The sequence below is a fragment of the Nyctibius grandis genome, chromosome 15 (assembly GCF_013368605.1).
Source record: "Nyctibius grandis isolate bNycGra1 chromosome 15, bNycGra1.pri, whole genome shotgun sequence".
Taxonomy (NCBI): domain Eukaryota; kingdom Metazoa; phylum Chordata; class Aves; order Nyctibiiformes; family Nyctibiidae; genus Nyctibius; species Nyctibius grandis.
The window spans coordinates 10,884,064-11,023,752 of record NC_090672.1 but is presented as its reverse complement, the minus strand read 5'-3'; the positions used below and the strand labels follow the sequence as shown (position 1 = coordinate 11,023,752).

General features: G+C 52.3%; 5 protein-coding genes across 8 annotated transcripts; 3 read left to right on the top strand and 2 right to left on the bottom strand.

Annotated features, from left to right (window-relative positions):
* The first annotated feature begins 25,575 nt into the window (after positions 1-25,575).
* On the top strand, positions 25,576-42,320 carry FAM20A (FAM20A golgi associated secretory pathway pseudokinase). The gene is made up of 11 exons (XM_068413244.1): positions 25,576-25,883; positions 31,820-32,004; positions 32,472-32,522; positions 32,974-33,052; positions 33,155-33,247; positions 35,459-35,574; positions 35,997-36,177; positions 36,511-36,620; positions 36,979-37,060; positions 37,145-37,204; positions 40,188-42,320. The coding sequence occupies exons 1-11, from the start codon at positions 25,576-25,578 to the stop codon at positions 40,450-40,452; spliced, it is 1,530 nt and encodes a 509-aa protein (XP_068269345.1). The 3' UTR covers positions 40,453-42,320.
* A 1,052-nt stretch (positions 42,321-43,372) lies between these two features.
* PRKAR1A (protein kinase cAMP-dependent type I regulatory subunit alpha) lies at positions 43,373-59,347 on the bottom strand. The gene is made up of 12 exons (XM_068413176.1): positions 59,260-59,347; positions 58,091-58,151; positions 56,978-57,156; positions 52,317-52,490; positions 51,597-51,688; positions 51,312-51,373; positions 50,747-50,793; positions 49,972-50,130; positions 49,242-49,302; positions 48,838-48,959; positions 48,138-48,219; positions 43,373-45,858 (listed from the first exon to the last, which is right to left on the bottom strand). The coding sequence occupies exons 3-12, from the start codon at positions 57,152-57,154 to the stop codon at positions 45,686-45,688; spliced, it is 1,149 nt and encodes a 382-aa protein (XP_068269277.1). The 5' UTR covers positions 57,155-57,156; positions 58,091-58,151; positions 59,260-59,347; the 3' UTR covers positions 43,373-45,685.
* Positions 59,348-70,865: 11,518 nt separating this feature from the next.
* On the top strand, positions 70,866-91,942 carry WIPI1 (WD repeat domain, phosphoinositide interacting 1). The gene is made up of 13 exons (XM_068413377.1): positions 70,866-70,973; positions 72,380-72,462; positions 74,067-74,236; positions 77,706-77,802; positions 81,402-81,499; positions 82,472-82,564; positions 82,862-82,932; positions 83,861-83,968; positions 84,352-84,516; positions 84,702-84,809; positions 86,016-86,137; positions 86,881-86,981; positions 91,400-91,942. Exons 1-13 carry the CDS (start codon positions 70,903-70,905, stop codon positions 91,445-91,447), a joined length of 1,335 nt encoding a protein of 444 aa, XP_068269478.1. The 5' UTR covers positions 70,866-70,902; the 3' UTR covers positions 91,448-91,942.
* On the bottom strand, positions 91,691-118,711 carry ARSG (arylsulfatase G). Of its 3 annotated transcripts, XM_068413374.1 has the most exons (12): positions 118,254-118,711; positions 111,232-111,968; positions 110,726-110,913; positions 110,270-110,317; positions 110,079-110,190; positions 109,509-109,646; positions 106,755-106,948; positions 106,075-106,155; positions 102,902-103,010; positions 97,859-97,979; positions 93,396-93,486; positions 91,691-93,081 (listed from the first exon to the last, which is right to left on the bottom strand). In XM_068413374.1, the coding sequence occupies exons 2-12, from the start codon at positions 111,426-111,428 to the stop codon at positions 92,759-92,761; spliced, it is 1,602 nt and encodes a 533-aa protein (XP_068269475.1). In that variant the 5' UTR covers positions 111,429-111,968; positions 118,254-118,711; the 3' UTR covers positions 91,691-92,758. The 3 variants fall into 3 exon arrangements, with proteins under 3 accessions (XP_068269475.1, XP_068269473.1, XP_068269474.1); XM_068413372.1 differs by having other exon boundaries at positions 110,079-110,317; positions 110,640-110,913; XM_068413373.1 differs by lacking the exon at positions 118,254-118,711 and adding an exon at positions 113,390-113,464 and having other exon boundaries at positions 110,079-110,317; positions 110,640-110,913.
* Positions 117,225-126,290, top strand: SLC16A6 (solute carrier family 16 member 6). Of its 2 annotated transcripts, XM_068413376.1 has the most exons (6): positions 117,225-117,441; positions 119,418-119,659; positions 120,258-120,401; positions 121,137-121,265; positions 122,252-123,073; positions 123,690-126,290. In XM_068413376.1, the coding sequence occupies exons 2-6, from the start codon at positions 119,425-119,427 to the stop codon at positions 123,929-123,931; spliced, it is 1,572 nt and encodes a 523-aa protein (XP_068269477.1). In that variant the 5' UTR covers positions 117,225-117,441; positions 119,418-119,424; the 3' UTR covers positions 123,932-126,290. The 2 variants fall into 2 exon arrangements, with proteins under 2 accessions (XP_068269477.1, XP_068269476.1); XM_068413375.1 differs by lacking the exon at positions 121,137-121,265 and having other exon boundaries at positions 117,358-117,441.
* Positions 126,291-139,689: the final 13,399 nt, after the last annotated feature.

Sequence of the window (139,689 nt, the reverse complement as noted above, 5' to 3'; positions counted from 1 at the left end):
GCCTCGAGCCTCAGCTCGAGCTGACCAAGCTGAGGTGGAGGTGATGCTCCCCTCCTGCGTGCAGCCTGGGCAAGAGCTTGCCTTGGGCTACAGCATGTTAATCTAAACCCAAATGCATTTCCAGCTCAACCCCAACGCAGGCCACATCCAGCTGGCTGGGCCAAAGGGATCCATCGGTCCTCTGAGTCCCATCTGACCACGGGAGACAGGCAGCATGAAATCCCCAGGCTCTGCTAAGAAATACATTTGCTGATATTCACCCTGACGTTCCAGTAACAACATCATCTGAAACATCCAGCGCTTGGGAAACGTTTGGTTTACAAAGCAGGGTAGGAGCTTCTACAAAAACAATCCCCACTTTGAAAAAGAAAATATTCCCTTGTCAACAAACAAAAAAATTGTGTGTGTATCCAAAGGGAAGAGCCCTGGGAAATGCCCTTTCCCATGCGCGATGGCAGGGACAGTGGAGATGAACAGCTCGATGGCAGAGGGTGAGAGCCGTGGGGTGGGGTGGGAGTACCAGGGCTGCGGTGGCCTCAGCTGCGTGAGCCCAGTTCCTCGCTGCTGTTCTCATTTATAAATAGAAAGGCAGTTAGTTATTATTAGAGCTTGTTGAGTGGGTCTGGAGGAACGACAGAAAACCCTTCCAACTGAGCTGCTTTCCGGTTCAGGCAAAGCTCCTGGGGTCACCTCTGGAGGAGGATGTCACCAGGACCACCCTGAGCCTTGGAGACAGATCTGGGCTGGTCTGAGCACGAAGAGCTTCACCTTTGTGCGAGGTCATGGTGCTCCCGGCACGGCTGGGGTTGGTGCGGCGGCACCCTAAGTGTGGTCTGTCCTCACCCCACTCTGTGCACCCCTGTTTCCCATTCCTGTGATAACAAGGCAGGGCATCAGCAGAGAAACTTGCCTTGGGCCTTTTATCTCCAGCACCTTGGAGGACACAGCCAGCTCCTGCACTGTCACACCATCCCACCATCCCCATGCACAGAAGGAAGCTGGTCCCCGCACCAGGTAGGTGGCACAAGGAGACCTTTTCATCGCATCTTCAGGCTGCCCCCAGACCTCTGTGGGCTCATGGATGGGCACAGACAGAGGAAGATGCACACCTGGAAAACCCAGAAGGTGGGTCAGTTCTCTGAGCTCCAGCAGGACAAACACCATCAGGTATGTCAGGGTGGCTTTTGTGTGTGACCCCCGTGTTGTCCTCATGCCCGGCCCCTGCCACCCTCCTCCAAACCTCTCCTAGAGAGCAGCGCACAGGCTGTGCCTGGGGGCTCTCAGCCATGAGATGATTTTTGGCCATTTCTCCTTAAGTCACGAAGGACAAGATCTTTCAATTGCATTTAGCTCCTGAGAGATGCATCTAGGCACATCATGGGCTATCTTATGTCTAAGCTGCTCTATACCCCGTAATTGTAGAGGTCGTGCTTTTAAATCTTATTTTTCTTGCCTGTCTCTCTGTCGAAAACCACATTTTTCTTTTATCTATACATTATGTCTTGTAAAATCTGTCCCTAAATCTACAAAACTGCACTCAGTAATGCACAGAGATCCAGGACTGAAAGCATTTCGTTAGTGACTGTCCTCTACAGAGCCAGCAGGGTCAGAGGGAAAGAAAAACAACACACACACACATGATCAATATTTTTTTAAACAGGATTTGAAAGCAAAGCATGAGAAGCATCTATCTGGCTTTAATTTCAAACGAAAAATATAGCTATTAATATAGGGCAATGCTGCTCTATTGTGAGAACAAAGTGTAGATAAAACCTGCAAGCTCAATGAGGCTCAGGAAAAATAAAATTTGAAAGCAAATCTTTGAAAATCTCTAGGTAATCTCTGTTCCGTTTATCGTGCTTTGGCAATCAGAAAGTAAAAACAGGCTTAGCTAAATGAAGAAAATCAAACAGGCATTTTTTTTTTCCCCTGCTGCTCTAAAATCACAGAAGAATATAGTCATGGAAAAAAAAGGAAAAAAAGGAGGAACTCCTGCCCTCCCGCTGGCACACAGGGAATCTGATTGCAAACATTTCCTCCTGCATGTCTGAGCAGATTCTGCGAGACTGGAATTTTTTAATCACAATATTTAAGCCCTCCTTGGTGACACAGAACTAATGCAGCGGTCCTCTCTTGGTCTTGCCAGAGATGTGAAGGTAGCAACGGTTGATAATTGAGCCACAAGTTGAGAATGTGAAAAAGCCAAAAAAAAAAAAATTACTTCCCTTGACTTCTTGGCCCAGCTGGGTCAGCGGTGCGGCACTGGCCACGCTGGGAAGATGCTGAGGACACCCCTGGGCAACACGGCTGAGGAGCCTTTGCTTCTGTTTTTTGGGGTGTGAAGTGCTTTGATGATCGCAGACCCCTGAACCTCCCATCATCACGTCACACATCCCTGGAGCTGCTCCCTGACAGCCTGGCCAAGCGCTGCTCCCGCTGGCCAAGCATTTTTGGTGTAGACACGGGCGAAGCCCAAGGCATCGCATCCAGCTGCTGCCAGGACTCTCATGGTGGGACTTTTTCCAGTGACTTCAGCGGGGACCACTGGGGACCAGGGTCCTGACCCAGACGTCCAGAGCACGTCACTGAAGCTGTGAAGACACAAAACTCACCCAGTCTCACAACCCAGGCCCATGCCCCATCCATTTCAGGATACATCCCAGGAGGATAAAGTCCAGGAGTCCAAGTTTTCCTGGCTTGTTTGCAGCCTTGTTCTCCCTGAAATAACTACAGGAGCTCCCAGGCCTTGTAGTCAGCAGCTTTTCCCAGCATAACACTGGGGAGCGTAGCTGAGCCATTGTGTTTTATTTCACGTATTTATTTATTCTTCCTCATTTTGAATGTGCAATATCACAGCCACTGAGTTATGGATACTGCCACTAACAATAGCTGGAAAAAGTTTAAGCCATTTACGGTCACTGAAATGCTAGCTGAATAGAAAAGCTTTTGAACATTTTGCAAGACCAGGTTTAAAAACAGGATATGCAAACCCTTTATTTTGGGACGTGTTTATCCCGGTGATCAGATGTTCCACCCTGTCACGGCAATAAAAGCCCTACAAAAAATTTTAAAAAACCAAAGCACAAACTTTAAGTTGAGCCCAGGAAAAAAATAAAGGGAATTGCTGTGCTAAAAGGGGAAAAAAATGTGCTGCAGATTTCAGTGGCACCCACTTTCCCCAGGAGCACCCTTGGGTGGGGGGTTCCCCAAGCCAAGCAGACGCTGGGATGCAGCAACATTCGCATCTCCTCCTCCCCTCTTCTGTCACCGGGATGAATTAAATCCACTTCAGGAGCTGCTTTTCAGTGCAACCAAAAAATAAAAACCCACCCCAACCTTGTGTCACGCACGGAGAATTTGGCGCTGTCATTTCAGCTGAGGAAGGCATCTCCCGGGGAGGAAGAAGAACCGCTGCGATTCGGGCTGGAGACACAGAAGAGCCGATGCATTCCTCACCGGGCAGGTGCTAAACACAGACGTGCTCGACTTAATACCTCACGCCACTCGCAACGCCTGCAAGACACAGCGAAGAGGAGGGTTTATCCCTTGGTGTTAAAAATAGCAGCGTGGTGGGTTTAGCAGGGGAGCAAAACCGAGCACGGCGAACAAAGCGTGTCAGCGGGATGGGGTCAGGCTGCTCCGGCGCAGGACCGTGGCACTGGCCACCCGGCTAGTAGCAGGGGGTGGCTGTCCCTGCAAGGCAGTGAAGGAGCTCAGGCTGGGGGAGAAAAATGTACTGGGAAAAACACAGAGGAAGAGAAATAATGGGTTTGGGGTGGGTTTTTAAATGCATTCCAAGACGGCCGCACCTGGAGGTGGTTGCTGGCAGTCTCCTGATGTGGTGGCAGCCCGGTTTTTGTAGGGATTTTGCTTCCTTGCGAGCACAGAGGCAACGTGGGAAGATCAGCAAAGGGGGGAACTGGCTCGTCCTTCAGCCTTGCAGCAAACAAAGTAAATCACCAGCTCTGTCACTGGCAACAGACTCGGGATCTAACGATTGCTGCTGGTTGAAGTGATGCTGACAACCTGAGGAACTTTGCTTTATAATATACAGGTTTTGAAGGTGAAAAAAATCTGGGGTACAGCACTTTTGCCCCAGGCACCCCTTTGCCATCAGATTTCCCTACTAGACCCCTGAGGTCTGCAAAGCAGACTCACAATAACGTCCTCTCCACCTGCCTCTGAGGGCCCACTATTTTGCTGAGCAGCCTTTTAATCCCCATGGGATGCAGAGGGTCACGCAGACACCAAGAAGCCCTTGGGTTGGGGACTGCTGATACATCTTGCTTGGCTTCTCCTTCCACTCTGAGGTGGGATATTGAAGCAGAGCACGATGCCGTGGCTTACCCGTGGTCAGGCAGGAGGTCCTTGTGAAGCTGGACACGATTCACCAGGCGAGCTCCCCAACTGCCGGGCCAGTCCTTTCCTCCGCAGTCCCCTGGTGCTTTCCTGGGAGACTCCTCATTATTTGTGGTTCATCACACTCATGAATGCTCCTGCTACATTCACTTGACAGCCCAAGCAGGCAGAACCTGCAGCAACGTAATCTCTGAAAGCACTACCTCATTAAAACATAAAAAATAAAACCCAGCTATAAAACTGCCAGTTGTCCACAGAATCAAATAAAATTAGTTCAGCTCAGCCTCCCCCATCTTTCCTTATTGCTCAGGTAATAAAACCACTCATGATACAAATATCTGATTTCAGGTGTACAGGAAAGCAAGGCATTGAGCTAACAGGTTACTCGGGGCAGCAGGAGAGCTCTGCCCAGCGCAGGGGTGCTCTGGGGCACTGGCTTTCTCATATCAGTATCTGCTATTTATTTATACCCAGAGTGCTAAGCACTTCATCAAACAAATAAATCAACAGCTCTCTACCATGGGTTAGGCACCAGACATAGACCATGACCTTGCTAGGAGCTGTGGTGGCTCCATGCAACACCCAAAAGTCTTTTTCTTCCCATCCAGCAGACACTGGCCCAGAGTCAAGGGAGGTTTCTCCTCCACCAGTGCACATCCATCCACACCTTCCTTCTTCCCTGGATGCACACTCAAGAGCCGCAGTCCACCTTGCAGGACTGTTGAGGGTCCAGGGCAGCTGCCAAGGGTTAATGTGCAAAATATCCTGCATGAACCAGGCTGTTTAATGAGAATATCTCCCACAGGTAATGACCAGTGATGAGAAGATGCTCTGCTACGGTGATGCTCGCAACCCAACAGCCCAACGAGGAGGGAGCTGGTAGGTGAAGTGAGACAATCCCCTGTCCTCAGCTGGATCGCAGTTTCAGCCAAGCTCATCTGCATTAATCTTACGCTCATTAAAATCAGTTGTTCTGTTTCTAATTCAACCAGTGCTGCCAAGCTCAAGAATTAAAAATTCATCAGCCAATGTCCCTGAAAGAAAAAAAAAATGTAAGTTCATCTTAAGCAGCATAGATTTTTAAAACAATCATAAAAAATGTCTAGCTGCTCCCTTGTGCTTGAAGCTTTCAGCTCACATTTTCACGAGAAATAGGAAAAATGAACAAAAGCTGAGGTTTTTACACAATTGTGTGGCTCCAGAGGCTGGTGCTTCCTGGAGGCAGCCTCACAAATTGCATCACTTACTTACGATGAAAACCAAGAGACTGAGCAACACAGGAGGGACGAGCTCATTTGGTTCCTCTTATCCTGCCTCAAAGCAAGTGTCATTGCTGAAGTGACAAAAAGTCCACCCTGCAGACCCCAGGTCACGCTGTGCACTGGGTTTTACTGCAGTGAGGTCAGGAGCCTAGAAATGACATCAGCAATATTTTTCCACCTTTGGTCTGGACAAGCACACAGAGCTCTTGGCAGCCCCCAGCCCCTCTGGAGCCATGAGAGCAGCATCAGACCTGTAACAGAGATACAGGACCTGGTGTAGATCCAGCGAGCAATGGGCAGGGCTGTAGGAAAAGCCAAAGCACTGCATTACAACACGTCATGCTTTGGTTGGCCTCCAGCACCCACTGCAGCTCTCACGCCACCTCTGTGCCCCTCGGTCCCCCTTGTCCAGCTTCCCAGCATCCATCTGGTTATTTCTGCCCTTGAAGTCCACACGAACAAGGACTTTCCTCCCCAGTGAGCAGCCAGACGCTCTCATGGATGCAGAGCAGCACCCAGGAGGGACACACAAGTTAACAGCAAAAGTAAATAATTACTTTTTAATTCTGTACACGTGAGTGACAAACTAGACATGATTTTTAATGTGCTCCTAATTAAGGCCACCAATGACAATAGCTGGAGACAACGACAATAAACACCATTTATTTGAAGCAGATGAGAACTCGGAAAGGGCTCGCCAATATTTTTTTCAATAGCCAAAACTAAACAACATTTCAGAGAGTGCCAGAGACCTCCCAGCCCATGACAACACCCAAAACACTTTGCTGGCCCAGGCTGGAGCGATTACGCCGTGCTGTCTGGGTCTCTCTCCATAAACGCTGCCCTTTTCCCTTGAAAAAAAGGCACCATGTTTACAAAGTAAAGCTCAAGTAGGAAAACATCAAGCCAGGCCAGTGCAAAACCAACCCTGGGAAAAGGTTAGGATTAACTCCTAACGAGCAGAGTTCGTTTCCTGAAGAAGAAGGAGGATAAATAAAGATGGGCTGTCAGTGAGCACTAGTGAGTGTTGCTGCAGTTATTTATAGAAGGCATTAATTTCCTTCATGATCTGGATAAATATCCATTAACTTTCAAGGTGATGAATCAAGTATTAATTAACCTGCTGGGGGAAAAAGAATAATATGGATATTAATGTTTTAAAAGGAAGCTTCCAGATGAGAAGAAAAGGGAGAGAGCTAATCTGAAATTTTCCAGTAGGGTCTTCTTGTATTGGAAAGGAGCAAGGAGCAAAGAGCAGACTCACTGGATACACTCACTGGGAACTCTCCTTTTTCCCTCTGAGCTCCCTCTAGGTGTTCACACTACAGACTGGACCCTTCCTTTTGGCACAAGAAGTAGAAATCCAGAGCAACCATCAGGAAAGCAGCAGAACAGCCAGAACACACTCTGGCTATTACACACTCACGTGGATGGGAGGAGACCTTGGCCCTCTAAGCCCCCAACTTCCCTCTGTCCCTCTCAGGGACCAGCTGAGCTGAATCTCCATTTTTTGAACTTTCCGCAAAGCAGGAGCATCCCATGGGGTTCAGCTCGGCGTAAGCATGAGTAACATGGAAAAAAGATAAACACTTCCTGAAGAAGACAACTGTTTTCTAAGCAAAAATGCCAAAATGAGATGTGACATCAAAACTGGAGAGCAAAAAGACACAAATTTCCTGGTGGCACCAATACAAGACCTGCAAGACCACCATACCCTCATGCTCCCAGCACGCTGGTCTGGGATGGCTTGGCTGCATACCTTCTCCTCTCTGCAGAGCAAGGCAGCTTCCACGTGACATAAATCAGAAGTTTGGAGAGATTATTTTGCAAACCAAGACACATCTCTCCTGTAGCCGAAGAGGCACAATGTTTAATGAAGCACAAAAGATCCTGTGTTAGATGTGGTCTTCAGGATCGACTTCCTTTGCTATGCCTGTGCTCCACCCCCACATCCCCAAACCTTTTACAACTTCAAGCTCTCTTTTTTTTTTTTTTTTAATTTAAGAGGAAAAAAAGCATATACAGTCAGCCTGTTCCTGCCCATTTTTAGCTTTTTTTCCCCTCTGCATATTCCCCAGTTCTCTACCCACACGTACCCACACTACAGACAAACTATCCTAAAAAAAATTGAAAGAGGTCTAAAAAAACAACAGTAATCCAGGGCGTCATCAGCTTCCAGGAATGCAAACTGGCTTAAGAAACCACAACTTCTTTTTGTTGTTGTTATTTTTTGTACGGTGGGGGTTTTTTTTAGTCTTTTACAATCTTCTGTTTTAAAAAATGACATGAACTCACTCCTTCTTCACCCTCCTCAGTCCTCTCTCTCCCTGGCTATATTCAGAAAACATTTCTCGCCAGCCTCGTTTAGCTCACATTTCAGGGCAGAGCAAATATGTGTGCAGGGGGGGCAGGGATGATGAGTCAATTAGTCTCCTAATAAAAATCTGATTTTAAAAACTCCCTTTCTGACTGTGAGCATGATGCAAGCCGCAGCAGTCACAAACCCAGCGCTGCCAGCTCGGTCCAGCCTGCCCAGTGCCTCCCTTGCAGACAGAGAATGGTTTCCTACAGTGAAACTCCTCTCATCCTGCATTAAATGTCGTGTATGATGAGGCATCTGCCACCTAATGTGAAAGACACCATCACAGCCTAATCAATCATGTTGCCAGAAGGACTTTTGTGCTATCATCAATGCTCTTCTAACTGTATGGCCTTGCCCCTCCGTATGCTCCCGTTCATCACCGTGCCTTGCAGACCTCACATATTCACAGAATCAATGAGGTTGGAAGAGACCTCTGGGATCATCGAGTCCAACCATTGCCCTGACACCACCATGGCAACTAGACCAGGGCACTAAGTGCCATGTCCAGTCTTCTCATAAACCCCTCCAGAGATGGTGACTCCACCACCTCCCTGGGCAGCCCCTTCCAATGCCTAATGACCCTTGCTGAGAAGAAATGCTTCCTAATGTCCAATCTGAACCTCCCCTGGAGAAGCTTGAGGCTATGTCCTCTTGTCCTAGCGCTAGTTGCCTGGGAGAAGAGGCCGACTCCCACTCCCCTACAACCTCCCTTCAGGTAGTTGTAGACTGCAGCTGATTAGCTCACCCCAGAACAGGCAGCAGAGCTAAGCTCTTTGAACTCACTGGTCTTGCGGTCACCTCTTCTGTTGTTCCCACCACTCCAGCCACAACTTTCTGAATCTGCAAAGCAAAACCCTAGAGATGCACCATTTGTCACGCAGATGCCATTTATTATGCAGACAGCACCCACCACTGCCTTTTTGCAGGCATGCACTAAATTGGAGGGGGTGCACGCGAGAGATGGTGCCTATTCATTCTCCTTGCAGATGGTCAAGCCACAAAGCACCCAAGCGAAGCCACAAGCTTCCTTCCAACCTCCTTGCCTTGGCCGAGGCCCAAACCACCTGCCGGTGGAGTCATGTTGGACTTGCACACTCTCTCATAGTGCAAAACCTCCTCTCATAGTGCAACCGTCCTGGCAACACGTCTAAACGTGTCCGTTTCCCATGCATGTTGTGCAGTTTGAGAAATCTGAGTATTTCAGGTTAGATTTTGATTTCATGGGACTGGTCAGGTTTAGATGAGAAAATGGAACAAAACGTCCTGAGCTTTGGCACATTAGAGCAGGAGTAATTTCAAGCAGAACATAACACTGCAAAATTCAAACTAGTAAAAACCAATTCCATATTAAGAATAGTTGAATTTTAAAAACGTCACTGTAAAACCAGCCATTTCATAACCAATAACCCTGCAGGATGCAACCGAGCTGGACGGATATCACAGAAGAGTGCAAAGACATTTCTGGGACTGCATGAACCCTCGGTGAAGCCTGCTACGAGGCACATCAGCCAGCCACGCTCACCAGCAACTACTGATGCCAGTGGCCAGCTGGACTGGGATAAGGACTGGTCTGGCTGTGCTGATCACAGTCTGGAGTAACCGAAATCACAGTGGAGTGGAAGGCCATAGGACCACGGCGTGCTTGTTTCCATCAACAACTTTACAGCCCTCCCACAACAGAGCTGGTGGTTTCCTTTGTAGGACAGACTATTCTGTTGCACCAAGAGGGCCCCTGTCTAATTTTGCTCTGGCTAAATATGACCAGTTTTGTGGCTGGGTAAAGAAACTTAACTCATTATTCAATCAAACTTGCTTGAATTTTTATTTTCCTTTCTCCTCAGTGAGCACCAGGGACATGAGGAGGAGTCCAGGCAGGCGAAGGCTCTGAGCAGGCAGCAAGTCATGACCAACGGGCTGCTCCTCCAGCCAGGGGAGCTCCAAACCCCAGAGGGACGAGGTCCACGGGGTCAGTGCCAACGCCAGCAAAACGGAGCAGGAGGAGCATCAGCTGCATAAGGATTTACCAGCCAGCCCAGACTAATGCATGTGTTTTCCACTGGACAAGTCTGTCCTCCTCTCGCCAGCACAGTCCAGCCCATGGGAGTGCTGGCCCAGATCACACAACCTGGGTTTCTAGCTGCTTGCTGGAGATAGCACAGCACAGAGTAACCAAGTACAGGGGACTGACACTGCCCTTGGATCTGTCCTTTTCAGCCACGAAAACAAGTTAATGTTGGTGTAATTAGAGAGTGACCGTTATTTGCCATTGAGCTTCATAAAAATGTGAGGAAAGATGTATGCATTTTAATTAAGTTCTGAGAGAAAAAAACAACGTGTACCTGGCTAGTCTGCAGAGAGATGAACTCATTACTTCATCCACGTCTCAGCCTGCTGCCTGTTTTCCTCTGCAACAGAATGATCAGCCCAGGCTGCAGACAGGGACTTTAAAAAGCAAATAATCCTTCTGACAGAGCCAGGCCAGAGCTTTATGATTCCTACGTCTCTGAACTGGGAGTGTGCAGTGAGACCCATGGGCAAGCACCCAAAACCTTAGAGACCTGAGGGGGAGCGCTCCCCACATCAGGGTGTCAGGAGGGGACCCCGACAGAGCTCCTGCAGCTGCCAGACTTTTCCATAGGTTGCCCAGGTCTGATTTTCTGCTAGGAAACAGCCTGGGCCTGAGCTGCCCTTTTCATCTCGGGAATGCACAGCTGCGAAAGCGAGGGCTCGGTTCAGAACGCGGCTCCAGGAGCGTGGATTTGTGCCCAAACCATTAAGGCCGTGCTGTGAACGGGGCCACTTTCGTATCACACCGCATCCAACGAGCAAGGGACGGGCAGGTGGGGGGTGCAGGCACCCAGCTGCCTTTGGGTGCGTGGAAAAAAGGAACGGCAAAACCCACCCGGGGTTTGAACAGCAAAGTAAAACAACTTAAACCCTTAACTAGATCTAGAAAGTTTCTAGGGCGTAGAGAAAGAAACAGCAATCATCATCATCATCCTCTCTCTCGAGAGTCAGCTGAGCAATCTTCTGCATCGGAAAACGCTTTCTGCTCTTCCCAAGCACTCAGACAGGTCCCTTGTGAAAGTCACTATTCCTCTAACGGAGGCAAATTTGGTGCCTGTGGGCTTTATAAAGGCTAAATAATCTGTTTGCTATTATTGCTCCTTGGATGATTAGACCAGAGCAGGTAGATCTCATGCTTTGAGGCACCAGTCAACAGTTCCAGGCATCAGGGAGGAAATCCTGTGACCCCTCGATGGCCCAGCACAGCCACATGCACCGAGGTCCCTCCCCAGCCAAACTCTTACACATGTTTAATCCCCGTGGAAGTCAGTGAACCATATCTATGCCCTTAAAGTTAAGCACCTATTTAAGTGTTTTGTCAAACAGAGTTTTGAGGATGGAGCCACAAAGGCAGCCGAGGCAGTGCCTTCAGCTTCCTTCACCGCACAGGGTGGGCTGATGGCACATGTGGGCTGCCTGGTCCAGGGGCAGAGTGCTCAGCACAACCACGGGGCTGGACCTTCACAACATCGTTGTGGTTAAGCAAGCACATCGCTGAGCTGGGGTCTCACATGCTTCTCTCAGCAGTTTTAGATGCCAGCCCTGCCCAAGGTGGGACAGCGGCCAGCAGCGGTACAGTCTGGGCCACAAACCTTACATTTCAGAAAGGCCTGACAAAATTGGGCAACATCTAGTCTCTACCAGTGACATGGTCTCTGCAGGCAGGGAATTGAACCAGTCCCTAGGAGTTGCAAGACCCAAGACTGGCAGCTGTGAGAGATGCTGGCGTGTCAAAGCTGCGGAGGTTCAGCTCCGCCTAGCACGGACACAGGCTCCCTGCCCTTCCCATCCTGCTGGGAAGAGCTTGGCTCCAGACCCAGCGGGCTGACCACAAACCCTGTCTGCATGAATGTATTTGTTAAAACACTCATTCACACTGTAGCCACGGCGCTGGCTGGAAGAACATATATCAGGATTTTTGTCAAAAGAAACCCATTCCAGCTGTCTGGGAGGACAGCAGGATCTGCCATCGCACTGCTTTGAAGGGTTTACCGTTCCCTGCAGCACTTTATATCTGCGGTTGTTTCCATAACCCAGTCCAAGAGAGCCTGTGAACAGGAAGGAATTAGGCACTCATGCAAAGACCATTAAAGTCAAGGGGAATCTTTCCATTGACTTGAGAGCGTTTGGCTCCTGGCCCTGGATATCAGGGTCTGTTGTGAGGGGTTTAGAGGAGGAAATGGGAGCAGGACTTTGCAGGTTTTCTCAGCATTTGACACAGAGTTTAGCACAGAAGCTCTCTGTGCCCATTTCCTTGCATGTAAATTAAGAAGTGACTGCTCATCCGAGATGCAAGGCCCTAACTGACCATCTTTCTGTTCAGCCTAGGCACCTCCTCTGTCCTTGCTGGGGTAGACAGACCTAACACCATAACAAGCCGGACTAGCCCTTTCCTATGGCCACAATATTTCTTTATAGGTCCTGACATATCGGTCCCTGATGCATAAGCCAGGTATAACACGTCAGTCCAAGAGACAAAAATACTGCAAACTAGAAGCTTCAGCAGGTCTGAAAAGCTTGTTAATCCAAAATTCAAATTCACATCAGTGGTTAACCTCCTACTGGGATCTAGGCAGCATTTTAACCTCTGCCTGTTCAGTTAAAGCCGACAGTTTTGCACAGGAACATCCTGTCATTTGATGGAGTGCAGCAGCATGCACCAAAAGACAAAAGATCAGAGTTGCCTCCGTCTTCACACAAAGAAGCAGAGATCTGCGTTGCTTGGGACCTCACCTCTGGAAATGGATGCTCTGCAAGGAGTGTCTTCCCAGGGACCCAAAACCGCCAGCACACGAACCACAAAGCACTCTGGGAACTTCAGGCTCTTAAAAGACAACAACATCCTGATTTCCTGCTGATAGGAGCTGCAATGGCTCTCTGGGCTTGCAGCAAGACAGCCTACGAGGGGAGTTGGGGCAAGTGCTGTGCCAGGTGGGGGTGTCTGAGTCAGGGGCGGGAGGCATTGGCTCTTGGAAGATGCTGGTTCATTTTCTGCCTCACCCCCACACCCCCAGCTTTGTTCATCACTATCACCTCGTTACCTCCACTGGCAGTAAAAGCAGGGGGGGATATTTCTCCACTCCACATACCATGGGAAAGGTCATACCAAAACTCCAGCGAGAGCAAAATGAAGAGGCTTTGACTTGGCACTGGAGCAAAGGCAGCGAGCCGGCCAGCCCGGCTGCTCAGGGCAGATGCTGATGGACACACGCTGCCGTGGGCTTCGCAGGAGGCAGCATCCAGCCGTTAGAGACGACCTTCCCACTCCTCGTGGGCAGCGTGTGCCTGGGAGAGAAGCAAGGCTGTAAAGAATGAGTTATTCAAACCACGGGCTTAGGGAAAGCCTCTGCCTCCTGGCAGACGCTCATTACTTGGGCTGGGTTTAGAAAAACAGAGGTGACCAAGCCCTGCTTCAGCTTCCAGTGGGAAATACAGAGAGACAAGAGTATGCTTAGCTGTGAGAAACGCACCCTAATGCCGGGGTGACCCAAACCAACTCTGCACAGCTGAGCTCTGCCAACAGACCCACGGAGCCAGATAGGACAGAAACATCTAAAGAACAGATCACTTTTGGTGGCTGTGAACTCACGTAGGCAGTGCCACGTTCAACGGGATGGGCTTCGAGCAGCGAGGGTCACTTATCTAAGATGACTCAACAGGTTTGAGATGTCTCGATGAGATGTCATCTATCTAAGGTGACTCGAGAGTGATGTGCTGGTCCGAAGATCACCTCTGCGGAGTGTGGTCTGCAGGTTCCCTGTGCAGGAGCATCCATCCCACAGCCCGGCGTCTCCGCTAGCCTGGAGGGAGATGCGGTTGCCCCACCACAGGATGCCAGATGTGGCTTTTTGTTTCCAGCGGGATGTGGTTTTAGGAAATGAGCTTTGCTACCACCTGCCGCAAGTTCACCGGTTTAGTGGGACAAACTGCCAAACTCGACAGGAACTGGGGTCTCGTTAGCGTGGCTGAGGCTTTGGCAGAGGGAAGGTTTCTCAGCTTCCATTTATAGGACGCGCTGAGAGACACCGTGGCAGGAGTTCAAGGCAGGGCGGTGTGAACCGTGGCTTTATGAAGTCTAGACAGCGCTGGAGCCCTGCAAGCCTGAAGAATGCCTTTTCCCTGCCCTCGCGTACTGTCCAAAACCCAGCAGCATTCCTCAACGCGGAGCGATGCGGGGAAATATTTAATTCCCTTTTTCAAACAGACTCTTTTGCACCATCGTCTCCCTCGAAAACCTCCCCCTCCAAAGCTCTGCCTGGAAGATGGGAGGTCACCAGCACTGCTGCACGAACTCTCATTTGACCAAACGCTGCCAGGTTCCTCAGAGGAAGGAAGCAGGGAACAAAAATTTTTAAAACTGCCTAAACCCCAAGTTTTTATTCCTACCTGGAATGAAAACAGCACTTTTGGAGCAATTCTTGAAATATCTGCGTTTAGCTAGTTTTATTCCTCCCTTTTCCTCACTCTGAGCTGACCAGGGAAACAGAATCATAGAATCAATGAGGTTGGAAGAGCCCTCTGGGATCATCGAGTCCAACCATTGCCCTGACACCACCCTGTCAACTAGACCAGGGCACTAAGTGCCGTGTCCAGTCTTTTCTTAATCACATCCAGAGATGGTGACCCCACCACCTCCCTGGGCAGCCCGTTCCAGTGTCTAACGACCCTTTCTGAGAAGAAATGCTTTCTAATGTCTAACCTGAACCTCCCCACCTGCCTGAGACTTCGCTGCCTCCGCAGACCTCCAAGCAGTGGTCCCTCCTACGTTAAAAGACACACAGCTGGAAAGTGTCCAAGCAGCTGTGCTCATCGACATCTGCAGCCAGCCTCAAGGAGAGCAGGAGACCTTTTCAACCTAAATCAAAAATCAAAACAGAAGTAGTTTTAGATTATCAGAAGATTTGTGTTGGGCCTTAACTGCTAAATGCACTTTTCATGAGCTGAGGGACAACTTGTGCTTCGACAGCATTTCAGCAACTCCTGAAAATACAACCTGGGGGCAAGGCTGGGGAAATGGGGCGGCACTTTCCTACCCATCGCCAGAAACAGGGATGACATCTGGGCAATGCCTCCCCACCGTTAACTGATCAAACTGCAGCAGGGCCTGGTGGCAAGGACCCAGTCATTCAGCAGCAAATCAAAGGAAAAAAAAAAATAGGATCAAATGATGATGCTTTAGACTTTGCCAGGCTGCCTCTGACTGCACACCGAGCACATACACTCTTTCCTGAAGTGGATTGATAAACGCTCTGAATCAGTATTAACACATGCCAGATGCTGGGGAATCATCTCCCACTTATGGCAATTATGAGGATGTCCCAGAATCCAATAAAGCAACTGAGAAGATGAGCATCTGGTGGTGGTTGTCAGGCCCCGACACAGCGAGATAAATCTGTGTAATAAAGAGGTGTGATTTTTTTTTCACTTGAGTCATATGCCACTTAGCACTGGATGCGTGTGATTCCTCCTCCTCCTTTCCGGGGTTTTCCTCAGGAGGAGATGAGCAGAGCATCCTCCCTCCAGCAGGTCCCTTCCAGACCTCCAGACTCAGCAATCCTTGGAGAATCTGCTCCTTTCCATTCCATTTTCCTTTGGGCTTTTCCTAAAGCAGAGGTTTTTCTCCACGTAATTTCCTACAAACATCCAAAAAGAAACGTGAGCAGCATCTGTTGTAACCAGCAGCACCCATTTAAAAAGCATTGAGCAGACCCAAAGTTAAGTAACATACTTACAGTGTCACCTATGTTAACATTGACACAATTTTAAAAGTCCATTTTTGTGTAAATTTGTGCTCATCGTTTTGGTAAGATTAAAATGCTTAGCATCAGTTCCAGGACTGTGGATTCAAAACTTAAAAAAAAAAAGCACATTTGGAGTCAAACTCACCTTATTCCTTTAAAGAAGCTGCTGCTTTTCTTCTTAAACCTTTGTTTATCTTTGATCCTTTCTGTGTTTGAGATCTGCCTGTCTCTCTGTGTACCCAGTACCTGGGCTAATGAGTTCCCTTTCTATCACTTGGGATCTTTGACAGCACAGCATTACAACTACATTAACTGCATGAAATACACTTTTAATGTCCCCATTAGCAGACATCAAAAATGGGCTTTAAAGTATGAATTTAATGACTTCGGATAAAATTTAGTTCATACACAATATTTGACTTTAAAAGCTTTGTGTAAAGATTTAACCAATTAATGCACCAAGTCCCATTGCAGGGAACACGGTTGAGATATTTTGGCCCCCATTTTTCAGAAAGTGGATCTGTGATGGAGCTTTCCTGAGTGTGGGATGCAAAGTGCTGTCAGCAACCAGCTGCAAGGCTGTGCAGGAAAGGTGCTGTGCTTTTGGTGACCGAAAATGTCCGACCACAGAAGCCCAGGGCTCAGTGTGGCCAAGCCACCCTGCTCCTCCCCGGAGTCCTCAGCTTAACTAAACCCGACCATTTCACCTGGTTTAGGGACCTCTACACTATTTAATAAAATCCAGTGTTAACATCGCCCAAGACCACAGCGTGAGGCTGCGGCGGGGTGTTTTGCTCCGCTGAGGTCCATGTACAGGAAGGAAAGGGAAGAGCGTGTGTTTGCCCAGCTGGCTGCCTTCAGAAAACACATCCATCTCGGCGCCTCTGGCTACGTGTCTGTAAAGTGCTGAACAACAGGAAATCGTTTGACTTGTATCAGACCAAATCCAGAGAGTATCAACCCTGCAATTAGCTATAATTAGAAATCCACTCCAGCAGTGCTCCCCCGGGCAGAATCCATACTCACCCACACACGCTCAGGTGCTAAAAGGATGCTGGTAGAGACATGCATGATGCCCACCTCTGCCCATGGTCCCCATGTGCTCACTGCAAGTCCCTGTCCCCCACGAGGTGCAAAAGCCAACCTCACACCAGGGCTTACCCGTGACCTCCTAAATGCTGAGCGAGGAAATGGTTTGTGCAGGGATGAACCAACTGTACCTGACCCCTAAAGCAATACTAGAGGGGAGACACAGAATCACAGAATCAATGAGGTTGGAAGAGCCCTCTGGGAACATCGAGTCCAATCATTGCACTGACACCACCATGTCAACTAGACCTCATGGTCTAGTTGATCTTTGACGGAGTCAAAGATCATCATTCTGCCTCAAGAATCCATGTTTAAAATGCTAAAGGCATTTTATACAGAGACATTTGAACCTACAAGAAGTCTCAGTGCCTCAAATGCATCTTAAGTTTGATCTGAACACATGATTGTGCTGAAGGCAGGCACAGGCTCCTCCCGGGCAAACACACGCAGGCTCAGCGGCTCTTCGGCAGGGCACTAATTTTCTGTTAGTGCAAGAGAGTCACTGATTCTCCTTATTATACATCCTACTGGTTAAGTAAAAAAAAAAAAGAAAAAAAAGAAAAATCAACATTACTGTTGACTTCCAACACAGTGAGAAAACAGGAAGCGAAGCTGACAAGCAGTTAAGGCCCAAATAGTTCAAGCTGTTTTGATGGCAAGAAAGCTGGAGGAGCCGGCAGGCAATCAATCTGGGTGTCGATCGCCCAGATCCAGCAAACACATCTCTTCTGGCATTGTTAAGAGAGGAGCAGTTCTCCTCTTGAGGTCCTTCCCAGCTCCTCCATTTGTTCTGATTGTCTTATTAATTGATGCTGCATTTATTGCAGAATAAGCTATTTAATAAATTCTCGTAGCGTAGCTCCCTACACAAGCGCTCTGTTCCAAAATCGTTACTTTTATTACTGAATACTACATCCACAAAGAGAGCTCCCCCAGAAGAGTTATTGCTGAACAGCTCATTCCCGTCGGCTGTCCGGCAGCCAGCCGCCGAGCCAAGGTTAGGATGACCCCAGCAAGCAGCAGGGATTAATATCGTCACGAGGGGGAAAAACAAATACAAACACAAAAAAAAAAAGAAAAGAAAAGAAAAAAAAGCTCAGGAAAAGCTCAGGAGCAGGGATATGGTGCCATAAAGGCGCCTGAGAAGAGGAAGGATCTTCCCCACCGGCTTATACATACACCTACATCATCCCTACCTAGTGGGAAGCAAGAGGTTGCTGCTGCAGTTTGCTTTTGACCATCCCAATTTACTGCTGCTTTTTAATTATCCGTTTTAATTGCAGACTGAAGCTGAAAGGGTTTTCCTCGCTCCCCTCAGTAAAACAAAATACTGAAAACCAGTTTGTGATCAAGAAGTTCACTCCCTTTCCTTTTCTTTTCCTTGCAGTTTTGAAACATGAGGGCATCTCCAAAACACCAAGGTATACAGAGATGCTGGAAGGACACACTGATGATTATGCCAAATTAATAATAGTAATAATCATCATAGGCTTTCCCTTTGAAACTTGTTACTAAGCCCCAACCCAAATGAGCGCAAGGCTGACTGCAGGCTGCAGTTTGGGGGACCCAGATCTGCCTCTGCATGCAACCACAGAAGAGGTCTGAAGCATTCTGAAGGTTCAGGTCTCCATGACCTCCTGCCCTTAGTCCCACCCTGCTGTGACACAACCATTGCCTTGGCAGAGATGTTCCCACCAATGAACCAGCCACAAGCAAAGAGCCCACACAACCCTGAGGCTGTGGCTGGTTTTTACCCTTTTTTCTTCTGAAGCTTCCAGGGAAGTTGGGGAGCCACCATCTCCTCCATCATTTTCCTCCATCTCCCCCTGCAGTGTCCTTTTCACCTGAAAACACACAAAGCCAAAGTCTCTCCTTCATCCCATGGCTGATTCTTGGCACTTCCAATGCCATACAAGGTCCTTCTCAAATCCATGATCTCGCCTATAACAGTATGTCCCCAGGATAAACTAAAAGCGCCCATCCTTACCTGGTTTAACAGTTTCATTTTATCTTCCCACTAAAAAACAGCCATAATTTCACAGCCTGTCTGCCTGCGGTTTTCACTGGGACGAGATGCACAATCGTAACAGCAAACAGCAGCCAAGACTGTACAGCTTCCCCTAAATAATTTAAAGACTGTGCTTGCAGACAAGGAGGAGTCAGCCAGCCTCCTCCATAGAGGGGCATAACATACAAACTACATTTAACTCATGAGATAACTTATTACCTACTGATAAATTAATGCCCTTTTTTTTTTGAGAATACATACTCTGGAGGATAAAGGTGTCCCAGTCGCTAGCACAGCCTACTATGCCCAAAAAAACAGAGACTGGCTATTTTCTTTTGTGGTCTGGATGAACTGGGACTGGGCTGGGAGTCAGAGGTTTGGGATCCATCTGTGATTTTCCCATCAATGGAAAAAAGCACAAAGCCCTTCATTTTCTCTGTTTTGTTAACAATCCTTGTCCCATCCACTGACACGCTTTTAAGTCATTATATAGGGAGTCCCACAGCAACCCTCCGTGGTTTTACTAAGAAACTGGTGGGCAGACGAGCTATTGCAAGATTTGGGGAATGGTACAGTGGCTTTGGAGGGAGTTTCAAACCCTCTGCCCTGGGTTTGGGTGCCTGGCCCAGCCAATGGCAAAGGGAGCATCTGTGCCTCTTCCCAGCCCTTCTGGTTGGTGTCCACTGCACTGGCTGCTAACAATAGAGCAAAATAATAAGAGTTCCTCTCTTTGAAAGCTATTAAAATAAAAAACCCTCTGCAAACAGTCTGCATTTTATCTTCTTAATGGCTCTAAAGCCTCCACTTGGATACAAAAATAATTGCACCCAGCAAGGGTTGAAGAAATATTCTTTTCAAATCATGGACTAGATGTTCCACCGAGACCACTACACAGTTAACTACCAATAAAAGTAATTCAACAAACTAAATACTGATTAGAGAACACACGCACACAGCCCAGCATCATTTGCAGACAAGAAATGTGATTTGCTGTTATTTAACCTTTAACGGCACAGACGCGCTGTTCCCTTCCCCCTTGGCCAAGGCGACGCCAGCCAGCGAGTCCGGCTGTTGGAGAGGATTGTTTTGGTTTTACTGCCTTGGAAATCAGATCTCATAAACTCAACGCAAGCTGAGCCACTGGCCGGACGGCCAAAAACCCCAGTGTTGCTTAAGAGGTCAGTGCTGTTTTCCAGTCCATCCCAGCACGTCCAAGACAAACAGCCCCGTGTCACCCGGTCTGCAGGGGACGAACAGGCAGCAGCAAGAACTGGTAGCCCTGTTCTCCCGACCTGCACGCAGATCACCACCACCTTTCTCCACGAGCTCTGCTTATTACAGACCTTTTTTAGGCTCCAAAGGTTGGTGTCTATCAGCTGGACTCCGGACGAGAGCAGGCACCTGTGCAGCACAGGGAGTACAGCCAGAGGCTTCTTGGACCCCGTGCACTGGGCAAGGGTTTCATGACTTGGTCACCATCTGTATTGTCCCTCCTGGGACAGGATGGTCCGACGTTGGGGCCAATCGTGGGAACCTGCCACAGCCACCAAAGCCTTTGCTCTAAACACACACCAGCATCAGAGACACTTAAAGGGAGAGAGGTGGGGGGGGGGAAAGCAAAACTGCGCTTGAGGAGACAACCCAGAAACATCCTCGGTGCGTGTAACAGCTGCTCTCTTGGACCCTGAAGGTGGTTTCATCTTGTTTGTGCTTAGCAGTGCAAAAGCTAATTGCCAAGTAGGATAGGACCCGCCCAGCCTCCCGAGCCCAGAGCAGCTGAGAGCTTGCTGAGGCCAAGGGGATGAGCCTTGAAGAGCAGCCAGGAGAGGTAGACAGGAGGAGGAAAATGAAACCACGAGCTGATGGGAGCTGCTGCCAGGGCCTGGCAGGTTGGACGGGGAAGCATCGGGGGTGTTCTGCCTGGGGCACCTCTCACCTTCTGCCTTACCTGTCCTGCAGCAAAGGTGGCTTCAGACCTCATTCCCACTTTGCATGTTTCTCAATTCTTCCTTTTATACCCTTTAATTGCATTTTTGTACCAAAAAATCCTCTGGAGCAAACAGGCTTCCTCTCTCAAAAGATTCATCTCCAACACAAGTGGAGAGGCACTAATTACCCTATCAGGGTCTCCAGGGCTTTTCTCTGTATTGTTAGCTAACAAAAGTGTGTTCTTAATTTAAGCACTTAGCCCAAATATTTCATTTTTAATTACAAGCTGAGGCAGAGCACGAGACAGAGCAGAGCAACAGCGAGCACTTCCCCCACCAAACCTGCACGGCAGAAACCAGGGAAGGATTTCACACAACACTGGTGGTGAAGAGCCCCCAGCCCTGGGGGGGGGGGGGGGGGGGGGGGGGGGTTCAGGCAGAGCAGACCCCACCGAACACCCTGTGTGAGGTATCACCTTCCCTCTTCCGTGAAGGACAGACCCCATCCCCTGCAAGGGCACATGGCTACACCCAGACTAAAGGACCACAACCACCTCTACCCTCACCAGCTGCTCACAGGCAGCACTTTTATAGGCAGCACCGCTCCCTGATTGGCCCTTCCTGACCACACCTCCTGGGCAGGGCTCCCAGAGCATGGCTCCTCCCCTGGCCATGGCTCCTCCCCCAGCCATGGCTCCTCCCCCCAGCTGTGGCTCCTCCCCTGGTCGTGGCTCCTCCCACCCTCAGGACTTCAGGTCCAGCAGCCGGGCTGGAAGCTGGCACTCAGCCCTGAGAGCAAAGGGGAAAGGGAGGATGAAACCCCACCAGGGTCTTGGGCATCTCCCTGAGTCCTGAGCGCAGCGGCCGGCACATCTGGGCTCTGTGTGGGGCCCTCCATTGCCAAAAATCCAGGTTGGACGCAACACTGAGCATCTGATGTAGGGCAGGAGCCCGAGCCAGCAGCTCTGTCTCCCGAATCGGGTGGAAAGGGTGTGTGAGAGGAGGGTGGTGGAGGTGGCTGGCTCCGGAGGGGCTCCCGTCGGGCTCCGGCCAGGAGTCACAGCTGAAGCCCCGCAGAGGACGGGAGGGAGCAGCCGGACACGCGGGGACAGCCCGGCGAGCCCCAGCCATGGCGCCACGGGGGCAGCCAGAGCCGTCTGTGCATCACGGGGTCAGGGAAACAGCGAAGACCTCAGACATGACCCCTCGTTCCAGAAGAGCTGTGAATCAGCCTGGTTTTTCCCTGGGTCTAAGCTGCAGCTTTGCCTCTGTTTCCAGCCCTGTGCTAACGCATCCCCAGGCTCCCTCACTCCTTGTGGGTCTTCCTCTCTCCTCACCAGGGATACAAACTGGAATCACCTTTTCCCAGCAGCTCCATGTGCAGAGCAAAGCCCTTTCCCATCTCCCCGTCGCCCATCGCACCCCTGTCCCCCCAAACCACGGCTGCTGCCAGCACTGAGGAGCTCTGATGCGTAAAGAGGGAGAAGCTGGACCTGGTGCTCTGAGCCCCGGCTGGACCAGCTGGACCAGGAACAGGACCGGAGCCGCGGGATGTGCTTCTGGCACGGCCGTGCCACGATGTGCTCGGACACATCTTGGCAGTGAAGCAGCAAACGCAGAACTTGGCTCCTCCCATTCATATTTTTATTTTCTTTATAACGTTGTGTCGCTGCCTTGGTGTTTAATCCTTGTAATTAACGAGAGAGGGAGAAAGGGATAGTTCTCATCTCTCTCTCCCTTTTACAAACATGATAATCCGCAGGGTGGGACTGGATTGGTTCTGTAGTATTTCGAGTGAAAAAGACAAAAAGCAGCAGACAGAGGCATTTACCTTCTGGCAAGTAAGAGGTGTCTCCAAGGAAGATGATTTTTAAATGAATAATGTGTGAAAGAATGCAAATTGCATACTTACATCTCCAAATATTTTGTGTGTGTCTGGAAAAACAAGAGGAATATCTTTTGCTTATTAAAAAATGACTTTGAAAATGACCTGGCTGTTTCCCATCTGAAATACAAAGGATGTCTTTTTTAACATGGGATGTCATCATACATTTATTTAAAGCTTTAATGATATGTTTTGGGACATCATCTACGCCTGAATATTTCTCCGTTGCAGTTGTCTGGAAGAGGGAGCCTTTTTTTTTTCTCCTTCTTCTTAAGATAGTAAATGAGGCCAATTATCTCATGGTAATTCCAAACGATAATTTGATTCCACTTTAGCTGTCAGTATCTTATCAAAGCAGCTTTTTTGCAGGTTAATTTTAGGAACATGTTTCAGGCTGTTCGGCTGAGCCGTGCTGAGGCTCAGGGTGGGAAGCTGCGCCAGCAAAGCCCAGGTAGCGCTGGCGTTACGGGAGCATCGCTGAGATGTTTTAAATAATCATTTAAATAATCATTTAAATAATAAAAATCTCTAATCACGGTGATTTTGCACCCCAGCGTGTTAGGAGCTGCCAGTCACTAATGCTTCGGGAAGGACCGTAGCGCTTCAATTTATTACAGATGACTTGGATTGATTTATTATTTTTTGTTTCTTTTTAATTAGCCTCATGAAAAGTGAAACGACCTTCCCGTGGAGCATGCAAACAACAACAAAGGCGCAGGCCCAGCTGATGCATTTGTTCAGAATTAGCGTTGCAAACCAGGAAAGATTTAATAATGGTTTCTGGGAGAGATAACCAACAGGGAAACAGCTCAGGGAGGATTAAGAGAGAAGCAAGTATTAGCTGTTTTTTTGATGGAGGGTTTGTCAAAAGTTGCTCTTTAAGTTTAAATGAGTCGCTGAGTGCCATTGGGAGGGCTGACAGCCCCGGAGCGGTGCTTGCTCCTGGTGATTCATTCGGGTTTGTTGAATTCCAGTTTGTTAACTTCAGCTGGTTTATAAAAAAAAAAAGAAGAGTCCTATTGTTAGTCCCAGTTAGTCCCACTGCTTATTATCGGGCTTATGATGACGCTGGTTTGGGGAAGCCGCCAAGCCGCCTGGCCCGTGGAAGGGCTGAAGACCGTGGTGTCACCGCGCAGAGCGTGCAGCTCTAAGCCAGGTGGCCAGAGAGCTGGTGATCATTTTCCCCCTCTTTACAGCCCATTTTACATCCTGAAAGCTTCTTCTCTCCTCTGGTATCAGGAGGATCAGCTCTATGGCTGGTTGGAGCCCTTCCCGTCCTGCAGACCCTAACCTGACGCCTCTGGGCAGAGCCCCTGCCCACCCAGTGCCCCCCAAACCTTTCCAATACAGGTAGGACCCTAAACTTTTCCCTCTTGACACCTCATGTCTGGCTTAGAGCATAAAGGAATCCAAGTTGTAATCACTATACCAATTTTTTCCCCACAGGGCACAGAAGGGCAGGCCCAGCCGGTGTCCCCGAGCAGAAGCAGAGCGGTGTGGGGAGCACATCAATTGCTCCCACCCATATTCACCAGCCTGTAGAAGCACCAGCTGCAGTTTGTGCTTATGATTTTTCTGACATACTGTGGAAAAATACATAAAAATCGATATTATGGGAAAAAAATCGATATTATGGGAAAGAGCAAGCCCCCAAAACCTTACACCCAAACTCTTCACGTATCAAAAGACAGAGCAATTTTGAAATTGCATTTCTAAATGAAAGCATGAACTAGCCCCTGTCTTCCAAAGATCAAGAGACCGAGGGACAGATGTGCTCCAGGTCCCTCCAGCCATAACCCAGGCCAGCCCAGGGGACCACCTCCTTGCACCTCCTTGGCAAAAGGAGCATCCCAGGCTCCGGGATGGATGCTCAGCCAAAGCCCCGGATCCCAGCACACTTCCCAGAGCCCCTTCACAGCGCTGCACGCAAAACTGAACCCTGCTCCAGCCAGCTGAAAACATACAATTGACTTTTCCCTCTTTCTGCAGTTTATTTTTTGTTCTCCCTTCAGCAGAGCGCCGGAGCCAGGCTAGTCTAGTCACGCTCGCTTTGTTTACAGCCAGTTTCTCCTCCATTTCCCTCCCTTGGCCTGGTGCTCCCCAACCTGTTCCTCGCAGCGGGACTCTCCTGCACGACGAGCTCGATGGGTCCCAGCCCAAGCACATCCCCACCGCCCAGCCTCTCCGAGCAAACTGCAGGGGGGAGTTTCCTCGACTATATTTTTTTTTTTTTTCAGTAACTAAGAAAATAAAAGCTGAGGCTGAACCATGTGCTGAAGAGCCCCGCAGAAGGGCTGCAAGCCCCGTGCCGGGGCCAGAGCCCACCCAGACACCCAAAGGGGTTCAGGCACCTCTTTGCCGCACCCCGACCCTCTGCAGCACCGACCCTCGCCAGCGCCCAGCTCCTGCCAGGGGCTCGGGCCGGGGGGACTCTCCGCCTTCGGGAGAGGGGGCGAAGCCCCCCGAAGGAGCCGGGGGCTGAGGGCAGGCGGAGGGAGCCCGCAGCTTGCCCGGGGCCAGGCGGAGGGGGCGGCCGGGGGGCTCCAGGTGCCCCGACCGCTGCGGAGGGGCGGGCGGCAGAGCCCGGGGCGGCTCGGCTCGGTCCCCGGGGCACCCTCCGCCCGACCCCGTCCCCCCCTCTCCGGGACCCCCGCGCTCCCTTCACCCGCGATCCCCCGCCCCGGCCGGTCCCCGATCCCCCGCCCCGGGCCCCGAGCGCCCTGCCCGGTCCCCGCCCCGAGGTGCCCGCACCCCCCGGCTCCGCCGCTCGAGCTCCCCCGTGCGCCCTGCCCCGGGAGCCGGCGGCGGCGGCTGCTCCCCGCTCCCCGCGCCCGGCGCTGCCCGTGCCCGCGGCTGCCGCTGCCCGCGCCGGCCATGCCGGGGCCGCGCCGGGACCGCCCGGCGCTGCTGCTGCTGCTCGGGGCGCTCCTGGCCGCCGACCTCTACTTCCACCTCTGGCCGCGGGCGCGGAGGGAGCTGGCGGCGGGGTCCCCGGGCTGCCCGTGCCGCCGCCCCCGCCCCGCCGCCGCCGCCGCCCCGCCGCCCCGCTCCGCCTCCGCGCTGCGGCGCCTCTTCGCCCACCCGCTCTACCGGCCCGCCGCCCCCCGGGGCCCCGCCGAGCCGCTGCTGGGCGCCCGCGAAGCCCTGCGCTACTACCGGCGGAAGGCGGCCCGCTGGAACAGGTGCGTCCCGCCGCCGCCGCGCCCGCCCCGGGCACCCCCCGGTTGTCCCCTCCACGGGCATCCGTTGCACGGGCATCTCCTGGGTACCCCCTGCACGGGCACCCCCTGCACGGGCACCCCCCGGCCACCCCCTCCCCGGGCATCTCTTGCATGGGCACCTCCTGGTCACCCCCTGCACGGGCACCCCTCGCTGGGCACCCCCTGGCTGCCCCCTCCACGGGCATCCCTTGCAAGGGCATCTCCTGGGCACCCCCTGCACGGGCACCCCCCGGCCACCCCCTCCCCGGGCAACCCCTGCATGGGCATCTCCTGGGCACCCCCTGCACGGGCACCCCTCCCTGGGCACCCCCCGGCCACCCACTCCCCCCGGCAACCCCTGCATGGGCGTGTCCTGGGCACCCCCTGCACGAGCATCACAAGCGCAAGTACCCCCCGGGCACACCCTTCATGGGCACCCTCTCTCCGAGCACCCCTCCCACGTACCCCCTGCACAGGTACCCCATAGGTACCCCCTTTCTGGGCAGCTCTCCCAGGCACCCCTGCTTAAGCACCCCCTGCCTGGGCACGCCCCACCGGGTACCCCCTGACATCCCCAGCCCAGCTTGTGCCCCTCTCCCTGGCTCTCTGCCCCACCATCCTCCCCATCACCCCCTTCCCCACAACCAGCACTCCATGGCCAGGCAGGGCTGAGCACAGGGGCAGAGGGGGCTCTGCTGGGAGGGGGTTTCTTGGGGTGCCTCCTGCTCTGCTGTAGGATCCCCAGGGGAGGGGAAGGGTGGCTGCTGGAGCACAGGGTGAGCCCCTGCGAGCCAGATCCTCCAAGGGGGAAGCGTCTCCGTTGCTCCACATCACCTTTTCGGCTTGGGGGCAGAAGGGGAGCCAGCCCCTGCGCCCACCAGCCCTTAGGCTGGGTGACAGCTGGAGCCCCCGGGCTCCAGCAGCCACAGTCCCCCAGGCCAGAGCCCTGCACGTCTCAGTGTCTGCTTCCAAGCAGTTACACGGGTCTCCTCTGATCCATGGTAGCGGTGTCGGGGCGCTGGCTCCCCAGTCAGCCCCTCTCCTGTTCCCACTGCTGACTTCTCTGCAAGAAAACGTGTGTGGGCTTTTGCTTTTGGAGGGAAAGGGGCTCCCAGCTCAGAGCCCTCTTCTTGCTGCCTCTCCCAACCCCAGCAACGGCTGCAGGAAAACTCCCCCCATGTCCTGCTCCTGGAGTGGGACTGTCACTAACCCCTTGGCTCCTGCACCGGAGGGGACGGTGACCCTCAGCACCAGCTCTGAGCATCAGCCACCTGTGCATGACCCAACTGCTGAGGTTTGATACCCCCGGGGCCCCCGAATCCTTCATCTAACCCCTCTTCCAGGAGGGTTGTGTCCAAGCTGGAAGCAGCCAGCATTCCTGGTGTCCCCGCTTCTCCCTGCACCTCAGCGTCTTCCCTCGCCCGCAAACTCATATCCAACAGGGACGGCCACCGTGACGCGGTGCAGAGCAGGTCACCACGGTGCCTCCGTGCGGAGGCTCCCAGCGCGCCGAGCTCGCAGCATCGCCTCGCTGCCCCCTTCATGGGACAGGGACGGTGCCCACCTGCAAGGGGACAGCAGCATCTCCTGGGGACCGCTTTGGACTTCCCTGTCCAGGCACTTCCCCGCTGCCCAGGTTTGGGTTCCAGCATCAGACCCGCTCCCTGCTGATCCCACCACCCAGGCGCTGTTGGCTGAACTGCACGGGCAGGATTTCCAAGCTCCCACTTTCTCCCCTTCGATGCGTATTCCTCTTATTTCTGTGGGACTCGCCCAGTCATGGTCTCAGGCGCGATTCACAGGAGGAGGCGATGGGAAGCGATAAGGGAAGGGACCAAAGAGTGACCTCCATGGCCTGAGCACTGCCCGCGTCCTGGAGCCGCCCTGTGTGCTCAGCCGGGGTTCAGCCCCTGCGAGGCTCATCCCTTGTCCGAGTCAGGCTGGAGCAGGTCAAATCCTTCTCCACATCGCTTGAAGTCCACGGGCAGTGGGTTTGGGTATCCCTGGGGACATGTGCCATGGCCAGGCTGTGCCATGGACCCCCCTCGGGTGCATCTTCTCGGAGCTGAGCAACACCTGAAGACATTGGGATTTCGGCAGCAGGATGGATGGTTCCCAAGCAAAAGCCCAGTGGGGACGGGGGGTTTGAACCGAAGCAGCTCACGGCACATACTTGATGGCTCCTTAAGCACCATCAGACGCCCTGAGCACCCAGTGCCGAGCGCTCGCAGCAGCACGGCCGCACCAGCCCCGGCTGCTTGGTGAGAAATCCACGTTTCCCGACTATTTACTGCTTGGTTTAAACGTGCTGTGACAAAGCCGTGGCTGCACGTTGCCTTTTGTCCTGAGGTTTGGTCGTGACGTGGCCAAGAGGAAAGCGCTGATGCCGTTTGCTCTTGATTGACTTCGCCGTGCACCTCTGGGAAGGAGAAGGGAGGCAGAGTATTGATTATTCCTCAGTCACTTTGAAATAAAATATATGGTGCTCGCAAGCGGGTGAAGCCTTCAGAGAGCACGCACAGGCCGAGGTGACACACCGCCTCTCCTGCCGTTGGCGCAGCAAATTGAATATATAATAAGACAGCACTTGCCAGGGTTGATGTTTCGCAAGACCGTTAATTTGCTGCGGGCATGGAGGAGCTTCGGCCTCACCAGAAGCACTGCAGAGCCCACGTCCTCTCCAACGGGGTCAGTGGAAGAGCCGACAGCAAACGGCGGTGTCCTCTGCGGGACCCCGGGGCTTTCTCTCCCAATCCATGGGTTTAGCGAAGCTGCTGCTGCTGTTGAGGGCTGCGAGAGCAAGGTCCACGCCAGCTCCCACTGAGCATGACCACATCCACGGGCCGTCCTCTCCTCGGCTTTACGGGGTGACGGCGCGTTCCTGCACCACGCGTAGGTCTGGCTGTTGGCAAAGCAGCTTTCAGAGCGGCAGGATGAGTGGAACAAGCTGTAGCCTAACCCTGTCCCTCCAGCACAGCGTGCCTGCCTTCATTTCTGCAGCCACATGGGCACCGGCTGGGCTGGGACCCTCTGCCAGCTCGTGGGGTGGCCCCAGGGTACGGCCCGTTTCGGACACGCACGGCAGCACGTGTCCTGCCTCCCCGGCGCTCGCTGCGTGCTGGCTGCTGCCCGTCGCCGTGCTTTTCACCGCACTTCAATTAGGGCCAGGAGTTTGATTGCAGGATGCAGAACCAGCTGGAGAGGCTGATGGGGATGCAGGAAGGAAACAGCAAAAAAAAACCATCCCCACCTCTTCAAAACCAAAAAGAAAAAAAAAAAAACCCTTACAAACTCCAGAGCTTATTTTTATCCTTGAAGGAGCAGCTTCAAAACCCAAACTCTAACTGCCTCAGTGCTGAGGGAGGCACGGGGCGAGTGGACAGCAGTGGCCTGTGCCCAGCATCACCCCATGCCGTGCCCAACATCACCCCACGCCATGCCCAGCACCACCCCACGCCGTGCCCCATGCCCAGCATCACCCCACACCGTGCCCAGCATCACCCCACGCCGTGCCCAGCACCACACCACGCCGTGCCCCGTGCCCAGCATCACCCCACGCCGTGCCCAGCATCACCCCACGCTGTGCCCCGTGCCCAGCATCACCCCACGCCGTGCCCAGCATCACCCCACGCCATGCCCCGTGCCCAGCATCACCCCATGCTGTGCCCCTCGCAGCCCAGCACCGAGCTGGTGAGCAGAGCTGGGGCAACCCCGGGGCTATTTCTAGCACGTTAGAAATGATCACGGTTTTTATATCATTATGTCTTTTGCAGAGCTCTGTCCTTACAGGGAAATATTTCAGGAATCCTGAAGGAAACGGGGAGCTGTGTTTTGGGTTTAGAGGCTGGAAGGGGGCTCGCTGGCCCTGGAGCAGCTCACCCGGGGCAGGGACCACGCGGGCGCTGGGCTGGGGAGCAGCCGCCGGCCGGGAGCTGCCTTCCCTTGCATAACCGCTGCATTTTTTTCCCCATCAGTAATCTATTGCTCACCGCCACGCCGGGGGGAACAGCAGGAGAGCAAATATGGTAAAATATTCGGGCAGCTTCCCTGGGGAAAAAATCTTGAGTCATTCTTCTAAATTACACCGGGGTCTTTATTGTCCCTGGCTGTGGCGGGGGGTTAAAGTTGTGCCTCGAAGACTTGCCCACGTGGGACAGCAGCATGCCCGAAGGTCGAGGGGTGTCCGCCGGAGCCGACAGCATCCCGGGGCCACATCCCTGCCAGCCCGACCTGCCCACGGGCCTGAGCACGCTCCCGTGGAGCTGGACCGGGAGAGAAATGCCCCGCCACGCTTATCCTGACCCCGCACACGTGGACTTTGTGCCTGTCGCTGACCCAGAGCGACCGAAACACAAACAAACTGGGAGAGGGAACGGGCTGCTCTGACCCGCAGATCTACCACATCTCTCCTGGATTTCTCCCAGGACGCTCCTGAACCGTGTCCCTCGCTGCCGGGAGGGCTCATCCCTTGCTCATGGTCAGACCGGACTAACACGCTGGTTTAGCCTGCTTGGATGGAGAAGGGTGATGGGAAAAAACCCAACCGAAACCCAACGCACCTGAGTAGGGAAGCAAAAAAAACCCAACCATCCACGCCCACGAGCCCTTTGCAGCCAACTCCTTGGCCGATAAACGCCTCGTGCGTGGTCACACCACAAGCCCCGGCACAGCCACGCCGCTGTCCCGGAGGACACGTGCCCGCACAAGCTCCCCTCTCCCACCACGACTGAAAAGCCTCCCTCTCCTCCCTGCTTTTACTGCAGTTTGCATTGGGCAAAACTTAAAAAATTAGGAGAAATTAGGAAAAATGAAAGGTGAGCAGGGAAAAGTCTCTTTTCTCTCTTGTGTTTCCCAGAGTGTGTTTTGCTACAGGTCTGGGTTGGCGCGTGGCACCTCCCTCCCTCCATCCGCTCCCTCCCAGCCTCGGTTAATGCCCCGCTCGTTATCAGCCCCCGGCTCCTGTTTTCTTTCACGGGTGTATCTGGCACTCTTAGTGCAAACTGAACTTCGTTTTCCCTCCACGGGGACCGGCTGCTCCATACACAGCTCGGCCGGTGTCGATGAGAAGCGACCGCTCTGCCCTCCGCCACCTGCCATGGGTGACCTTGCACTGCAGTTCAGCAAAGCACGGACAAGGAAAACACTGACCGCATGGGGAGGGGTCTTCGGGTTATTACTGGAAGCCCGTTTGGCCCCACATCAGCCAAGAAAGGGTCGGGTTCAACCTCGACTTCAAGAGGAGATGGGCAGGACGCTGCCGGCCAGCCTCACCGCATCCCTGGGCTCTGGTCACGGGGGTGATTTGTGGCTCTAACTCAGTGATATTTTTTTTTTTTTTTCCCCTACCTGGGACCTCCGGCTTCAGGAAAAAACAGTCAGAGATGTAATGACCACAAAGACAGTCCTCTGCCAAGGCTCGCTCGGACAAGACCCTGTTGTGCTCCTGGGCTCTCCGGACACCTCACCGAGCAGTCAAGACGCACGTTATCTGCTGTCACATCATGTCCCCTGCCCAGGTCTGGCCTGGAGCTGCAGTCCCTCCAGAATCACTCCATCCATCACCAGGCCAGCTCCTGTGTTGCTGGAGATGCGGTTTAGCTCCAGCCATGCCCCGACACCTCTCCTGGTCCTGATGGGGCGAGGAGCAGACAACAGAGTCCCTTGTGTTCCTGCTTGAGGCTGCTTTCCCAGGGCTTTGCAGAGGGAAGGCGGCACAATTTATGAGACCTTTGACCACCTCAATCATCACTCCCTGCCTCAGTTTTCCCTCGGGTAGCACCCAGAGTCTTTACCCACCCCATGCTCCCTGGCTCTGCTCCCCAGCACCCTCCCTGCTCCCCAACAGCCTCTGGGCTCGGAGCAGTAAGGGTTCCCATCCCGGGGCTCATCCTCATCACCCCGTAACCGCTCTCTTCCAGACGACACAAGCTTTACCGGGAGGAGCTCAACCTCACATCCCCGGCGGCCCCGCTGCCGCTGCGGCCGGAGGCCAGCTGGCTCCAGTTCCACCTGGGCATCAGCCGGGACGGGCTCTACCCGCGCTCCAGCCCCACCGTCAACAGGCTTCTCCGGGACATGCAAGACCTCACCACCATCAGCGCCGGTAAGCACCCTCCTGCCTCAGGGATGGTGGGAGCTGCGTGGGGCTGGGGGGCACCCAGGTCCCTTTTGCAAACAAGGCAGGGGCTGTTGCTCGCTGGAGGAAGCCCCAAGCCCTGAGCTGGCTCCCCGGCAGGTTTTGTGCTGTGCAGTTGCCGTGCCCTTACCTTGAGAAGGGAGGAAGGACACGGCTGCAGCCCTCGATGCAGCATTTTTTGGTGCCAGCCATGCGGGGGACCCGTGGAGCAGCAGTTTAATCCCAACAGGCTGCCTCAGTTTCCCCCTCCGAGGGGACTGCACCCCTTGCTGTGCACCCACGGCACTGGGGCTGCCAGGCTGGGGCAGCAAGGGCAGGCAGGGACGGGCAGGGATGGGCAGCGATGGACGGGCAGCGATGGATGGGCAGGCAGGGCTCCCCTGCATGTCCCGTGCTGGGAGGGGGGTGTCTCACTGCTCCTCCTGCCCTTGCAGACTACAGCCAGGACGAGAAAGCGCTGCTGGGGGCCTGCGACTGCAGCCAGAGTGAGTGTGACAATCGGGTCCCTGCTCTCCCCCTGCTCGCCATCGCTTCGGCTGACCCCAATCCCCAACTCCTCCATCCCAACCTCAGCAAGGGGAACACAAAGCCGGGCTCTTCTCCCTCCAGCTAAACCCTGCAACCCCAGCAGAAGTGGGGATGTGCGTGGCAGGACACCAGTACGCCACTGGTTTCTACTGGGGGGGAAGGAAAAAGTCCCCAAGAGGACGCAACAAATGGCTGTCGGGAGATGCGGTGGAGGGAATTCTCTATGGCACGGGGGAGAGGGAGGAAAGATAATCAGAGAAGAAGAGGGGGGAAGCACCAAAATGGAGGAGAGGAGCAGGAAGGCGCTGGGGGACGCGCTCCCCGGGGTTATACGGGGTTATACACCCAGGATGTAACTGGGGCGGCTTTCTGGGCGTCTGGTGCCTAACGCCCCGTTTCCTCCCCAAGTCGTGAAGCCCAGCGGCGTGCACCTGAAGCTGGTCCTCAGGTTCCAGGATTTTGGGAAAGCCATGTTCAAGCCCATGAGGTAAGGCACACCGGCAGAGCCCCCCTGAGCCCCAGGACCGCTCGTGTCCAGGCTGCCTGCCCTGTTGTGCCCGGTTGGGTGAACCCCCTCGCTCTCTCCCAGGCAGAAACGTGAGGAAGAGACTCCCGAGGACTTTTTCTACTTCGTTGACTTCCAGCGGCACAACGCGGAGATCGCCGCCTTCCACCTGGACAGGTAGGGACCTGCCGCCTCCTCCAGCTGCCAGCGCCTGGTCCTCTGCCCACAGAGAGCCTGGGCACGAGAAAAGCCTGGCTGAGACCTGCAGAGCTGCTCAGCCTTAGGGAAACGATCGCTTTGCAGCACCCTCTCGGGAGCTGATGTGTTATTTGGGGCTGGTGTGGCTCCAGCTCTCCTCTGAAGCCCAGGAGTCAGCTCTGCCTTGGCTGCTGCACGTGAACAGGCTGGTGGATGAAGCCCAGGTTGCAAACGGGTCAGGTATTTGCCCAGCTGTCCCACGGCCACACGCACATGGTCCCTCCCATGTACCCAAGTGCAAAGATGAGCTCTGGGCGCAGCCTGGATCCCCTCCCCGTGAGGGAGTCACACGCTCCATCAGCAATCAAGGCGTGTTTTGGATTGAGATACAACTGCAGCGATGCAGTTTCAAGCCCTCAGCTAATAAGCAATTAACCTGGCACCCCTTCCCAGCAGGCTTTGTATCTAATCAAATCAAAAATACCCTTATTAGAAGAGGAGGGCAGCAGCCGCCTTCCCCTCGATGGGGTGAGTAGTGAACATCAAGGGCAAGTGATCCCTGATGATGAGGGTGGATGGGAGCCTCCAGCTCCCATGCCCAATATATACAATAAGCAGGACTAGACTAAGTGCTGTAGCTCAAGCTCTGAGCGAGGGAATGAAGAGCTGCATCCCCCTTCCAGCTCTGCCCCTACATCACCGCAGCGACTCTGGTTGACTCCCCTGCCATCAGATTCCCTCGCTGCATCCCAGCTCCACTGCCAGAAAAAATGAGGCCGGACTGCTTTTCCGAAGCACTTTGTGGTTTTTAGAGCTGAAAGATGCTGGATGAAAGCAAATGATTTTTTTTTTTCTTTAAACATTGCTCAATAAGTAACAGGCTAAATCCTGCTTTGTGCCCTGTTTTGGCATTACCCAAGGAGCAAAGCACAGCATTAGCTCGTTCACCCCGTGTTACTGACTCAGCAATCAGCCACGGCTTTCCACTCCCTGACACGAATGCCTTTCTGCCCCAGGCCCTGATTTTTTTTTAAGAATATTTTAGATGAATCAGCTGGGCATGAGTGTCTGAGCAGGGTGATGCCTCCTCACCTCACGCTGTCTCAGCCGCGTTGTACCAAGTTCAACACATCTTTGCTCCACGTCAAACCCAACATTGTAGAAGGGCCCGAAGGGCTGTTCTGGCTCCCAAAAGACCCCTCTTGTGTGTGACGGGATGGGAGAAACCAGCTAGGGAAAAAGACATGAATCCTAGAAAACATCCAGATTGTTCCAGGTGGCAGCTATTAAAATACCAAAATCTGAACTTAAACACATTTTGGTCCAGAGGGTAAAATCATAGAATCCCAGAATGTGAGGGGTTGGAAGGGACCTCTGGAGATCATCGAGTCCAACCCCCCTGCCAGAGCAGGACCTATCTAGGGCAGGTTACACAGGAACACATCCAGACGGGTCTAGAAAGTCTCCAGAGAAGGAGACTCCACAACCTCTCTGTGGAGCCTGTTCCAGTGCTCTGTAACCCTCACAGTAAAGAAGTTCTTCCTCATGTTGAGGTTGAACTCCCTGTGCTCTAGCTTGCATCCATTGCCCCTTGTCCTATCGCAGGGCACAAGTGAAAAGAGGTTGCCCCTTTCCTCTTGACACCCAGCCCTCATATATTTATACACATTAATCAGATCCCCTCTCAGTCTTCTCTTCTCCAGACTAAAAAGCCCCAGGTCTCTCAACCTTTCCTCACAAGGAAGGTGTTCCAGTCCCTTAATCATCCTTGTAGCCCTCCGTTGGACTCTCTCCAGTAGATCTGTGTCCCTCTTGAACTGGGGAGCCCAGAACTGAATGCAATACTGCAGGTGAGGCGTCACCAGGGTAGAGTAGAGGGGGAGGAGGACCTTCCTCGATCTGCTGGACACACTCTTCTTAATGCACCCCGGGATCCCATTGGCCTTCTTGGCCCCAAGGACACATTGCTGTCCCATGGATAACTTCTTGTCTACCAGGACTCCAAAAGGATCCTGGCTATTTGCTAGAAAGAAGCTGGGAGAAAAAAAACTCCGTGTGGGTGCAGTCATCAAGAGGCCCCTGGTTTACCAACGGCAGGGACGAGGGCAGCATCTGCCATCCCTCCTTGCTGTCCTGTGCAGTAACGTCCCTTTGCACCGCAGGCTCTGAGCCGCTCTCCCTTTTGTGCAGGATCCTGGATTTCCGGAGGGTGCCGCCCACGGTTGGGAGGTTGATCAATGTCACCAAGGACATCCTGGAGGTCACCAAGAATGAGATCCTGCAGAGTGTCTTTTTTGTCTCGCCAGGTAGGTGAGCGCTCGGCTGCCGCGAGCTGGGATTAGACGTGTTGGTCCCTGGTGGGTGGAAGGGCAGGGTCTGCAGGCAGAAGGGGCCAGCAGGACTTGTGCTGTTGAGCAGGAATTAAATTCTTGGGTGAAACATGCACAAAAACATGGTTACAGCAGAGGTGTCCCTCAGCCTCCAGATGGAATCATCTGCCAGATCTACTTGCCTGCCCAATTTTCCCCACCCTCTCCTCTAGCACAGGAACAGGTCTGTCCATCAACCAAAATCCAGGTATTGCCCAAAATTTGGCAGTTTCACGTCCATGATGTGGTTACATATGCCACAATATACGCCGTCACCGTCATGCGGTGGGGAAGAGGTCACTCCAAGGCTACCTTGTGGGTCGTAGCTCCTTTCCCCGTTCTCTCTCTTCTCCTCCCAGCCAGCAACGTTTGCTTCTTTGCCAAGTGCCCGTACATGTGCAAGACGGAGTACGCGGTGTGCGGGAACCCTCACCTCCTGGAAGGATCCCTCTCCGCCTTCCTGCCGTCCCTCAACCTGGCGCCACGACTCTCCATCCCAAACCCATGGATCCGCTCCTACTCGTTTGATGGAAAAGAGGAGTAAGTGGGTAAATGATGCTGCTTCCCCTATCTGTATTGCAGGGAGCGGGTGGGAAGGAGAACGAGCAGGGTCCAGACACACAGACACGCGTACAGGAATTGTACGTCCGGGCAGAGGAAGGCCAAGGTTCAGAGATTGCCCATAATTAGGCTAATAACTCTTAATGCCTGGGCATTGGCTGGGTTTGACTTCCAGTCTCCTGCATGCACAGGGAGAGGGATTTAAAGTCCTCCTCCCTCCATCTCTGCACGCAGAGCGGCTCTGGGGTGCTGTTGGGACACGGCAGCAGCAGCCACTGAGTGCGTCTCCCCCTTCTCCCACGTCTCCTGCAGGTGGGAAGTGAATCCACTCTACTGCGACACGGTGAGGGAGATCTACCCCTACAGCAACGGCAACCGGCTGCTCAACATCGTTGACATGGCCATATTTGACTTCCTAATAGGTATGAAATAACGTTCCCCCCTTCCGTGTGGGCCTTCAGCACCACCCTGTCCACCCTCCCATGCCACGGTTTTCTCACAGCCACCCTTCTGCTCCACGGACAGTTTTGGGAGGCTGCTGTCTCCCCGCAGCCAGCACAGCCCCTCCTGATGTGCAGGCGAGGGGGAGCCCCCGGGCTCACCCCAGCCCACTCCCCGGGGGGGTTCCAGCAAGATGAAAGCAGCAGCTCTGAGCATCTTAGACACTTCCAGCAAGGCAACAAGTATTTCATGCAGATCTGAAAGAAAACGTAGGATAGTTCAGAAAATTACTTGGTTGCATGGAAGGGAAACACTGTTGCTCTGTCTGCCCTTTACCAGGGAACATGGACCGTCACCACTATGAAATGTTCACCAAGTTTGGGGACGACGGCTTCCTCTTACATCTGGACAATGCCAGAGGGTGAGGCTGCAGGAGGACATCGGGGACGGGGGGAAGGTGGTGGGCAGGCACTAAAGCTCTGCGCCCTCTGCTTACCCCCGCCAGGTTCGGGCGGCATTCCCATGATGAAACCTCCATCCTGGCCCCGCTCTCCCAGTGTTGCATGTAAGTGCCAGCTTCATCTTCCTTCCCAGACACGTTGGGGTTCCCACCGTAACGGACGGGCAGCACTTGCTGGAAGTCACCCGGGCTGGGCTCCATCCTGCAGCGTGGGGAAGACCCCCTGCTAATCCCAGCCGAGGGGGCAGGCCAGACACCAGAGCACAGGAATCACAAGTTGTCCCTGAAACAGGGCTTAAGTTTTGATATAAGACTCCTGAGCTCTGTTGCACCACAGCCTGCTACGGTGTCATACAACTACCCTCCCTGGAGACTTTCCCGTTGAAGCTAAAAGGCCTTGCCAGTGTAAAAGCTTTCACTAACAGACCAGGAGACACCGTCCATTGGATCAAACCCTTCCAGAAGTGTCTCTTAGCATTTCCCAGCCCATCGACATGAGATGCTATCATCAGCCCCATTTGTCTGACGTGAAGCTCAGAAATCTCCATCCAAAAGCCTGGTAGAACTCTGATACAGTTAATGAGGTTTCTTCCTCCCATGGCATTAAGCAGCAGCTCATAAATTTTAGTATTTGAATCCTGTCTTCCCCCTTTATTAATTCACATAAATCATCAGCTGAAAGTTAAATTTAAGAGGCAGAAAAAGCTGCTCTTCCCTGTGGTTTCTCTTCAGGAGATGCCTAACCTATTTCCTCCCTGTACCTGCTCCATCTCAGCCTCGGGGTGTTAACTGCCCTCTCTCCCCATACCCTTCTATTACAGGGTCTCATTTTAAGAACTGCTGTTTGCACCCAGTGAGTCTTTTCATTTATAATTGCAGCCTCGCAGTGAATCCTTCTCATAAACTCCTGTTTTGTGCGGTTTAAATTAACTCTGCCTCTTAATTTGACCTGTAGACAGTAAGATCCACAGGTCAGATCCTTCCTATTCTTCCAGATCCACCTCCCAGCACTCATCTTGATTTAATTCTCCTTGTAAAAGGCAGTGGTAAGAAGACCTGCAAGTCACACCTTGTAATAAGCCAACTGGGGCCAAGAACAGTGTCAAAGCAACTCATGCTGCCTGAGGGAGACACACAAAGCTTCATTTCCCACAACAGCCAATCCCTCTGGAGTGGAGGAGCATCCAAAAACACTTGGAAAGGAAATAGAAAGGTTTCTTTGAGTAAGCACAGAGGTCACAGATTTCAGCCTGCCCTCACCAACTACCTGGACTCAGCCCACCAAGTCACCTCCAGGCTCCTACGTGAAGCCAAGCCGTGTACACCTAAGCAGGAACAAAGTCCTACAGCCCCTGCAGACAAGAGAGACCCCTCAAACCACAGGGATGCTGAACAGGCTGCTCGCTTCCCGGTTAAACACATGCATCGCATTCCCAGCTGAGTTCTTCTCTAAAGTTTGGCTTCCAGCAGATTTAAGGCTGGTATTTTTAGCTGCCTTTCACAGCTCCCACACCAGTCCTTGTCCCACACGCTGAATCTGCTGCTCTCCTCTCCCAGCATTGCTCCGAGTACGGTAAATGGCACAAATACAGCCACGCAGCGAGAGATGGTCCTTTTCCTGGAAGGGTCAAAACCCTCAGCCAGGCACAGACAGGCCTGGAAACAGCCCCCAGTTCATCTGGGGCGTGTATCTCCTCGGCTGATGAAGTCCCTAGAAGGCTCTGGGTCAAACCTTCAACGATTCAGTACAACAGCAGGGTTAGGGCCACCCCAGGGGAGAGGAGCGGGGCTGGGGGCAGGATTTCCATCTCATGCTCCTCTCCATGTTCTACCTGTTCCTTATGTAACTATAACAGCATTAAACAAGCCATTCCCCGTGGGGTCAGACTATCCCCTTCTCCACCTCCAAGCCCCATCATTGTCCAGACCAGAGCAAACACAGCTGGCGTTCACCCGCAGCAGAACCTCGCGGCTGCGCTCCCGCATGGATTTAAAGCCCCGTTGCCAGCCTTAGGACTTGGCCAACTGATTTTTTTTTGCAGGGGTATTACTGCAAGCCTGGCAGCGGGCCACAGCACCTTTCTCCCTCCCCTTGTGCCATGCAACAGGCATCACTGACCAAAGCCACACAACCTCGCTGGGCTGCCCCGGGGCACTTTGGGCACTGCTGGGCCAGGCACAGCAGCAGGAACAAGCCTTTCTCCTGGCATCGGAACAGCCTGTGTCCTAGCAGAGCTGCAGCGAGCCAGATCGCTGCTCCCAATCGATGCCCTGGGTAAATAACAGGCACACAAAGGCAAATGCCAGAGCTGGTTAAAATGTTTCCAAGTACACCTTTTTCCATCTGAAAATTCTGGCTCAGCTAACTAGGAACGGCTCCATGAACACGGACTACTTTGTTTCCAAAATTTAAAGGGCAATAATTAAAACCACTGATTAATTTCAGTATTAGAGATGCTGAAGTCAAAACACTTTTGCTGAGGATTAAACAAATGATTTCAGAATACTTAGTTTCATTCCCAGAAGTGTTCTAAGATTATAGCTTTTTATCCCACTTTCTGTCAAAGGGAAATAATATTTAAATCTCAGTACCTCTTCAGGGGAAAAGTCACAGTTAAATCAGTTCCAGGAAATATTCCCTCTATTTGCTCAGTTTTGACAGAAGATTTTTTTCTTTTTTCCCCTCATTCATGTGTCTTCGTTATACCTCCTCCTCTGCCCCCACCCCATCAATGTCACCCTTGGGAACACGGCACCACCCTGCAGTAATCTGGGGAACTGGGTCACCTCTGACTCAGAGGAAAAATACTCATTACTGGGAAGTTCTATCATGTTTTTCTCTCTGATGGCAGAAACATCCAGTACAAATACTCCGCAGTCTGGAAAAACAAAGGAAGAAGCAGAGGTTTCTGCAAAAATTTTCTTTTCCTTCAGAGAGAGAAAGCTTTTGTTCCAAAGTTCTTTGTCAAATACCTTCACCCCTCTCTGCCCTCCTTCCTTCCCCTCCTACCCAGGGGCTCAGACAACTGGTTCTTACTAGGATGCTGCAAGAAGTTTGCATTAAGATGTCTGATTTCTTTTTCTCCAGAATAAAGAAGACAACATTACTACGACTCCAGCTCTTGGCTGAGCCCGACTATCGGCTCAGCGACGTGATGAGGGAATCCCTCCTGCAGGACCGCCTGGCGCCTGTCCTCACCGAGCCCCATCTCTTGGCTTTAGACAGACGGTTACAGCTTATCCTGAAAGCTGTGAGGAAATGCATAGACACGTATGGGGAAGCCAAGGTGGTGGCCAACGACACCACGCAGCCCGGGGTTCCTGCATCTGACAGAGTGAAGCTGACCACTTAAACAGTCCTTAACTCAAGCTCAGAGGTGGGGAAAACCCCTGCAAGGCAAGTGGTTTAATAGCTGGTAATTTCCATCTACAAACGCTTACAGAGACTGAGAGGGGAAACTCTTCAGAAGATCTTCAAGAATCACACTGGGCTTCTATGCTGGGTACTCAACCAAAGCTTGACCAGCGCGTTGGTAAGTTGTGGTCTGACTGCAGCAGAGCTTTACCCCCAGACACCAGCTCTCTGGTGGAAGAGCAGTGCTCTCCTGTTCTGTAGTTGGGCATGCCCTTGGGAGGGCGGGGGAACACAGGGCCATTGGCTTGCTCAGCCTGCACGGGATCTCGGTCTTGCTGGTGAAGGACACAAACTAGATCCAAGGATGAGGCTTGAATAAAGAGATGCCAAGAACATTTTCCTCTTATTAAGTCTCTGTTCTGTAATCAAGACTGTGTATTTGAGAAAAGAGCGATCTTACTTCACAAGGGCAGCACCTGCCACTGAGACAAGATAGCCCGTTGGTTCAGCATGGTCGGGCTGAAGAGCACCCGCACAGGACTCACCATCAGGCCTGTCTGTTGCCTCTTGGTCTCTTCAACAGTGATCAACCCCCTCCACTTCAGTCTGTGCATGTCACTCAAAAGCCCACTGCCTCACAGGGCAGTAAAACCACTTCTACTTTTACCGGCCTCATGGGTGGAAGAGCCAGGTTTGGTTATAAGACAAAGGCAGGTATGTGTTGCCTTTGACCCCAAGGAAAAAACCACAAGACAAACTGCTCGGAGGCGTAGGACTGTATTTACAATCCAAGAAGCCACCCACTTCTGGTGAAAACATTCTGCCAAAGTGGGGGAGATCTATCTCAGGTCATCTTCTCACAGCTTCAGAATCACTTAAGCTGTCAGAAGTCCCCAGAAAACAGAAATGGTACACACACCACCAATCTCTGTGCATTTTGAGGAGATGGAATAGGAACTGTAGACCAAAAAGAAGTAGGGAGGGAGTTTTTTGAGATCTTTCCATTTGTAGCTTTCCCCCTGCCTCTCAAGGACAAGGCTTAAGAACAGTTTGGTTACTGAAGCTCTCTCTGATAGCTTTTTCCTTCAACTGTTCAAGAACGATTGCACTGAGCTTTTCGGCAGCCTAGGGAAAGGAGTTGAGATCTTTGTGGTGTTGGGTTTTTTTTTTTTCCCCTTAATGATTATAAATTACCAACAATCTACTAGAAGCTCATTCTGAACTAAGCTTTAAGTGAAACAAAAACCACCTACAGCACTGCAGACCTTTCAGAGGAGAATCCTAAAACGACAGTACAAACGTTGTCAGGCAGCAGTTGTTAACAGGTTCTCAGCGAGCTGCTGCACCTACCACTGGCTCATTTTCTCATGGGCTGGAATTTTGCCCAACCTAAAAGGGAACTCGGTGACACTGGCAGTAAGCGCCTGGATCATGCAAGGAAGGAACAAAGGTCGTTTGGCCACAGCTATCCTTTTCCACAGCGGTCTGCACTGACGCTTAATTCAACTCCACAATAATTCTACAATACACTTGTCTCCACACTGTAAGACTACAGAAGAGACTGTAGGTGTAATCTGAGTGTGTCCCTGTTCTATTCATTTGTACGTTTGAGGAAGTTTAGAGTGTTTCTACTTAGCGAAGAGATTCCTCCAATATTCTGAGACCACAAAGGTTCACAAAAAACCCCACACAAGCCCAACCAACCACAAACCCCACACCACGCTCCTTCAGCCTCTTCTGACTTGTGATTCAGCCATGTCCTTCCATTTCCAGCTTTCACAAAAGCAAGGTTTTAGACAGTCTCGACCAAACAAACAGAATGCTCGGCATTGGGGGGCTTACAGACCTTTTTACTCTTGTGGACAGAGAACAGATGAAAATAAAAGGATTTAACTCACTCTCAGCATGCAGTGTGTGGCAGTTATTTCCATGCAGGACGCTGGATTCCCAGAGCTGTATCTCCCTCTGCCGGTGACTTTTTGGGTGCTTAACACACGTGCCAAGGCCAAAATTAATTTGGTCGGTGTCACGGAATGGTTAGTTGGCTGCTTGAACAGGAAGAACATGGCAACAGAAGATAAGTTTAAAAGGAAAGTTATAAGGTTGGAAGTTTTAAAGTTTCATTTTAGGTAATAAGAGTTCTGTTTTCAGCCTTTTTTTTTTTTTTTTTTTGGTCAAGGGGAGGGGGAAAGGGAGGGCCAGATGAAGGAAACAAACCCACAGATATTTAAATGGCTGGTACACTAACAGGGCAAGGTTGCTTTCTTATTTTTATTCTCCCTTACATGGTAGCTTTTTAATGTATCTTCAAAGTTGGGTGACAGCTTTCTCAGAGCTGGGTACAAAACACGTCCAGTCTGAGCTGCTTCAGGTCACCACTTCTCACACTAGCCCTACTTCATCACAGTGTGAAAATCCCCCTCTTCTATTTCTCGCTGTCTGTCCACCAGAGCTTGTTCACGATTAATCATCACACGTTCAAAACTTTCATTAAGGGTATGTGTAGATGGGAGCAGACAACTTACAGAAGCTTATGAGCTCCAATAATAGCGGCTGGGCTGGGAATTAACAACCTTAACAAGAGATCAAAGCAGCACGAGTTGCTAAGAGAGACTCAAGCAAGACCACAGGTACCTTCTCACTTCAAAAGCAGTCACGTGCACCCAGTGCCAGAACTCCAGAGAAGTTCCTGGGTCGTAGGCACAGGCTGGCTCGTGGAGACTAAGCTCTCCCACAGGCTCCGGAGGGGAAGGTTCAGTTGTGCTGTAGGCCAGAACTTTAAGTCTGCAGAGTTAACACAAAGCTAATCCATTAAGCTTCTTAGTTTCTACCACCTCATTAATAATGTAATCTCTAAGGCCAAAGGAAAACACAACACATAGAGATAGGGAAAAAAAAAAAAAAAGAGACTGATTGCATTTAAGAATTTAAATCATTTTATTGCTTTACCTGCCATTAGGACAATCTATAACAAAAGGAATATAATAGAATATATTAGCACATACAGTAAATCAGACTTATATAGTCAGGTAACGATACAAAAATGGTCCTCTGGTTGACTATAGCTTTCTAGGGCAATAGACTTCATAAATTCGCTAAAGGTGGGCTAGCAAGAAGTTACCTCTAAAGCCCTGAATGTTAGCTAAGGCAAAACTATGCCAATTGTGGTTTCAAACATATTTAAATTGCACACAAAGGTAAAGCTATAACTGTGATTAATATTTAACTCAGACTCAGCTGATTTATCTTAAAATCTTGTAGGTAAAACTACAAAAGGGAGTAAACAGCAAGCTAAAAAGATGCAGTAGTGAAACTTGATTAGAAAGCCTTATATAAAAAAAATGTGCATTTTTTTTGTGGAGCTCTAACTAGGTTACACAGTTTTTGGTGCTTTAAAGTAACACAAAGAACACATATGAAGAAAAAAAACCTGGATAGAGTCAAAACTTAAGAAAAGTTTTACAAAAAAAAACCCAACAAACCAAAAAGGTAGGGTTTGCTTACTCCTCCTTAAGGACTCTTGCAGAAATCCTCTACTCAACATCTTCTGAATAGAGAACTCAAACCACAAGCATTTAAATCCCATTATTGGGATTTCAGGTTCAGAAATACCCTGAAACCTTTTGTAAAGACTTGATACCCTCAGTATTATTTTGCATCAATTAGCAGACTCTTTCTGGCTATCTACACGCCTGGGAGAAAGTCTGTTGAATTTGAATCCACATCACCTCAGAAAGGAAATAAAACGAGGGCTCCATCATTAGAAGTAGTTGCACAACAAATGCAAAACTGCTTGCTGTCACTCCCAAATACAAACCTACACTACTTTATATAAATTACAGTTTAAAGGAAACCTTAAAAATTGCCTACCATTATTGAACCGTGGAATTCAGTAAAAACTTTTGGGAAGTATTGGTGTGCACAGAATAATGGAACACGAAGCTGGTAAATACTGAAATACATTTAAGACTCCGCAACATATTGAACTTGGAAAAAAGAGTGAGTATGAAATAAGTGTCATGTAAATTCCATAAGCACGGAAAGAGAATGCACCTTTTGTATTTAAACTAGATTTCTAATTAACCATTTTAAAAATTAGGAATTGACTGATTAAAAAACTTAAAATAACTGAGTGGTGCAGGAAAGTTAAAACATTCACTGTTTCTGCCTCACATTCTCTACCAAGAATAATGGCATCTATATAGACCAGCAATCTTGCAACCTGCAACTGGTGCTGGCCATAAATACTCGACATTTATTTTCCCTGGTAACAAAGGGTCACCTGAACTGATGGTCATTTTTTAAAAAGTCAACTGAGGAATACAAAGCAAGCGAGAGTCACAGGAATAAAATGTTCGCTTCCAATTTCTACACCAATCTAAGCACTTGAACATTAACAGCTGGACAGCTGCACCATTCTTACACCAATCTATGTACTAGAGACCAAAGTCAGGCATTTAATGTAACATTTGGTTCTTGCCACTTTGAACAGGAAGAGTTTTAAATGGCATCTCTATCGCTGAAGAAAGAACACAAAAAAAATCAGTTGCGGCAAGTCAGCAAATAAAGTAACAACTGCAGTAGTTCACCAGAACTGTTAACCTTGAAAGCTTTGATTTACACTTGACAAAAACATAACTAAGCAATCTTAAACCAGCAGACACAGGAACAATTTTACTGTTAAAATTCCAACTGTGGCTTTCTTAGCAGCTGATGCCTCATGATTGAATCCAGGATTACAGTACCCAGAAAATTAAAAAAAAAGGAAAACCCCAAGCCCCAAGAAGCTCAATTACAAGGGAAGTTCTCATTTGAAAAGAAATACAGCAGATTATGACCGCAGCCTTAAAATCTGTCCAATCATTTGAGAAACACCTTTAAAAAAACAAAAATCCTCCCCGCCTCATGTCACCTCCTTACTCTATGGCAACTGGCGTGGTGCCAGATCTCCCTCGCTGAAGCAAGGCTGCGTTTGCCTGAGTTGGACACTGTTGCACAGAGAGAAGCTGTAAGAGCAAACGTCTCCATAAAACTTTTTCTATTAATTTAATGGGACAGAGAGCACAGAACTAATATGCTCTAAATTAAAAATAGTGCCATGAGAAGCAATTTTTTTTTTCTTTTTTGTAAATCAGACAGGAAGCTGCAAATGCCAGTGGCAATGTGGCTCTGCACAAGGGTAATAAAGCAGTCTGCATTCGTGAAGCGTGTTTTGGATAGGGAGGAAGGTTTCAGACAGACAGCGATACAAAACTGTTGTACTGCTGGATGTTTCGCTTGAGAATATCGGAGCACGGACCCAGGACACGTTCAAATCGGGGTCGGTCAAGCTTTACACATTTCAACAGGCCACGAGCAACAACTGTGGCAGCACGGGGACGGTTCATCAACAGGGCTATTTCACCTAGGGAAACGGGAAAGTGTGAACAGCGTTAAACATCAACATGCAAAAGAGCTGAAGAAATTACACTGTTGTATTTCAAACTGCTGCAGGAATTGAAGGTAATTCAGGTTTTAACACTGATCAGAGCAAGTATATATGTAGCTACTGTAGAAGCAACTGTGAAGGCATTTTAAAAAAAACTACTTGATGATTTTTTTATTAAAAAGCCCATCTGCATTCAAGTCTCTCTGAAGAAGGCCTGAATAATTTTCAACATTCATTCTATTTGAGAAAAGGTCATGCTTCAATTAACCATGTCATTTTCCTAGTCAACAAGTAGTTATTTTTCTAATATGTAAGGTATGCTACTGTTCAATTCTGATATTTCTAAGAAACTCAGGACAACAAGACCATGGTATTGAAGTAAAAAAAAAAACATTAATGCACAAGGCAGAAGCCTTTGCCCCACAGCTAGCCAGAATCAGGAATCTGACTTTGCCACGGGGCTGTGGGAGATGAGTATCTTGAAGTCCCACTGGATTCCCATTTCATAAGTTATGCACAAATATGCCAAAAGCTTTGTTTCAAATACCTGTTACAACTGCTAAACACCACATTTGGCAATGAAGTTTCCAACAAGCCCCTGTTTCCACTGGTGACAACAGCTACCCCTAACATTCCTCACGGCAAGCCTAGAAGAAACCACACCATCAGCTTCTGGGTTGGTTTGTTTTTAAGCACTTGGGCTGGTTATCTCCATGTTCAGAACTGAGGAAAGAACTCGGTGCTCCTCAGAGAATAAATTTGCCTGGGTTATCAGAAGGGATGTTCAGAAGAAATGAGAAAAACTTCTCCTCTGTGCCCAATTAAAACTCTTGGAACTCAGTAGCCTCCAAAACACAGGCTTGCAAAAGAATAAGTAGGTTCTAAGGGAGAGTTAAACCCCCGGGGGACAGGTCTGCAGCACCTGAACACAACGGTAGAGACAACGTTTAGTTTAAGAGTGGGAAATCAAGAGTACACATTAAGGGAAATATTAGAAGAGACTGAAATGACATACATAGAACAAAAATCTAGTACCAGATACTGAGCTAAGCAGACCTTTGGTCAGCTCCAGCACTATTAGTGCACTCTTGAGTACATCCCACTTCAGGCCTTGCACCACAGTATTTGTTGATTACATCATCTACTCTTTTTTGGGTTTTGTGGGTTTTTTTTTTGAGAGAGAGAGGGAAGTATTTAAACATTAAATAGTAGGTTCTGAACAGGTTGCTTGCTCTGTTTCAGAACTGCAAGCTACTTTTCTTCTGAACCCAAAATAAGGCTGCCAGGAATATCTTGTTATATACTGTCACATTATACTCCAAGAACACTCTGTGAGCATACATACCCAGGCCTTATCTGTGCTCCAAAATAAATCAACATGCACTAGGCAAGTAATTAGTTCCATGTGAAGATTATTTCAAAGTCTTCACAAGTATTTATAATAGGATCTTAGCCTTTTTCTTTGCCAGCCCACGTAAGCTTTTTCAAGCCAAAGCAACTTATATACCACGTAATTTTTAGCTAAGTAAGAACAGAATGAAAAAAAGACCCTGATGTGCACTTGTGTGGTACTCTGGACAGTCTCCCTATGTCAGGGTCCCCAGTACAAGATGCTGACAAAGTACAGCAAGTCCAGCAGTGCCACCCAGATGGTTAGGGGACTGCAGCACAGGATGTACAAAGAGCTGGGTTAGTCTGACCTGGAGAAAAGAAGGCTAAAGAGGGAATCTTATTGCTGTCTGCAGTTACATAATGAGCAATTATAATGACAAAACTAGACTGCTCTCTGCACAGTGAAAGGCAGAGAAAAAGCAACAAGTTGCAGAACAGGAAATTCTTCTCAGGCATAAAGAAAAAAATTCTTCACAACAAGGCTGGTTAAACAGTGAAATAAATTGCCCAGAGAGGTTGTGGGATCTCCATCCCTAGAGACACAAGAGACTCAACTGGACACAGCCCTAAGCGACATGATGCAATTTCAAAATTAGCTCTGCTCAGAGTACAGAGGTCTGACCAAATCACCACCAAGCCCCTTCTAAATTAAAGTACTCTAGAACAATCCCATTTCTGTAACATGCACACCTGAATGCCAAGTGACTCTGATACTCACCTGACATTCACCGAAACCACAAGTTAGCCACAACAGTAATTAAGCAAATCCATCCCATCACTATCACCCACAGCAGTCACCAACACAGCACAGGTAAAATGGTGACCGTGGTGTATGTAACCATAGTCATCACTAAATAACTCACCAAAATAATCAGAAGGTGCCAGTCTGCCCACTTCAACAAATTCTTCGTTTTCTGATCGACGCTGTAACACTGCAGCTGTGCCCTTGAATAAATCACAGCAATTAAACAACTGGCATTTTCCAGCATCACTTAAAACACTGAATTCCCCAAGGAATCAGCTGCTTTGCAGAAACAACTGTTACGATGTCTCAGTCTTTAAAAACCACTTCACAGTCCTTGCATAGTTCACCGGGCTGCTCTGTAAAAACAGCTGGTCCTCCCTCCTCTCTAAGCTTAAAATGTCTTGGGTATTTATGTATCCACAGCACTGATTTCTTCCTGGTTTTCCTCATAACTCTAAGAATATTGCAGTATGACTAGGAAAAAAAAAAAAAGAAAAAAAGGAAAAAAACACCCAAGACAGAAGACGATACCACTAGCAAGACATTACTAGCTATCTAGAGCAGGCATCTACTCTTCTGAAAAAGATAAATTGGTTTCAGCCAGAAACTTGTTGCTTTTTTCCTGGAAGTACCACTTGTAAAAATAGCAAAACTAAATATAAGCTTCTGCATGTCCAGCAATATTAGATTTCTTTAGGAATTCTCTACAAGTACATTCCTCCATTTTGTTTTTTGTCTATTTAGGGGCAGAACAAGCTATGTTAAAAAAAAAAAAAGTAAAGTTCTGAGCTTGAGCTTTTAATTTTGACCTTCCTTACCTCCAATATAATGAAGAACTCATCTCCTGGCTCTCCCTGGACCACAATCTTTTGCCCATCCTCAAACTGCACTGGTTCCAATGCATCAGCTACCGTGAGACGCTCCCACTTGTCCAGAGATTCTACAGAGTTAACAGTTCGTTAATAGATAATCTTTTCAAGGCACAAATTACACTTTTTGCTCTGTCCTTATACAGAGGTCCACCTACTTCTGGCTACATTTGTGCATCAGATATCAAGACCTGAATTAGAATCATTTTGGAATGATGCAGAAAAGCAGTACAGGCTTTGCAGTCAGTTTTAACAGACTGCCACAACAGCCTGTAATCATCATAATGCTGAGTAACAGCTTTGTTAAAATACAGCAATTTATTCCACTTCAGAACAAAAATCTTCTCACTTACCCAATATAGATACTTTACTAAGGAATTCCTCATACATCTTTCTCTTTCTCAAAGTACTCCCCTACAAAAAAAAAAACAAAACCCAAGCACACAAAGTAAGTTTTCTTTCTACTTCATGTCTTACATGAAGCTTCAAATAAAACTTAAGACAAAAATATATTTAACCAGACATATCGCATCCTGTCTCACAGACCCCAAACCCACAAGATTAAGCGTTTTCAAATGTCATTATTTCAGTAATATTTCAGAGTTCAGCAACCTTCATAAAGTGCTTAGCATTTATTTCAGTCTCAATGTTTCTAAATGCATTCTTACTGTATGACCTTACCAAAATTCACAGAAATGCTCCAGTTACAACTGCTGTTCACACACACTACTTACAAATAGCGAGCTAAATAGAGAGCAGAATCAGAATAACTGACAAGCTAACTAGTAGATATTACATTTTTAGTACAGTTTAATATTGCATTGGTATTGTTTTGTTCACTAATGCAAGATTCCCCAAGGCCTCATGCTTGATAAAGGGATGCTGAGTGATCAGCTTTCTGATTACAACAGACAGCAGGATTTTGAATAAGTAACTCTAGCGAAAGAGACAGAAGGCACAGACAGAAGGTCAAATAACCAGTGGAAGTTCAGTGAATAGGAAACCCAAAAACATAATTCCAGGTTAGCACACAGCTACTTGAGTCAATGGCATGAGCCACAAATCAGCTAGAAAAATACTTGCCATCAGGATCCTTCTATAGCTATCTCTGTCAATGCCCCACAACTTCACATTCGTCTTCGCTTTGACAGTTGCAGCACGGGGAGTTCCATATATAAGGGCAAGTTCTCCAAAGCTTCCACCCTCACCAACGCTGGTTGCCCACTCGCTGTTCACATAAACCTGAAAGGAAGAGCATGGCGATAAGCCAAGGCCCACAGTGTCTTGTGAGCTGGTCAGAGACAACATGAAGCTTCTGCCCCCCCCTTTATATATTTCCTTTATAGTAAAGGGCTGACTGTTTCAGGGTTTCATCAACACTTCACAGCAAACCCCAGTCCCAGCCACAATTCTTACTTTCACTGACAAAGGGACTCTCTTCTACATGACATGCACAGACACCACACACGTAGATTCCTCAGACCCTTTCACAGGAAATAAAATCTCAAAGTCTCTGCCAGAGAAAGCTATGGATTAGTTGGACTGGAAAATAAAAAGCCTGATCATTCTTAAAGCCTGTCACACACCTCAGCTAGACTCCACCCTGCACTTGTAAAGCGTTAGTATTGTGTTGGTGTCTGAATCATTCATTTTGAAACTCAACACAACTTACGGTCTGCGCAGCCAGACTGAGCCGTTAAGGTGCAAAGAGGTTCCAAAGCAAAATAAGCTTCTACAAGTAAGAACTTATTATGAGAAAAGCTGCTAAAGGAAGGACCTGTACAAGAGGCCTACAAATATCAGAGTATTCTTCTACTTGGAATGAACACGTCATTAACAAACTACCAACGATGCTTACATCCATTTCTCCTTGATCAACAACATAGAAGTTATCACCTTCATCACCTAAAGAAGAAAAAAGAACCTGAATACACACTAAAGAGTAAAGCCATGCAAGCATTCATGTTTCACAGACTGGCATCTCTGCCAACTTTGATATTTAGAATCTAATAAGGTTGGCAGAGACAAATTTTGCACAGCTCAGAGGGTGAAATTTCACATGTTCCGATTTCACACTCTCAGTCCCGTGAAAGAAGACATACTGGTATGCAGGAGATCAGCAGCATTTCCAGCATTACTGGAAAGCCGTACCGGATCCATAAACTGACAAAACATGTTCCACAGGGCAATCAAATAACAATCTTCCCAACAGACAACATATGCAAAAAAATGCCATCATCCTACAATTGCTCCAGTCCTCACTTTAGCACGAGCTGTGCTTCAGACAACCTAGCAAGAAAGGGTCATTGCATGCAGACCCTGTTTTCATTTTCAAAAAAATCCCCCAAAAACTAACAAGAGCACTAGGCCAGAGTCTGCTCACCGTCTCCAACTTAATCAGCAACGTAAACATTACCACTTGCCTTGCTGTATGACAGTCTCTCCTGCAATGTAAGTGACAGGGAACATGGCATCAAAGATGTCACTGAAAGGAGGATATCAAAATTAGACAACTGCTTGGACAACTGCTGTGCATGCATTCATACATCTGTGCCTCCAGCCCACCCATACTTTTCCTACAACCTCTGTAGGGTTACAAAGACCGTTGTAAAGAGGCTGTGCAGCTTTGTACATTATAACACACTTCATTCTTCTGAAATCTGCACTTCTAAGAAGCTTTCTTTAAGACTACAAAGATCCATTCCTACCTTCTTTCATTATCATCAAGATGGGCAAACAGCACATTCTTCTCAATAGCTTTTGCCAAAGCAGCCATAGTCTTATAATCTTTTGGAATAACCTGGGATATAATCAGAAAAAATTAATCTTTTCAAGAAAAATTTCTGCATTCCCCAGGGTAAATAAATCATTTAAATTGCTACAGAACACTGGCTGAGCTTTTTCCAGTTTCTTTCAAGCATTATAGATCTAAAATCAAATATAGTCAATGTTTACAGCCAGTTTGTGCAGAAGGTAAATAAAATCTTGTATTATTTTATGCAACTGTAAAAGCATCATTCTCTGCTAAGTTTATGATTTTTTTCTGAGTACAAGTATCCGTTCAACTTGTGTTTTCCTATGAATAGCAGCAAGTCTGCTCTGCACTAAGCTAAACATAATGTTGTTGCAGCTGTCGAATAACTGGAAGCACTTTGTTTATATATATAATATATATAAATATACGTACATCTAAATATATATTGCTTCAAAGGGAACAGGCCTAAGTTATGCATAAATGGTTTAACTACATGACAGTTTATTCTAACCTCCAATTAAACAGCTACACACAGGTCTGTTTTTTACAGTTATCACAAGACTTAACAGGTTACAGGAGCTTGGTGTTCTTTCATAAACTGGATAGAAGGTGGTCTTACATAAACTCTTGGATTGTAGATGCAATTTTTAGCAATGTTTAAAAGTTAGAGCACCTTTCTAACATAAGATGCAGCATCCTCTTCTGTATAGACTTCTGCACTGATGGCCCCACGCCTTCTTCGACCCTTAACCACAGGGTTCATAGGAGGAGGAGGAGAGATTTCATCTTCCCGTGAGTCTGAGCGAGAGCCAGACTTCTGTTGATTCAACAACTGTTTTGTTTCCTCCTAAACAGGAAGGAAGACATGTTTGTGTCACATAATCCAGTAAAGAAAGAAGCCGTTATATGTCATATTCCAATTTAGTCTGGCAATGCAAGGGAGCTTCCTGTGTACTGTTACTCCCACATTAAGGCAAACAGGAGACTACAGCAACCAAGATCAAAGGCCTTTCGAAACAGATGGTAGATGTGCCCTTCATTCACAACATCCATATCACAATGGCGTTTAGTTTAATAAGTTACACTAATAGTTTCATAAATTAAGAAGTATAAAGAAGTTGATTCTACTTTCCCTAGTGTATTCAACAGGCGATGAAGACATTCCACAAATGCTAAAGACATTTTCCCAACTGTAAACCCAGCAGTCCCTTCCCTCAGCTGCGAGGTGTTAAGCCTTTTTTTGATTTGAAAGGCAGAAGAGCGCTTCCTCTGAAATCCATGTTACATGAGAAGCTTTTGAAACAAGGTCAAGTCATGGATCAACTTGATACTCAATAACCAACAGTTATTTTAGGAGAAAGAAATATGAACACCGCTTACAAAAGAGCTGGAGGAAGGATGCTGGAGGCCAAACACTAGGGTTTTTTCCACAAACCACAGGTTTGTCAACTTTGCACCATGTTACATCTTATTTCCCTCAGTTACCTGTTGTGCTGTAGTGATATTGTAGAAGACTAGTGCACTTACAATAAAACAAAGTCTAATTAACTTGACATATAGGAATTTGAGTCTTCTATGTACCAGAAGATTCACCTTAATCACCTAAAATCGGATTAAAAACAAAACAAAAAAGCCAACCTCGGAGCCAGAGCATTTGCATCACGACAGCTCAAATGGCCTTCCTAGTGTCAAGGAAACAGGGTTTTGGGACATGCCTTAAAAGAACAAGAAGTCACCTGTTCTCAGAGAGCTCCTGGCACTTTTAAAAGCTGGGTTTGTCCCAGTGTCCTTGATCAAACCATGCCCTGCCCAGTTAGGCAGCTTGCTGCTTGGCTGCCACGCTCTGCTCCGGAGGTGCACAGGGGCTATGTGTAACACCAGCACTTTGAGGAAAGAGACATGAGATAGCCATTACAGGGAGTTCACATTTTACACCTCTCAGACAACCAAAGAGCAAGCACTGATCCATTGAATTACATTTCGCTTCCTGCTTTTTGCCCGTTGATAAAATAGTGCTACATTCCCAAACGATGGGTGCAAAACATATTTAAAATCTTGTTTGTAACTTGTGATTTTAGGGAAACAAGTCTCAACTGAGATGACGTTAAAAATAGCTTGAGCAGTATTAAGTGATCGGTTTAAACTGCTTCTCTACAACATAGGCAACACCACCACCCACAGAAATATACTGCTTGTTCATATACAGAATAATTAACCCATTAAAAAAACCTGACACTTTTTAAATAAGTCCATTTAAATTATTGCAAGTAAGAAATATTAAACTGATGAGACTTCACATAGTCGTATTTATCAGCTACTGAAGACAACCTTCACAATTTCAGAATTCTGTTTTACACTGTATAGTCTGGCACCTGGTAATTGTCATTACACCAGAAACAGTCTCAACTCCTTCTGACTAATTAGTATTTAATTTATAGCAGCTCTCCACGTATTTAACAAAACCCCCGACCACTCAGAAGCTAAAAAAGCAGTGTTAAAAGCTCTGCCATGAATTCACAACCGCACAATACATCCTTCTTAACTACCATGTTTTGCAAGAGAAACACTTAGAAAACAGGAAAATATTCAGGTCTGTATCTGTGGAGGCAGGGTGGGTGGTGGGGAACAGGTACAGTGCCTAGATGCCAATCACACTTCATAATTCCAGATTTCTATAAAGCCTAATATGCACATAACTGCATTACACACAATATTTCAAACATGCACTTATTCCAGCAGCCAGCCATGTCCATATCAGAGGTTCATCTGGCAGGCTATAATAATGATCTCTACATTAAATTCCCGTAGCTCAAACTACATTACACAGCCAAGCACAGCACCGGATGGCTATTAGCTTTTAGTATGCATTGATGTTACCAGACTTGTTTGCACAGCAAAAAGAACAGAGGCCTTAGTACCTCACAAAGAGATAAAATAAAAACATTTATACAACCAATGTGTAGTAACTAGATTCATGTAACAGCTTTCCTAACTCAGAAGAGGACATCTGAATTCCTATAGTAGCTATAACAATCTCAGAGGCAGTAATTTGAAGGTTTCTGAACATAAATTCAAAGGTGTGTTTAAATGTCTTCAATGTCTTTTAATAACATGACAGTGAATCAGCTCTGCGTGTGCACGCTGTGGAAGAGATGACTTGTCAGGATAACCAGAGAGAAAACAGCAACCTCACTTCAGTTTTAAATGGTGCTCCTTCAAAATGCAATCTTAAAAAAAAAACAACAAACAAACTGGATCTCAACCTCAACTTCATCGAGTCCAACAGATGAACAGGTTTAGAAAGTATATTGAAAAGTTGCTCTGTTTTATTAAAGATGTAACAGACATTACTTCTGGAAAGTGAAACAGATTCCCTTTCAAACATTTTTGCTCTACTAGAGCTAAGTACCAGGTTAGAGCTGGTTAATAATAGCCCTTAGCATTCGTGCTTTCCAGACATGGATGTCAGAGGAGTTTGTAACACAGCACAGGATGTTCACTGTTCTGTTACTTGATAGCTATTAAGGTACCGCATTACCTGGTTAAACTAACACCAATCCATTAGTCTGGATGGTGAAATTACTTAGAGAAAGCTGTAGCAATTTTTAAATTCAAGAAGGCAAGAAGAAAAATGCTACGGTTTCACTTGTAGCTATAGCTGCACTAGTGGGCATGTATAACCCATGCCAACATAACTCATAATAAGAGACCCTGACCAAAATTGTGAGAGTAACTTAAGGGGGAAAGAACATTGCCTAACTAGTTTTATTTTCACCTCCCTTGTAGGCTGACAGAGTACATAGACAGTCTGTTTGCACCAGAATAAATCATCAAGAGTTATTCAACTCCAGAATACATGTGATTAAGTTCAGAGCTAGACTTGTTGTCTTGTTAAAAACAAATTAAGTTTCCTTTAACCTTAAATACCACATGTTGACCATAAATCCACTACACAAAAGCATCCAAATATTCCTATTTTATATCCCTACGTATGGATTGGTTTACAATTTATTCCAAGTGTAGTAATGCAGTTTACTTAGTGAAGTTTTGTAGCATCGACACTTGTGATATTTGAAAAATAATCAATCCATCAGTACTTAGAAGCTCGAGAATCCAAGGTGAGGAAGGAGGCATGGTAGCAGGGAGGGACAGTGGATTTTTAAGAACCTGATTACTACCTGGTTTCCTGCTGGTATTCTCTCTGAAAGAGAATGTACTCAAGATGCAACCACACAAAAAAGAGAAAATCTGACATGTTATAGAATTCTTGTTCATTTAACAAGCAAAATCTTCCTCAAATACATTGTGAGTTACAGGAGGTTAGTTTGCAGCGTTTGGTCATTTTCTAGTATCTACCTTGAATACTTCCATCAAAAGACAATTTCCACTATACCTATTTATCATCTCTACTGTCAATTTCTTTCTTTTTTACATCAGCAATTAGTAACTAACTAGAATAAAAAAAAAAAAAGGAGATATACCTCCCATATACAACAAGTACTGAAAGCAGCACCTGCAGATGACTGCTGTACAAGGTCACAGCTATATTATTTACTAATGGTGTATTCTCAAGAGACTCGTATCTAACCTTTCCTCTGCATTAGCCTTTAAAACCTCCCATTTTCTTCTCCCATCTGCTTAGATATTACATAAAATGAACAGTTCAAAAGAATGTGAAATCACTGTTTCAAATACGAGCACCGAGATGACAAAATGCTTTCCATTCCCCAGATCCCACAATGCTTCCAACAACAACAACAAAAACACCAATGAGACCTTGAGGACAAACGCAAGAGGAACAACAAAGCAAACACCAACACGGAACTCCCCAGAGAAGGCAGAAACAGGCTTGCTCTCCTCGAGATCTGGAATGCAAATACTTCCATTTGACTTCAGCTACACCTGGATAACTACTTCTGTGCTAGACCCAAATTATTGCAAACTGTTTGCCTCAATACAAGAAACCAAATGCCTACTGCCAGTGTCTAACCAAGGTCAAACACCACGGTTATCACCTAAATACACAACCGTGTATGCTATTAGCTTCTATGAGTAAGCATTAGACTGGGACTACATCTGCATCCCAGATGGGTAAGTCTCCCCATCAGCTTACGTTCTGCCCTATGTGCTTTGTTACGACAGAGCTGCTTTTACATCGTGATCAACTGGCACAAGCTACTGGAAAATAGGATTTTGTTTTCCAAAAGCATCAGTTCCAATTTCAAACGGTCAATACGAACACTGGTCAAATCTGAAGCTCAGCCTCTAAATCACAAAGAGATGATGTAAATGTAGGTTGTTCCACTCTCCTTCCCTCCCGCTATGTATTTTTACCTTCTCCAATCTTTCAAAGTATTCTCTGAGGAATCCCATGGGTCTTTCAGGTCTCACTGTGCATAACTGTACAATGCAATCCTTCAGAAGTTGCTGGATGTTGTGTTTTTGGACGTAAAGTTCACACTCCCGAAGACTACGCTCCTCCTCACTGCTGCTGCTGCTAGAAGCTGCCATTGCTGAAGATAAGAGAAAGAGAAGGTTAAATGACTAGTGGAAACGAAGACATTGCTGCCCGATATAGTCAGGCACGTTATGCTGCCTGAAAGAAAGCTACACTGCATTGTCATCTTACTGATACCACAGCATAAAACTACCTTTATCTTTAAGACTAGTAACAGAGCTAAACCATGAAAGAAAAAGCTATGAACTTATTTAGCACCCGGAAAGAAATAAAAAATCTGGGTGCTCTATAGCCACAGGCACAAAAGGAAAAAGCATTTGATTGAGCTGGAAAAGCTTCAACAACTCAGGCCCTGTGAGCACTCAGGCAGGCTTCAACTGAAACTTTCTGCTGATTAAACCTAGTATTTTGTAGGACGGGAGGCTGACTTCACAGAGCTGTATGGTCCGTATGGGATCATGTGGATGATGACCAGGAGATGGGTGGGTGGAAGCTGGGAATCCGAGAGGACGGTATGAAAAGTATTAGGAAGTGAAACATGTGAAGGTGGAAGCCAAAGCCAGTTCGCCAAATGCCAAGGCAGAGCCCACTAACAGAGGTCAGGGAATGAGGAGCGTCACTGCTAAAAAGCCACTCTCTAGTTTAAACTGGTCCATAATTTGTAACTACCTCCACGGATATGCTCCAATCCCAAAAATATTTCTTCAACTGCAAATATTCAAGAGTACATCGCTAAACACATCTGTTACAGCATCAGGTCTTCAGAAAACTTTAAAATTACAGTGCCAGCTGTAACACTTTAAAAAGTGTTCTTAAGCAGGTTCTTCCTGCCTTTCAGGTTATAGAACCATTTTAAAATATATTTTTACATATATATATATATAAAAAACACATTTCATTTCATTTTTTACATAAAGCAACACTAAGACAGCTAAAGAAATAGAAAATAATTTCTCAGGGCATTTTTGATGACATATAAAGAAAGTTACCTGGGACAGAGACAGTGGCAACAGCTTACGAATACGCAGGATACGTTGATCCCAGGATCAGCTTTTGAAAGGGGAAAAAATGGATTCAGACAAAATAATTTCGAGATATGACAAGTCACTGAAAAGCCAAGCGGTTCCTACTGAAGCAGCAGATTGAGAAACACAGGTCACATCGGCAACGTAACACTGTGGCACTTTGAATTATGCTACTGGAGATTACAGGAGGACGAGAGTTAACACGAAATTGCTCACACTTCAAACAGGTCTCACTCTTGTCACAGTTAATCCCCGCATAAGTATGCACGGACAGATGTATTATGTGTTGCATAAACACCAAGCATGGACTTCACGTGGACTCAAAGAGCGCCTTAAAGTTCTCCAGTTACTTCTTTTGTTTTGACAACTCGCACAATGAAGGTCAGTCCCAATTAACAGCCCCAGAGAAACTCGGAGGCTCCAAGGCAGCTACAAATTACAATCTACGGAAAAAGCATCGCGCTGCTGATAGCAGCCACGGCTCATGGCTGCTCACCAGAGGACCAAGACCAGTGAAGAAAATAGTAAAGGAATAACGAAAACTCCAGCATTTTTACTAAGTATTTTTTCTGCATATCGCAAACCCGCGGTTTTCCCGAGCCCCCCAACACGCGGCTGCACTCAGCCCGCCCCGAACCGCCCGGGCCCGGCCTGCCCAGCCCAGCCCGCCCCTCACCGCAGGCCCGGGGCTGCTCGCCGCTCCCCGGAGGCGCGCCCGCCACGGCCCAGCGGTGCGGGCGGGCAGCCTCACGGCGAAACGAACGACAGGAGGCTGCCGAGGGGGCGGGGACGAGCCCCCCCAGCCCTTTGTCGGGCCGGGGGATTGTTTTAGCGCCTGGAGGCGACGCCCCGCACAGCCCCGGCGCGGCCCGACAAGCCCGCGGGGACTCCAGGCAGCGCGGCCGCTCTCCCCCCGCGGACACGGAGCCTCCAGCCGAGGCAGGATAAGAGGACACCGCCCCCCCCCCTCCCAGCAGGCCCGGGAGCTGCCGGCACCGCGCCGCTCCCCTCAGCGGGGCCGGCCCCCGCCCCCAAGGCCGCAGGCCTCCCGCTCCTCGTCCTTCCCGCCCGCCCTCCCCGCCCCGCCGCCCCCTCAGGGGTGCCCCGGGGCCGGGCCGGGCGCCGCCGCTCACCTGGCGCGGGCGGCTCCGCCCGGCCCTCACCGCCCCCCGCGCGTCCCGGCCCGGCCACGGCCTCAGCGACAGCAGCGGCGGCGGCGGCGGCGGCGGCTCCCACCGGAAACCAACCGGCCCAGCCAATCACCGCCCGCTCTGACGTCAATGCGCCTCGCTCTCACCCAGACCCGTCGCCGCGGTAACCTTAAAGGGGCAGCGCAGGGCGGGGCGCTCCAAGGGGCCGATCGCAGCGCCGGATGTGCGGGTGCCCCTTTAAGGGGCGCGAAGGTGGCGTGGAGAGCAGGGCCGGGGCGCTGAGGGGAGCGGGGAGGCCGGCGGGCCGGGCCGCGCCCCGGGGCCGCTGGGTCAGCGCGGGCCGGGCCCCGCGGTTCCGGGCTGGGGGAGCGGATGGGGCCGGCTGCCTCCCCGGGCGGAGGGAACCCCCGCGGAGGAAGCGCGGGCTGCGTGTGCCCGGTGTAGGCCTCGCCCCGGGCCTACATTTACATTTAATCGATGTAAAATTATTGTGTGTGTCTCTATGGCTGAGATGAGCCCTGTGAATCCCCTCACTTTGCGTTTTTAAAGCCTGTAAGAAGTCACAGAAGCCCCTGGCTGTGCTGGCAGGGAGACACAGGCCCCGTGCGAGGCCTTGGGGAAAAAGAACCCCGAAAGGTGCCTCCGCTGATCTCCCTCCAACCGAGAACATCACTCGCTCTTACAGCTCGGCGTTAGAACTGCCCTGGGAGCGTTTCAAACAAAATTCATCAGTGCTTAACTCATTTGGGAGAATCGTTTAACTTCCAAGCAAAATTATTCCAGTAACTAGAGTTTAATGTATATTTTGAGATGAGAAGCTATTGGTGCTTTTGCAATGAGGTGCCAAACCGTCAGGAACTTTCTCTCACGTCGTATTTCTTTAGTATTTCTCATATTAAAGAAACAAAGGAGAACATTTTAGGTCTAGATCTTAGGTCTGCAGTTAAAACAGACCACATCTAGCCCCTGAGCTCACATTCCTTAAATGTTTGATAGCTTCTGTCTGTGATGGGTTAATCAGAAGCCAGGGTCCAGGATTTTCTGACACTAACCAAAAGCTGGAACTTCTACAAAAAATATGAACTGTAAGGAATCACTAATATTTGTTAAATACTGTCAGAGTACAGTATGAGTAAATATGAAATCTACCTGCTCACCTGGTAACAGAATATTTCTTCCTGTAACTGAAAACTACTAGAAGTTTCTGAACACTGCAAAAAAGTTGTGTGCGCTCCCCACTACACACTTTTTTTTTTTTGGCTTTTTATCTTCCCTTTTTCCAAGCCGGCTGCTATTGTCCCATCACACCCCTCCTCGTTTGGGCAAGTCCTGGTGCTGTTTTGGGATAGATCCCATCTGGAACAAAGATCAGACCCGTACGTAAAACCTGTTCTGCAACGTTCTCTTTATTAAGAAAACAAGTATACTGTTGTACAGCCTGCTCTTGATGCAATCCTTCCCCGAGTTCTGGAGCCAGAGAGTTCAGATGGCAGCACAGGAGTAAAACAAAGGGAACAGAACAGGCTTTCAAAGGGAGCCTTGTGATGCCAACCTGAGGTCCCTCTTGTTAACTGTGTCCAGCTCCTTCACCGTGAGTCAGCACTGATTTATCTTTGAAAGTTAAATCATGCTTCTCATGAGCATATGTTTGTACGTATTCCTGTGTTAATTCTTACACTGTTAAAGACGTAAGAGAAATTAAAAACAATCAAAGCCCTATTTCATTTGGTCTGGTCTGAATTACAGTCAGACCCTGATATTAACTAATTAAATAATAAACATTCCTGAGTTAATAACTTGCATTACCGTCAGCACTATTCCCACAACTTTCGTTTCAAACGATTTTATGCGTTAGAGTCTCTCATGAAGCAATCTGTTGCCTGAGGCTGTGGCTGCTGAAGAGCAGAGGAGAGCTGCCCAGTCTGCCAGCAGAATATACCCACGCAGGCGTAAGAGACATAGCGTGATACAGCCAGCGAGTCACCATGAAGAGAGGTAAGGTGGGGACTGTGCTTTCACAGAGCTGTACTCGCTGCTTTTAGTTACATTTAATAAGAACTCCATAGAATCACTTTTCTAATTCAGTTTCATCTCCTATCCTGTAGCAGAGGCTGTCCTAAAGCACCATTTTATTTGTTTTTTAGACAAATCTGGAAGCCAGTCCTGGTTCAAACCCCAATGGCAAGGACCACGAGGGTCCAGTAGTGATTTCGGTGATGGTAACCATCACATATCCTTAGTGGTGGGACATTCAGTTTTCAAGACTGGTAGATACTGGTGGAGTCTGAGCACGGACGGGACGAGATGACTCCGCAGGCAAAGGCTGTGAATCATCACGTGTCACAGCATGGACTTGCAGAAAGCTGCAGATAGGACTTCCTGAGTTTTAGCTCTCATTTGACTGCTCTCATTTTTAAACCAAGAAACACTGCCTGAAGTATGATATTTCTAGGCAGATTCTGGAAGAAAATGTCCAAAGATATTTAGGTCCCTGCAAGTTAAGAGGAGCTGGCTACCCAGCTACCTTGGAGAACCTGGGCTAGTATGTCAGCTCGTTGTTGTAAAGTACTCTACTGTTAGGTTTATGGATTTAGCCACTTCTGTTTCAACCTCATAAGGAGGAGTCAAGAGCACTATTTTCATGATTAAAAACAGCAGCCCTCTTCAAGATCATCGCAATTCCTTGATCAACTGAGGGATAATGCCACCTCATCATTCTTAGGCATTTGGCTCATCTTCATTCTGCATTAAGTGATGTAGGATACATATGCCTGATCTCATAGAAGACCAATAAATCTGTCTGTAAAAAGCATCTGAAATATCCCAAGCGGGAAGATAATTTGTTTGCTTTTTAACAAAGCTTCCCAGAAGTTCTTACAAAGACTAAATTTATTACTTTAATTTTTATGGTGCTATTTATCAACATGGTGATCAACAGTAATAGAAGCTAAGAATGGTCACTGGGAAGGAAAGAAGTCAAGGCTTTCTATTCTGCTACCACCACGCAATCATACAAACCCCGCAGAGATACTGACTCAGTATCATCCTGCAAGCATAAAGCATTGCAGCATCCACATGAGAGCACACTGGCACAGCGGGTTAGCTGAGGGAAAGGAAATCCAGGGCCAGGCAGCTGGGTAAGGTGGCTGTGCATGGAACAGCAAGGATGACATGGGGAGAGGGCACAAGGAGCAGTGTTAAAGGGTTGTGAAGAGCAGTTTGAAGTTAAAGTGGCCAAGTCGTTGCTGGATCCATCTTAAAAAAGAAAAATTCATAGATCACTAGGCCAGAAAAAATACCTCCATGAAGAATCACACTCTGCCAGGAATAACAGTGGGGCAGTGATTGGGGACCCGAGGGGAAAAAAAATTATATGAGCCAAGATGAGAAACAAGAGCACAGAAGTCGTCTACCCCTGCTGTGTGCACAGAACAAAAAAAAGCTTCTCGATAGGTACTTTAGTGGCAGCAAAATTAACAGTGCCTGCGGGTAGCTGGCATGCTACACAGGAGTTACAGCAGCAGGGTTTTCTGCTGAAGATACCATCCCAACTCGGTGTCATGTTCTGCCCATGAGGTACCTCCATCTCAGACAAGCCACTGGGATTGAAAGCAAATGAATCAAACAAGTGTCGGATTGAAGCAGCCAATGTTTGTGTGTCCCCCCCCCCCTCCAAGTTTTACATGTTAAATCATGCAAATCTGTCACCCTGGATGTACAAGCAGGGTCCAAAGAGGCACAGCCCAACATGCAACACTCGTGATCGGGGTGACTGCTGGCTGCGTGTGAAGTGCCTTGGTGTGGGGGGAACAGGGAATGAAGAAGCTTTAGTGGTACAGAAAGGTTTCTTCTACCAACAGAAGCTGCCATTAGCCCCAACAGCCCCAAAATCCACATTGACCAGCAATCAGAAAGTCAGTGGAACTAAATCCTGATCTCACTACAGACCGTGAGATGCCAGAGGTAGAGTTCATGCTGTGTCCTTTGGGCATGTCTTGTATTTTGTTTAAGCTTTAACTAGCATAGAAAATAACTGCCTGTTGCTGCTGCACACCGTGTCTCACTGAGACTATACAGTGTGATTCATAGGAAGATCCATAGATTAGGAGCCAAAAGACAGGAAAAAAAATGTATTCCTGTTTAACAAAAGACTGTTTGAGGGCTTCTGGGTTCCAGGCCAAACTCTGGACTTGACTGTACAAATGTGACAGCTTTCAGTGTGACACTTCAGTTTACCTGCATGCAAGGAGAGAAAAATGGTACTTGCCACACAGCGCCCAGCAATGCACAATATTTGCCAGGTCGTCTGAGGCTCTAGATGAGTTATAGTGTAAATAAATCTAGTATCAACGTCTGTGATTTTGCCACATGAAAGATGATAAAGGAACAAAGCAAGGAACTGATATGATCAAAAAATGTGCAGTCCAAAAGATAGCACTTGAACTTCCTGCTCTAACTGCATCGTGACCTGTGCCGTGGGCTAAAAACCACTCTGGACCCTGAAAGATGGTGTGTGGAAGCTGGCTCTGGTCTTGCTGCACGTCAGCTGGGCAGACAGCTGTGTGAAACGGTCCCCAGAGCAGAACGAGTTTGCTTTGAGCAGCAGATCCCAAATCATTTCCATATGTTACTTTGAAGAAGAAAATGACTGGTACGACTCAAAACAGAGTAAGCAAGAGCCAAGAAGAAAATGCCCTGAAGTGCCCAGATCTTAAAGACAGGAATCCATTTACATCTGTGAGACGTGCCTGCTACAACACAGCCCACCACACGCTCAGCAGGGTTCCCAGCTGGAAGGCTTCCAACACCCAAGGGGCAACGTTGGGAACATTTTACCTCCTGAGTAAACGCTGAAGAACTCAGCAGCTTGAGTGAGGCAGGGTGCCCAGCCGGGGTGCCATCATTATCTGAGGTATGTCACATAGCTCTCCTGTGTTTGCTTAAGGACAGGCTCAATGACACTTGGAAAAAGCCATGATCCCCTGATTAAATTCTAACACAGATAACAGCGTTGTGCCTGCCATCCAACCCTGTTTAACTTGAACTCAGTGTTCTCTCTCTCTGACCTAAGGAGTTGTGTTTAGACCAGCAATTAACCCGCACCTCAACAGCGGGGCGAGAAGTTTCTAAGCACCCTCCTGACAATATTTATTGGAAACTCCTTGCTTAGGTGTCTGTGCACAAGTCTGAAGGACTTCAAGGACTCTCCCTCTCCTCAACTCTGAGTGAGGACAGGGATTAGCACTGTGGGAAAGAGATACAGGTACTAGGCTGCCTCACAAGAACTGGGAAATAAAAACCAGCATCTGAAGCACAGCAAAAAAGCTGCTGTGAGGCTCAGCCCTCCAGAGAGAGGGAAGGAGATGGGAGAGCAGCAGGTCTTTGCCTCCTGCACTGTGGATGTGAACTGCCTTTGTTCTGCATCATTAACTTTATACAACCTCTGGACAGCTTCAGCAGCTTGTGAACTGCCCAAGCATCTGCAAATGCGATTCTTGACTTTAAGATCTCTGACGCAAACTGAATTAAAGAGCAATGAGATAGTGTGCAGCTACTGTTGACTTCTTTTCCAGGAACGCGTGCGAAATACTACCAGTGTTTGTTTTGTAACAGAATGTAAATACTCCCATCGAAAAGAATCCTCAGTTCCCGTGCTTTTAACATAGAAGCAGCCTGGGAGAGCTCCCTCTCCAAGCATCATCTGCGACACAGTTCTCTTGCAAGATAAATGCACACACAAAAGCATTCAAACCAGCCATTTGTTTGTGTTCTTCTCTCTGAAAGCAGGTGGCAAAGTAAACACGTCATGCAGTCGGTCAGATCTACTACTCTTGGTCAGGACTGACATCCAAACAATGTCTGGACTGACATCTAACACACTGGCTACAGAATCAAGTGATTTCTGATGCAAGTTTCTGCCTCCTTCCCCCCAAGATAATAGAACATTTTCCCAGATGGAAGGAACCCACTTTAAAAACAATAGGTCTTTGAAATGTCAGCTAAGGCTTGCTTGGCATGTGCTGTGTGCCCGCAGGAATATGATATAGCCTTTTTTCATTCTCCAACTGTAACCCTTAAATCTGAAGCATCAAGATGATTGAGAGATGGAGGTCTAATTTCCTGATCTGCTATTGATTTCCAGCCTCTCCTGTGGAAGCCGCTTAGCCTCGCTCCATCTCCACTTCCCCCAGCAGAAGCGCTTTCGGGCTGAGGACGTTTCCAAGCTCATGAGATGTTTGCATGCTCCAGTAAGGGGATCAGTAGCTGAATTACTTGAACAGGCCTTAAGCCAGTCACACAAGACTGATGCAGTATGGTTTGCAAATGAAGTCACGAAGCTGCATCCATGTGAATTTGGAGGCTATGGCTGGCAGTGGCTACGGTTACCTTGGCTCTGCAGTCCTGTGGGCAGTGTAGATGCCTCCTTGCATTCTGTTTGAACAAGAACCAAGTTGTTTCTGCTATGAATGTATTTATTATACCAATGTTTTGTGCCATTTCCCCTCAAAGCCCCTCCTTGTCATCTCTAGCATGAAAGCAGAGACAGTCACCCAGGTCATGAGACTTTCTTACGTGCTAGGAGCTTGGGCAGTGAGCCCGTCTCTCCCAGTGTTACCCCTCTACAGCCTCACTAAGCAGAGCTGCCTCTCTGGTCTGGTCACACCAGGCTGTGCAGGAACCCGACGTCCCCCTGTCCGCGTGCTCCCGGGGTCCCTCTTGCAATGTCACTTGTTCTGATATCTCATGTCCAAATGTTCTTTGATCTTTATATAATTACAGAGGAATTACAATTAGTGCTGTGTCCAAGAGTTAAGGGGAAGGCAAAAGTTTCTCTCCCCGCTTCCAGTTTTAACCCCTTTGCTCTCTGTGGTGCAGGTCGTATGGTTCTCTGCTGAAGAGTCTCCAAGACTTCAAGGAGTTTGGTGTGCACCCCAAAGAGACATGAAGATCAGCCACCCTCGGTCTATCCCACTCCTGTGAGCGGTGTGTCAAACCAATCTGTGAAAGCCTCCAGTGAGATAATCCATTACCAGGGTAAGTGTGATGTCCTAATGCTAGTCAGGGAAATGGGATGGTTGCCAGAGCGAGGACGAGATAAGGAGCATTAATCCAATTTACAAGGAAATGCAACATTAGGTTGCAAGCTCTTCCCTGACCTTGGCAAGCACTTCTGAAAGGGCTGTTCACAAACGACAGCTCCTTAAATGGCAGGAGCTGGCTCAGGGTCAGCATCAAAAACTGAAAAGGAAAAACTACAAGAAGCAAAGATCTCAAAACTTTGGTGACGTTCAGACTGGCTGTGGAGCTGGGCATGACCGCTCTTGTCCTCCCGGCCCCCTGACTGATGTAAGTGCCGGCAGATGGCTCTCGAGGTCTCGATGCATCTTTCTTGATTTCTGTAGCTAAACAGAGTGCAACGCAGCTTCTTGTACGTGCATGGCATGCACACTTCCACCGCCTACCCCTTCCCCTCCCCACGCTAGCTTAGTATCTGTCCAGACAAATTAGCAAGACAAGCCAGTCTGCTGGTAACTGTCACAAACCTGTTCTGTCCATTGTTTTTTCTTTTCCCTGCACCCCAAATTTTTACCTTTGATACAGGAATCACGATATCAAAAAAGGCTTTGAACTGATGACTTCACCAGGATCTAGATCTTATGATCAGGCTTCTTCCAAACTCAGACTGGCTTCTGACATATACAGTCCCATTCTCCACTTCTCACTTTTCCTCTGTATTAAAAAAAAAAACAACAAACCCCTTTTCTGTCCTGACATAAACAAGAAATAACTCATCAAAGCAAGAGAAGAGTGTAAGGTATCAATTCCACATTCCTTTCTGTAGCATTTTATTAGCAGGACTACTCGACTCTCTGAAGTCAGTGGTTGTTCCTACGCCAGGACTGAAAGCTAGCGGAGGTGCAGGTAATCCCTTGGCTAATCCAAAGAGTAAGCACAGACTTCTCTCTCCATTTAATAAGTACCGTGTAGAAATATCACTGAGTACCGATGCTGGACCGGCATGAACGATGCGTGCAGCCAGACTCACAGCACCAGATGGCAGCATTTATTGTCTGCAGATCCTAGAGCAGCCGGGACTGGCAGTTTAGTGCTTGACAATTCACATTGTTAAAGCCCCTAAATTGGGCTGCAGCCCCTTCTTTCTCCTCTGCCCCGGTGGTTATGATGCCACTCAGTAAGGGCAATAGATAAGGGCAAAGCAAACATGTATGTGCCACCTCTCCCCACTCTTTCACGTGCAAAAGTTTGTTTCCTTCCTATGAGAAATGCTTGCTCTCCTTACTAGACATTCACCTTTCGCCTCTTCCCTCCTGCCTATTTTCCCCCTGGAAGGCTCTAGAGTCCCTCAAAAGGCTCCTGGTTATTGTGAATACCAGTGAAAGATATTTAGCAGATTTAGCCCCTGCCAAGACCTTTTTTTTTTTCCTGTAGAAGATTTCATTCAAATACCAGACATATCAGTAGGAGCAGGGTTTTATCTGAGAAGGAAGAGCATGGCTGGAATTTAAACACTGAACCAGGAAAAAGCCTAAAAGCTATCAAAGGGTACCTCACCCTTCTCATGTCAAATGGCAACGTGCAGGATGCCTTGGCTGGGAGAGGCCCTTCTAGGCACAGCAGCTGGTTTCCCAGCTTCTTCACCTCCATTTCCTCTTTAAGGTTTGAATATGTAAGCCCAGGGTGGAGAACACAAACCAACATCTGTCATACACAGTGTTCTGCATTGAAAAATATTCACAATCAGATGCCCACGGACTAGTTTTAGAGTTAATGACTGAGTTGAAGTTGTTACAGTCAATGGTTACTGCACACAAAGAGTTACTGCAATCGCAGGGTTGTCAGGAAAGCAAAGCCAACTCCTGATATATTCTTCCCAGCAAATGCAGGCATCAGAGCAAGAACTACCCATCTGGTGTGACTCTGCCAGACTGTTTTCCCCAGGTGTGACATATACCCATATCCCAAGAACGATCTTGGGATCTAACTACTACCTCCTTCCAAAGCCACATTCCTGAAAAATCACAGTTTAACTATTTCTTTACATTCGAGACACCAGAGACACCTCATTTTGTTATCAGAAAGACCCACAATTTCCACACACAGAACCTCAGCTTCTGCTTCATGCCCAAAGCCCAAGTGCCCCAATCTGCCAGAGCACAGATCCTGAGATCTCCAAGGGCTCCTGTGAGATTGGGGCTCTCCAACACACAGAAGCCATCCCAGCCTGAGGAGCAGCTTGCCCCATTGCTGGCCCTGGTCTGCAGCCCCCACCACCACTGTGGCATGGCTGTACTCAAGAGCAACACCCATTCCAAAGGCCACCAAAGGTTTTCACCCTGTAGCAGAGGACAAGAACCATTTGTTTCTCCCACCTCTGCTAATTAAATAGCCATTGCAGGCAGCTAGCTGAAAGGAAGATTGACTAACATGGTTGCATCAGTCAAGCTACACAAATAATTGTGTTGCTCAAGTCTCAGATGCTTCTGTGGCTCTGCTTTATCAAGGCTTCACTTTAAAACCAGCTCGTGGTGATTACCCAAGCAGCAAACATCCAACTGTAGCAGTTGCTCAGAAACTATTTGTTGAAATACAAGGCACTGACTGCCTGTTTCTGTCTGTTGGGGTTTTTTGTTTTGTTTTTAAACTTTTTCCTGCTCCGCAACCCCATTTTCCATCTGACATCCCTGTTTCAAAATCAAACTATGCTGATCCACAGGGACAGTCTCAGGACATTCAGAAACAGCTTTTCTGTTTCATTTTGGGGTTTTATTAGAGCTTCCCACTAGGCCCCTATGAATAGGAGATGTTTTCCCCCCCAAACATGATGAATTTAAAATTATTCCCCTGCTGCCTTTGCAGTGTCGCTCATGTGCTCCGTGGCCTAGGGACAATCTGCCATCAGCCTCGCTCCAAGCTAATGCTGTTTTGAAGCTGTGTGTTTTCCTACTTCCTCCCCAAAATCAGTCATCTTCACAGTTGCAGGTTTTAAAGTCTGTAACAGGGGAATATTACAGACACTCAAAGGCCCACATGCTGCAAAGGGGGATTAATCTAGGCAGATATATGTGTCCACATGGAATCTGCCTCATTTAGATGGTATTGCATGCGGCTCTTTTTCCAAAAGTCCTGTGGTGCTCATCAAGTGATCTAGGGCCAATGACTTCAGCACTCACATGAGGATTACTCATCTAATTAGGGGGTTTGCAGGCCTGCCCCTGCGTTTCTATGCACTGTTAATGTCATTGTGCTGACTTCTAGAACATGTGTCATTTAGTGACTGTCTCTAGGGTTTGTTTTTCTTTGTCTTTTCTCCAGTAGATTTGACCCCAAAAGGTAGCAGCAGCATTAATCACATATCATAGAAGCATAGGCTTGGTTTGGAAGGGACCTTAAAAATCATCTAGTTCCAAGCCCCCTGCCATGGGCAGGGACACCTTCCACTAGACCAGGTTGCTCCCAGCCCCATCCAACCTGGCCTTGAACACTGCCAGGGAGGGGGCAGCCACAGCTTCTCTGGGCAACCTGGGCCAGGGTCTCACCATCCTCACAGGAAAGAATTTCTTCCTAATATCTCATCTAAATCTCCCCTCTCGGTTTAAAACCGTTCCTCGTCGTCCTGTCACTACTTGCCCTTGTAAAAAGTCCCTCTCCAGCTTTCCTGTAGCCCCTTCAGGTACTGGAAGGTGCTAGAAGGTCTCCCCGGAGCCTTCTCTTCTCCAGGCTGAACAGCCACAGCTCTCTCAGCCTGTCTCCATAGCAGAGGTTCTCCAGCCCTCTGGGCATCTCCGTGGCCTCCTCTGGACTCGCTCCAACAGCTCCGTGTCCTTCTTGTGTTGGGGGCCCCAGAGCTGGACGCAGCACTGCAGGGGGGTCTCCCGAGAGCGGAGCAGAGGGGCAGAATCCCCTCCCTCGCCCTGCTGGCCACGCTGCTGGTGATGCAGCCCAGGACAATGTTGACCTTCTGGGCTGCGAGCACAACGCGAATGAAGCTGTTCTGTGCACAAACGCCGTTAAGTTTAGAGTGTAAATTTTGTACAGAAGGCAAAACGAGCCCCTTCAAAGGACCGTTTGGCCCAGGAGGCAGAGCGGAGGGCTGCCGGGTGTCCCGGGCCGGCAGACAGCGGGGCCCCGGGCCCTTCTCCCCGCCACACCGCGCCCTCCCACGCCCCAGCCCCGCGCCCACCCCAACGCCAGAACCGGACCCCCGCAGCCCCGTGTCGCTCTGTCCCCTCCCCATAACGCTGCGGCAGCGATGAGCCCCCAGCTGTTCCCAGCCCCCCCCAGATGTGCCCCCCCAACCGCTGCCCGGGCTCGTCTGATGCAACCACAACATCACCACGTGGCCACGAACAGCTGTTCCCCGCCGCCAGCCAATAGCAGCGGGTTCCGCCAACCCCGGAGGCGGGGCCATCCCGCCTGCCCCCGGCGGATTGGTCGATCCGCGAGTCCATCGGCGGGTTGGGCGGGCCCTCTGGCGCGGCGCGGGCCAATGGGAGGCGGCCCCGCCCCTGGCCGCCGCCAGCGCCGCGGAGCGGGCCGGGCTTGGCGCGGGGGAGGCGCCGCCGCCGCGGGGGCCGGAGCGGGCCGAGCCGCCGCGCCCGCTCCATGGAGGCCGCGGCCCAGGCCCCGGCGGGGCCCGCGGCGCTCAGCTGCTTCTCCTACAACCAGGACTGCACGTAAGCGGGGCGGGAGCCGCGGGGCGGGGGGCGACGGCAGCGCGGCGGTGGCCGGGGGGGGCTGGCCCGGCCCCGGGCTGGTCCAACAGTCCCCACGGGGCGTGACAGGCCCTACGGGACCCCCGCTGGGGTCCCCTACAGGGACGACCCCGTCTGCGGTGACCCCCATGGGACCCCCACGAGGATCCGGCGCCGGGGGGCTCTGGGCGAGGCTCCTCGCCCCGCACGGGGCTGGCCCGGGGGGATCCCCGGCCACACACGGCCTTGCCCCGCTCTGGGGGGGCTCCTGGCTCTCCGTAGGCATCCTCCGGTGCCCCCCGGTTCGGTCTCTGGGAGTCCAAGGGAGGCAGCACATTCAGAGGAGTCACGGTGGTGGGTTTTTTTACCCCCCCCAGCAGTTTAGGAAGCATTTTTGGATGGGCAGAGAAGTGACTTCCTCCGAGGGCTTTGTCTGCTGACCTGTGCTGTGGCCGCTTTGCAGGTGGCAAAGTCGCCCAGGGCTCCCTGCCAAGACCCCAGGCAGGCTCTTGGTGAGCAGCCTGTGCTCAAGTACCACCCCAGCACCACCTCCAGACAACGGAGGGTTTCCTTGGAGCCTCTCGCCCTTACACCATTGCTAACCTGTGGTTTACCTGCCTCAAAGCCGATCATTTAAGAACCATTTCCCGGTGGGATAACAAACATCCCGAAGCAGTGAGCTGCACACAGTGTCTGGAAATTGTAGCCCAGAGCCAAGGTTCAGCCCAGGTCATGGGGTACAAGATAAGAATCACAGATACCAGTCTCACACCTGGAAATATCTTTACCTTTGCAGCACTGCTTTGCATTTATTGTGTCTAAACAAAGTGCTTTGATGGGTGGCAATGCCCTGCTGACATGAACCTGCTGGCTACCACAGACGCTGTGTTGGCATTCTGGGCTGGCTGCTGATTTAAGACCTAGATGTTGCTGCTTACTATATCAGGAACTGAGCAGAGCCAGCACTTGGCATGACTGCGCCTTGCACTACATGCCTGCACCCACTGCCAGTGAGAGCAAAGCTTCCACAGCCCTCACAGGTCAGTGTACATGGATCAGGTCCTCGCTTAGGAAGCTGCTCCCCTTTGTGTCCCAAAGGTCCTGTCTGCAGCCTCCCAGGTGCAGAAATGCCTGTTTGTTCCTCCAGCAGCCACAGGACCATATGAATGGGTGACAGTTTGCTGTCTCCCTTCTTTAGGCTGCAGTAGCCTCGGAAAGCAGGATTCTTAGGTTTGTTACTTTATATGCTTTACGTTGAGAGTGGAAACTGAAGTTGTGCTTTCACAGATCACTGTACCAGGAAATACTGGTTTTCCCTAGATGCAGGGACTCTTGCTATCACCTGGATGCCACAAGACCTAAACTAGCAACTTGTCTTGTCTTTGCAGCTCCCTGGCAATTGGAACCACAACTGGATACAGGCTTTTCTCCTTAAGTTCTGTGGAGCAACTGGACCAGGTCCACGAAAGCAGTAAGTCTCCTGTTTTGCTGCGGTGGCATATTGACCAGACTTTACCTGTCTTACTGCACTTCAGTCTGCCGTGAGGGGCAGATTCTGCTCACTGCTGTTGCAGAGGTGGCATCTGTTTCTGCTGTACCCATATCAAAGGAGGAACAGCTCTGGTATTGCCCTGTGCACAGCAGCCTTTAGAGTGAGCTACAGCCTTGGAGAAACTTCTGAACAGTCAGCAGTACTTTAACAAGGTCAAAGGACTCCCACAATTTTAGAGTCCAGCTTCTTTTTCACTGCTATCAGTCTGACAGCAGCAGCTCCTGCAAACCAGCATTCAGAGGTAGTTTACCACTAGCATGTTTCAGATACATGAGCAGGAGACTGCAGACTCCCAGCACAGATGCTGGATAACTCACTGGCTTTTAGTCCAATGTGGTATTTACAAGCAAGATGTTTTTATCATGTTTCCCATGTAAGGTCATTCACAGCAGGCTTTCAGCTATTAGCTGTGCTCAGAGCAGCATGCAATGCACTCAACAGCCCAGAACAAGTCAGGCCTCATGCAGCACATACTCTAGTCTGGTCCAGGCCATGGCCAGAAGTGTTGCAGTTAAGGTGCACTAAAGACACACCTCACAGCTGGGATATGCTAGTCTCTCTCCACTGAATATAGAGGGAGCCTCAGCAACCAGATAAAACTGCACCATCTAGAACAAAGTCCAGGCTCCTTTCCTCTTTACCTCACAGGCTAACTCAGCTGCTATACAGCAGCAAGCCATAGACTTATTTTTTAAAGCATTTAGGAGTTTGGATTGCCCTCAGTCAAACCCAAGAGAAACAGATCCGTGCTGATGACACACTCAAGGTGATGGGCTGAGACATAAGCAGTCCCACATCATGGCTGTGGAGCAGTCCCTATACCTCCAACACAGCCCAAGCTCTGAACACCATTCAGGGCTACCTACACCAGAAGTCATAGTCCCTGATGATTTAGGTACAGGTCCACCAGGACCATTGTAATGGTGCCTTCTCTACACAACAGGAGTCATCCCAAACACAGTCTCTGTAAGACATACCACACCACTGTTCACCACAGCCATGCTGGAGCTCTCTAGAGACCACAACCCCAATAACAGGGAGGGATTAAACATGTCAGCCTTCCCTGAGGAGGCCAGGAAAAAAATCAGACACCATGCAGAATAAAGAGAGTTACACATAGCTTGCTTCTTACCTCAGTAAGCTCCAGCTTCTTTACTCCCTCCAGGAAAACCCCTGACCAAGTTGTGTGAGCTCCTCCTTTTTATATCCCCTTCCCAAGGATTAACTACAGCTGGAGGGCCCAAGGATTAGCTTCAGCTGGAGGGTCCTGCCCAGGAGAGGCACAACAGCACTGTCCAAGGGGGCTGGCTTAAATTCTGCTTTCAGGGGATATCCATTAACCCCTTCCTGCTCTGTCCTAAATGCTTTGTGCCAGGTATTAGAAATTTTTAACAAAAGCAGATGTTGAACACCTTAGCACTGAGCGTTCCAGCCCAGTTCACTCTTGAGTCTTACTTGTTGCTGCAATCAAACCAACCATAAGCCAAGCTAAAGGCTCTGTCTCGCTTTCCTTCTGTACCCAGATGAAATCCCAGATGTTTACATCGTGGAGCGTCTGTTCTCCAGCAGCCTTGTGGTTGTGGTCAGTCATGCCAAGCCACAGCAAATGAATGTCTACCACTTCAAGAAAGGGACAGAGATCTGCAACTATAGCTATTCCAGTAATGTACTGTCCATCCGTCTGAATCGTCAGGTGAGAAGCTGGGGAAGGGGGTTAGCCAGGTTGTCCCACTCTGGCTCTTTGCTGGTGTTGACTTTCCAGCTGGGTCCCCGCTGCCTAGCAGAACAGCAGCAGCCCGGGGAGGTTTGCACAGAGACTGTGAAGAGAGACAGGAGGGGTTGGTACCTGTCCTCCCCTTCCAGCTTCAGTTCAGGCTTGGTGACCTCTGACAGAGGAGCAGGATGGCTGTGGGTATCATCTGCTGCAACTGTTTGCTTCAGGAAAATGAAGCTAAGTCCTTGTTTTCGTAGCAGTTACACAAAGGCTTTTTGTAATCTGCCTTCTTGCCTATTCAGCACAGAGCTCTGCCAAAAAAACACCTTTTCATCTTCCTCCCTCCCTTGGATTCCACATCCTGACTTCAGGCCCACCTCTGCCATCTTGGTTGCAAATGAGACCTTCAAAGCTGGTAACAAAACCCAGGAGTAACTTGAACTCCGTGCATGAGACGAAAGGCTGCTTCTCCAGTACTGCTAGGAGCCTTGTTTTATTTTTAAAGGTATAGAAAATATTCAGGCCACTTAGAAGGTGCCTTTTAGAGTGTTATTCTCTGAACTGACACAGCCTCATGCAGCCCTGAACCCTTTTGGAGGATTTTAAGTCATCTTTTCTTTTTGTCCATAATTATTTTCAAAGTATATGCCATAAGAAGCAGAGGACATTTTACAATGAAGAAATAAGCAGTCTCTGTAATTGTATATAATCAGCCTCTCCTCAGTTAGCAACAGTGAGTCCTGCAGTAAGGCTCTCCCATAAGGAAACTCTGGGTTGAGTTTCCAGTAAAGCTGTGTTTGACCAGAAGTTCCTGTACTACAATTAAATCTGTCCTAAATTGATTTTTTTCACTTAAACTTACAATGGAGCTGGCAAAATAAGGACTTCCTTTGAATTGCAGATAGATGTATATGTGTAAAAATAAACTGGGAGGTTCTGCTTAGCAGCTCGAGGAGATTAGTGTGAAAATAAAGTAAGTTCAGGCTTTTCCCCATGTGCTGCTCCAGAGATTGCCTGAAGATGATGCATAGGCCCAGCCTTGCATCCACGTTCCTTGGCTGCTTTATGAGCTTAGGTTCAAATCCTGGGCTGAGCTCATCCTCCAGCCATAGCACAGACAAACCTGGAGAGATTTGAAGATGCTACAGATAACTTGGGTAGACAGAAGAGAAATCACTGTTTCAGTCTGTGTTCAAGATTAAACTGGCAGCAATCAGGTTCTGCACGTGCTGTGACATTAAAAGTCCATAGAAGGCCAAATCCCATACGAGGCAAATACACAGGAAAATGGTGGCAAATAAAACAGGAACAGGTCTCAAACAGAGCGTGTTTTGATTTGCTCCCTCTGTGAAAAAGTCCTCGTGCAAACAAGCAAGTCCCTCAGCTGTTGTTGATCCATGGGAATGATTTGTTCCAAGCTCCATTATAACTCTCCAGTGTGTTAAGGTAGATCATGATTTGTCTTAAAGTGGGGATTAAGGCTGTGCTGTGGGACCGGTGAGAAGCTCTCCCATAACCTCCCTGGGTTTTCATTCACTGCTGAAACCCTGCTGAGCTCTTTGGAGAAGTTTGATACTTTTCCCTCGCTGTGTCCTCACCCAGCACATTTAAGTCCTCAACATACAACTCAGTAAACTAACCTGATTCATGTCAAACTGAAGGACTACAGAAAAACACTGGTGAGCAGTAACATTTTGTACAAGACGCAGTGCCTTGAGCCCTGCGTAGCAATCACAGCACCACTCACCTTCTCTGAGGCTCCGTCTGTGAGGATAAAACACATTCCTCATCTCCACAGGGTTTGCACTGACGTTAGCATGGGCTACAGGGCTGCGTGGAGGGCAGGAGGCAGAGAACCAGCCCTCCCCAACTCGTGGTGAGCTTGTCCAGGCCTCCTTCACCTGCTCACCTCCCACCCCCATCACTTTCCTGGACTTTGTCCCTGTCAGTGCCAGCATCTTTTGCTGTTGCTTTGCCATCATCTGGACACCTCCCTTCACCTGTACATCAATAGCAGCGTGTTTTGCAGTTCTGGGAAAGCACATGGTGGCTTTGCTGAAATCAGCTGTATAAATATTACTCTGACGGTCTCTGCTAGCAAGTTGATGCCTGTTACTGTAGAGAAGGCAAAGTCTTCCTGGAAATGCAAAATGGCTCTGACACAGCCCCAGATGCTGTGGTTAGCAGGAATAGAAGTGGGAAAGAGTTTGATCTGAGAGTAATGGTGGAGCAAGGCAAAGATTTTCTAATGTGGGTGTTTCAAGTTAGTGACTAAGCTCCACATTTAGATACTAAATAAGTGGCCTCATTTCTAAAGAGCTGGAGGCTTCCTGTACATGGATGCGGGTGCTCCAACTTCAGGAGCCTGGATGGAGTCTGGCCTTAACGTTTTTATTGGGAGGTTTTGAGCACTTCTGGACACTTGGCACTAGAGCAGGTGGAGCTGTGCACTCGCTGGGCTTAGAAAGCACAACCCTGCAGCGAGATCCACAGCCTGGTCCCAAAAAAAGCCTCTGTACAAAATGCCTCCGTGGTAACACGTAAAGATCTGGACCAAAGTGAAAAACAAAGCTGAGTGGTCCCAGAGATGGTGGCCCAGTGCTAAGGTTACAGCATTGGGCTTCCTTTTTGCTTTCTGCCTTTCCTCCCCATCACTTGGCAGCTCCTCTCTTGGCTGGGTGGGTGTTGCTGACGAGTTCGGCAGAAGAGGTACAAGCACATTAACTTGGAAACACCCTCCCCATCTGCCAAGATGGTGTAAATGTGACTGTCCCTGAACAAATGTTTCCCAGCCCAGTTTTTATGCAGTTCTGCAGGGCACATAAAGCAGAGTCTTGCCTGCTGATGCCGAATGGGAAAAGAAACATTAATTTGCTGAACAGATGCATTAGGTTTAGCAGCAGTGGGAGGCCCATCACCTAAATGTTCCCTCCCAAATCAGGAAAAAGTCAGGGCAAGGGGCACGTAGTCCCACCTGTAGGCATACGGACAAGCAGGACTGGCAGCCTCTCTGCTGCCTAGTCTTTATGATCAAAAAGTAATTTGCTGTGAAAATACCTGCAAAGAAAAGTTGGGGTAGGAAAGGAAGGCGATCGAGGGCCCATGGCTACGGTACAACCCTGATGTGTCTTCCTGTCCCTGGGGTCTGGGGATGTGGAAGATCAGCTCTTGGAGTGGCAGAGAAGAGGTCATGATGTTTTAGCTGCTTTCTAAAGCAACACCTGATGTAGGCAGCTCTCAAAAGCAGAGTCATACACAATCAAAGGTTATCCAGTGAGAGGGGATGGAGAAGCAGGAGAGATCATGTTTCTCTTACCTTTCAGTGCGTGAAAAATTCCTGTTGAGTTTTTCTAACAGTGAAGGTTTGGGTGTGTGAACTGGGGGAGCAGCAGACAGGCACCGTGCCCGTGCTGGTGAGGTTCTGTGCATGTCCCTTGTGTCCTTGCAGAGGCTGGTTGTTTGCCTGGAGGAGTCAATTTACATCCATAACATTAAGGACATGAAGCTTTTGAAGACGATTGTGGATACGCCTCCAAATACAACAGGTAAGCACAGAAAAACTGTGCGAGAGGGATAGATCAGCTCTGCAGGAGTTTTGTAGAGCCGCAACACTGATGTTAGAATTTAAACCAGCCTGTGGTTTGTGTATCCTAACTCAGCACTGGGGAGCCAGAAATGCATGGAAGCAGGCAGTTGGGCTTGGGAGAGCAGAAACCCTGCTCTGTCCTGAGCACATGCATCAGAGAGCAGCAATGGTCGGCATGGTTTGTCTTCACCTCCCAGGTTTGTTCCCTTCCTGGCCTCCCGCGGGATGTCCGTGCAGCTCCCAGCTTCCCGCAGTGTGCCTTTAGGCTCTTGCACAAGCACAAAGCTGTAAGGCAGGCCAGGACCGCAAGCTTTCCTCCACATATAAGACAACCTGAAACTCTTCCTTCAGGGCTCCCTGCCCTTCCTTCACCGTGCCCTGCACCAGGGAGTCCCGCGGCGTTTTTGCTGTCCAAAGGCACCCCGCTTCCCTGCGCTGCCGGCGTGAGTCAGCTCTGCAGCGTCACGCCGTGCCGCACTCCCTGCAGACCTGTGGTTAACCCAGGGTCTCTTTTGGCCACGGACATGCACTGCTCCGCTAAGGTAGAAAGCTCCTGTGATTACCTACGGGCTTGGGGTCAGCTCCCAAAGTGATTAGTGCTGTGAAGATCACCCAGGGCAGAAAACACAGCCAGGCACAGCGCTAATTCCCTGCCAGGGAGTTCCCAGGAGCCCGGGCTGCCACCTGATATTATCCCATATACGCTGCAAACCCAAGGGGCAGGGCAGGTGGCTCCAGGACAGATCCTCTCCGTGCGGTGTAGGGTGAATCCGGCTTTCCTGCTCATGGGAGAGGAGCTATTTTTAGGCACGGCGAGGGAAGCTTGGCCGAGCGCCTGCGGCAGCGCTGCCGTGATATCCCGGCCGGTCGCAGGCTGCAGCGTCGTTTCACGGGTGGTTGGTTGGGAAGTTGCTGATGTGCTCACGGCTGGCTTCTGGCCTTTCAAGGGATGCTCCTCCGGCAGCTCCCCTGACCTACTTCAGGTCTCAACAGATGGCATCTCCATGTGGATCAAACATACTAAATACTGCAAATATAATTAAAGTTTAAAACTTTCCCGAGAAAGCCCAGCAGCGGCAGGAAGGGCAGGGGTAGCCAGGCCTGAAGCTGTTCTGCAGTGGGGCTCGGTGGTTTAAGAGCAACAGCAATCAGCCCTCGCTGGGCCAGGACTAGGCTGCTCTGGATCACAGAACTTCATAGGGGCTTGATTTTTTAAAATCCTTTTACCGCAGCAGCTGTCATTGAAATGAGCTGAGTGGCAAGCGCTGTGCCACGCGTGCTCCCTTTGTCCCTGGACCATCTGCTTTGGTCCCAAGCTTGACCCTGACCTCCAGGAGGCCAAGGCAGTCCAGCCTCTCCACTCTTTGGACAACCCTTTTTGGAGCGGGGATCTGTGGTGATGGGGTGTAGGATCACACAGCAAGCGTGCCACCCCCCCCCCCAGAAATGTGCACCACAGGCATGGTAACACCAGCACGGTGAGGACTGGGATTTGCTGCACACCCAGTGGCCAGTCGCAGTGAGATCCCTGACTGCTTCCTGGCCAGCATCTGGCTCCTGGTCCAGCCTCCTCCATGCAGGAGAGGAAAATGCCCACAGCAGGCGAGCCTGTTGTTTTTCACGTGTGCTCAAACATGTTGTTTTTCATGTGGCTCATGTCAGGGGCACGATTTGCACCGAGGAGGTTGCAGTGCTCACGCTGATGTGTGTGCCATGGGGACACACCTCAGGGATGACTGCAGCTTTGGAAACCACCTCATGTGGCTTCCCCCAAGCCCCAGATCCGCCTTGGACCTGCTGGCTTGGGGGCAAGGCCAAGCTCCTCTGATGCAGTAGCTTTTTTCTGTACTGCTTGAGGCAGCCACCTGCGATGTGGCATTCCCAGAGGTGCCATCCTGTGCCCGCTGCTGCATGCACCAACCGTTATCAGGGCTGTGGGGCTGCCGAGAGCAGAGGAGCATCTTCAAAGGCTGCCCGCGTCCCTTGTAATCCTCGTTCTTCGTGCTTCCCTGAGGTCAGCCCAGTACACTCGCATGTGTGTTTTCCCCTGGCCTGGTTTCCCGGCCGCCTCTCCCAGCCCGGCACGGCGCAGAGGCAGCGGGTGACTCACACCAGCCGCTCAGAGCTTGCTTTGTTTAGCTTGAGCGTTCTCTTGATCCTCCGCTTAGAGAAAGGGCTGTGCTGATCCCCCCCTGGGCTGCCTGGACTGGGAGAAGTCCATCCTGAAAAGACACCCTTGCTCATCACGAGCAGTGTCTGGGCTCTCTCTGCCTTCCTCCTATCCCTCCCTCTTTGGGTGCCTTCGCTGCTGCTGCGCCTCTTCTCCCCTGTACATGCCGTCCCCGGCATGATGTAAATGCCTCTGATTGATGGGGAGCGGATCCCCGGGGCCCCTGGCCGATCCTGCAGCTCCTGGCTCCGCTGCGGTCTCTTTGTTTAGTTATAAACAATGACCTAAAACGAGAGCTTCAGCCGATCCTTCCCTGCCGCTGGGCCCGGGCCAGGGCCGTGTCCTGACACGGCATGTGTGCGCCTCCGTGCCTATAGTGCATGTGTGCGGGCATCCTGTTTGGGGACTCTGGCAGCCTTTAGCCCCGCGGCTTCCTCCGCACGGGGGACTAGGTGGGACCCCCTGGCCGGGGCCAGGAAGCTCAGGTCGTGCTGAAGCCTTGAGTCGGATTTGGGAGGAGTGTGAGCACGCGGACGTGGTGCAGGAAGCAAGTGAGACCCGTTTCTGTATGTGACAGGATTCACCGTGACGGGTCCTCAGGCAGCGGCAGGAACGAGAGGCAGGAAGAGATGCTCTTTCCCGAGGTCACCTGGGGGACAGGCGGATGGACACGTCCATCCATCCCTGTCTCATCCCGTAATTCCTGCTCGCTTTGAAAGGGACGTTTGGGAACATTTATGCTCATGTTGGCAGAAAAAACAGATGGCTGTTATGGGGCAGAATTCCCCCTGTGCTTAAAATTTAGCTAGCTTCAAGTTCCTTGTCAGCCGGAAGCTCCCTGCACAACTCTGGCATTTGCTCTTTCTCCGCTTCCCTTTTCCATTTGGAGAAGAAGCAAATGGCGCTGCCCAGCCCCACACCGCTGCCTCACCGTGCCCACCTTCCCCAGGCTTCATACCGGGGCTGCGCCCGCGCTGCTCCTCTGAGCTTCTGACCCAGCACCTCCACCCTGCGCACATCTGGAGGTGCCCAGATGTGCCTGGACAGGAGTCCTGTTAGCCCAGAGACCAAGGTGGCCCTTGCTGTGTCTCACGCACCTATTCTTGCCTTCTCCAAGGAGATGGTTAAGGGGGAGAAGCCAAGCCCGCGCCCAAAGCAGGAGCTGGGCTCCTTCTGCGCGGGGTTTGGGGGGGATGGTGGTGGGGTGAGGGGAGCCGTACTGTCCCATACCAGCAGGTGTCCCCATGGCCGAGGCATTGCCAGCGCGGGGCCGGACACTGCCCCAAAATGAGACAGCGCCTGAACCCCCTGCCGTGTCCGTGGCCGCCTTTCTGTTCTCCCTTCTCCACCAACAAACAACCTCAGCTGCGTCCTTCTCGCCTTGCCAGGTCTGTGCGCTCTCTCGATCAACCACGCCAACTCCTACTTGGCTTATCCCGGCAGCGCGACCAGCGGAGAGATCGCGCTTTACGACGGAAATACTTTGGTAAGTGCGAAGCTCGCCCGTTTGGATACCGGCGGGGACTGAAAACAAACAGAACCGCAGCAAAGCCAACGGGGCCTTGGGGAGGGATGAATAAACACACTGAGACAGACTGCAAGGGAATTGCCCAGGGCAGGCACGTTCCCCATCCCCATCTCCCGCTATGGGATATTAAGGGAAACGTGACCCGTTACCCTGCAGCCTGAGGGCTGCTGCCAGGCTGACACAGGGCTTCCTATAGAGGGTTCCTATAGGGCCTTCAGCAGCGTATCCCATGGGATTGGTGAGACCAGGGTGGCTCAGGGAGGCCTGGAGCTGCTCCAGGCACAGGACCTGGAGCAGCTGCTTTGCTACTCTGCGGGCTGGAAGGGATACCAGGCCCGAAGTCACGGAGAGGGTGAGGTGTCCAAAGCCCCCCTCAGGAAATCTGTCCCTGGCTGGAAGCAAGGTCATGATTATCTGCTGTTTATGCCAGGGCTTTGGATTACATAAGGCTGTCGCTCTGTACGTGCAGCGGGAGCTAAGGATCTGCAGCAGGGGAGGAGCAGAGCACAAGGGGAAAACACGCTGCTGCTGTGAGAGGTACTAGCGGGGGCCCGGGCTCCCTGCAGGCATCGGGGTGGTGTCGTTGCAGCAGGATTTGCTTACAGCCGAGTGAGCTGCAGGGAGGCCAGCTCTGCCTCTGCACAAGGGAATGCCAGGCTTTGGAGAGGGCACGGTGGTGCTCCAGCAGCCTGGAGAGGTGGGGAGCTGAGGACCTCTGCCCCTGAAAGGAGCTTTCTGTAATCACAGTGGCCATAGTAGGTGGAGAGTGAGCTCAAGGCAGGGCAGAGATAAGAAATGCTGAGGATGTTGAAGCGATACCACGCGTGTGATACGATCCCATGATAGGGTGCGAGGCAGGGAACACCCTGCCCTTGCGCAGTCCGAGGAGCAACACATCTCTCTGCACTCACATTACCTTCTGCCCTACAGAAAACAGCCTGCACGATCCCTGCCCATGACGGGCCTCTGGCTGCTCTCGCCTTCAACTGCACCGGCTCGAAGCTGGCAAGTGCTTCTGAAAAAGTGAGTGAGTGCTGCTGCGAGCACCCGCCCGCGGCTGGCAGGGGGGTCCCAGCCAGCGCAGCTGCCTGGAGCATGGCGAGCCGGACCTCTGAGCTGCCTGTGCTTAAACACAGCCAACAGAGGAGGGGCACTGAAAGGACTCTGACTTGTGAGAGGCCAGTGTATGGGGTTCAGATTGACCCTGGCTGGCAAACAGGAGGGGCCTTTGCCCGTCCTGAGTTTCCTGGGTGTGTCAGAGAAAGGGCTCGCGCTCTTTGCCCTGCTCCTGCGTGATCTTTCCCTTTGCATTTTTTGCAGGGCACAGTCATTCGTGTATTTTCCATTCCTGGTGGGCAAAAGCTCTATGAATTCCGGCGAGGGATGAAAAGGTCAGTTCATTCTTCTGTCGGTGACAAGTATACAGCGGGCTCCCGGAGCAGGAATGTTAACACAGGGACAGGGCAACGTCAGATCCTGGTGGCTTTGGCATCTTTTGCAGAAAGAAAACAAGAGCGAGCGTATCAGATAGAAATGTCATTGTGCCAGACAGCCACGCTGCGCCCAGCTGCCTCGGGCAAGTTTAGTGATTCAATTCAGTGTCACAGAACAGGGTGACTGCAGAGAACAGAGGTAGATCCTGTCCATTTGCTCTGTCCTTTCTTGTTTCTCACTTGAAATAATGAAGTCCCCAGAGCTGTCATCCCAACTCTTGCCCTCTCAAAGAAGGTGTTTTGAAGCTACTGAGTCATTTGCACAGAGCCCAAGTCTCGATGACGGGGATGGGCTGTTGCTGCCCTTCTGCAGGCTCCCTCAGATGTTTTCAGTAGATCTTTTCCTGACTTTTCCCTCTTCCCCATCCCTGACCTGCCTGTGATTTTACACGCACTTCTGCAAGGACAAAAACTGCCGTGACCGAGACACCCCGGCCCTGCTGAGCCTGCACAGGAGGAGATGCCGCATGTATCTGGCTACCCAGCGCTTTGGATATCCTCCCTGGCCTTTGCAGTACCAGAAGCTTTAGATGCTGCAGTGAGGCCGGCACAGATGTTCGCTCCACAGACAGCTCTGTGAGCAAGGACATTTCCACCTCTCTGGCTGTTTGTCGCTACCTTGAGGCTGCTCCCAGCTCTGCTGAGCAAAGGGATTAGGGAAATGCTGGTCAGTCAGCCCGCAGGCTCCGCAGCAGCCAGGCAGGGTGCTCCTCGCCGTGTATGGGTCTCCTTCCTCCTCGTCCTCTTCTCTGTGAGCAAAACTGAGCAGTTCCCCTTGAGTGGTATGCCCCATGAAGTGACCAGTCCTGTCTTTGCCTGGCCCTAGGTATGTGAACATCAGCTCTCTGGTGTTCAGCATGGATTCCCAGTTCCTCTGTGCTTCCAGCAACACGGAGACCGTGCACATCTTTAAACTGGAGCATCTCACTGACAGGTGAGGGTTAGCCTGGGTTAACCTGCCTGCCCCGGGGGTGTCTCTGCTTCAGACATCAGCCTTTCTGCAGCTGGCCTCCATTTCCTCACCACATACTTTCCATGAGCAATACCAGCTGCAAACCATCTCTTTGGCTTTGAGGGTTGTGGGATTCACTCCTTGGAAAAGCCACACACTGCATCCCTGCTGCCAGCCCCCCCAGACCTGCTCTGGGTTCATTAGCTGTCCCCTGCCTCCTTCCCGTGTATCCAGCTAGGCTGGTGCACAATGTGTGCAGGTGCTCCAAAGAAAGCCTGAGATCAGGATCATTTTCGCTGTTCCTGGTCTGTTTTGTCCCGGCTGATTGCCACAGCCCTACTGATGCTGCTTTGTAACCCCCTCAGCCGACCAGAAGAGCCTCCTACCTGGAGTGGTTACATGGGAAAGATGTTCCAGGCTGCTACCAACTACCTCCCTGCTCAGGTATCAGGCATGATGAACCAGGATCGAGCCTTTGCCACTGTCCGCCTGAACATCTCCGGACAAAGGAACATCTGTGCCCTCTCCACGTATGTATTGACATCTGCAGCCCCTCTGCCACGCCAGCCCGTGAGCAGACACAACTATCTCTGCAGAACACCACCACTGTGGCCCCTTATCTTGCACCCGTGCCTGCAGAGCACACAGCACGGGTGCGTGCTGTATCTGTGTGCGAGTGCAGACGTGGTTGGACTCATGATGCTTTTCTCATTAGGATTCAGAAGCTGCCTCGGCTGTTGGTGACTACGTCAGATGGACATCTCTATATCTATAACTTGGACCCGCAAGATGGAGGGGAGTGTGTCTTAATTAAGAAACACAGGTAAATATACCTTCAGACGCATCTGATACAGAGGCTGATCTTTTAAAAAATTGAGGGAAATGTCACCTGAAAGCACAAAATGGAGCTGTAGCTGCCTGATCCAACAGAGGTGGGTGGGAACCACGTCAGCAGGCAGGGACGTGGGGCTTCTTATGGAAGGAACCAGAGACATCTCAGCTCCCCAGGCAGCTGTGGGACATCTCAGCTTAGCAGAGGTGGGCAGGCTGTGCCTTGGGAGATGCCTCCAGCAGCAGAGCACTGACCACCATGTGGCAGGAGAGCAGAGCACCTTCTCCAGGCGTGAGTGGGTGCTGGAGAGCTGACTTTGGGGGTAGGATGGTGCGGAGCGAGCTGGGAGCTTCCATAAACAAAACCCCACACAGATGCACGCCTGCAGGCATGCAGTGCCCGAGCAGAGCCTTCCGTGCTGCTGTTCGGTTTGTGTGTGAATTTGATTAAGCCCTTAACCCCCTCCACACGCACATCTGGGCTACTTGGCTCCAGATGTGAAGCCTTTGGGGTGGGGTGCGATGTAACATGTGCTCTGAGCCGGGAGGTGGCTGACAGCCAGGAAAATGCCAGCAGTTTCTTGAAAAGCCACAAAACAACAGCGCTTCAAAGCTGCGCTGTCCAGCGTGCTCCGGCCGCCCCGCCGCCTGCAGACACCGCTGACGCCCGCCTGCTCCCGGCCCGGAGCGGCCGGCCAGAGCTGCCAGGCCAGCTTTGTATGTGGGTTCCTCTTAGCATCAGAGGACTGAAAAGGGCCCTTGGGTCATGAGTTATGTTACATCATACTATATCTCTGCTCAAACTCCATCCGAAACTAGCCAGGGCTGCTTTTCCCATCTAGTCCGGTCCTGTTGGAAGCCCTTTGGAGCCCCCTCTGTGATTAGAAACACTGTTTGCCTTTGTAACCTAAAGCTTTTGTGGTCAATCTGTTCCCTTCTATTCTCGTGCCAGCATTGTCCTCTAGCTGAAGTAGTGCTTTCCCTATCTTCTGCTTCCCCCCACTGCTCTACTTGCAGAGCACAATGTTCTCCTCTGCAGCGCTGCTAGGGCTGCAGGCAGTGCCTAGATGCGGCGATGCAGATGGGTGATGTCCTTCCAGCAGACGTGGATGCATGTCCTTGTCTTAGGCGGTGCTGGGGGAGGAGTGGTTGGGATCAGAACTAACTCTTCTCCCCTCTCTTGCTCCTGTACACTCAGTCTGCTTGGCTCAGGAAAGATGGAGGAGAACAAAGAAAACGACCTTCAGCCTCCATTACCTCAATCTTATGCAGCAACTGTAGCCAGACAAAGTACAGTGCCTTCAACTTCGACCATGCCAGGTAAGCATCGCGTCTGCCCTTAGGCAGAAGCAAGAATGCTACCTGGGGCAATGTGGAAAGTCTCCCATCTTCCAGGGGTTCAACCAGAAACACACTTGTGCAGCGCACACTGGGGCAGGAGGACTCTCTGGAGCTCGCCTGCTTCATCCCCTGCCCCAAAACAAGCCGGGCGTTTTCTGCTCTGCTTCCTGGGACCCCCAGCGCTTCTCCTGCTGCAGAGCTGCACCACAAATGGGCCCACCAGCAGAGCAGTAACCACATCCGAGCTTTGCAGTTTGTCAGCCAGCAGCTGCTGCCAGGCTGGTTTCCAGGAGTTGAGACCGTGGGTGGAGAAGTCAGATCTCACTATTTTTATGGCAAGATCGTTACAGATTCTCCCAAACCTGTTACACCTTACCCTAACGAAGCTAGCACTAAATTGTTGCAGGAGAAGACTGGGTGACTACCTCATTATATTCCCAAGTCTAAAGGTCCACATACAGATGTGGATCTTACTCTGGAATTAGGGCTTATGTTCATGGTGGGAGGAGGAAAGCTTCTGCCAGAGGAGCTAGCCATGTAGTCCATTCCCTGATCTGCAGTGTCCATGGAGATACCTTTCTCTTCTGCAGTCCCCCAGTGCTCTGCCAAAAAGCCAGAGAAAGCATCTCTATGCTAAAAAGGTGATAAAATAGCGTCTGCTGTTTGTTTCCAGCCTCCTTGCATCCATTTATCCATAACGTTTTGTATTCTCACTTGGGCAGGTTATTCGGAGGACGGTGGTGCCCTGCGAGGAGAGGTTATCCCAGAGCACGAGTTTGCAACTGGACCAGTGTGTCTTGATGACGAGAATGAGTTTCCTCCTGTGAGCATTCGGGACCCCTAAACCTGCAATTCAGCCCTCATGCTAAGAAGAAAGTATTAACCTCTTGCAGAAGAGATACTGTTGCCCCCACCTTGTCCCAGCTCACTGTGAAGCCTAAAATAACTAATGAAGTTGTAGGGACAGTGCCAGGAAAAGTACCCCCCCACTGGTATGGCAGCTAGGGATGGGGCAAAGATGATCAAACCTAATAATTAGAGATGGATCTGAACAAACTAGTTGAATGAAGTGCAGATGCAGAGTGACGTTCAGATCCAGATCTGACCTTTGTGCCTTGCACAGATTTCTAGAATTATCAGGAGTAGCTTTAATTGGAACAGGACCATCATTTAGTAATAAAAACTTAATACTCCCTGTTGCATTTACAGTCAGTTGTATTTATGCAATGCAACTGGGACATACCTGAACCTCACCAGTCTCTTCATTTCCAAGCTAACTTTCAAAGATGAAAGGCAGAACAGAGTTTTAAGCTGCTTTATGATTTTTATATGACACTTTCTCAGTTACCGTTGGAAGAAGACACTGGCTTTTTAAAATCTAACTTAAGCCTGGCAGTGTCTCTCCAGCTCCTTTTCCTATTACACACTCGTTTATGATGTTAAGTATCTCACCCCTAAATGGACAGATGTTGGTACCGTGCTACGATCTGGTTGTAATCAGCTGTGTCTTCATAATAGTAACGCATTAATACAGCAGAATATTGTCATGGATTTGTAGACTTGGCAGACTCCTGAAGCCCTTACTCCATTTGTACATAACCTGCTGTTGGAGTTTTGCCTGAAAAGGAGGAAGTAAAAACTTCCTCGGGATCCCAGGATTTGTTCCATATGCTGAGGCTGACCTCTGCGAGGCACCTTCCTAGTAACTGATGCAAAGTGTTATTTGGATAAAAGATGACTAGCTCGTGACTCCCTTTGAAACAATACTGCCTAACCCCAACTCAAGTTGCATAAACCTTAGACCAGTTCTCTTTTGTTCCCTGTAACATAACCTGCTGCAAACTGAGAACAAGAGTTTTCTAGTTGTCCTACTCCATGACCCAAGAAGGATATTTAAAATGCCCCCCTCAGGTCAAAGGCGTGTGGCCATGGAGAAGCTGGTGGCCCAGGCCCCTGGGGAAGGAGCAGCAGGGCCAGACAGAAATCCTTGGCTTCCTTCTGGTGAACCTGCTCTTGAACGTGTGGTTTGGGGACAAGCAAATGCCAGCGAGCAGGAATGCCGCTGCTCCCGAACGAGCCTTCCTGCTGGGACTCTGCCGTGACAAAGCAGCCCCAAACCCCTGCTGTCCAACAGCAGGAGCTTTATTAAACGGACTTTGATCTGTCACAACCCTGTGCTGTCATTAACCTGACAGAGCAACTCGCATGTGTAACGTTAGGGAGGAGGTGGTGTGGGAGGGAAGGCGCTTTCCAAAACTACTCCCTGATACCGTGGCGCAGCAGTCGGGGCTCCCAGATAACGCGGGGCTCCGGGTTTGCCCCTCCGTTGCTGCCAGTAATGTGTTTTGCATCTGGTCTGCCAGCTAGTGCGGCGCTGGCTCCCGCTGCGTTGGTGCCTACGGAGGGTTGGTCGGGATGTTTTGATGCTCTGAATTTCACCGAAGTTCAGTGTTTTCTCAGCACTGAGATGTTCGGTCTCGATGACGCGTTCAAGGGGGGTTTCAGGCATCGGTCACTTCTGTGCGGAGAAAGAGGGAGAAAAAAACCTGACCTTATCCAACAAAAATGTTTTGACAGCATTCTGCTTTGCGGAAACATGGGAAGGGTTTTGTTTGTTTTCCAGTGTGCAACAAAAAGACATTTAAAAACCTCAAAACTTGTGACAAAATGGAATATTCACCCACAGCCCACGCCAGTGTGGCTTTGAACTTAGACTTTTTGGAGAAACAGCAGTGCTCAGACCCAGCAGTTCCTCTCCATTTTGAAACATCTCGCCTCCCCTTGACCTCAAGCAAGACTTCAGAAGCTCAGCTGTTAAAAGCGAGGAAAAGCAGCAGCAGTCTCCCATAAAATCTGTTGCTGATTGTCGAAAACTGCCTCTTCATTAAACGGAAGGAGGGACAGAGCAGAGAAGGGATGAGAAGCCCAAGGAGGGCTCGTAAAAAGTGGCCTCAAGAGCGATGTGGATGTTGCTACTGATTGTGCCGGGACTGCTGAAGGATCCTGTGGCAAGAGGTTGAACAAGCTCGGTTATGTCTCTTGCTGGTGTTGATGGGGTGGATTGAATGAAGGTGCTCGAGACGTGCTGGGAGGAGGCTGTGTCACCCCTGCTCTGCGTGTCAGAAGGCGCTGCGGGATGGGCAGAGCAAACCCAGCTCGGGCTGCAGATGGTCGTGGCAACGATGGCTGTTTTCTGGTTACCTGCCCAAGCAGCTGCCACCTCTCCGTGGATTTATCAGTGTCGGGGAGGTTTCCAGCGGTGTCGGGCGCTGTTGGTGGGTGCTTTGGGCCAGGTACCGCTCGCCCAGCTCCACTTTCTGGAGCTGCCGTAGTGTCTCTCCCCACCAAGGCGCGGTCAGAACAGGTTTTGGGGAGCATTGGGAGGTTTGACAGAAGAAATCCTACAGGACTCAGCAAGCAAGATGGCCTGGGTGGACCCAAGGATGCACACCGGCGGATCTCTCTTAAAACTTCCGAGATTCAGTAGGAAAGGTGATTCCTTCCAGCAGGTTGCTCAATGCTTTTCCAGGCCTACGTGATCCATCCTGCGTTTGGCTGCACGCTGAAGCTTGTCAGCCTCGGGACCAGAGCTGATGGGAAGGTTTTCTCAGGAGAGCCGTTTCAGTCAGTCAGGCCAGATCGTGTACAGCGGTCAGCTCTTCAAAGACAGCTTCCCCTCACTGACACACAGTCTTAAAAAACACCTCTCTCACGTCGATTCTTGGCTACCTCCAAAACTGTTTGGGCAACCTGCCTGTGCTACCAAAGGATGCTGCTGCCCGTGGCCCGTGGCCCGTGGCCCCTGCCCGTTGGGTGCACAGGGCAGGTGGCAGCTCCTCACTGCAGCTCCAGCTCCTGCCTGCACCCTGCAAGGACAGGCAGGAGCAGGAGCTCCAGCAGCCCGTGCCCCACAGCCACCCTGCACAGCATGACGTCCCCACCCTGGCAGTGCTGGGGGGGAGAAATGCCCCCCCCAGATCAGTGCCCCAGCGTGGGGTCCGCACACACCCCCGCTGCCCCAAACCACGGATCTTCATACAAGCAGCAGGGCTGCAGACGCATCTTTGGCTCCGTGGGACCAGTGTTCGCCCAAGTTCCTCCTCGCTGTTTGCTGGATGGTGTTTCACTCGTTCCGTTGCGCAGATATGCGACACTAATGATTTTAACTGATTTTTGTTTGTTTAACAGCTGGCTGTTAGCGGAGGGAAGGCCATAGACTGTGCAGTGAAGCTCTACTAGTAATCGTGTTTCACGGGGGATGAGCAAGTTTGGCAGAACCTGACTGACCTCTTCCCGACAGCAGCTCCTGCCCGGGTAGCTCAGACAGGCATTTTGGGCAGCTGGGGCTTGCAGGATTAAGCCCAGCTTATCAGTACATTAGCTGAGGTCCCTTGGGAAACGTGCAATCCAGTGCCAGTGCTTGTGCCTCAAAACTGGGCAAGTGATGGTCCCATGGAGAGACATCCCAGGAGGAGGAGCTGGCACAGACCTGGCACAGGGCTGCGGGGATCGCGTCCGTGCTGCTGGGAGACACAGGTCACGTCTGGCAAGGCTGGAACTGATCGAGGGGAGGAAGATCTGTGCCTTGGCTCGTGGTTAGTGTCCGCAGAGGCACCCGCCGTGGGTGCTGCGGCAGCCCCACGGCTCTGCCCAAGCCTCATCCAGAAGTGGGTGCACGTCTTACCCCAGGGCCTCCAGCCTCGTCCTGCGGCACGAGCAGCTGATGGGAAGCGGTTCAGGGTCCTCGCTGCTGCCTGTTCTTCGTGCGCCTGCTTTACTCTGTCACTCGGAGGTTTTGCTGATGCTTAGGCTAGGCTTCCCCTCCCCTAATCCAGTCTAACATGTCGGTGTTTAACTCAGGGCTCCACCTGGAGACCCTGGAGGGATGCGGTGATGCACCGCACACACCTTTCCCCCCCCACCACGCCAGGAGCTGAGCTTTTTGGGAGGACTTAGCGAGGCAAACGAACTTCACCCCCAGTAACTGAGCTCCTGCAAGCTCAGCCCAGTGCCAGCTAGAGGCAAGACACACTCATCACCCAGCCAGATGGTTCCTGTTCCCAGGACTGTAAATTTGGGGAGGGGGAGAGTAAATAAATAAACCGCTCACAAATTGCCTTTGAATGGAAAGTAAAACACTGCAGGACATCCCTCCCCCTTCTCCTCCCATGTGCGTAAAACCAACTTGAAACACACCCTGTTGCTGGGAAAAGTAAGGCCGTTCTGTTTTGATTTTGGTAGATAATCTTGTGCCGTGGAGGTCAGCCGGGCGAAGCGAAGAGGTCATGATGAGAAGCAAACATCCGCGCTTGGGACAGCTGCTGGGAAGCGCTTTGGAAAAGCCAGGAATTTTGAAGAACACGTTTGTGAATCCCCAGGACGAGGAAAAAAAAATATATCCAAGGTGGGCCACTGCTTTTTCCTACAGTATGTTTAAGTGAAGACCTGGCCCCGTTACCCCTTGTTTTAATTCGTGTCTGTGTGGGGTGTCAATGTACTGTATGCACATCGCTATATTTAACAAACCATATGTTAGAACCACAGTGTAAATGCTAATTTAATCAGATTTGTACGTAACCAGAATTTTATATACCCGTTTGTCCCTTTTCTAATTTATGCTGTTTTATGTGTATAAATGTACTTACAGGAAGAGATATTAAACTTATGTCTTTGTACAGTATATACATACTATTTTACCCAGGCAAAGTATTTTTGCAGTGATATTAGAGGAGATGCTGTTTGCTGTGTTTAAAGACAGAATAAAGTCGCTCTCTGTCCCTGGCAGCTGTGCTCCTGCTGTTCTGTGTGGGGCCCTAAAGATGTCAGTCTTGATTAAGGTTTACGAGTGGGAGCATGGGGTTGGGGGGCTGGTGCTGCTTCCACCCGACCCACCTGGCCAAACTCACCCAAACCCCCTTACAGCTGGTCCAAAGAAAGGTCTGGGTGCGTCATCAGAGCCCAGAATGGTTTCAGAAAACCCTCGCTCAGCTGCTGAGAAATCCCGGTGGTTTCTAAGTTTCAGTTGCACCTTCGATTCTGCCGCTGCAGCTCCCCAGGCCTTCACATCTGCCCAGAAATGCCCCCTCGGAGCTGTTTCACCCACCTGCGCCCCGGCACTGTGTTGGGATGGGCAGGAGCAGCTGCTCTGCCTGGACCCCTGATCTGCTGGGAGACCTCGGGGCAGGGACCTCTCCCGACCTCCCTATAAAACCCTGCACTTAGTTCGTCCAGAGGCTGCGGGCCCCGTCCTCCCCTGCCCTGTGCTCCCACCGGCCGCTCCTGTAAGGTCTGTTTTAGGGGAAAGCCCAGCAAATTTCCCAGAGGAACTCTCTCCCAACGCCAGCTCTCACAGAAGGTACTTTTAATCCAAGACCTGGCTCTTTCTCAGCTAAAGGGCCCCACAAAAACCGTGTCTCCTTCCCTGTGCCCAGAGCCACCAGGTCCTGCATGCCCTGCTCTGCGGGGGCAATGGTCCTGCCCTGCAGCAAGGGGCCCGCAGCCTCCATCCCTCTCCTCCGCGGCCAGCCTCCAGCCTGGAGCCAGCACGCACAGCAGCCCCCTACACACAAACCACACTCGGGGAAGGAGCAGTCTGAGCAATTAATTGCTTAAAGACAAAGCCGCGTCGCTGTTCTTTCCTGGCCCAGCCCCGGGCGCTGGGCAGCGGCAGGCCATGCGCCGCGCGTCGCAGCAGGGCGTCGCGGCCGGGTCTTTGGAGTAATCTGCAACCGAGACGTTGTCTGTCGCGATGTCCTCCAGAGCCTGGGCGTAGGCCCTGCGGATGGCAGGCAGCACTGCCTGGTACTCTCTGGATGCCACAGCCAAAGGCTCCTGCTCCTGGGTATCGCCGTCCAGATTGAAAATGAGGGGTGGCTGGTGATGCTCAGCTGGCCCAACGCTCCCATCGCAAGCCATTGCCCCTCCTAGGGAGGAAACGAGAGGAAAACACTGGAGTTTCAGGCTGCCCAGGGATCACCCCTGCATTCCTCACCCATCTGTGATGACCATGTCCCAGCTTTGGGAGCGCGGGGCCTGCTGCCAGCCCCAGAGCGCTGCTGCGGCCAACAGCCCCAGGGTGCAGAGCCATCGTGCAGACACAGCGGGGCACACGCTTACTCCTCGCTGGGTTTGCTCTTGCTTGAATTAACCTGAGTTGTTTTTTACCTGTATCTGCAGGGAACCAAGAGTTCCAGAAGTTTTTTCCCAGACTTTATGATCTCTAAAGGGGACACAGTACCTGTGGTGTAAAACGCCTTGTACTGAGCCAACCGTAGCGTCTCGATCTCGCCGTCCTTCCCTGCTGCCCCACTGTTGGGGTGGAGCAGAACCTGAAGGAAGAACAGAAAAGTGCCTGTCAGCACACTGCAGAGAAAACCTGCTGCATGAGACCCGCTCCCTCCCCAGCCGAGACCACGTCCCACCCCTGCCCATCTTTAGAGACCTGGACTCTGAGCAACCAACTGAGGTTTGCTTGCTGAAGGGCGGGGTGACAGCAAAAGGGCACCGGGAAACACAGAATCACAGAACCACAGACTGGTTAAGGGTTGGAAGGTGCCTCTGGAGATCATCCAGTCCCACCCCCTGCCCAAGCAGGGTCACCCAGAGCACATTGCATGGGGTCGTGTCCAGGTGGGTTTGAATATCCCCAGAGAAGGAGACTCCCCACCCTCCCTGGGCAGCCTGTGCCAGGGCTCTGGCACCCTCAAAGTCAAGATGTTTTTCCTCATATTCACATGGAACTTCCCATGTTTCAGTTTGTGCCCGTTGCCCCTTGTCCTGTCACTGGGCACCACTGAGAAGAGTCTGGCCCCATCCCCTTGACACCCACCCCTGAGGTATTTGTGAGCGTTGATAAGATCCCCCTCAGTCTGCTCTTCTCCAGCTGAACAGCCCCAGCTCCCTCAGCCTCTCGCAGCAGAGATGCTCCAGCCCTCTTACCATCTCCGTACCCTCCACTGGACTCTCCCCAGTAGTTCCTTGTCTGTCTTGAACTGGGGGGCCCAGCACTGGACACACCAGCACCTCTCTTGTGCCCTCCTCGCCCTGCCTGCAGCACCCCCCGAATTTACCTCCCCAGACCAATTCTACTGCAAGAAAGTGATCAGGAAGCTGCGGGGGCTTTCAGCAGAGCAGAGCAGAATATTTCGGAGCCGGGTCGGTCTCAGGTGCTCGGTGTCACCCACCGCTGCCCCGTGCCGACGAGACGCCCGTCCCCCTCGGTGCTCACAGCTCGGCGGGTGGCAGGGACACCCGAGGGAGCCCAGGCGCTGCCCGGGGCCAGCAGCGAGGCACAAGCCGAGGGTGAGCTCATGCGAGGCAGAGGCCGCGCGGGTCGGTGAGGTGCTGGAACATCATTCCTGGTCCATCTCCGCTGACTCACCCCACTGTGCGGGCGCTCCCTGCCCTGACAACGGCCGTCGCGGCACAGGAACGGGGGTGAGGAGGAAGGGAAGGAGGGAAGGGTGGGTCGGATCTCTCCCTTTCGGTATTTTGGATACTCGATCCGCACAGGACGACTGCTTTGGCACACGGGAGCGAGAAGACAAGTGAGCTGGAGGGTTCAGCGGGCTCGTCTGTCAGATAATATCTGCCGCAGAGCCAATGGCTTCACTGAGGGATGAGTCACCCGAGGTTTCCTCCCTGGGAATCGAGTTTAAAAGTGATTCAAGAAATTTCCACTGTGCTAAAAATTAGAAACATCTGCTGAAGTTGTAGGCAGCTGCGGTGCCAAGTTTAGTAACAGCGTTCGCAGCTGATCGGCGCGGTGATGCCTTAGCAGGTGCCCCGGCACGCGGCACCCCTGGGCACCCCGAGATGTCCACCCTGAGATGTCCACCCTGAGATGTCCACCCCGAGGTGTCCACCCCGAGATGTCCGCCCCGATGTCCGCCCTGCGCTGCCCGGGCTGGATGCGGCCGCCGTGGCACCTCATCCAAGAACTGGCAGGATTCAGGGTGGGGGGTGATTTCCAAATGCTCTCCATTTCCTTTATTGCCCTCCATTGCAAGGCAAATTAAAAAAAAATCACTTTCTGGAATTTGGTTTAAAAATCATGTTTCAGGGAAAAAAATTAAGGGTGTAAAGTGGAAGAGGCGGCGCCGTGTAAGGCCGCTGCAAGGGGGAAACCCTGCTCCAGAGTCCCCTTGTGCTGACGCTCCTTGGTCAGTGAAACAGCTCCAAAGTAGAAATCCACAAATACTGAAGGGCCCGTGAAGCCGAGGTGCCAGGAACTGAACCAATTTGTCTGCTTTCAGCCCCAAAGCTTCGCCTACACCCTGTCACCCGTTGGCGTTCCCTTGGGCAGCACAGCCAGGGTAAAGGCACTCAGACCTCCCTCAACCTGCCTCATAAAACCCCACGCTAAGAAAATCTGTTATAATTTACTGCACAATTAAGGAGTTTGTCTTGATTGAGCCCTTTCAAGAAACACTCCCAGGTCTGCCAGCCGTCTATTGATCTTCAACTTTGTTATTTTAATTTAAAAAAAAAAAGAAAAGGGAGGAAAAAAAGCCTTTTCTCCCCAGAAAACCCATTGTCTGAGCTCGGTTCTCTGGTCTGTTTGCACAAGCGAGCAGGCGCGGGGAGCGGGCGCGCACCCCCTCTGCCATCAAGCTAATGGGAAGAGGTTATTTGTCTGACACTTGTACCCTTGATACACGCTGTAGGATGTGTTTGTTTTCACTGTAAACAGCCTTCGCTCACGGCAGGACCTTGGCGTCGCCCCAGCCCCGGCACAGGTTGTGCCGGACACCGAGCAAGGCCGCTCCGGGGACCCCGGTTCGGGGAGCAGCTGTGTCGCGGCGTGCGGAAAAAGGAACCGCTGTCGGGAGGGTTTGTGTCGAGGAAAACCCCGCGACATCAAAGGCGGGGCTGCTACCGGCCGCTCGCAAGCGGGAGGTGAAAGGCAGGGAGCCGAGAGCGGAGGGAGCGGGGACACGCGCGTGCGCCCGGGGGGCCGGAGCGGGCGGGCACTGTGCGTCCCCCCCAGGGTCACCCCATCCCGTGGCAGCGCGGGCAGCTGGATCGGATCCCCCGGGGACCCCCACGCTGCTGGGACGGGCAGGAACAACCCGGTGGTGCTCCTGGCTCCCAGCCCCGCAGGGGTTAATTCAGCCCTGACTGCAGCACAAACCCCCCCAGAAAAGCCCTGGGCCAGGGGGATGCTGGGCAAGCCAGGGGGATGCTGGGCAAGCCGGGGGAGCTGGCAGGGCATCGCAGCTCAGGACTTTATTTCCTGGTTAGAAACACGCAGGAATGGCTGGCAGGGGCTTGTGCCCCTCCACCACGCCCTGACACCCAGCAAACCATAAATCCCAGCAAACCGTAAATCCCAGCAAACCGTAAATCCCAGCAAACCATTGCTCCCAGCAAACCATCACTCCCAGCAAACCATCACTCCCAGCCAACCATCACTCCCAGCAAACCATCACTCCCAGCAAACCATCGCTCCCAACAAACCATCGCTCCCAGCAAACCATCGCTCCCAGCCAAAAATCATTCCCAGTAAACCATCACTCCCAGTAAACCATTGCTCCCAGCAAACCCCCGGTCCCCCCCTCCCAGCCCCATGCGCGCAGGAGAGGAGGGTTAATCTCGAGGAGCGCAGGGAGCACGCTGACCGCATCCCATCCGCTTCCCCGCTTTATCTCCGGGTTCAGACGAGGGTTCCATAAATACGAAGCAAATACCAAACCCCTGATGGACGCTGAAAGCCAAGCCAAGATCCCTGCTGGGAGCTGGCTCGTGGTGCTCACAGGAGGGTGGGCTTTCAAAGCACAATCAGGCTTTATCTGTGGGGCTGCTATTAAAGCCACTTTTTTCTTTTGGTTCTGCAAAAATCTTGTGCAACTCTGAGAAAAGTACATAGCCATGCTGCTGGTTCTAACTGTGTTTGTAGGTTTAAAGGAGCTGTCAGCAGCTCCTTTGGTATGGCCAGAGAGCTGTAGGGCACGGGGCGGGCTGCCCCGCTGGAACAGCAGCACGGGGCACGTCCCCCCCGAGGAGCTGGGACACGGAGGGCTTCGGTGTGTCTCCAGCTGGCAAGATAAACCAAGCAGATACAACCAGGTCCGAGCCCTGGGGAGCTTTTCTTTCCCACGCTGATGCACCTTCGGCGATTGGAGACGCGCCGTGCTGGGCACCGCGGGGCTGCCGGGTGGGCAGGCAAGCCCAGGCACCCCGGGGAGGGTGTCCCCAGGAGGGCGTCCCTGGGAGGGTGTCCCTGGGAGGGTTTCCCTTGGAGGGTGTCCCCGGGAGGGTGTCCCTTGGAGGGTGTCCCCAGGAGGGTGTCCCTTGGAGGGTGTCCCTTGGAGGGTGACCCTTGGAGGGTGTCCCTTGGAGGGTGACCCTGGGAGGGTGTCCCCAGGCACAGCGGGCACAGCCCTGCTGGCACACGGGAAGGCACGCCGAGCTGCACGCACAGGAATTTTCACCTATAATCCCAGATTTATGAACAAAGTGTAAAACAATTCTTCATTAATCCCAAAGCCCTTTTACCCCGGTGCCCCCAGCCCAGCCTTGGCACAGCACCCAGCCACCTCCGGCCGTCCTCCTCCTCCGGGCCGGGGGGACGATGCTCCCACAGGCCCGCACGTCGCCAGCTCTGAGCCTTTCCGCCCCCCACTCACCTGTTTTAGCTCAGAGGCGGTGGGACCTGCTGTCAGGAGGGGGATGTCACCGGGGGCCGTGGCTCTGCCTTACCTTGTGCCCCACATCCGACCACCCGAAGAGAACTGGGGACACGTCCAAGCCGTCAAAGCGCCTGTTCAGTGGAAGCGCCGCCCCAGCCAGGGCCACCAGCGTAGGGAAGATGTCCAGCGTGCTGGGGAAAGAGGGGGCTTTCTTCAGAGCAAGGAGTGAAGATCCCCGGAGGGTCCCCCCAACCCCCCCTGCACCCCGCAACCCCACGCCCAGGGGCACTCGCTGCACTGATGGCAGGGGAGTGCCTTGGGGAGGGGGGGCCCGGCCGCTTCCCAGCACCCATCCCAACAGCTGAGCTCTGCAGAAAAGGTTAAAACCAGCTTCAAGCAGAGGCAAGCCCTCGCCTCGCACACCTCCCACCCCGGCGCCGGCCGCTCGCCAGGCGCTGGGGGCTCGGCCAGGACCCGCCGCGCCCCGCAAACCCCGCGCCCGCAGAGCAGGGGCTTGGCGGGGAGCGGAGCAGCCCCCACCGCCCCCGGCCCCCCGCCCGGGCAAGGCAGCAGGTCACCCTCCGGAGAAAGTGCTGGCACAGGGGTTTTTTACGCCAATGACAGCAGATCCCGTCGCCCCAGGAAAATGTGGTCTCGCTTTTGCATGGCGCAGCACGAGCCGGCGCGGCCAGAATGGAAAATGAGAGCGGTGCTGTTTTGTGCACTCCCACCAAACCGCCCGTCAGCATTTCCACCGTCAACCTCCCGGGTTTTTCAGGGGCCTCAGCCACAAAAGAGCGCTCGGGGCTCGTCCTTGGTCACTTCCCGGCGTGGAGGGATGCGGGGAAGGAGCGGGTGACCGCCGGCTCCGTGGGGATGCGCAGAGGGGGAGGCTCTGCTTCCCCACCTGCTGCCTGTGGCCCCAGGGCCAGAGCTTGGCCGTGGCAATTCCCCTCCCGACGGGTGCAGGGAACCACAGGTGGAGCAAAGTCCTTGCTGGGGTGGGACAGGGATCACCCGGCCCTGCCGCCAGCCCCTGGCACAGCCTGGCCATGGGATTCCCCCTCCACCGGCCGCGTTGCCCAGTGGGGTCCAGGCTCGGCTCCAGCGGGATGGGGACAGCCCAGTCGCAGCCCCCACATCTGCCCCTCGCCCCCACGTCCCGCTCCTGCAAGGCACAAATGTCCGTGTCCCCACCCCATCACCACCGAGCGCATCCCTCCCTCTCGCAGATGCAGTCGCGGGGTGACCCCACACCTCCAAAAGGAGCCACCCCACACCAGGGGTGTCCCACAGCCCCGGGGGACAGTGGGACGTCAGTGGGGCCAAGTGACACATCACAGCGCTGCCCTCCCCAGGGACGTGGCACAGGAGCTGGCAGAGCCATCGGTGCCGGGTGGCCAACAGGGACCCAGCCAGCATCCCTCTGGCTGCAAAACCCTCGTGTCGGCAGCTCGGGGGGTCGGTTGGGGCAAGGAACTTGCTGGAGGAGGTGAAAGCAACAGGTACCCCAACTTGAGGGCACCCAGGGTGCTGCCGCGGTCCTGCCACCGCGGTCCTGCCACCACGGTCCTGCCACCGCACTGCTCCTGCCCGGCGCACGCCGGTGGCTGCCTGAGTGGAGAGAGAAAAGAGCCCCGGGCTGAAGGGCCCCCGGTTCTCCCATTCAACGAGTTTTAATTTAGCTGCTAAGAGACGGAGAGAACAAATAAGCACAAACACTGCTGCGAGCAGCCCCGGTGCCGGGAGGTGCCGGCAGCTCTGGCTCCCCGCTGCACCCCAGGCACGGCACATCCCCGCAGCACCTCGCCGGGGTCAGCTCGGGTCCATCCGAGACAGCAGCCCGGGGCAGGCCCTGGTCAGCACTCCCAGTCCCGCTCAGCACCCTCAGGATCCGGCCCCCGGCACAGGGCGGGTGGGACCACTGGAAACCATCGCCGAGGCGGGAGGACAACGTGACTGAGGGCAGCGGTGGTCGAACAACCCCTTGGCCATGGGCAGATCCATGGAACAAGGCATGAAAAAATAGGATTTTGGTCACAGCTGGCATCGAAGCAAAGGCCCCGCCAGCAGGCACAGCTCGGAAGCCGAGCAGGGGAAGCCACGCTGTCAAGCCCAGCCCTGGCCAAGGGCGATTTGATAAATAAAGTCACTCCAGCGTCCTGCTGCCATCCCATACGCCGAGGGAGAAGGGCCCAGCAGTGCGTGGGGACGCGCAGCTCCCTGCCTGCTGCCCGGGGCACCGCACCGGCGAGGAACATCCCGGGCACAAGCGGGCAGAGTGCTGCCCTGCCCGGCCCAGCCGGTGCTCCCCACGCCACGGCCACCCTGCCCAGCCCCACGCCGCCGGCAGAAACTGCTGGTGCAATTTACTTCTCCACCACCCCACTGACCTATTTCTTCCGTGCCCTACTTTGGGTTGGGGCAGGGAAGGGCAGAAGCGCAGCGAGTGCCTCCTCCGACAATTAACTATAATTAAGAACAGCCGACGAGGCAGTTTTCAGCAGCAACGGGCGTGCAGGTGCGGGTCTGCGGCGATGCATCAGCATTTCTGTGCTGGCTCTGGCTTCGCCAGCCCCGGGGCACGCTCACCCCCGCTCACCCCTCCGCTCCCTGTGAAGCCAAGGGACGCCGGGGCGAGGCCAGGCGCGGGCTCCTCTCCAGAGCCTGATGGCAAAGGCTGTCAGCATTTTCATAACCTCAGGGGCAGGAGGAGGCTCGTGCAGGTGGCTCACACTTGCCCTCGCCCAGCCCCTGCCCTTCCCAGGGGACCCCACCACACAGAGGTCCCCCCTCACGTGCAGACGTCTCCCAGCCACATCTGCACACAGATTTCATTCCCTCTCCAGCTTCTCGGGCCTCCCCATCAGCTGGGGGACAAGCCTTCAACCACCCTATTTCATGAGGGTAGCAAGATGCCAACCCGGTGCATGCTCGTCCTTCACGGGATGTCCCCAAGGGTGACGCTGGGTGTCCAGAAAAGCTGCCTGCCCCAGTGCTCCAACACTCGAACCTTACGAAACCTCCTCAGGGTTTGTGGCCTTTGAATTTCCATGTCTGAGGTGGGCTTCCCTGCAGGCATTCGGGACAACCAGACCCTGGGCAGCTGGGCCAGCACCTTCACTGCCCAGGCGGTGTTACCGGAGGAGCTGCGTGGTGGGACAGGACCCAGCCGTGGGGACGTCGGGCAGGAGGTGCAGAACCACGCCGGCTGCTCGTGAGACCAAGGGCGCTTTGCAGGACAGTCCATGGATCAGACCAGCCCCGTAAAGAAAAAAACCCAACCCAAGAAGGAAACTCCCTGGGAGCTGCAGAGCCGCTTCCCAAGAGCCCGGTGCACAGCACAGCCGGCCTTCTGGATCTCCAGCTGCCCAACCTGCTGGACTGGACCTGGGAAACGCAGGAGATAAGGTCTTTGAGGAGATAAAGGGGATGCCTGTGCTGCAGCACGCCCAGGGCGGGGAGAGGGCTGGTGGGACAGGGGGATGGGGATGGCACCGATCCTGCACCGCGCTGCCCCGGCCGCCGGAGCGGGCACGGGCTGGCAGCTCTGCACCACGGCCCAGTGGTCGGTCCATCAGCCAGCCGGGGAGGGGAAGGGTTTGGAGGTGAAACCCAAGGGGTGCTGCATGCACCCCATCCCCTCCGCCAGACGTCAGTGCCCCAGCTCCCACCTCGAACCTTCCCCCGCTTGCAAAACTCCAGCTTCCAGAGCTGCCCTCAGGAGTGAGTGGCTCCAGCTTATCTCACGGTCCTTAGAAACACCCAACACCTCCCCAGGGTCCACCAGTCAGGACCCGCTTCCAGCAGCTGGGACATTCTTTCCCAATGCCCAGCAACTCACCCCCAGCCCCACCCTGACCTTCACCATCATGTGCTTCAAAGGACGAAAGGGGATGGGGCATCCCACTGCCCTGCCTGCCCCCAGCCCAGGCTGTGCCCCCCGCGAAGAGCGGTGCGACTGCTGCGCGCAGAGCTGCACGTGCTGCATGGGGACGTGCAAGTGCTGCAAGGCAAGCTGCAATATTACAGAATCACAGAATCAATGAGGTTGGAGGAGCCCTCTGGGATCATCGAGTCCAACCATTGCCCTGACACCACCATGGCAACTAGACCATGGCACTAAGTGCCATGGCCAGTCTTTTCTTAAACACCTCCAGAGATGGTGACTCCACCACCTCCCTGGGCAGCCCCTTCCAATGGCTAATGACCCTTGCTGAGAAGAAATGCTTCCTAATGTCCAACCTGAACCTCCCCTGGCCAAGCTTGAGGCTGTGTCCTCTTGTCCTATCGCTAGTTGCCTGGGAGAAGAGGCCGACTCCCACTGTGCTACAACCTCCCTTCAGGTAGTTGTAGACTGCACTAAGGTCACCTCTGAGCCTCCTCTTCTCCAGGCTAAACACCCCCAGCTCCCTCAGCCGTTCCTCGGAGGTCAGACCCTCCAGACCCTTCACCACCTTGGTCGCCCTCCTCTGCACTCGCTCCAACACCTCAACATCTCTCTTGAAGTGCGGGGCCCACAACTGGACACAGGATTCAATATTGCTGCACTAAGGACCCCTCCACGCCCCCCACCGCCGAGCAGCCCTCCCCGGCGAGGAGCCGGAGGCAGCATCCCTTCCCCTCCGCTCTCGCCCGAAAGGCAGAAGTCCCTCGTCACCTCCCCGCCCGGCCGCATCCTGCGCTGACTGCGAGCCCCATCGCCCCGGCCAGCCTTTCCCACAACCGCACCCTCCTCCACATAAAGCCATTCACAAACCACAAAGCCTGCGCCTGCTTCTTGGTGGAGAGAGAGAACATCGTCATCTTTTAATTATCGGGAGGCACTCGGCCACCGCGGCCAGGAGGCACACGGAGCCCGGCGCTGCCGACGCCAAGCCACCAGCCTCACAAAAACCCCTTTCAACTCCTCTTTGCTGAAGCATTAAGTCTTACGGGCTTGGGAGAGGGGACAAAAGGACAGAGTCTGGCACAGGGCAGGCAACAACTAGGGCGGGCAGCTGCGGCTGCCAAACTCCAGATCATCACCCGCGTCCCAGCGCGGGGACAAGTGGGTCCCACGGGGGGTGAAGGGGCTGCCCTGCTCCCCGCCGCGTCCCCGCCGGGCTTGTACCTGAGCAGAGCGTGGCTCGTGCGCTGGGCAGGGACGTGGCCAGGCCAGTACGCCAGCGCCGGCACCCGGTGCCCTCCTTCCCACGTCGTTTGCTTCGCCGAGCTCCCACCTGGAAGAGAAAAGGGCAGCACTCAGCATCCCGCTGCCCAGGAGCTTTGCGTTGACAGGAAAAACTCCTGACTCTGGAGTTTCCCTGGGAAAGGAGCTGCTCAGAGGCAGAGGTGGTGTAAATGGCCCCAAAGGGGGGATTTCACGGGAGAGGGAGCTGGGTCAGGGGAGGGAGAGGAGTTACAGGAGGTTTTAAAAGAGATAGGGAAAGGGAGGAAAAAGGGGGCTCAGTTTAGCACTGCTTTGTGTTCCTCCTCTGCTCTGGTGATGAGGAACACAGGCGGGTGTTGGAGCTGCCACATTTCCATCCGTGTTTGATATTGGGTGAGAACACGGAGCAGGTGGGAGATGTAGGAATTCATGGCGGGGGCGGCGAGCGGCCCCGTGCAGGCAGGCTGCTGCCCAGTGCCTGGTACAGCACCCGCAGCCCCCCGGCCTGCCGCAAACCCCCTTCGTTAAAACCCCATCCCACCGATAACCCTCCTGCTGCCTAATTAACCCGTTCAGTCGTTGCCCTGACATCACCCAAACTGCCCTTGGGTGGGAGATGCAGGGTGTGGGGAAGCTGCCCGGTCCCTTCCTCCTGCTGGGATGGTGAGCGCTGAAATGGGGGTGCTGAGAACCAAGATGGGGGTGCTGAGCACTGAAATGGGGGTGCTGAGCGCCGAAATGGGGGTGCTGAGCACTGAAATGGGGGTGTTGAGCATCAAAACAGGGGTGCTGAGCAACGAAATGGGGGTGCTGGGCATTGAAACGGATGGAAGGGCATCGGGCAGCCTCCGCGTTGGCTGTAGCCCAAAGGGCCCCAGGCAGCAGGAGGAGGGAAGGGGCAAAGAGAAAAGCCTGACTCGATTCACGGAGCAAAACTTCCCAGGCGCAGCCTTTGTCCGCCCGCCTTTCAGCACGCGCATGGCAACGGCGCGCGCCCAGAGCCATTTCCTCCGGGCAGAGCCAAGAGGGAAGCGACGACGTCCCCATCCCCATCCCCGCTGCGGCACAGACACCGTGGTGACAGCACGAGGAACAGTCCAGGGAAAAGCTTTCTGACCCCTCTGCCCAACCTGGCAGCGTGGACCAGGCACGGCCCCAGTCTCTCCCACTCCCCACCCAAATTTTTGGTGTTTTCCCCCCCACGAACATCTCTTTTGGGGCCTGAAGCGGTGGGATGCAGCCGGCACCGGGAGCTGTTGGGGCTATTGGAAACGTAACGGTGCTTATAACACGCAGCACGAAGGTGCCTCCCCTGCCCTCAGACACCCTAGGAAGTTATAGCGATTAATATCAGTCCCTTTATTAAATAACTCATCCCCCTGGTAAGGCAGCTGCATCCCAAGGGCTTTTCCATGCATGGTGGGGGGTGTCCAGGAGGACATCGGGGGGGTATTTCCCTCCCTATCCAGGCAGGACGCTGGAGCTGCCCATGAACGAGCTCACATTAACACGTTGGGCAGCAAACGGGGCTGAAACACCCCAAACCCAACCAGGGATTTTCTCCAGAGCAGGGACAACGCAGCCCTGCTGCTGTGGGGACCGTGGAGGCCACGCTGAACTGAGCATTCCCATGCTGGGATGAAACCCCTCATCCCACTCCCACCACGCACAGCAGGTCCCCGGCACAGGGACACCGGGTCTGGAGCCTCCCAAATCTGCCTCAAAACACGCCCAGCATCACATCCCCGAAACGTGCATCTCCATCCCAGCACCCCCCCTTGCTGGGCTCTCAGCCCCGAGGTGGGAGATGGGTTCTCGGGGCGGGCTGGGGGCTGCAGGCAGCCTCCCACGCACGGATGTGCTGCTCTCTCCCAGCGAGGACTGACTCCAGTGACCACCCGAAATCAATGGAAAACATCCCTGGAATCTGGGTTGGACCCTAAAAGGAACCGCCAAGCTATGAGAAACGTATAGAGCCCCGAGCAGCCCGACCTGCCCGGCCCTCCCGCACCCAAAGGGCTGGGGGATGATACCCCCGGGACGGGACGGCCGAGCATCCCACTGCCCAGCACCCAAAACTGGCTCTCAAAACACCCAGCTGAGGGATTCCTGCAGCCATCCTTCCCCTCCAGTACCTCCAGCCAGCTCCCAGAGCCCTGCCAGCCCAACCTCCTGGCTCGGGGGGCTTGAAGGGTTTGCGCAGGGCAGCGGGAGGCTGCAAAGGGGATGTGTTTTCTCAGCTTTGTTCCCACACGCTGGACTGCCTGTACCAGCTGCTCCGGCTTGTGACCATGGATTGCTCAAGAGCAACCCAGGTCGTCAGCAGGGTTTGTTTACTAAAAAAAAAATAAATTAAGGTTAGGATTTCGTGGCGGGGCCAGCTGAAGGCAGGGCGCTGGGAACGGGACCGCGAGCCAGCCCGGCAGCGGCGTTCACCCGGGGAAGCGGCCCCGGTCGCATCGCCTGGGTGTCAGGAAGGGAAGGAGGAACGAGGCGCTGCCACCCGCGGCCCCTCGGCCGCCCGTCCCTCCCCGCTGACCCCGAGCGAAGAGGGGAACCGGGCCCGGCGCGCGTTTACACTGCGTAACACAAGCAGAAGTGGGAAACGCCTGACTCATGCGTGCTTCTGGCCGCCCCGGCTGACACAAACCCACCGAGCAGATGGCTTGGCCGGAAAAGGAGGAAAGGCAGAAAAAAAAACCCCCTCCAAACAACAAAACGGTGGAGAGAAAGAAAAGCAAAGCGTGGTGGTGCTGGGAGGGCACCGCCTCTGGGAGGGACGGGGCTGGGGGCTGCGAGACCCCACCAGAGCCGATGGTCCTGGGGCTGGGGTGGTGGGAGCATCCCACCTCCAAAGCCAGCAGCCACTCACCTCAAGCTCCGGGGTAACAGGGACCGGGGGGGGGGGCCCAGCTCCCCCCCAGCAGCAGTTTTAGGGGAAAACTTGATTGCTTGAAAGAAAATAACCATTCTGGGGTGTCCTCAAGGCCAGTCAGCCCAGGGCAGCAGCCAGCGACAAGGCTGGGGGGTGAAATGCTCCCCATGTCCCCCTCGATGGGCAACGAAGGGCTTTGTGGAGCAGCCCCCCCTGCACCCCCGGGAACAGGGAGCCCCCCACCCCGCTGCCAGGTTACCTCGCTGCCTCTGCCAGGCCCCCACGAACGGCCCTGGCCGTCCCGCCAGCTCGCACTTCTGCGCCCAGGGGCCATTGTCACCTGCAAGAGAAAGAAACGTCCCCATGAGCGATGCCAGGGCTGGGGGGCACCTCTGCAACGGGGGGGAGCAAGGACAAGTGACCCCTCCGTCCCCCCTCCCCACCCCGTGATGCTTTCCCACATCAGCAAGAGCAGCGGGTTTATTTATTTTTATTTCTAAAAGTCTCTTTTCAAGGGCCGGGGCTGCCCGAGTGGCGGGCGAGGGGCTGGAGCGGCGCTGGGGCACGGGGAGGGGACGGCTGCCACCAGCTTCGGGCGTTAATGAGCGGTTCCTGTCATCAGGAGCAAGACGTCCTCATTAGGGAGCTGCTCAGCGAGAGCGGATTTGGGCTTCTTAATGAGTGAGGATTTGAGGTTTAATTAGGCCCGGCCCTGCCGGTTCAGCCCCGCGCCCGCAGCGGGGTGGTGGGGTGGGCACCCGGCTGAGCGGCCGCAGCACCCGGGACCCCCGTCCCCGCGATGTGACAACCTGGGCAGCTCGGCCACGGCTGCCCATCACTCCCCGTCCACGGAGCAGCCAAGGGCAGGGGACGAGCAGGGGTCCTGCCCCCCGCCACCCACGGGCACCCCCCCCGCCACCGCAGCCCGTCCCGCGGTACCTGCGAACCACAGGAGCGTGCGGCCCTTCCCGTGGCTGTCGGCCGCCCGCCTTATCCGCCCCACCAAGGCGTCCATCTCGCGCAGGGCCGCTCCGTAGATGCCCCTGCCTGAGGCGGGGGGCGGCGGGGGCCCCCCCAGCGGGACGTGCATGTGGGCCAGCGCCAGGTAGAGGAAGAAGGGGCGTCTGCTGCGGCTGCGTGGGGAAGAGAGGGAGCGGGTCGGGGACAGGGAAGGTGGCGGCAGGAGGTCACCAGGGTGGTGGCACTGCCCAGCCTGGGGACACAGACCGGTGGCCCTTCCTCCCGGGAGCCACCCCTGCCTCCACCACAGCTCCCGAGGGACAAACCACCCTGCAAACCCTCCGGGCACCCGCTCCCCTCGCAGGGGGTGCTTGGCCCAGCGTGAGCCACTTCTCCCCTGCTCCTGCTTAACCCTCTCCCCGTTGTCCCCCCGTTGCTGACTGCCATCACGTTTGGGACGGGCTCACCCCCCCCTCCATCCCCAGCACCATGCCAGCCGAACACCCCGCGTCGGCGCACCCCTGGCACCCACCCACACACCTCCCCTCCCTCACGGGGCCCATTCTGGCCCTTCCTCCCCCTCCCCAGCACGCGCTCGGCGCCGGCCGGTGACTTTAGCAGCGGATGAGCAGCAGGAGGATGCCCACGCCGACCCCGAGCAGCCCCGGACAGGGAGCGCGGCACGTTCGCTCGCTGCGCGCTGCCCCGCTGCCTGTTTGCTTCTAAATCATCAGCGGACACGTCCTGTTTTCTTGTTTACGGCTATATTTATCTCCTCCAACGAGGCCCGCTCTTCCTCAGGGACCTCGGAGGGGAAGGGTGGGATGGCGAGCGGCGAGGAGGGGCCGGATCCCGGGGACGTGCCCCAGCCCGTGCGCGCGCCCGGCTGCCCCCAGGCAGCTTTCGGGGCCCTTCGACGTGCGTTTCAGCACTTCCTTCCTTTACCCGTCACCCACCTGGGGATGGAAAATGAGTAAATCCCGTCCCGCCCGGAGCTGCCGCATCCTTCCCCAGCGGCACTGGAGCCCCGCGAAGGGCTGCGGCCCCCGACACCCTGCCCAGCCCCTGCGAAACGCTGCGGGTCGGGGGGTGCCGATGCACCCCGTGCCAACCGCCGCTGCTAAAGGCTCCGTGGCACCTTTCCCCTTGGGCTGCCAGAGCCCCTGGGGCAGGGAAAGCTCCTTCCCCAGCTCGCATCCCGCCCGGGAGCACCACGTGGACTCCAGCATCCAGCCGGACTCACGACCATCGTGTTCCCGCTTGCTTTTCGCATCAACATTTTGTAATTCTCCCGAAAACTGAGCAAACACTTAATCAATAACTTAAGACAATCGTCCCTGACTTTTGCTCCCGTGTTCGCCGCGCTCTGAGCGTCCCGGGCAGAGCCAAGTCTCACTGTCACGAATTGCTCAACCTTGACACGACTGGTTAAAAAAAACACTGAGATGACGAATCCGGTGTTCTTTTGTCGCCCCTAATGAGTGAGTCAGGCAGAGGAAAGCTGGAATAAGCCATCAAAGAGAAGGAGAGAAAAGGCAGGCACCTGCTTAATCCTGTTCCTCATGAACGCAGATAACCCCACAATACTATTGGGAGTTCAAAGGTTTTTCCTATTAACGCGGAGCTCACGCACTTGGTTTCCCAGCGTAATCGCAGCCGGAGGGCTGGGGGTGTGCAGGGCAGGAGGGATGCCTGCGGCCCTGCAGCCCCAGGCCCGGGTACCCTCCAGCCCCGTTACAGGCCCACATCATGACCCCGCAGCCTGATTCTCGGTACCCCAAGGGGATAAACTACAGGTGTTGTGCACAAAAACCAGCACCCAGGCTTATAACGAGCCATTTCCCCGCACGTCCCTGCCCAGCCCTTCGCCGGCCCCCGTTACACAACCCTTTCCCCAAGGTCCCCCCCGCCGTGGGCCCGTGCTGTCCCTGGGCGCGGGCGCGGGACGGGCTCTGACACGGCTGCCCGGCAGCGCTGCAGGGAGGCGTTCTGCAAAGTCACAGCTCATAATCCACCGATAATAGGGATTAAAATTACACAACCCGTCAGCAGGGCTTTGGGGTTGTCATCTCGGAGGAGCAGCGTTGCTCCTCGGGAAGAGCACGCCCAGGCTCCTCACGGCCCCGCGCCACCGGGGTGGCAGACCCTGAAGCCCAGGGATCCCGAAAATGGAGCAAACCCCCCGTACGGGGTGGGTTTAAACACCTCTGGGTGCTGTTCTGCTGCCAGAGCTGCCGTGGGCACCCATCCAGTGCCCGCTCCCACGCCCCCACCCACAGAGGCACCTCCACCGCCCGGCAGAGCCGCCCCACCGCCACCTCCCCCCGTGACACTGCAAGGACAGAGGGATGGGGGACAGAGGGATGGCAGCGGTTCCCTCCCATCCCCGCTAGCCAGGATCTCGCTGCATGTCACCCCCAGGACGGAGGCACAGCCCATCGCAGAGGCTTTGACCTTCCTTGTAAATGGTGGTTTTATAAACACATGATCCCTTTAGAGGAGACGCACCAAAAGGCTTCCACGGTGAGCCCTGCAGGCCACCGGTGACAACCTCGGTGGCTTCCTCCTCCTCAGCTGGGAAGCTGAGCCATGGAGACCCCAGATCTGCTCCCCAAGAACCACGGGGTGACACCCGTCCCCCCTGGCACTGCCCCAACGTGACGCAGAAAACACTGGCAGTGACCCACGAGCTCTCCCGGCCAAGGGGACGGGGGACAGTGGGTAGCATCTCACCTCGCCTGCCGGATGAACCGCGCTGCCTGCTCTGCGTAGCGTGCCGCCAGGCTGCTGAGGTTGACGGGCTGCTCGATGATGGTGACGTTCTCGAAGAGAGGAAGAGCCACCTCCATGTAACAGTCCCTTCTCGCCACCCTGCCAGGAAGAAGCCACCCCACGCTCGTCACCGGAGCAGGGATTAGGGCAGGCGCGGAGCCTGGCTGCTCTCCTGGCTCTGCAGAAAGTGTTTAAGGCCAGGTTGGATGGGGCTTGGAGCAACCTGGTCTAGTGGAAGGTGTCCCTGTCCATGGCAGGGGGGTTGGAACTAGATGATCTTTAAGGTCCCTTCCGACCCAAACCATTCTGTGATTCTATAAAGGCGCAGCTGAGGCGGGGAGTGGACAGGGGACGATGCTCTGGGGACCGACCCGCCTCCCTGACCTGCACCCTGCTGCAGGGTGCAAAAAAACGGGTGTACAGAGCATAAGGGGAGGTGACGGCAGCAAAGGGCAGCTCTCGGGGCTGGGGATGCCGGTGCAAACACCCACCTCCCAGCGCCAGCACTCGACCCCCCGCGTGCCCCCGTACCTGGCAGCCACGCCAGGCCGCGGGCAGGGCGGGCAGGGCGGCACGTTGTAGCCGGGGGTGTCCGTGCAGCCCATGTCGTGGCTGTAGGGGATCCCGAAGTAGTAGTCGAAGCCTGAGGGGCAAGCGAGGGTGTCGGTGGGGGGGAGGTGACCACAGGACACTCGGCTCGTCCCCGCTGGCGCAGCGCTTACCGCGGAAGCTGGGGTGATGGCGGCCGTGGTGTCCCAGGTGCCACTTGCCTGCGGGGAAGCCACAGAACATCATTTCAGAGGTTAACACAGCTACAGCCATCACCCACGAGGTGCCCGCAGCGCTGGGGGCTTTAATCTAGCAACAAGAGAAGCTACTTGTTTGTGCTGGCTGCGTTTCCAGATGCCTTTTATTTTTTTGCAGAAACTCAGAAAAAATGCAGCAGGTACCTCGTGCCCGTGCGACGCGACTGCCTCCAGCCTCGAGAGGCTCTTTCATGCATTTGTGTTCAGAGGAGACGCTTCCTAACCCCTCCCAACCAACCAGCTTCATCCTCTGACCTCCAGCATTTCACCCAACTACCTGCAGTACCTCCTCTGCAAGGGACGGACACAGGCATCTTCGTGTGTCCCCCCGCCACCTCCCTGCCCCGCTGCCCTCGGCACAGCGGGCGTTACCGATGGCCGCCGTGCTGTACCCAGCCTCCCGCAGGACCTCGGCCAGGGTGGTCTCGTTCAGGGGGAGGCCACCGACCGACGTGACGGCGAAGTTGTGGGTCACCCCGTTGCGCGCCCCGAGACGCCCGGTGAGCAGAGAGGCGCGGGACGGCGAGCAAGTGGACGCGGCCGAGTGGAAATCCACGAACCTGGAAAATGAAAGGACTCTTCGCTCACGAGCCCCTGCGTGGGCTAACGCTGCCCCATCCCTCCCTGCTCCCCTGCGCCCGTCCCCTTCTACCCCAGGGATGAGGGTCTGGAGTAGGGGATGAAGCTCACAGGTCCCAGTGGGGATGGATGGAGCTGCACCCCGAGGTGCTGGGCTCTGGCCGCCCTCCCCGTGCACCCAAAACCACATCAATGAAATCCCTCTGCCTGCGAGTCCCAGAGGAGTGAATTCCCCTTTGCTGTGGGACAGAGTGACCAGGGATGCTTGGAGCGGGCCGGGGAGGGGGGACAGACGTTACCTCGTCCCTTCGGCTGCCAACGCATCCAACTGCGGGGTCTCCTTCGTCTCCGCCCAGTTGGCCCCCAGGTCCCCCCAGCCCACATCATCCGCCAGGATGACGATGAAGTTGGGCTGCCCGTAGGCTGCTCGGGGAGCCCAGAGCCCCGCCAGCGCCGCGGCCAGCACCAGCACCACCCGCGGGGACGGGGTCCCCATGCTGCCACACGGCCCCTCCCACCCGCGCTGGGGCACCGGTGGCTTTGTCTTCCCCAAAGCCCCTCCGCGGTGTCCCCGCCGGTGCAGCCGAGCTCTCCGTGGGCCCTCGTAGCGATGCAGACGTCCCCTTGGGGGCCAGGGGCTGGCAGGTCCGGGTCTGCTCCCTCGGCTACCAACCGAGCTGCGACGGCTCCTCCGTCTTTCACACCCAGGCACAGCTGATGATATTCCCGAAATCGGTGCCAGCAAAGGTGTTATTCTTAGAAGTCAAAAACACCCTTTGATGTCTCTGTCACCCTATTTTTAACTTCCCTTCCTTCCTGGTAAATATCTCATTAGACACCAAACCAAAGTGGTGTTTTTCCCTCGAGCTGCGGCAGCGGCTCCGCTCTCCCCACTGCAGCCGGGGGGATGTTCACCTCTGACAAATGGCTCTTTCCCTGCAGACCTGCCCCTCGGCTCCCCGAAGCCTTGGCCTCGGGTGGATAAATAACTGCCGTGCCTCGGTCCGTCCTTCACCTTCCACGGCTGCAGCATCCCCTGTGCAAGAGAAACAAGATGCCATCAGGACCTGCCTGAGCCCTCCTGCAGCCCAGCCCAGGGCAGAATGCCTTACCCAGACACCCAGACTTTGCCTTTGAAGTTGTATTTTTTGCTGCCTGACTCATGATGGCTCAACTGGAAAGGACTGGAAACAACGAGTGCCCCTTTCCCGCACTCATGGCTCGGGCTGGGATGGTTTCCCGCGGTGCCATCACCCCCGGGGAGCAGCGCTGCTCCCTCCCGGAGGCAAGAATGCAGAAATCCAGACAAACCCAGGAGGCAATAAACCCCAGAAACACCTGGGCTTACGGGATTAACCACATACAGCTGCTTAGGGCAGGATTTGGCCTCCAGTGGCACCTCCACGCAGCACCATGTCGGACCCCATCCCATGCCGGACTCCATCCCATCCTGGGGGGTGGCCCTGCACCACACAACGTGCACTGGGGACGCCCTGTCAGCACCTGCAGCCACCCAAAAAAATGAGCAAAACCCAAGGGAGCCGAACCCACGTTCATCCACAAACCTCCGGCCTTTCCATTTACTTTGGGGCAGGATGCCAGGGTGACACGGCTAACAAAAACAATCAAAGCCAGTTTCAAAGGACACACTCTTCCCTCTGAATTACAGGGGACAGTCATGCAGGGCTGAAATTTATGCATTAGCGTCAGATGAAACTTCTTGTTCTCTGATGCTCAGAGGCCATTTGAAGGCGAGGTGGGACACGGCCCGTGGAAGGTGGGACACGGTCCATGGAAGGTGGGACGCGGCCCGTGGAAGGTGGGACGTGGCCTGTAGAAGGTGGACACAGCCCATGGAAGGTGAGACACGGCCCGTGGAAGGTGGGACACGGCCCATGGAAGGTGAGACACGGCCCGTGGAAGGTGGGACACGGCCCATGGAAGGTGAGACACGGCCCGTGGAAGGTGGGACACGGCCCATGGAAGGTGGGACGCGCGGCGCAGCTCTTGCCAGGCTCCTGCAGAACCATCCTCAGCCACAGCAGGTCCAAACCCCCGCGGAACACGAGGCTCCTTGGCAGAGGCACCTCTCCAACCCTCCAACCCTTTTGATCTCAAATTCCTGGGCGAGCCCGGGCTGTGCCAGCTCTGCCCCATGGCACGTTGCGCTCATCCTCCGGCAGTGCCAGGGCAGGGAGCATCCCCGGGACAAGCCCTGGTCCCCACTTGCCGCCGCGCCAGGACCAGCAGCAGCATCTCTGTTCCCCTACAGCTTTGCAACAACCGGCCCCACACAGAGCTGAAGGACCAGCTTGGAGCTATTTTTGCAAAAAAAAAAAAATAAGTGACTCAGAAGAGATTCCCCCGGGCTGACTATGGTGGGAACACGGTTGTGGCGGCACCTCGCTTGGTGCCCAGCAGGAAATACTGCGCTGGTGGTTATGGCTGTGGAGCTACCTGGGCAGAATGACACCGGGGAACCACGGCCTCTGGATAACCGGCACCGGCACCGCGCTCCTCAGGCTGGACGCTGTGCCCGGGCTTCAGAGCACGCACCTCGTACTGGGGAAGAATTAAACAAATAAAATAAAGTGCATTTTTTGCAAGCCAGACAAGGCTGTTCACAGAAAGATGGGGGATAAGTCGAAACCAGATAAACCAGTTTAGAAAAGTCCCAAAGCCTCTTCAACCAGTGCTGCTCAGGACACCCTGGGGCTGGCCCCAGGACAGGGATGCCACCGCCGGCTGTACCACCACCGAGCAGCCACGGTCGCCCGCCCAGCGCTGGGAGTATCTGTCATGTATTTATTACACATTAACCAGAAGTTTACAAATCTTGGGGCCAGCACGATCATTTTCACATTTTTCACATTCTTTCACATTTTCACGCCTGCCTGGAGAGCGAAGCAGCAGCCGGAGCCCAGAAAAACCTGCCGCCCTTTGAAGCACGCCCGGCTGTGCCGGCTGTGCCGAGCCGTCCCCCGCCAGCACCCGGGGGCTCACACCCCACCCGGGGCGTCACAGCTCTGATCTCCTGCCCAAAGCCCCCGCAGGCATCCCCGTCCCGGCAGCGGGGAGATAAGGATACAGCGGGGGATGAGAAATTCAAACCGGAGCGGGCACCCGCTGTTATCCCAGAAGCACCCTGAGGGCTCCCAGCATCACCCCTCGGACCAGCTGGGGTCAGGGAAACTGAGGCAGGCAAGCAGGAGCAATCGCTCAAGCTGTGTGCTGACCCCACCGCCACCGAGGATGGGGACATGTCCCCATGGTGCAGCTCATGGCGCTGACCCCGGCCCCGCCGGGGGGTGCCCAGCCGCAGCCTGGAGGGGATGGATGGTGGCACGTTGCGGCAGGGACAGCCAGGCTTTGAGGGGGGAGGAAAAAAACCCTTGTTTTGTTCCCAAACTAACCATGCCCAGAGTTTATTTTTGATTCGAGCGTGGCAAAGGGCAGCAGGTGCCTCGTGAGGGGTTTGTCCGTGGGGCACAGGGTGCACGAGCTCTGCGTCTGCCCCGTTAAGCTTCTCGGTCCCGGCATGTTTACCAGCAAAGCTCCGTTCCCGGTAAAACTGTCCTGACAATGCTCTGAACAGAGTCAAGACTTTATTCCGGGAAAAGGTTTTCTACTGGAATAGTTTATCCTAGTTCCCCTAACAGAATAAGCAGCACCGACAAAAACATACTTCTGCAGATTTACTAGGATTTCTGCCAGCTCCTGAGACAGGAGAATGTTTTTCACCCATCTAACTGCTAGGGCTTTCAGCAAAAACATTACACATGCCGAGCAGGGCTGGGCGAACCCCAGCAGAATAAATGAACTGGAAGTCCCTGACCCATCCGGTGGCAGAAAGCAGGGGCCCGCGCTCCCTTTCTGTTCGCAGCCCGCCCTGTTTTCCAGCTCCCCGCTGATTTATGCCCAGCGACAGGACACTCGCTCTCCCTCGCTGTGGTTTCCAGAGCCCTCAAACACGGGCCACGCACCCGAGCTGGGATCGGTGCAAAAGCATCCGGGAAGATGGAGAAGCACGTCCTGGTGCAAGCGGCTGCCAGGCACAGGACGGACCCACAATGGATGTGCCAGGTCAAAGCGTCCCGGCAAGACACAGCCCAGCCCTCCCCGAGGCCAGGCTGCGGCGAGGGAAACCCCCCCAAAGAGGGCAAAAACATGGGGGAAAAAGCATTTCACAGCAGAGGTGCGAAGGCCTGGGCCGGAGAGGCTGCAGCCCCCAGCCATCAGCCCCGTCCCTCCCACCCGGCCCCTCCAGCCCTCGTCGCTCCCCAAAGCCCAAAGGAAAGGAACCAGAAGGTGAAGCAGATACGAAGTACTGACAAGAAATACCAAGGAGTAAATCGCCTTTGTTTTTTCATGCCAAAGATATTTGCATTCTTATTTCTCCCCTGAAGGCACAAACCTCTTTTGTTGTCCCATAACCACTTGCACTGTCGCTGCCAGGAAGAATTACAGCTTGGGGAGGGTGACCCATTCTCAAGGCAAAGCTTGTGTAACGGGGTATCGGCGTTTGGAGGCCAGACGAGGTGGTTGCCCTTTATCTGCACCCGGGAAACGCACAACCCCTCGGGAGAAGGGGCAATACGGGGCTCCCCAAGGACACACAGGGCCCAGTTCCCACCGCTCCCCACAGCCCAGCACCTGGATTTTAGCTTGGTTGGGATGGGGCTGCGAGGGGTGAAGCTGCCAAACCCTCCCGGCGAGGACAAGAGCATCAGTGGCTCGGTGCAGGCAGCGGCCGTTGGACCAGCCTTGCCATGAGAAATCAGCGGCAGCTTTCTCGAAGTTACCTAATTCGCCTCATTTGTCAGAAGTTTCTGGAATTTTGCCCCACTGCCCGCTACCCTTACCTGCGCCGTCCCACAAGCAGCTCCCATTGTGACTGGATGACGGGATGCTGTGGTAGCGGTGGCTGCGGCACAGCGAGCTGGCAAACACAGCGCTGACAGTTTTTTCCTCTTTTTTCCTGATTTCAGGGAAATTTAGGGGAAGCCCTAAAGTGCCCATCACTTCAGCTCCATCCCCCTTTGACGGGCAGTGCTGGGAAGGATCCCTGCCCCATGCTCTCCGTGCCAGATGTCTGACACCCCCACTCCCTCACTCCCTCATCCATGTAACGGTGAGTCGGTCTCGCCTGCTTCCAGTTTGACTCACAAATCGCCACTTTTTAAATTCCCTACAAAAAGGAGATGTTTTCCCCTAAAAACACAACATGCACTGCCCACAGCGCTGGAGCACAGAGGGCACGAGCGCACGCTGGCATCCTCCAAAACGGCGTGCAGGGCTTCGGCGTGTGCCCAGCCCCATCCCAGTTGCTCCTGTCCCGTTCCAGCACCTCGAACAGGACGGCAGCCGCCTGCTCCACTGCGAGCAGGGACCAGGGATGCTCCTGGCCCCGCGTCCCGCTGCTGCGGGGCAAGGAGGAGGGAGGCAGACTGGACCTAAAGCGTGCGGGAATATCCTTTGCTCGCACCCCAACTTGCACCATCTCATCCCTTTCCCATAAGGAGACCGAGGCCTTTTCTGCAAACAAAGGGCTCAAAACTTCAGCACCAAACCGGAGCGGGCTCCGAGAGCCCCGCCTTAGTATTACTAGTATATTCTTAGTATTATTAGTATACTCTTAGTATATATTATTAGTATTATTAGTATATTATTAGTATTATTTGTATATATTCTTAGTATTATTAGTATATTATTAGTATTATTAGTATATTACTAGTATTATTAGTATATTCTTTTTCACTATTATAGTTTACTAGAACTGTTTTAACTTTCCAACCCGTAAGTCTCTCCCTTTTCCCTTTTCCTTCCCCTTCTGGGGGGGGTTAATACCGTCTCCCACCGGTCTAACAGCCAGCCCAGCTTTACACCGCAGCAGGGGGGCACCCAGACCCGCTCCCGGTGCCGCTCACCGCGGGCAGCACCGGCAGCAGCCCCCCCCCCCGCCCTTTGCACCGGCAGAGCTGTCGCTGCCGCCGCTCTGCCCCCCCCCGCCCTCCACCCCGAGACCCCCGGGGCGCGCTGCCCTCCCCGCACCGCGGCTCCGCCTCGGCCGATCCGGCGGGGACCTGCCGTGCCCGGCGCCGCTCCAGCCCCCGCCGCCCCCCGCGGGGCTGCGGCGCGGCCGGAGCGGAGCCCAGCCCGCTCCGGCAGGTGCCGGCCCGGGGCGGGGGGTGGCAGCGGGGCCGGGCCGGGGCCGGGGGGGGGCCGCCAGCACCGCCCCCCCCCCCCCCCCTGCACACGCGGTGCCGCCGCTGGGGCGAGCCGGGCCCGGCGCGCACATGGCGCTGCGGAGCCGCCGGCGGAGACCGGCTCCAGCCGGTATATAAGGGCTGGGAGCGAGCGCAGAGCAGCCGCGGGCAGCGGGAGCAGCAGCGGCCGGAGGCCGGCGGGCACCGGGGCTGCGCCCCCCCGTCCTCCCCTCGCCGCCCCGGGTCCCTGCCCGCCCGGCCATGGGCAGCCCCTAGCCCCGCCGCAGCACCCAGCGCCGCCCGGTGAGTGGGCTCCTGCCCGGGGACTCCGGGGGAAGGGCGTGGGGGAGGGCTTTGTTTGGCTTTTTAAAAAATTATTATTTTTTTTTAAATTTTCCCTGCCTTTTTTGCTTTCCTCCCCCCCCCCTCCCCTCCCTTTTTTTTCCGCATCCCTTTATTTTTAGCTGGCGGCCCCGGCGCCCGCCGAGGAGCCGGTGCGGCGGTGGCGATGCAGAAATCAGGTCTGAAATGTTCGGAAAGTGATGCAGGGAAGGGGGGGCACGCCGAGCCCCTCAGCATTTTATTGTTTTTTTCTCCATCGTATTTATTTTAATTTTTAAATGTACATAACCTACGCCAAGGTTTGTGGTTTGGGCTTTTTATTTATTTTTTTTTTCTAAATAGCGTGCTTCCTTCTAATCTAATCTTCCCCTCGTGCCTTGTGCAGTGACACAGGAATTCACTGCAGCCCCGCTGCCTCTCTCGGGGGCTATCCAGGCACTTCCCACAAACTTTGGGCAGAGGCTTGACTCCCGCCTGGCACACGGCGGTGGTCCTGCCCGGCCCCCCCGGCCAGCCCGGGCTGCACCGGTGGGATGCTGGAGCCCACGCCTCGCTCCATCCCTCGCCAGAAAAGCCCCCGAGGGAGCCTTGCCCCAGCCCTGACCCACCGTACACCACTGCGGGGTGCTGAGACCCCCCCCCCCCCCGCCCTGCTCAGGGGACCCCTTGGGTGGGTCCCTGCATCCCCCACCCCAGCCAGGCTCCCGTGGGGCCGCTCAGGGCTCCCCGGTGGGTCCCGCTGCCGGTGCCACCGGGAACGCGCACGCACTCGCCTGCTCCTCCGGGAGAAGTTCCCCCGTGGGATGGGGGAGCGTTGCCGGAGCCGCTCCGGCTTCCTCTGCCGAGAAAGTCGTGCCGATGATCTGGAGTATAAAATGGAGGAGGGAAATGCCTGGTGGCTGCTGGGGACGGCGGCATGGGGAGGAAACGCGCCGCCCGCAAGAGCCGCAGGTTCACGCTGTGCCCGGGACACCCGTGGGCGTGGGGCCGGAGGCAGCCCGGGGGCCAGCAGCGCCCGGGGCAGCTGGCCATGGCCACCTCGCGGTTCCCTCCCGGGGTGGCTGCTGGGAGCCAGCGGCGGGGCTTGACCCCGGGACTGTCCCCGTGCGCAGGTGGGGCGGCGCTGGGCTTCGGGGGGAGCCCGTGCGGGACACGGGCCGCCCCGGGGGACACGGAGCGGGGCTGAAGAGAGCCCCTGTGCCGTACGGGGTGATCCCCGCCAGGCGTTAGGGCAGCCGTTTGGGCTTCAGCCTCCTCCTGCCCTGCGGGGTAACGGACACCGAGGGCTGCAGGGACAGCAGGGGTGTCCCCAGCCCCCGTTGCCAGGTTACGGTGTTGAGGGCAGTTGCGGCTTGGCAGCCCTAGAGCAGCCATTTCGGGGCATAGACAGGCTCCCGAGGAGGTCTCGGCCCCCCGGGGTGCAAACAGCCGCTCGGTAGGTTCAGGACACAGCAGGGTGCAATGGTGGGTTGTGTCAGTGACCGACCCTGCAGCAAATGGGTGGCACTGAGGTGTCACCGGCCACCCCGTGCCCGGCAGGAGGGTGCGGCAGGGAGGGTGGGTGCTCCTGGGGAGTTCCTGCAGCTCCATGAGCCCACGCTGGGTCCCGCAGTGGATCTTTCACGAACTGCGTCCATCCACACCCCATGCACCAAAATACAGATGACAGCTCCCGGGCGCTGGGTTTTGCTGATAGGAACAGCTCACCCGGGTGCTGAGCGGAGAGTTTCTGGTCCTGGGCTCAAAGGGCACCAGCAGAAACGAGCCCTGTGAGGTAACAAAGGCAGAAACTCCAGCCCAACTCCTGCATTTCATCCCTCTGCAGCACAGGGACCGGCTAGTGGTGCCTTAGGGATGTTACAGCTGCTAGGCCGTGCCTCTTTCACAGCAAAATTCATCTTAAACTGATGCCCGGCTCTTTCTCCCCTCTTTTCCAGATCAAAAATGACGGTCAAAGCTGTAAAAATGTCGTGCACCGCTCCAAATGTTTATACTAAAGTGCCTGATGGAGGATGGGGCTGGGCAATAGCTTTTGCTTTCTTCTTTGTGGAAGCTCTAACATATGGCATTATAAAATCGTTCGGTGTCTTCTTTAACGACCTGATGGAAAGCTTTGATGAAACCAACAGCAGGATATCCTGGATAATATCTATATGTGTGTTTGTGCAGACCTTCACAGGTGAGAGTCGCAGGCGTTCAGCGCAGGTGCAAGGGGCAGCTGTGCTGCTGACTCAGCAAACCAGGACCTGGTACCTGTGACTTTTGTGTCTCTAACGGCTCCGTTATAAATAAAAGCCCTAGAGCCCGGCGGCTGCGTGCTCCTCAAACACCAAGCAACATCTGTCTCAGCCCCACAATCCCTTTGAGCCCCAACTCGTGTCCTTCTGTGTGGTACAGGGACGTGGTCCGTGTCGCTGAGCCTGGCCTGGCCGTTCAGCTCTCATCAGTGAGGGGTGAAAACAAGAGTTTTGAAACCTAATTCTGTAGTGAAAAGGGTTAGAAAGAACTTGAGCCTCACTGAAATCCACTGGTGCCTGTGGATGTTGCTGCAGGTTTGTCCCAGGCTGCCACACACCCATCTTAGTCTCTTCTGATGATTTTTTTAGCACATCCTAAATGCCGTGAGCTGTGCAGTGCTCCAAGGCAATGCTGGCAGGGGAGGGGGCATGTCACGGGGACCTGGGCAGGGGTATGAAGAGCCTCTGAAGGAGATGGTAGCTGGTGAAGGTGCTGGCTTGGGTGTTGACCACGGCTCTCTCCCTCTCCCGCCCATCCAGCTCCTCTGTCGACAGTGCTCAGCAATCGCTTCGGTCACCGCTGCGTGGTGATGGCCGGAGGGGTGCTGATCAGCACTGGCATGGTCACCGCCTCCTTCGCCTGCACTGTTGTGGACATGTATGTCACCATCGGTGTCATCTCTGGTGAGTCGTCCTATTCCTGTACCTGCCGAACGCTTCGCTCGCTCCTGCGGCTTCCTGCAAGCGCGGCTCTGGCCAGGGGAGTTTATTCCCCACCACGCTGGGAGTGCTTGAGAAACGCTGCTGCCCCTTCTGAGCTGACCTCACCCTCCTGGTAGAGGTGATGACCTGGGCTCAAGGCTTGGCTTTCTGCCCCTTGTCACCTTGGGGACCACTTTGGGACTTGGTCCTGCAGACCAAGACTGACTGCTTCTGGTTGACTGGGATTGCTGGGGAGATAAAAGCTGTTTATGGGCTCAAATCCTCTAACCTCTTCCTCTGTCTCTTTTTTTTTTTTTCTGATACTTTTCCCCCTCTCCAGTCTGGCCTGGGTGTCCTGCTCACATCCATGGCCAGGAGCTTGCCTTGCTTAGGAGGGCAATTGCTACAGGCTCAAACTCTTCAAGCAGAGGAGGTCTGCTGGCTGTTGGGGAACAGAAGGGGTTATCTAGCAGGTTTGGGAGGTTGGGTCTTTTGTTTTGTTTTTTTCTCTTTTTTTTTTTTTTTTCTTTCCCCTCATCCAATTTAAAAAAAATAACATTCTGGTTTCCCCAATGATTTTCTTCCAGGGTGACTTGCTGAGCTGGCCGAAATGATACTGTAATCTCGCCACTGGGAAACCTGACTTAACGTGTTCTTGCATCGGTGTTTCCCCCTCCCTTACTTGTTGTTATGGCAATTTTTGGCATTTATTCACAGGCCTTGGATACTGCCTCTCTTTCCTCCCGACTGTCACCATTTTGTCACAGTATTTTGACAAAAGACGCTCGCTGGTCACAGCGGTGGCATCGACAGGGGAATGTTTTGCTGTTTTCTCCTTTGCACCAGGTACGGTGCCCGAACGCTGTGAGTTCGTACATCCATGCTTAAAGCACAACGCTGCTCCAGCCCTTTTCCCAAGCAAACGAGAGCCAAAGGCCCTTGATACCAGGGTGCTCGTGGCCCTTCCATGAGCTGCTAAAGCCCACAGGTGGTTACTCACATGCCTGTGGCACTCGTGCCCTGCAGGCAGGGTTACAAGTAATCCTAGAGACTGGTGTAACGAGGCCCGAGCTCTGCCCAGCATCCCCTGCCAGAGCAGGATGTGCCTCACTGATACGCAGCCTGACGGGTTCCCTATATAGATCTAGCAGGCTAAAAATAAGACCGAGAAACTTCAGCTATTTAAAACATATGCAGTACACATAACTGCTCCTAAAGGTTAGCGGGCTTGTGCTTAGCGTGGGCTGCCAAACTGCTCCAGCCTTTTGGGGACCTGGCCCCAGGCAGCGCGTCCCTGTCACTGCCCCGTCACCGCCTGGCCTCTGCAGTCCAGGTGGCTGCGCACACGTGCTTTCAGCTAATACCCATTGCAAAGCAGCTTTGATTGCAAATGAAGGCTTGTAATTAAGCAGTGACATGTACCTTTGAGTAGAGACTTCCTCTAGTAGCTGGTTTCAGGGTGGGGTCAGCCGAGAGAGGAAACCCAGCGGTTAAGTTTGCTCTCATTCACTAAAAATAACACCACCTCCATCCTTGCACATCCCAAACTCGCTGGGACCTCTCAGGTGGCTACCTAGAGGATAGCTTCTGCCAGCCAGGTGTTCAATGCAACTTCTAGCTCTTGTCTGCCGCAGCTGATGGGAGGAACATGGGTGCCAGACCCCTGGGTGGCCCTGGGCAGGAGGGACCCTTGCTCAGCCTCTTGAGAGCTGAGGTGCTTGGGACCTTCCAGTGATGAAGCTTCAGTTATTTCCCTAGCTGTAAATTCAAACAGCTCCTTGGTGTTACTACAGGCTCTTCTAGTTATACTTTCTTCTGCCCTCTTCCCTCAGCAATCACTGCTTTGAAGGAGCATATTGGCTGGAGATGCAGCCTCCTTTTTGTCGGGGTGCTGCAGCTGAGCATCGTCATCTGCGGGTCACTGCTGCGACCCATTGTCATCAAAGAGCAAGAAGAAGTGAAAGCGCAGCCTCCGGAAGAGCCCACGGAGACAAAGTACATGCTTGAAAACGAGCAAACACGCACCTCAATAGAGTCCATAGACTCAGGAGTAGAAATAACTACCTCACCCAGCAATGTGCCTGGAAAAACCAAAGCAGAGCCGAAAAGTGAAGCACCAAAGGAACACGTACAGATACTTGCTGAAAATAACAGCACCCCTCCAGAACCAAAAACCAAACTACTGGACTTCTCTGTGATGAGAGACTATAGCTTTATCTGTTATGCACTCTTTGGCCTGTTTGCTACCCTGGGCTTCTTTGCTCCCTCCCTCTACATCATTCCCCTGAGTCTCAGCCTTGGCATCAGCAAGGACCGCTCTGCGTACATCCTCTCTGCCATGGCGATCGCAGAGGTCTTCGGGAGAATTTCAGCTGGCTGGGTTCTCAACAAACAGCCCATCCGCAAGATCTACATCGAACTCATCTGCGTCGTTCTGCTGTCTGTAGCGTTGTTTGCCTTCCCTTTTGCCTGCGAATTCTGGGGCTTGATGATATGTAGCGTATTTTTTGGGTTCATGCTCGGAACAGTAGCGGGCACACATATTCCCCTCCTGGCAGAAGATGACGTGGTTGGCATCGCAAAGATGTCTTCTGCGGCTGGGGTCTACGTCTTCATTCAAAGCTTAGCTGGGCTGGCTGGACCACCCCTTGCAGGTAACACTAAAACTTTCATCATCTTTCTTTTTTTTGGTATGTTTGACAGCTGTTGGTGCTGATCTCTGTCTAGAAGGTGTTCTGGCAGCGCTAACAGTACTATTCTGAAAGCCCTGCAACTAGTATTAGGAGGCTCTCGGAGCCAGAACACTGCTGCAATGCAGCTCTGCAGAGTCCCACCGATGAGGCAGCCTCTACTGAGGAACCTCAGAGTGAAGGAAAATACTGCAGTGCTACCCCCCTCCTGTTAGAAACCTAAACCTGGCATCGCTTCAGGCTCCAGCGGACGGCAGGAACACGTTGCTTTCACTGTGCCGCTGTTTCTGCCACCCGCTGCAGAAGGGTGAAGTCTCTAGCGTAATTAAATAGATGCCTGATGCATCTCGGGCTTAGCGTCCCCACAGCACCCAAAGGGTTCTGCCTTGCCTGAAGACAACACTACATGCCCCTGAACACCATGTCTTTACTTTTTTTAAGGTAGCATCTGTCATTGCGCATCCTTTGATTGCGACTGAAATGATGCAGTGGTACCCGGATTAAAAATCCTGTGGGAGGGCTGGATGGGCAAGGGAGAGGGGGAGTGGGTTGTGGCTAACCGTAAATGTGTGTTCTGTAGGTGTCTTAGTGGATACGACACAGAACTACAGCTCAGCCTTCTACTCCTGTGCTGCTGGCATGGTGCTGGGCGCTGTGTTCCTGTCCCTGGTGAGACCCTGCAAGGCTGGGCTGTGCTGCCGCCAGCAGCAGTGCGCAGAGGAGAGCGCGGCGGAGGGAGGACCAGAGTTACCAGAGGACTTCATTGAGATGGATATCGGAAAAGCAGAAAATTCAGGAAAAGGCGGCGATGGCACGTCATAAAAAACCTGTTCGTTCTCCATCTAACGCACTCAGCGTAAGACATGGGAAAATGTCAGCTTGGCTCCACATTTTAAAACTACATTCTAAAGGGAATGTGAAATTTTAAATGTGAACAGTTGCTACCAACAACTTCTTTTTATTATTAGAAAGAACTTCTTTAACCAACAATGGAAAGCTCCATAGAAAATACGGATAGCCACATCAGAATAACTTCTGTCTAGCATGAAGACGTGGTGCACGCTCCTGCTTTCCTGATACCAAGCATAGGTCAAGGTTTGACTGATCCCAGAAAAACTCGGAACAGCAACAGCAGAAGCAGCTCAGCCTCTGACTGTCCTCACCCATCCCCTACCACAATCCCACACGGACAAGAAACCGATGATACGAACTGGAGACGAGCACTTCGTACACACCAGTAGCCACCTGAATCTTCTGGAAGAACATGGACTCACGTTTTGGATTTGAGGAGGGGGCTAGGCTAGATAGCTGACTTAAACCATTGCTAATGTTCTTCTAATTAACTTGAATGTCACAAATGCTGGGAAATCGGAGGCTCCATATGTCTTTATGGCCAGTTATTACTGCACATATTTCATAAGATGATTTTTCTTCTCCCGATTTGGTATCCTTAGAACTGTTTTCTATTGATAGTCAGATCTGAAGTACTGTTTCTAATTTAACTAGTATTTATTAATTTATTCTAAGATTGTTAAAGGGGGTTAGCTTAAATAACTGGAGAGGAAAAATCATCTTTTGCATAATGGAAAGCTGTCTTTGCATCAATCTCTTCAATACCGACCTTTTATTGCTAGCTTGTGAAATTGTTGGGAAACTTACTCTTACAGCATAGAGTGTAGCTGTTTTAATAGGTAGGTCTTAGCTAATCCAGTTGTTATTTACAAATGAAAAAAAAACAAAAAACAAAAAAGGACAGATCCAGCATCTCTTTCCATAAGGCCTCAGCTGAGGTCCATGGACCTGGCTCCGCTGCCACAACCAGCCCACCCCACAGGGAGGATTTGGCCCAGTATGTCTTAATGTACCCAAAACCTTCGCTTACAGGTGCCCAAGGAAATCTTTGCTGCATCACCGAGTGAGTGTGGGAACCCCCCCGTTACCCAGCCCCTCGCAGGCTGCTCCCGGCGGGGGCACGGGGCGGCTGCTCTCAGCTGTACCCCCTTCCCCTGCTCCCCCAAAGTCAGCGAGAGGCTTTTTTTTGGGGTTTTTTTTTTGCTGCTGACTTTAGTGAGAAATGAATTGGAGTCTGTGTACAGGGAAGGTGTGAAGGGAATGATCAGAGACAACATACTAGCTGTTCATTTAGTCTTAATGGGAGCGATTCCTCCTCACAGTGACACAAGCTTGCTTAGCCCACCTATATGCATCTTAACGCCTCTAGGCAACTCAGGGGGACAACTCAAACAAGTCTGGTTTGGGGGAGAAAACCAAACCAACGTTTCTGTCTGTTTAAGTGGAAATGGCATCATGCATTAACTGCTACGCTGACCTGTCTGTATTTTACCAGCCATAGAAATGTGGGACAATCTGTTTAAAAAAAAAAAAAAAAAGAAAAGAAAAAAAAACACACACCTCTTTTTGGGAAGGTGCTTGATTTGTTTTTTCTGTCTTAGATGTCCAGAAAAAAAAATAAAAAAATAATAATAAAAAAAAAAATAAAGGAACAGGCACTCTTGCAACCAAGTGGCTAGAGCAATTCATCCTCACTGCCCGAGACCTGCGGTCTCGCGTCCTTCCTCTGCCTCAGCACTTTATCACGGCCAGCAGAACCTCGCTGCGTTACACCCAGGACTGGAAGACCCTTTACAGAGAACTAGAGTTTTGTGAATCAGTGAGTAAATGAACAAATAACGCTGTTGCATTACGATGTACTTTTTATTTATTGTTAATTTATGATACTTCAAGCGTTTTGGTAAATGTTCTGTAGACTATAATTATAAGATTATTGAAGTCTTTGTGATACAAGACCTCACTACAGCACTTTGCTATTACGACTCTGCTTGGAAGTGGAATAAGGCCTCCAGGTTTTGCGTGTGTGTGGATGCTCCCTGTTCGGCACATTTGCGAGGTTTTACTGTAATTTAATTATTTTTTTTTTTACAACAGTTTCCAATACAGATCAAATGTTTGTCACTGACCTCACAGTACGTTTCTGTTCCTGTCTGTGTCGCGGCACGAGCAGGGGAGCGAGTGAGAGTGTGTGTGTGCAGGCGCCGCAGACCCCGAAGCAGGCTTTAACGCGTTCAGAGCGGGATTTACTGACTTGTTTGTAACGTACCTAGTGGACTCTGGAAATACTCTAAAACACTGAGTTTTGCAATAAACTTTTCTTTTTTCTTAATTTTCTTTATTTAAAAAAAAAACCCAAACAAACCAAACTTTCCTCCTCTCCCTTTTTTCCATCCTGGGGGGGTGTTGCGGGGTTTGGCCACCACTTCCCCTGCCCAAGGGCTCGTGGCAGCGTGGCTGTCACGTGCCAGTTCCTCAGCCTGAAGTACCATGTTTACCCTGCATGTTGGGCAATCCTACGTTCTTTTAAAAGAGTTACTTAGAAGCTGGTAGGTCAGCGCTGACCTCAAGGGTGCTCCTGTAAACCCTTACCGGGGGAGGCCTGATTAGCAGGAGCCTTTTCTTGAGTGGTGACTGCATTGGTGGCACTTAGGAACATTATCCTTGTGTCTCCAAGAAGCACACAACTATGTAATTATTTTATCACCTCTGCATTGCAGAATACTTTCTCCATGCTAGGCTCCTGTGTCAGAAATCAAGCTACTAACTAACAGGATAGTCACACTAAAGGGCAATTTTCTTTCCCTCAAACCTTATTTCCTTTTACACCAGCTGAGATACGCCCTGCCCCACTTAGCTCGTAACTCCTGGCATCACCGAACCCCACAAGGAGTAACGCTGCCACGCTGCTCAGTTCCAAACACCAGTGCATGTACTGGATTTGCAAATAAGCTACTTGTGGAAGGAATCATCACGCCACTGATATGGATTAAGTGCTATTTGTTTTCATCCTGGTTGCAGAACAGAGGTGATCCCACAGGCAAGCGGAGCAGACTTAAGGCAAATACCGAAGTCCTGGGAAGCTGCTAATCTGTCTCCAACTTTGGCTCAATTACAGCAGCGAACAAACATTATTTGCAACAGCTTCCTCAAAGCAACCCCCCAAAAAAGCATTACAAAGGCTGCACACTGTTCACATAAATAAAAGCACATAAAACTGTAACACTATCAGATGTCTCCCTGCACAGAAATGATTTTGAGTAATTTTTCCCACCTGGTTTAAATTAATTGCTCATGACCTCCTCTGTTACCCTGGTATGAAGGCTGCTATATCCTGGTATAAAGCCAGAACAAAATAGGATAAGAATACTTATTTTTATTCAGTAGCATTGTGTATCTACTTTGTACCAGTAAAAAAGAGGACAGCACAGGGCAGAACTCCCTTCTGCAAGCCTCGGTATTCCTCTCAAAAGTGGTTGTATAAACTCTTGCAGTCAATGAGGCCGGTGCCAGCCAAATGTAAATAAAGGAAATTACACAAGGTCAGCTTGCAGGAGGACAAAAAGCCCTCAGACCGTAGGTATCTCTCCTTTCTGAAGCAGAAAGGAAGCTGTACAGTGGGTTTGTTTGTTGTTTTGGGGTATTTTTTTAAAAAAAAAGAGCGACAAAACCTTTTTTCCGTTTGAAATTAAAAGGAAGGGCAACCTCTTGTTCTTTTTCACTTATTTTAGATAAGCCGACATCAGGTACTTAACAGGACAAATGAATCTTTAAAAATAGCTAAACTGGTTTTGGAAAAAAGTGAAGTAGGTGCTTACAAAACAGCTTGAATGTTTTAACGCTTCCCTTCAGATGTTACTTGTTAGCATCTGAGATCATCATTTTCCAGCTGCCCGTAGTAAACATGACCTGAATGTTCAGAGTGATGCAAGCCCCAGCAGCAGCCTTCATCCTTCCCTCTGTAAAGCTCAGCTTTAAGGTGCTTCACAGGTCGGGTTTAGGAAAACATCCTTTAACTTCTGGCTTGGCTTGAAGGCTGAGAGAGAAAGCGCTGCTGCCCGGGGGGATTATTGGATACTTGATGTCCACACCAAGAGACAGGACTCCTGGTCCCTTCCTGACGCGTGGGAAAGCCTCCCGGGCACCCCGAGATGCGAGAAGCCGGTGTGCAGCGGCGCTGGTGCGTGCCTGCCGCCGAGCCAGGCCACCTCTGGGCATCCTGGCACCCAAACACAGGGTCTTCCCCTCCCCGGTTTCACCCCCGTGGACTTTTACTTGCAGAATTTGCAACTCTGTGGCTGCGCTAGCAGAAAGCTCGCTTTTGCAAATTGCAGTAAGTCGTCTAATAAATCAAATGCAAACCCCCACCCTCCTTCCTACTGCAGTTGTCAAGCTCCAGTTACAACAATTTGTGGTAAAATATTACTCACCAGCACTTTGGCCCGTGTGAGCCGCTCTGCCTCTGTAAAGACAGCCCCCTAAATCACTGCTTTGTCACAGAAGCCACAAGCGTAACCAAAAGACTTATTACACGCAGACATTATGAGAATAAGGCCAAGGAGACAATAGTTTCCCTCGCTTCCTTTTTGTCAAAGCTTTCATTAATGTTGTGAGCATCTTTTTCTACTTTATCCGCTGCCGGCTGCTTGCTGCAGCCAGCCTGGCAGAGGAACGGCCCAAACCAGCCCCAAAGAGCCCGAGCAGCAGCGAGACCGAGGCAGGCGATGGCAAACAGGGGTGCTGAGCATCACCCTGTGCTCCTGCGCCAGCGACCTGCTCTCCCCAGCGACGCTGGTACCCACCGTCCTGCCTCTCTGCTCCACTAATTCACTTTAATCTCCACCAGCTTGTGCTTGTGCTATGGGAAGTTACCAAAATTAGGCATTTTAAGCACTTCAAGCACATCAAGGCTTTTTCATTTTGCTGTTGATGTGGCTGGTGGTTTGTTGTTTTTTTTTAATGTTGCAAAATGAGACAAAAACCCAAAACAACCAGTGAAAAGCAAAGGCCATTTGTGAAGTTACACCTGGGGTTCAAGGGCTGTAGGAGGTGGGCGTGGAGGGCACAGGGCAGCCCTGCACTGCAGCCCACGCACAGGAACAGAGTGATGCTCCTGCCGAAGCCGAGCATCCCTCTAACCCTCGCCCTGGGCTCTGAGCGAGCAGGGTCACTCCCCTCGCGGTGCCCTAACCCCCAGCTTGGCAGCCTGTACATGTGGCCCCCGCTCCACCTCCACGCCGTGTGCGATGGTAGGGAAGGTTTCCTAGAGAGGGTATAAACTGAATGTAACTGAATGATGAAATAACACAGTGAGGGATGCACAGATCGCCTGAAGGACACAAAGATACGAGACAAGGTCTGATTCTGACACTGCCACTCGGACACACCTGCTGCCGCAGTCTTTTATCCGCTCCCAGGCACAGCACTTGACCCAAGTTACCCAAATCCTTCCCCTCGCAGGTCTGCATCCCTGCTTCTCTCTGCCGGCGGTGACCACGCAGCGGCTGCGTGTCCCGGCTGGAGCTGGCCCTGGCAGCCGGAGCGCAGCGGGGACCCGAGGGCACCTCGACACGCGTGGCCACTTCTACTCGAGATGTGGCAACGACAGGTGGGAGCTGGCACAGCAATTACTACACCTTGACATTCCCACATTGCATTGTCCGAGAGAACCCGCACCAGGTGTGAGAGCAGGTTGGAGGAGGGTGCAGCGGAGCAGGGTGCACCAGGAGCCAGCCTTGCCATGGGACAGGGTGCATCCCTGCGGATGCAGGACAGGATCCAACAGCGGCGCTGGGGGACGAGCCAGCCTTCCCTGGGTATTGCAGCGTGCACGCCGGGAAACTTGAACTTGGAAAACACGCGCGGAGCGACAGCCCGGGCCCTGCTTGGAGCTGAACCGCCAGGAAAGCCAGCTCCTTCCCACAGGCCGCCATGAAATCACTCCCTTCCCCTCCTCCTGCTGCAGCCCCAGGCCTCCGGTGCACGCTCCGAGTTCGCCCTCGCCGTACCAGACACCAGCCACCGAACACGCCGCGCGCCTGCGTCCTCCTCCCTCGCACACCCCGGCCCACAGCGACAGCGGCTTATCGGCATCAGCCACGCGCGGCCTCACCCCGCTGCGGGGCACCCCGGCGCTATCAGGGCCCGCAGGCCTACCGCGCTGCGGGGACGGGCTCCTGCCAACTGGTCCCACCAGGCGAAGGACGCCAGGCGGCTCGGCAGCACTGGGGACAGCCAGCGCGAAGCCACGTCCCTCCCGGACACGGTCAGAAAAGCCCAAAGCAAAAGCCCGCGCACTCACGGTGCAGAGCTGCCTGCCATGTTTTAGTCCTCTCCGCCGCGGCGTGACCGCGGGAGCCCCGCTCCTCCCCGTCCCCATGTCCAGGCCAAGGGGAGGAGCGCGGGCTGGGGAGCCCAGGCGAGGCAGCCACGCCACCGCCCCGCAGCGAAGGGCCCCCGAGAGCGGGGACGAGAAGGGGCACGTCCCACCCATCCTGCCAGGAACCCGCTCCCCGACCCCAGCAAGCCCTTGAACGACAGACAGGCAGCCATTCCCTCGCCGATCGCAAAACACGGCCCTTCTCTGCTCAAACCTCGGCGGCACATAACCAGCGAGGGGTTTCGTTGCTGCCCTCGCACCGTCGCAGCTTGCACACCCCAAACTGCAGCTTCAGCCACACTCGTGTCCACCCTCGCCTGCACAGAAACCCCACAGGCCTTGCGAGACCTTCCCCTCCTTCGCTAACTCACACAATCCCCCGTGCTCTGCCAGAAGTAAAATACGTTAAATAAACCCTACCTGGAAGGAGTCTGCAGGCGTAAAACCAGTTTTGCTGTTTCTTCTCCCTTGTGCTGGTTGTTCTGCTCCTGCCTCCCCCGGTGAGGAGTCTGAGCTCGTCACAGCTTCTTCCAATATCACAATCAAGAGAGCTCAGAAAAGAGAAGGTGGAAACCCCCTCCCTCAACAGCAGGGAGAGCAAATCCCAGATATTTAAATACAAAAACCACACTCAAGCTTTAATTCATAAAATGTTTTAATTGAGACAGCCCCTATCCTCCCAGATCTACACTGGCATCTTCACATCTCAAGAGATTTTTATTCGATCTCTTTTTGCACAGCTTTGAATGAGACAAGAATTTCAACCTCAGTGTTTGTCTTCAAGGACTAGATGCTGATCTTGTAGCCTGACCTACATGGTGGGTTTCTCCTCGGTAAAAAGCACCTTCAGCGCAGCAGAGGGGACCAAACTGGTCAGGTAACAGTGTGTAAAGTGATAACTGGACATAAACTATATATTTATGTCAAATTCAATTTTAATAAGCAGGGAAACAACAGTAATAAATATCAGGCTGTATAAGTAATTCTATTTCAAAAGAGTAATTTTTAAAATATATATAGATGCACTCTGATGTGGACTTTTAACAGTAGATAATTCACACACTTTAGAGAATTTAATTGCTCACAGTGTGTAAGACCAGGAAAGGAGCACAAAAGGAGACTTGTGAAGCAGAGAGCAAAAATTAATCCTGAAAATTGTGCCCAGTGGGAACTCTTCCCCCATCAGCCTGGCCCGGGGCCCTTGTACAAGGGAGTCAATTTACCAGCACAGAGGAGGAAGCATCCTACCTGGGCGATGTACAGAGAAACGGAAGCCTAACCAAATCCTGGTCACAGTAATTAAAAATAACATCCTGACACAGGAAATTAAACCTCTCGCACAAAGCAGCAATTAAATCTGTGAGCCTGATTAAAAAAAAAAAAGAGAGAAACTATGTAAATAACCTGGATTAAAGTTCAAGGCATCTTCTCTTGATCTTCGTGCAAACTCTTGGATGCAACCAGACTTCTGCTCCTCCCCTGGCAGCCCACGCTACGGACAGACCCTTGGAGACTCTTTCGGGACAGCACACATCGTGTGTCAGGCTGTCTCTGCCCATGTAATGCCAGTAACCCAGCACCAAACTGCTCATTCATAGTTGCCTCTTTCACCTGCAAATACCTTTTACTTCTACACAGGGACTCTCATTCCTGCAATTTTATTATTAGTCTTATAAAATACAAAGAATTAAACCGCACAAGTCGCCCGCAGCTGTGTGGGATCCAGCACACCCCAGACCCTATGTAGAGAAGAAGTGTTCAAGGGTGATGAAGACAAACGTTCCTGGATACACGTGGCATCAGCAGAGACCAAATACTGTAGCATCACGTTAGCAACCAGTGTCAGCCAAGAGATGATACAAACATTAGCTTTTCAGTGAAGAATTTTTAGTGCACTGGTAGTTTCTTGTCAGACAGTAAATTTTAAAATATTCCATAGTAAATAACACAAAGTAACCCTTAAATACCTGAGCTTTTCTGCATATACTCTGCTTATATGCTTTAGTCCTGCAGCACATCAAGGCATTTTAAGAACCATTTGCAGCTCTCCTTGAACACTTGTAGGGGTTTTGGTGAACACATTTGGGTTCCTGCCACTGTTTTTCTATCATCTTCATGCATTCCTTGATAGTAAGGTCTTTAAGATGTAACACATTTAATGAAAATGAAATATGAAAGTTGAAAGATTTTAATCTTAATGTTGAAAGACAAAGCAAAACCATTCTCTCTCTCCACTGCATTCTGCTGCTTGTATTTAAAAACAATATGGTTAGTGCTGTCTAGAAGGTTTTCAACCCTGTGAGCAACACAACCCTCCTGCCTCTCTCCCCAAATACCCTGACTCTTCTGTAACACCTGCTTCTACTTAGCAAAACAAATAAACAGTTACTAACCACAAGTATAACTCTCTACCACTGACATTTCTTTGCATGTCTCAGACCACAGTTTCCTTTGGAAACCCTGAACTTATGTGCTCCTTCGTTTTTTACGTCTGTAAGACCGTAGAAAGATGAGAAAAACAAGAAAACAGGCACAGACAGAAGCTACAGTATCTACAGCAACAGCTGAAACACAAACTAACGTAGGGGTTGTGAAATTCATCCTGCAAGGAAGTTAAAACCCGAGGCTGACTGATGCACACCACTGATGTTGTAATCCAAGCTCGAGCGCGAGGTGACGGTTCCCAGGCAGAGCCCACGCGGGCAGGGCCAGGTACCGGCTCCCAGGGCCCCGCGCTCTGCCCCACCACGGGACAGGCCCACGTCGAGCCCCGCGCCAGGCTCCCCGGGAGGAGGGCGGCCAGAAATCGGCCGTGACGATAACACGCTGCTCCTGGACACCGCTGTCCCCAGGAGGCCTTGGGGACAGGCGATGCCGTAGGTGTGAGGATGTGCGACTAAGGATCTTGAGCACTGGTTTCTGCAGGGCAGCAGGTGGCCTTACTGGGGGGCGGCTGGCTGGCGGTGCTGGCACGTGTGCCGCAGGTTTGGGCTCTTCCAGCTCTCCTGTGCCACCAGAGCCAGCTCCACCGGGGCCTGCCCTGCGGTGGGTGGGCAGTGGGGGGGCCCTGCGGTGGGTGGGCAGCCGGGGGGGGCCCTGCGGTGGGTGCCGAGCGCTGCGGGAGGGGGGAAGGAGAAGTCGGGATGCCAGCGTGCACGGCTGCCCAGCCTCTGTGCCCGACATCTCTCCGGAGCCTTCAGCCGCTGCAGCTGGCGCAGACACACGGGGCAGAGGGCCGGGGGCCCGTCCCCCTCCTCCCGGTGCCGGAGCCCCGCAGCCGCGGAGACCAAAACTACGCCCAGTTTCACGAGTCGGGGTGTGACAAACACCCCGCCTCAGGCACACCGGGCTGCCCACGTCCCCCATCTCCCCCCGTCCCTTACACCCCGCACCGCGCGGGGCTCCCACCCGGCGGGACCCGAGAAGCAGCCGGTGCCTCGGAGCCAGCGGAGCGGTGCGACGGGGAGGGTGCCCGCTGCCCCCGGCAGCCCCCGGGAGCGCCCCAGCCCCGCTGTCCCCGGCAGCCCCCGGCAGGGCCCCAGCCCCGCTGTCCCGGCGAGGCCCGGGCACAGCCGCCGCCGCCTCCCGCCTGCGCGGCCCGCGGGCGCCCCCTGCCGTCCCCCCGCGGTGCTGCGCCGGCCCCGCGGGACAGGTGTCACGGGGGGACGGGGCCGACCGAAGCCGGGGCCTCTTCCGCGCACCCCCGGGGGTCGTTATATCAGCCGCCACGCTCCGTTCTGGCGACAGCCGCGGGAGCAGCGGTGGCATGCGGGTTTCCCACGCCCGTGGGTGCCCGAGTGGTCCTTCCGGGTGGAAAGGACGAGCTTCGGGGCCGGCGGCAGCGGGGATGCTGAAGCCGACACGGGCTGCAGGAACTCCAGCCCCCACTGCCGTTCTGGCTTTGCAGCTTTTCCTACCAGCTTTTTAAAGCTTTATTTCTCACCGGAGTCGCTGCGGGGTTGCTACCATCCATGCCCACGTAGCCGCCTCGCTGAGCCTGCGCTGTCACCCTGCCACTACATGAATCTGATTTTTAAAGCACGACGTCTTTAGGAAGGTCTAATACACGACAGCTTTAACAAACACAGCCACCGTTTTGTAAGGGAAGGACCAAAGAGCGTATTTATGTCTAGTAGGGTCCCGGCATCAGAGAATCCTGCTGCGACCAGGAGGCAAACTCAGGCTCTGAATGTGGCATCAGGCCTCTTCAGGCCTGGCTCTCGTTCCCCTACTATCTTTTCACACCCTTTGCCTTCAGTTCACAGCAAAATAATATCTTGTATCCAGTCATTCACACATAACGATGATTTTCAGTATGTAAAAACAATCAAGTACACTTTTTTCCCTCTACAACAGAAAAGCACGCAACAGGGCAGCCCGGATTTATTAGGAATTCCCCTCCATTTTATCTGCTTGGGAAACGTGGCAAAGGAAAGGGTGCCTAAGCAGCACAATGAGTCAAAACCACCTGTGTCCCTGCCTTTTCCAAATGATCTAGAACTTAATGAGTTGGAAATTCATCAGTTCTCTAAAAATTGCATAAAGCAAATGGCCAGGCACAGAGCATCCCTGCTCGCCTTCCACCACGCTTCAACAGCAAGCGTGATCTGGTGTTTTTCCTGTTATTGAGCTGATTGTTCATATTTTGAAAGTCATTTTAGTTTTCGACCCTTAAAAAGTCGTGCTTCTTTTGTCAAAGAAGCTTGTCCAATGATGACATTTCAAGACTCATCAGGGTTATTCCCACAATACCAAAAGCTTCTGTGGGCTTTTTATTCTTTAGATATTTCAAGAGGTCCCCTGAAACAAAAAAAAAAAACAAAACCAAACCACCAATGAAAAGGCCATTTTCAGGAAACAAGCAGCAATCTACAGAAAAGCTGTGAACACACAGGGTTGTTTTACATACGTAAAAGCACACAACCGAGCTGGACAGCCTGAGCGTTCAGACACAATCATATTCCTAAGAGAGACTTTCAAGACCAAGGTCTCTTTGCAGACTTGGGCCTCAGGAGAAACCAGCCCAGATGTTTTTTTTTTTCTGGTTCACAGATCATTGAAATATTACTTTACAAAAGCAGAAAGAAGAGTAAGAAACTGAGATGCTTCAATCTGTTGTTGACTGCTGGTGGGAAAAATCTTCCTAGCCCCATGGACACTAAGTGGCTCAGCAAAATTCCTAGTAGACCACATCAGATAAAAATCACCACTAAGAATGCCCAAAGAGTAGACTGTATTACTATACCCAAAGAAAACTTGTCTTAAAGAGGCTTGACAAGAGTTTGCTCTTTACTGTTGAAGCTACAACCTAAATTCTATATAATTATGCTCAACAAAAGGCAAAACTTCCAGCCGACCACTGCATCAACGTGGGGAGTTCACTCAGCCTCAACGGTCCCCTCTGTTCATCAGTTTGGGCAACCGACTTGCTTCACGGCCCTTCCTCGGAGCTGTAGTGTTCCCACTTATTTCAGTTTTTAATGAACTCCAAATTTCTATCAATTTCTCAGGAGAAAAATACATGCACTTGCTGCTAAATGGCATTTATAACATGCCCCCACTACACTACATGTAACCTTTTGCAATTCCTTATAATTCCAAGAATTTGTTGCATTGATATTTGCCATCCTAACTAATAAATAAAGGAAAACAGAACTACACGGCAGAGGTCCAAAATAAAGCCTAACAGCAACAGAGACATTTGCAATAACTCCTGTGCTGCTGGGTATCTTCTATTGCCTCAAAGTAAGGGCTTTGCTTATTGCCATCACACCCAAGCAAGGCAATACACGAGGCTAAAAACACCAACACAATGTTACTCACAACCAGCAGCGCCGAAAAAATCACCATCGTGGGACAAAACCATGACACTGAGCTGTAATTCAGCTTTCAGCTCAGAAAGGAGCTCCGCATCCCAAAACCAGACATCAAATACGAGACAGATGCGCTGGGACTTGGCATGCTGCATTTGGTGCTGATGTGGGTTTTTTTCAGTGTGTATTTACAACAGGATTGTAATTATTCATTTAAAACGTGTGCATGAGAGAGATGGAGTGTATTTTATTAATACAGCTAATTTAAAAGTCGCTGATTTAAAAGTTTTAAAAGACCTGCGTGAAAGCAGCAGCAAGTGAAGGAGTTCTTCGTGGTCTTTGTAATGAGAGCATCGCCCTTTCTGGAGGACAATTTGTGTAGAATTGTGTAGAAATTGTGTAGAACGGGAGAAACAGCGTCGTGAGTGACGAGGCCCCGTGACCACACTCTCATCATGGAGTCAAGACCCTTTGGGGCAACGCCTGCCTCCACACATGCAACCAGGAGACATTTTTCCTACGAAACATGACAGCAGGAGGTAGTCCTGGGCTTACTGGTTTGTATAGGTGTGTCCTCTCTATTCCCCTGCCAGAAGCAGCATTTCCCCAACACACCGAATAGTTCTTTGGTGTTTTATAAACCAAGCAAACAAAAGCTCTAATATTTTACACTCGTGATGCTTTTTGTGTTCAGAAGCTTTTACAAACCTTAGTGAGCCTTGCTGGGAGATACTATGTTCAGACAGAGGAAGAGTTTAGCCCATGGTTCCAAAATACATATATTAATGTTCTATTTTTTTCCCCTGATAATTTCATTATTCTTTCAAGCACTTCAAAGAGACATAAAGCAGCGAAAAGCCAGGGATCCCGGATTCCCAGGAAGAGTCGCTGATGTGGTGCTGGGGCCTGAGTTTCACACCTCCCCTCAGGGTGACAGGATTTCTCCCGCAGCCGTGTCCCCAAGCAGGATGTTATCTGCTGGACCCGAAGCTGCTGAGCAAGCACAGCTGCTATATTTAGTGCTCAGACAGTCCTGGAATCTTGTGCTCACATCACAGCACTTCTCCCTCCGCCTTGCAGCTCCTCCACAGTGAGTTGGTCTGAAGCAAACAGCGACAGCTCAGACGTTCCTGACGCTTTTCGGGGCACGTACGTGGCGTAACGCCGGCATCACGCTGTGTGCTTGCTTCAAAATGCCACGGGGCTCACACGGAATCGTGTGCAGTGAATAATCTTGCCATTGAAGTCAAACAAACTAGCTGTGCCCTGCAGATCTGCTGTTTCTCTCACTAATGTTTTCATCTCTGGCCTGTTTTTCCTAAGCATCGCATTAGAAGCTCTTCCCGGGCAGTTTACCCATGCTGGGTGAGACATAAAGATGGGGTGTCATTGGTGTCATAGTTATTCTTTTGCTTTTAAGGAACTGTGAAAGATGTGGGGTTATTTCCTACATCGTTGCCAAGATCTGGAGCCATTTATTTGCAACGGCTTGTGACTTAGAAAAGGGAACGTGGAGATGGGACCAGTGAAATCCTGCCACAAAGAGGTACTGGAGGACCCTGCATTGAAAATAATCCTCAGCAAGAAGATAGCCTGGACCTTTCCTCCAAGGATCTCAAGAGTGGCCTCCGCTAACACGCTCACACCACACTGCCTTTCTTTATCAGGGAAATACAGCACAAAGGTGCTGGGGTGGAGCTGGTTTCGTTTCACTGGAGGTGTCTGCGAGTGCAGAGACCAAGTCTGGGCTGGTCACTTCTGGCACTGCAGGGACTGACTCACCCGACCTACCTGGGACACCGTCTCAGGCTGCAAATTGCTCTCTGGAGGCGTTTTTTTTCTCCCTACTCATTAGCGGTGGCTCTTGAAGCTGCTAGCTATGAGAAACATTCCCTAAATGTAGGCAGCGACTCTCATCCAAGGGATAGCAGGCTCCCCGCCTGCCTGGGCAGTCACTGCCCTCCACCTCCCAGAGAGCCATGGCAGTAAGCAAAGGTGCCACACTATGTTCTCCTCCTCTGCTCTCCTGACTTTGGCATCATCACAGACATTTGTCTTGCTGCAAGCAAATGAGACGGGGTACGGAGACAAGGAGTGGAAAGCCTGGCTCCAGCGAAACGGCTGGCTGTCGTCCAGATGCTTTCATACTCAATCCCTGCTTCTGTGAAGAGGGAAAACCAAAACACTTCACTTTGCTAGCCTCTTAGAAGCTACTTTCAGCAATTAATTTGAATATTAAATGTCTACATACTCTCCATGTATCTATCCTACCGGTTCAGGCAACTGGTGTTGCCTTTCTCAAGGAAGAAATCTTGCAACGGTGTCAATCAGTGCTTTGGCACGAAGAGGAAACAGCCACGGTGACTTGCTGCTGACATTTGTGCATGTAAAAATGTTCCCTTTCCCCAGTGGCATCCTCAGACAAAAGCCAGCAGAGATAATTGTGCACTGCTTTATTACAAGTGCAATGAAAGGCAACATTTCACTGGAAATGAGGAGGATTTAGGATTTGCTACATGCTGGAAAAAAGTATTTAGTAATATTTCTCCCTGAGTAGTGCAGAGGTGAGAGAAGGAACAGCAGATAGATTTCCTGCCATGGGCAGAGGCATCGGGAGCAGAGGGGGAAGGAGAGCTGGTGTGGCTTTGGCTGCGGAGCTGGAGGAGTCATGCCAGGCTGGCGTCCCCTTCCCAGGCAGCGGCCAGGCTTGTGGAGCACAGCCGATGATACAAGGAGAAATCCTGAGCTTGGGTTGGCTGTGGCTTTATAAAGGGCATCCCCAGCTGTCCATCAAGCAGGAATTCCCTGAGCGGTTGGTACCATCGCCCCGCACGCTCCCGGCGCAGCACAGCGCCCGCAGCCAGCCTGAGCACACCCGACCCAACGCCTGGCACTTGGCTGGGCACAGGCTGCATCACATCCCCTCTTCTCCTCAAGGTCTGTAAGTGGGGATGGGAGAGAGGGGGGAGGAGAGTCTGCCCGGGTCATCTGCATGAATAAAAGAGGAAGTTTGCCCCTTAATTCTAGACAATTTTTTGCAAATGCCAGACATGATGTAAGAAGGCTGTTGCTGCTGAAGGCTTGCTCAACTCGCTCCCCTGCAAATCCTGGCGTTAACTCTTTGAAAATGCTGGTTTCACTGACGTTTTTTTGTTTGCTTCCTTTTTCTTCAGGGAAAATGGAGGCTACAACACGAAACGGTCATCAATTCACAGCTGCTCCCACTGTTAGACTTTGGATTAATACAAGAGGATCCAGCTCATACAGAAAAAGTGAAAAATATTATGCTTAGGCAAGCACATAAAGATCTCTATAATTTATACATATTGCTTTCTGTAAAAGCTGAAAACAAAGAACAACTCCCAGGCACAGTGTGGGTAAGAGCTGAACCTCACGTCAGGGCTGGTGATCACACTGGCTGATCGTGGAAGCGCTTCTGCTCTAACAGCCTGATGCGGTGAGTTGCTGGAGATAAATTATTCATGGTTGGTGTCATCCCACAAACGCTGTTCACACGGTATACGGTCAACATGGAAACA

Bases quoted from the DNA above. Each gene is read 5' to 3' on its own strand.
- FAM20A (XM_068413244.1), top strand. From the start codon at position 25,576: ATGCCGGGGCCGCGCCGGGACCGCCCGGCGCTGCTGCTGCTGCTCGGG. The intron at 32,005-32,471 runs GTAAGCACCCTC...CTGCCCTTGCAG, and splicing joins CCTCACCACCATCAGCGCCG to ACTACAGCCAGGACGAGAAA. The intron at 37,061-37,144 runs GTGAGGCTGCAG...TACCCCCGCCAG, and splicing joins CATCTGGACAATGCCAGAGG to GTTCGGGCGGCATTCCCATG.
- WIPI1 (XM_068413377.1), top strand. From the start codon at position 70,903: ATGGAGGCCGCGGCCCAGGCCCCGGCGGGGCCCGCGGCGCTCAGCTGC. The intron at 72,463-74,066 runs GTAAGTCTCCTG...TTCTGTACCCAG, and splicing joins GGACCAGGTCCACGAAAGCA to ATGAAATCCCAGATGTTTAC. The intron at 84,517-84,701 runs GTATGTATTGAC...TTTTCTCATTAG, and splicing joins AACATCTGTGCCCTCTCCAC to GATTCAGAAGCTGCCTCGGC.
- PRKAR1A (XM_068413176.1), bottom strand. From the start codon at position 57,154: ATGGCAGCTTCTAGCAGCAGCAGCAGTGAGGAGGAGCGTAGTCTTCGG. The intron at 49,303-49,971 runs GCAAGTATTTTT...TTTTTTTTGTAG, and splicing joins GCTATAGAAGGATCCTGATG to GGGAGTACTTTGAGAAAGAG. The intron at 45,859-48,137 runs GTGAGTTATTTA...CCGTTTCCCTAG, and splicing joins GGCACCTTCTGATTATTTTG to GTGAAATAGCCCTGTTGATG.
- SLC16A6 (XM_068413376.1), top strand. From the start codon at position 119,425: ATGACGGTCAAAGCTGTAAAAATGTCGTGCACCGCTCCAAATGTTTAT. The intron at 120,402-121,136 runs GTGAGTCGTCCT...ATTTATTCACAG, and splicing joins CACCATCGGTGTCATCTCTG to GCCTTGGATACTGCCTCTCT. The intron at 121,266-122,251 runs GTACGGTGCCCG...CTCTTCCCTCAG, and splicing joins TGTTTTCTCCTTTGCACCAG to CAATCACTGCTTTGAAGGAG.
- ARSG (XM_068413372.1), bottom strand. From the start codon at position 111,428: ATGGGGACCCCGTCCCCGCGGGTGGTGCTGGTGCTGGCCGCGGCGCTG. The intron at 106,156-106,754 runs GTACCGCGGGAC...TTTCTCTTGCAG, and splicing joins CACGCTCCTGTGGTTCGCAG to GTGACAATGGCCCCTGGGCG. The intron at 103,011-106,074 runs GTAACCTGGCAG...TTTCTCTTCCAG, and splicing joins GGCCTGGCAGAGGCAGCGAG to GTGGGAGCTCGGCGAAGCAA.